At 37.0% G+C, this 144,179-nt stretch overlaps 1 protein-coding gene across 2 annotated transcripts; it reads left to right on the forward strand.

The window, feature by feature from the left end:
- Positions 1-12,143: 12,143 nt before the first annotated feature.
- Positions 12,144-105,857, forward strand: MINDY3 (MINDY lysine 48 deubiquitinase 3). 2 transcript variants are annotated; one of them, XM_021696667.2, is made up of 15 exons: positions 12,144-12,433; positions 24,539-24,618; positions 28,260-28,320; positions 30,203-30,376; positions 33,619-33,670; positions 34,530-34,644; positions 37,296-37,369; positions 38,218-38,297; positions 52,628-52,698; positions 57,546-57,626; positions 82,397-82,469; positions 97,313-97,385; positions 99,566-99,653; positions 103,191-103,262; positions 104,902-105,857. In XM_021696667.2, the coding sequence occupies exons 1-15, from the start codon at positions 12,340-12,342 to the stop codon at positions 105,049-105,051; spliced, it is 1,338 nt and encodes a 445-aa protein (XP_021552342.1). In that variant the 5' UTR covers positions 12,144-12,339; the 3' UTR covers positions 105,052-105,857. The 2 variants fall into 2 exon arrangements, with proteins under 2 accessions (XP_021552342.1, XP_021552343.1); XM_021696668.2 differs by lacking the exon at positions 57,546-57,626.
- The last annotated feature ends 38,322 nt before the right edge of the window (positions 105,858-144,179 follow it).

Here is a 144,179-nt window from a genome sequence, read left to right on the forward strand (position 1 = left end):
TACATTAAAATATCCTTTAGAGAAATACTATATATTGCCATTGATTGAATCACGGTCTGAAGAAACTAGATTTAAAAGGAATTGTATGAACTAATGGACTCATATGGATAATATTAAATAATATTAAATTATTTTAGGGAATGATTAATTTTGTTAGGTGTGATAATACTGCTATGGTTATATAGAAAAGTGTCTTAGTTTTAGAGCTGCATACTGAAATAATTAGGAGTATATTCTTATGATATCTTTAATTTATATTTAAAAATTTACCAAAAACAGATGACCAATGATTTAATTGTTAAATCTAAGAGATAGGTGTTTATAATTCCCTTCATTTTTTGCATATTTGAAATTTTTTATAATAACAAGTTTCAAAATAAAAAGCAAAGAAAATAGAAGCAGCCTCAGAGATCTACTATTCTTTGCTAATGTGAACCAGACGTTGGCCCATCTAGGCTCCAATCTCACCTAAAGCTGCCTTCCAGTGTTGCACAATGTATGGCACTGAAAGGTTTAGGGGCAGAGGTCATTCATCCCACAGCAAGCGTGGCATTCTGCCATGAGTGATCATGACACTAATTCAACTTTCTCTGGTTTTATACTTAGCACTCCAATATGAACTTGAGTCAAGCAAATTTGGACAGCTCCTACTTGAGATAACCAAGAAAACTGGGAGACGTTCTGAGATTAAAAGCAGTTTCAACTCTTGGAACCAATTTTCCTATCCAGTTTTACCATTGCTGACTTGGTTTAAATCCTGCAGAACATTTCTTTTCTGGCTGTCTCATTCTATCCAGTTTATAAGCTTTACCCAACAGAAGTTGCCATTCTTCTTCCAGAATATGGAAAAAGAATTATATTCTTATACTGATAAAAATTAAACAGCTGAACTTCGTATTCATTAATATGAGCTTCAATCTATCCAAAGTGGCATTCAGTATGTGCTGTGAGGGACTCACAGATAGGCAAGCCCTAAAGGAAAGCATAAGTGACATTGGGAGAGAAAGATCTTGAGCATTAAAGGCAAACTTTGCTACAGAAATTCAGAGAAAAAGTACTACCTATAGAATGAAACATGGGGCAGGCTATGAATAATGACAGTTTTGTTTCTATCTTATTCACCCTTTCATTTCTTTTTCTTGCCTTGCTGACTATGACCTCATTTATTATGTTGAATGAAAGTGACAATAGCAGGCATCCTTTTCTTGTTGCCAATCTAAAAGGGAAAATTTTCTAGTTTCTCCACTAAGTATGATGTTGCCAAAGGCTTTTTTACTTTTCGTTCCTATAATGGATTCTATTGGTTTCCACCAAGGTTCTTTTCACTGAATCAGTCAGTGTAGCCCACGCCCAGCTACTGAAAATTACTGACAGTTAAAGTTTACAGCTGCCCTTTTCACAAAAAATTATCCTGGATCAAACTGGAGCCAGGATGGCAACCAGTATCTACTGAGTGAAATAGGATTACAAAGACTGACCACTTTGTAAATACCATTGGGACATTGAAGAAAGAAAATTACAGGCTCAGGTTTATTAATCAGCAGTCTAAGACAAAGTATGAGACTCAAAATTCTCCTTGGCAGCATTAAAAACAAAATTTCTTGCAGTAAGGGAGTAAACAAAGCTAAAGGCTAGATATAGAATTTATTTGTGAGAATATCAAAAATTCAGAGGAGGCCAGATTCTCCTTGCCTAGGTCAGGGCCCTCATAATAAAGTGGGATCCTGAGGTTTGGGATAGGATATGCAGCCTCACTTCCTCTCTATATGTGCCTATCCACAGACAGCTTACATATTTTCCCATTATGGCAGCTGGCTTCCCACAAAGTGGAAGATCCAAGAGATCAGGCAAAAACTTCAATACTTTTCATGACCTAGTTTAGAAATCAGGTACCATTACTTCCACAATACTGTGCTGGTCACACAGTTCAGTCCCATCCAGTGGTAGGAAACCACTCAAGGGCATGAATATCAAGAAGCATGAATTATGGTTACCATCATGGAGGCTGAGTCCCACAGACCACCATTTGGCTTTTAATAATTCAAGTCTCTCCTACACATGAATATTCATAAAGTCTCATACCCTTGCCACATCATCTTGAATTCCACGGACTTCATCATCTAAATTAGGGACAAGCATGTATGAGCTTCCTTGAATGTAGTTTCTGAAGACTAGTGAATGAAGAGACAGTTATCTGGTCTGCACACCCATCAAAATGGTGGGGCAGGGATAGGATAACTACCATAGACTCTTCCATATAAAACTGGTAAAACAGGAGGTACACAGGAGTTATGGGCCCATTTCTAAAATCTAGAACATCAGACACATGTTCATAGATCCTTGATTAGGAGTTGAGTCTTGGGAATGATTCAATGTGGTTCTGGATCTGCCTTCTGAACTTTTGGTTCTACCCTTCCTTTGCTATGAAGGGTATCTCAAGTTTACAACTGGTCATGTTCTCAGCCTTCTTCCTACATAAATTTGAGGATTCAAAGTTCAATTTTTATTTTTATTGTCCCTGTTCCTTTCAGTTCAAATTAGTGCTGCTTCCATAAGTATGATTATTTTTAAATTATATATTAGTGTTTTTTTAAGTTTTTATTTTAATTTCAGTTAGTTAACATACAGTGTAATATTAGTTTCAGGTATACAATATATGATTCAACACTTCCATACCAGAAATGAACTCACAACTATATGGTCAGTTAATCCTTGACAAAGCAGGAAAGAATATCCAGTGGGGGAAAAGATAGTCTCTTCAACAAATGGTGTTGGGAAAACTGGACAGCAACATGCAAAAGAATGAAACTGGGCCACCTTCTTATATCATACACAAAAATAAATTTAAAATGGATTAAAGACCTAAATGTGAGACCTGAAACCATAAAAATCCTAGAAGAGAACAAAATATGTTTATTTTTAAAATCTTTGTGGTTCTCCTAGGAATCTTACTGAAGTTTAGTCCTTTAGATAATAGCCACACTGCAAGTCTCTTTGAGATAACCCTTTTTCTAATTGGACTTCCCAGTGAAGCTACTGAAGTACAACACATTTTAGATTCTTAGAAGCCCTACTATTTAAAGTAGAAGGTCCATGAGACACGACTTTAAAACATTACAAGGACTTTTGTTTGACTGATTTTTCTAAGGTCTTTACAGGCACATTGTCCTCTTCATCTTTAGACCATATTTTCCTGAACTTTTCCTGCACTTAATCTTTGCCTGGAATCCATTTTTAAATGTTTACATCATTCGTCCTATGGAAAGTCCAGGAATTCTCCAAACCAGCAAATCCTTGATTTTCATGCTTAACAGTTATTTCATGAGCATATCTCTCTCTTCTTGGATTTTACTACAGGCAACAAGAAGAAGCCAACTGTCATGTTCAACAGTGTGCCTAGACGTTACCCAGTTCACTAAGGAAATTTTCTACTTTCTACGTTAGTGCAGGAGATGGCATGTTACACAGGGATCCCCTTCACTCTAGTTTCCAATAGTATTTTTCTCACTGTCCTTTAAGCCCTCACTGTCCATCTCCTTGGGATCACCTGGCTCCCATAAACAGTCTCATTGCTGCCATTTCCCTAACATTTCTTTTAAAGGCCTTCCACCTTTTACCTCCTTCCTAGTTTCAAAACAATGTGCACATTTTTTAGATTTTTTTATTTGAGTGGCATCACAGTCCAAATATCAAAATCTCTATTAATTATCTATTGCTACATAAACAATTATGCCCAAATGTAGTGGTTTAGAATAACAGTAAATATCTTCTATCTCTTAGTTTCTTTAGACAAGAATTTAGGTGCAGCTTGGCTGGGTAGTTCTGGCTCAGGGTTACTCATGAGGTTCAGTCAGACATCAGCTGCGGCTGCAGTGATCTGAAAGCACAAGTGGTCTGGAGGATCCACTTGAAGATGGCTCAATCCCATGGCTATCAAGCTGATGTTGGCTATTGGGGGAAGGTTTCAGTTCAGTTCTTCTCTATGTGGGCCTCTCCATGAGACTATCTCAGTATGTCATGACATGTTAGCTGGCTTCTCCATGAATAAGAGATCCAAAAGAACTAAGGCAGAACTTTTAACACCCTTTATGACTTAGCTTCAGAAATCACACAATATCATTTCTGCAGGATCTTATCTTCCGAGGTCACACACCTCAGCCCTATTCACTGTTGGAAGGGACTACACAGGGCATGAATGGCAGGAGGTAAAGGGCATTGAGAGCCATTTCAGAGACTAGCTACCCTGAGATGGCTCCCTTCAACCAAGACAGAAAATCAAATACAATATTTCATTCTGGAAAGAATGTCAAAGATTAGTGCCATGCTAAAAGACTTAAAGGATGAGGAATAGTGATCTCCATCATAGTCCCCATTTAATTCACCAGTCTGGTCCCTTTCAGAACTGGATGAATAAAGGTGGATGTTGGTAGATTACTACAAACAACTAAAGAATAGCCCTTCTTGCAGCTCCTGTGTGGGCTTTGGTATCTTTACTACAGTAGATTCATACAACTTTGGATGTGTGGAATGTGACTACTGATAAAATAAATGTGTTTCTTCGATACTTTTCTGTAAGAAGAATCAGAGGCAGTTCACTTTCACATGGGATGGACTACAATACATATGCGTTATCTTGCCCCAAATTTGTATTATGTCTACTGCTTTCTGTTACAAGATAGCCCCAAGAGATCAGGACTATCTAGAAATTCCATGAACATCACACTGGTACAGTATATTGATGATGTATTATCTGTTGCTACATAATGAAGTGCCCCAAACCTTAGGACTTAAAATACCAATAAACATTTATTACCTCACATGGTTTCTGTTGATCAGGAATTTGGGAGAAAGTTAGGTTTTGGCTCACGGTCTCTGAGGATTTTACAGTCAAGGTGTTTGTCAGGGCTGCAGTCATCTGAAGTCTTGACTGGTGGTGGAAGTCCCACTTTCAAACTGGCTCACCCATCTGGCTGGCAAATGGGTGCTAATGATTAAGAAGAAACCTTAGATGGATCTCTCCGTAGGGCTACTTGAGGGCCCTTATAACATAGCAGGCAGCATCCCCTAAGAAAGCAAGGAAGAAGTTTTCATGACCTTGCCCTGGAAAGATTGCCCTATTCAATGTGAGAGAGGAATAGCAAGGGGAGAGAATCACTGGGGACAGGCTTGGAAGCTGGCTGCTATACATAACATCATGTTAATTGGACCTGATAACTAAGAAATGGCAAGTACAGTTGATCCTTGAACAACAGAGCGGTTTAGAAGTGCTGACTTCTCATGCAATTGAAAATTTGTGTATAACTTTTGACTCTTCAAAAACCTAACTACTAAGAGCCTACTCTTGGCAGGAAGACTTGCAAATAAAATAAGCAGTCAATTATCATGTATTTTGTATACTATATGTGTTATAGACTCTACTCTTAAAATAAAGTCAGCTAGAGAAAATAAAATATTATTAAGAAAATCATAAGAGCTGGGGTGCCTGGGTGGCTCAGTCAGTTAAGTGTCTGCCTTCGGCTCAGGTCATAACCCCAGTGTCCTGGGATTGAGCCCCGCATCGGGCTCCATGCTCAGCAGGGAGCATGCTTCTCCCTCTCCCTCTGCCTGCCTGCCTGCCTGTCTGCCTACTTGTGATCTTGTTCTCTCTCTCTCTGTCAAATAAATAAATAAAATCTTTTAAAAAATTTGAAAAAAGAAAATCATAAGAGCAAATTTACAGTACTGTACTAAATTTTAAAAATCCACATATTAAATAGATCTGTGCAATTCAAACCTGTGTTATTCAAGGGTCAGCTGTACTCTGGATGCCTGGTAAGAAATGTGCTCCAGAGGGTGAAGGATAAACTCTACAAAGATACAGGAGTCCTATCAAATCAGTGAAACGTTTCTGGGTTTATTGGTCCGGGCGTTTCTGGACGTCCCTCCAAAATAACAGATAAGTTATGTACCTTGTACCTCCAACCACTAAGAAAAGAGCACAATGCTTAGTAGCCTGCTTTATGCTTCAGAGGCAGTACATTCCATACCTGAGCACGATATTCTGTCTCATTTATCATGTGGCACATGAATTCTTGAGTGGAGTCAAGTGCAAAAAGATACCTTGCTGCGAGGTCAGGCTGCAGTAAAACCCCTCTGCCTCTTCCACCATATAATCTTACAGACCTTGTGGTTCCCAAGATATCTGTGGGAGAGAAAGAAGCTGGGTGGACCCCTAACAAGCCCCAGTAGGAAAGTTGCAGCAAAGAAAAAAGGCTATTTCCTCATTTGTCCCCAACCTCAGTGTGCAGCCTGCAGTTCTGCCAGCTAACCTGGCTTTCTCTCCTTTTGTCTTTGCAGGTGATATTTCCTCTGCCTGAACTATTTTATCATTGTATATCTTGGCTCACTCTTTCATGGCTCTGCTTACATGCAACTTTATCACGAGTTAGGGAAGGACTAGATAAAATTGCAACCCCTACTCCTCACCCAGAGCTCTCCTTCTCTGCTTTACTTTCTACAGAGGGTTTAATGTAACACACCAAATACTTCATTTATTTCTTTTTTGTATGTTATCCATATTAGAATGTAAATTTGATGAGGGTAAGAATATTTGTCAATTTTTTAGCTACTGGATCCCCAGTGTGTGTATATATATAGAGAGAGAAATGTGCCTGTATAGTAGACAGTAGGTAAATACTTATTGGATGGATAAATGCTAGACCCCAAATTTTAGTGAACATCTAATGAACATCTTCATATCAATGCCCTTGAGACACTGATCATTATCTCTCATTCCATTTGGCGGACAGAAGAATACCTCCATCCAAAGATGTTCAGGTCCTAATCCTTGGAAATTGTGAATATAACTTGTGTAGATTATGTGGAAAAGGGGAATTAGGTTGCAAAGGAAATTAAGGTTGCTAATTAGCTGACCTTAAAATAAGGGCATTATCCCAGAGCAGCTGCGGGGACTCAGTGTAATCACATGAGTCCTTAAAGCTGGAAGAGGAACAAGAGGAGGAACTCAGAGTGGTGTGATGTTAGAAGAATGCAACTAGCTTTTGTTAGCTTTAAAGGTGGAAGAAGGGGGTGACAAGCCATGGAATGCAGGCAGCTTCTAGAAGCTGGAAGAGGCAAGGAAATGAACCTTTTCCAAAGCCTATAGAAAGAATAGCCTTAGCTTTAGCCTGGTGAGACCCTTGTCAGACATATGACCTTCAGAACTAAGGAAATAGATTTGTGTTGTTAAGTCACTAAATTTTGTGGTAATTTGTTATGATTGCAATGGAAAATTAATACACTTCCTCCCTGTTCTCTTTAGATCTACTTATTCTCCTACACCCTCTTTATTACCAGGAACACAGTATAATACAGTGGTCATAGCTTTCTTTCTGGAGCAGGGTCAGCCTCCTCAAATCCAGTTTCTAGGTAGTAGCTTCAGGAAACTTCAGCCTTCGGAAGAAAAACTCCTACTTATTTACTCCTGTTTCCGTATCTGGAACCAAGCCCACCTATAGCTTTGATCCCCATTTGTGTTTCTATTCTATTTCTGATCAACAGAGATGCTAATCTTGTATTTAAGCATAGTTGTTTTATTAAATTTTTAATGTCCCCTTCCTTTCATAGTAAATCACCAAGTTTTATCCATTCTACTTCTAAAGTGTCCAAGGGATTTGCCCCTCACTGAAATTGCCACTAATACTGTTCTACTTTAAGTCCTAAGCATCTCTTCAAGGATTATTGCAGTATCTTCCTAACTGGTTTAGCTGTTCCCAGGCTTTCCCATTTTAAATCATTGTCCTCACTGCATACTGCCAGTTATAATTACAAGGATGATGTTATTACTACACCATTGAAAAATCTTAACTAGCTCCTATTATATTTAGAGTAAAGTCCATACTATTAAGAACTGAGTAGTACTAAAGGCCACAGGCTCTGGAATCAAACCACCTGTGTTCTGAACTTTTTGTTTCAGTACAGGTTCTGGGTCAGAAAAATCTGGGTTTGCATCCTAGTTTTTCCATGTATTGCATGACTCAGGGCAAAGTTTTTACCCTCCTAAGAGATCACTGTAGTACTTTTTTCAGAATGGTGAGGGTTCTATACTGTAATACATGTAAATTCCTTAGTACTGTGACTGGCATAAAATGTGATCAATAAATATTAGCTGCTTAACTATGTAAGATAGTATTCACTGTTATTAAGATTCTGGCCCTTTATATTAGTCTGCTCAGACTGCTATAACAAAATACCAAATATTGGGTGACTTAAGTAGCAGAAATTAATTTTCTCACAATTTTGAAGGCTGCAAGTACAAAGATCCAGGTGCCATCAGGGCTGGTTAATGGTTCCTCCTGGCTTATAGACAGCCACCTTCTTACTGTGTTCTCACATAGCCTCTTGTCTCTGTGCATGTGGGATGAGAGAGATCTCTGGTGTCTTCCTGTTCTTATTAGGACACCATTGGGCTAGGGCCCCATCTTTATGACCTCATTTGACTTAATTACCTCTTTTAAGGAACAGTCTCTAAATACAGTTACACTGAGGGTGTAATCCATCCAACGTATGGATTTGGAGGGGACACAATTCAGTCTATGGCACCCTCCTTAACCTGACATTCCTGACTCATCTCTTTCTAGTGATACAAATGCCAAGCTCCTGCCATAATAGTATTTTGTGTCAAAAATGCGCGTCCTCCCTTTCTTCTCTAGTCAAAATTCCCACTCAAATGCAGAAATAACTCATCTTCCATCTTTGCTCCTATGGTACTTTGTTCAAGCCCTTAACATAGCTAACATAAGATTAGTATTTTTCAGTTCCATATTTCTTTTACATAAGATGTTTTCTGTTAAATCTCATAATCATTATATGATGTAATTATTATTAATGACCTTCCTTTATGAATGTGGCAACTGAGCCTCAAAGAGGTTGTTTATTCATCCTATCAAAATTGAGAACACTAAAAAATGTGTTTGTAGAGGATGGTACTATTCACTGATTATGAAACATTGAAAAAGGAGTAGGTTTTATGGAAAAAGATGTTTTATTTGACACATAGCAAGTTCAAGGTGCCTATGACACATCCAAGTATGCAAATATTCTGTACCTATTTAATATAGCCAGTCTTGGATTAACATACAATTTGGGACTTAATCTTCTCATTCCATAATGTTAGCACAAGTAAGTGTTAAGTGGCAAATCACCTCTTTTAGTGGTTAGTGAAGAATAATGTGTTAGTGAAGAATAATGCTAAATTATTTGTTTATTCTATATGCTCGACATTCTTTTTCTTCTCACTCTTACCATATATCTTAACTTCTTAGCAGACAATTTTTTAAATCATAGAAGTGGACAGAATCTGAAGTGAATGACATCTTAAGAGATTATCTAAAGGTAGTTCTTTTAATTTATAGATAAAAAAATAGCATAGTTAAAATGACTCATCCAAGGCCACAGTTAGTACTCACATAAGTAACATTCATATTTTCTTTTTTTAAATTTAAGTTTATACTTCTTAATCATATTCATATTCATAACATTCATATTTTCTCATTCCAATCAAAAGCCTATTCCATTATACCAGTGATTCTCAAACAGTATTCTGCAGAACATAAACTATGTGAGAAGCTCAGTGAATAAAATTGTTCAAATGACTTTTAACCCTGAATACAATCCTCTCTCTCAGAGTTGCAGTGAACAATTAACTTTATTTAACCCAGAATTTAATGATAGAACCCCTTTTCCAGCATGTATTAATGCTAGTAGAAGATACTTTGGGAAATGATGCACTATGCCATATTTTAGAATGACAATGGTGGGCTTAAATGCTTAGTAGGAAAATTATCCTGCTGAGATGAGGTCAGGCTAATGCAAAGGAAAGAATTTCACTTGTTTGATAGATTTATGCTGTTATTGGAAGATGTAGGGCATATTAAAAAATAGTTTTATGGGGCACCTGGGTGGCTCAGTCGTTGGGCGTCTGCCTTCGGCTTAGGTCATGATCCACGGGTCCTGGGATCGAGCCCTGCATCGGGCTCCCTGCTCAGCGGGGAGCCTGCTTCACCCTCTCGCACTCCCCCTGCTTGTGTTCCCTCTCTCGCTGTGTCTCTCTTTGTCAAATAAATAAAATCTTTTTTAAAAAGTAGTTTTATTAGTAAGTGAGTTATGGGATTGTTTGAGTAACTTGCCTAGAATGTATTAATCATATTGTAGGGTAGGTTTTTTAAAGATCTGATTTTTCTTAGGTAAATGGAATGTAAATACACTAAATTGGGTGTTTGAGGGCTTCCAGTTGGAAAATTCTTCTTTCCATGGTAGTTGCTGGGAACCAGGTAATGAAGTCATTGTGCTTTGTTTGACGGAGAATTTCTGGGAAAGACAGGAAACTAAACACAGAGTTAGGATTTGATGGAGTAATTAATTCTGTTGCTGTGAAGTAGTAAAGAAGGCTCAAGGGAATTAATCATGATGGAAATCTCAGCCCAGTTTTATGGCTGTGCACTGACTTGAATTTGAATTAAAGGGAAATATTACTAATAAAATTTACATATGAACAGAAAGTTTCTGATTTTTTTAGGACTCTCTTTTAGGACTAAAGATCATTCATGCAACCTGTGTACATCTTAATGATACACATAGATGGTACTAAGAAATAAATATGTGCTAAAATATGGAGCAATATACATACTTCAAGGTAAATTTATATAATTTTCAAGTTATTTTGGTAAGAGAAAGGCATTATTGTCCTGTACCAGATATAAATGCAACAAACTTGACTGCTTTCAATATGTATTATGTTTATATACAGTGAATAAGAAAATTTTAAATATTAATTTGCATTTCTATTGTATTTAAGCAAGTTCACATTTTAGATGTTATAACTAATGAAATAAACAACATAAATAATTTAACATTAATCAAATATTCCTTGTTAAAAATATGCCCTGCTAATTAAAAAATCTTAAACATTGCAAATAAAGAATACAACCTAAAAGTGGAAAGGACAGATTTTGCCAGCTCTTTGTAGCTGGAAACTTAGAAAAATCACAGATCAAGAAATATTCTATTTTTAAAATTACATTTTGGAAGTTTAGCCCTTTTTCCCCATATCTATAGATAGTTAATCAAATCTATAACTACCTGTATAGTAATGGAAAGAAAACATTTGCAGTAAACACCTCTGAACTTAGAGGTCTGCCACTTACATCCTCTATGAACATAGACCCTTCTATGTCTTTCAGGAAGTGAAATAAACCTATAAATTGTAAACCACCAAGCAAACATTATTTAACTGGACCAGTCAGTACTACTTCCCCTGATCCCTCACATGCTGAAAGATAATGAATTTTTAAATTCCAGTAAAGGCAAGTATCATTCCTTCTACTAATACTTATTGATCCAGCAATGTTCAATGCACCATACTAGGTACTATGAATAAGACAAGTCCTTGACTTCCATAAATTTATATCCGTAGTATAAGTAAGTAATTCTTTGCAAATACTAGGATGAATTAAGTAATTCTTTGCAAATACTAGGATGAAGGTAACTGTCATAAGCAAGTTACAGAGAAGTTACCACGACAGGCTGCTTTGAATCTGTTTCCCTATAAATAGCTTTGTAATTCTGCATTACATCCTGTAGAGATATTTCTATAATGCACATTACACCACACCCTTCGGTAATGTATATAATAGTTGGCTAGACTTTATACGATTTATCGAGGCATACAGGCTGACAGCCTTTACATTATTGGTGGCTCTCCACACAAACATGGATGTTTCCTCGCTGAGACTCAACCATCGTCTTAGAATGTAGTTCAGTATAACTAATATTACTAATTTTAAAGACTAGGCTATGTTCAGGCCCTAAGGTTTGGTCCTCAGAGCCTACAGCTAAGACCACGGCAGTGCGCCGAGGAAGGCGTTCCTGGAGGGTAAAAAACATGCCAATGCCCAGGGAACGCGGCGTGTCTGCCAGCACAAAAGCTACCACCCCACCTAAAGCCCGGGGCTGAGCTCAGGAAGGCGGGCGACCTCCCGAGAGGTCCGAAGCTCTTCCTGCCCCCCCACTTCCGCTTCCGGGGGGGGTGACTCCGGGGCCCTCCTGGCGTGGGGGGCGGTAGCGAAAGGGGAGCCGGAAGTGGCCCGGCACTTCCGGTACAGGAAACTCCTTGCTGCCGCTTTGGCTGGCTTGACAGGCGCGGTCTTTGCGAGTAGATCTCTCTCCTTTCGTCTTCCTCGCGTCCAACCCCCGAGCTCTTTTGCTGCTGCAGTCCCGCAACTCCTGTCTCCGAAGGCGCCCCTTCCCCATGTTCCGGGGCAGGAGTCCTGAAAGCGAAGACCCGCTCGCCGGTACTCCATCATGTCCGAACTGACTAAAGAGCTGATGGAGCTGGTGTGGGGCACCAAGAGCAGCCCCGGTCTCTCTGACACCATCTTCTGCCGCTGGACGCAAGGTACCCTGGCTGGGCTCTGACTTCCAGCCGCTTGCTGTGCCCCCTGTCTTGCCCCGCACTCTGTCCCGATTGCCCTGCTCAGTTCTGAAACTGGACTTTCTAGAAACGCCCTGCCTGCCTTGGGGGGAGTGGTTGGGTAGGAGAATGGTAACAGCTAAATGGTTACACTAAAGCCCCGAAGCGCCTCTGCCACTCCCTGGGCTGCCCTCCGGCCGGAGAGCAGGAGTGGTTGTTGGGCTGCAGTGTGCGACACTGAGGGTGCGCTCTGTGCCCCGGTGTCAGTTTCTCGGGAAGTGTTACGGCCCCCTGAATCATTACCCACTAACAAGGCTTCATGATATTTGTGTTTGGATTAATTTTGGAGAGAGCGAAGTCCACAGGAAAGTCGAAGTGGCTAATTCCAGAAAGCAGCTCTGTTGTTTGTATTTTAATTACGTAGTTAGCCGTAGTACTCGGTGTATGAATATCGTGTGGCTTGCTATCAGGTGCTCTCTTGACCCAAAGCATCCCGGGCTTTGAGATGGTTTAGTATATATTACAGTTAAAAGGAAATGTGGATCATAGCACTCTCTGTGCTGGTCTAATTATCCAGACAGGATTTTGAGTTATGTAAGAAGTTTTATTAATACGAATACTAATGAAATAAAAACTACCATTTATTGAATTTCTGCACTGTGCCAGGCCCTGCGTTAGGTACTTGATGCTAGCAATTATCTGTAATTCTGGAATTATAATAAAACACAACATTGCACACTATTTAAGGTGACTGCAGAAAGACTGGTGAAGTTAAGTGAGGTTAAGAGCCTTTGGAGTCCGAAGGATTGGTAATGTAAGTATGTAAAACATCACAGGCCAGTAAATAATAGTTATTCATTCTTATTATTAAATCATTTATTTAGAGAATACCTGTTCTCAAAGGATTTGGGGCAATTTTAGCATAGTAAATCCAAGTTCCTACCTCATAGTGTGTATTTTGTAACAAAAATTCGGGGTTTAAGTAAATCCCTTCCTCTCTCCCAGATATGTCTCATTTAAGAGCTGGTAAAATTAGACTCATAATGTATTACAGTCAGCTTATTTAGTCCATCACTCTTTTTTTGCTGATCAGGAAGATGAGTGGTGGGGCTAAACAGGACAAAGTTGCACAAATTTATAGAATGGGAGTGAATTACAAGTCTCCCAATTCCTAATACAGCACTATATTCCTTTGAGTTTCCAAACCTTAACATGTAATTAGTTTGGTTCTTTTTACACATTTTAATTACGTCACTGAAGTAATATTTTCTGAAATCTTGGGCTCTTGCATTTGCAGATTTTAAAAAGCTTTCTACTTTGACTTAAGTTATCCTAATAGTGAACAGCCCAGAAGTACACAAGGCTGTGAAGGATTAAGAAAAAATTTACTTCCTGTGTAAGTAGTTAGCATTAATTAAGCTTTTACAACATAGAATAAGATAGTATTCAGCCTTGTTTATGTTAATGCTGTGATGCAGATTCCAGGAGAATTCAGAGGCCATTCTAATAATGGTTAAGAGAAGGCTTTGGAACAGGTGTGCTTTGGTTCCAGATTCAAGTTGTTTAATTTACTTAAGCCTCAGTTTCCTTCTCTGTAAAATGCAGATAATAGTAGTGTCAACCTTACAGGGTCGTTGTGAGGATTGAAGGCATGTAAGTCCATTGAGGCACTTAGCATGATATCTGACATACAGTAAACACTCAAGACAATGGAGGTTCTTAAGACTTAATTTAAAAAGCGTTTAATTGTAGGCTAAGCCAAAGATCACTCTCTAGCCGTGACCTGACAATTACAAGAAATTGTTTATTTGATGAATAATCATTATTTTTTTACTTTTATTTTATATTGAAGCATAGAGGATACATGATCATTATTTAAAATACAACTTTATAATGACATTCGAAAATGCTGTGCCACAAGAAGTTCCTTAAGATTCATTCAGTCATTGCCATTTAAAAATAAAGGACTTTTTTTTTCTTTTTAGAGTATGTTTATATTGTGGATATATAATTCCTCATGGTCTTACATTGATCAAGATTTTCAGGTGACCAAATATGTATTTTTAAGTTACCACCTCTGAATCAGAGGGAGGTTGTTACTGGCTTTGCGATGTTAACTGTTGTATTCATTTATTCATTTAGAGACAGAAATCATTGCTAAAGATTGCTTTGGCAGTCATTTGGGATTATGAGAATAGGCACAAGACCTTGCTTTGCTGCATTTGCTTTAATGCATTTGTAATGTGACACCAACTTTGGCTCTGTTTTCTAGTCTGTAACTGTGCTTTGACAACTGTAATCTTATAAGTTTTTGGAAGCAAGTTAAAGTGTAAGATGTTTAGGGTAAATATTTGTAAAATTATGTTTAGGCATATTCCATTTATGAACCCATGTTGATCACATTAAATTTTTTTTTTTGATACATTAAAACAAGCTGCAGGAGTTGCTGCAGCACAGAGTTGGGTTTTTTTCTTAATTGATCTGGCAGTTTCAGATAATACGTGAAATCAGTGAGCCACAGAAGTGGCACATAGTTTAATTCATTTGGCAGTTTTAGATAATTCTCTTCTGCAATTCCTTTTTCTTTGCGGAAGAAAACAGGGTTTTATGGGGTTTTGGTTTGTGTGGGTTTTTTTTTTTTTTTTTTTGCCAGTTTTTCTTTGAAAGACAGTAAGTCACATAATTTAAAGATTTGCCGTTGTTATTTTCTAATTTGGAAATTGAGTCTCTACTCCTGCCTCCTTCCCTCCTGCTCAATTGCCTGTGATCATTTTTTAAGAAAAGTGCATATTTTCTACCTCTTATTCAGAAGCACCATTTATCCTTGCCCCTTTCCCACAAACTATATCGGTGTTCCTAGGCCTCTGCAGGTTAGACTTGGTAGGTAGGATGGGAAGGCAGACAAATAATAAGCATAGCACAAATGAAGTACATGTAATAGTTAGAAGGTAAAGAAATAGGGAGTTGTGGAGTGGGGTGGTGTGGCTAGGCCTTATTTTAAGAGGAGATTTGAGCAAACACTAGAAGCAACTGAGTTAGTTATGCAGTTATCTGAAGAGTGTTCTAGGCAGTGAGAATAGCCATTATAAAAGACTTGATGCAGAGTATTCCTGGCTTTTTGTTCAAGGAGCAGGAAGGAAACTAGTTTAGCTGAAGAGGGAATGAGGGAAGGGGAGAGTAATAAAAGATGATGTAAAAAATAATTTTCATACAATGGCCAGTAAAGCCTTATAGGCCATGGTAAGGACTTTCGCGTTTATTCTGAATGAAATGAGAGGTCATTGCAAGGTTTGGAGCAGAGGAGAGAAATGACATGACAAGTTTTTAAACTGACTGCTGTGTTTGAGGATAAAGTATAGTGGCTTGAGTGAGACAGCAAGATCAAACGAGAGACATTTGCAGTAATCCATTGGGGTAGAGATGGTGGCTTAGACCAGGATAGTAGTACTGGGGATGGTAGCAAGTGGTGCGATAGACCAACTCCCAGCAGAACCAAAATAAGAGTCATCTAGATCTGATAGGAGTAAGTATAAATCTTATTATAAATGAAAACATTTTGACTTACTGGGAATTTGTTTTCTTTTCAGTATTGATTGTCTAGTTCAGTGTTTGGCAGACTTTTTCTGTAAAAGAGTCAGCTGCATTTATTGTTTCTGTCTCCTCTCTGCCATTGCAGCAAAAGCAGCCCTAGATAATATAGGTATGGCTGTGTTCCAGAACTGCATTTACAGAAACAGGTCAACCCCTGATCTAGATTATAAGCTCTGAGAAACCATTTTTTTTTTCCTTTTCCCCCCTCTTTCTCCTAAGCTTTAAGTTATTTTATTGTTTAGTGTATAAGGTTAACCCAAGAGAGAGAAACACAATTCCTGTTTATACCAGTTCATTGTTTTGGGGGGCCTCATGGAGGTGGAAGGGGAATGGAGCTGTAGTTGGCTGAAATTAAGAGTTTGGACTTTCGGGCGCCTGGGTGGCTCAGTCGGTTGAGCGACTGCCTTCGGCTCAGGTCATGATCCCGGGGTCCTGGGATCGAGTCCCGCGTCGGGCTCCCTGCTCTGCGGGTAGCCTGCTTCTCCCTCTCCCACTCCCCCTGCTTGTGTTCCCTCTCTCGCTGTGTCTCTCTCTGTCAAATAAATAAATAAAATCTTTAAAAAAAAAAAAAAAAAAGAGTTTGGACTTTTGATATAGGACAATTTTTGTTATGTAATATGAAAAAAATAAAATTTAACAACATGATAAGTGAGGGATCAGTTAAAATATAAGTATCAAATGTATTTACAAGTTAATACATTTATTATAATGATTTAACATTTTACCAAAGTAAATGATAAACCAGTATAATTATTATTGTTGTTATTATTGAGAGAGGGTGAGCAAGCGTGCACAAGTAGAGGGAGGGGCAGAGGGAGCTAGAATTTTTAGCGGGCTCCCAGCCCAGGGCAGAGCCCAACATGGGGCTCTTTCTCATGACCCTGAGATCATGACCTGAGCTGAAACCAAGAGTCAGACACTTAACCGACTGAGCCACCCAGGCACCCTGATACACCATTATTAATTAATTTTTCTTCCAAAATGAGAATAATGTGGATCATATCACTTCAGAGGTTTTTGTTGTTGGATGCCTCTTATTTCTCTCAAGGATATACTCCTTTCTCCAGCCTACCTGAATCATGTCACCTAAGATCCCGTTCTTTTAAACTTAAAATTTGTAAGCTTATTTGACAAAGTTAATTTCTTGGTACTTTGAATACAAATACTTTTGTTTTTTAGTTCAAAGTATCTATCATAATATCTTACATTGCATTATGCTTTACAGTTTTTGGAATTCTTATTTAATCCTTGCAATAACCCTGCGAGATAGCAAAGGATAAATGTAGTTTTCCTCATTTTTATAGAGGAGGAAACTACGGCACAGTTCAGATTTGACTCAACCAATATCATTGAGTTTGTAATGACAAACCAAGTCTTTCTAAGGGCTTTGTTTACTTGGGAGCCTAGAATTATGGAGGCAGAAGTTAAAAAAAATGATTTGAATAACGTATATATGCATAGTAAGTCATATGAAAGTAAAAGATTGGAAAATTACAAAGAGGTTCATGGCTCAGGTTTAAATTAGTTATGAGCTATAAAACAGATTTCTATGTCTGTAGTACTGTGGAATGTGATACAAAATTATGTATTTAGGATCAGATGCTTTAGATGGCTAATTTCAGATCTAATCAGAAAAAACCATTTTGTGAAAAGATAATTCCTTTTAAAAGTAGGAGATAATTTGAATATAAGAATACAAGAAAAATAACTATATCCTAAAAAATTAAACTCAAGTGAAACCTTATTATAAAGGAAGAAGCCTACTTAGCCTAGTCCTGTTTTAGCATAGAATACTTAATTTACATTTAGTTGACTTTATTTCATTATAGCCTTTTGCTCATTATCAGTTAGCACACTCAAACATGTATACATAATTAAACAGAATTTGGAGTACAGCAGATCTGCCTAGAATTCTCGCCATGGGATTTTTATACAAAAGCAACTCATTGTAGTTCATTTCAGCTATAAGCCCCACCCATGGATCTTGAAAACTGCATTACATTATTAGTAATTTTAAGGAAGGTAAGAATTCATTACTGATTCATGTTTATTACATATCCCGAATGTTTGATAGATTCTAGTTTTCGCTTCTGCCCTTAGGCCCAACGTCAGAGATCCTTTGCTTATTTCCAGTAGGAACAGAACTGGACAGAGTGGGGGGCCTCTTGGCTTCATCTCTTGTTCCTATGTTGGACCTCAAATTTGATTGTCTTGACATGATAACCAGCACCCTTAGAGCTCATTTGTCCTGTGCATCATACCTGTTTCTCATCCTCCATATAGCCTGTCATCATTTCGTTTCTCCCAGGCTGCTACATATCAATGGAGAAAATTGTGGTCAGCATCAATACAAATGCAGTAATCAAACCTTAGCTGAGCCCTCAGCATTTCTCTCAGTTCTTTATCTTGTCAGCTTTTCCTGTTTTTTAGAATTAACATTCTCCTCAGTTCTTTCTCTCTCTCTCTCTCTCTCTCTCTCATTCCCCTCATTCTTAACCAACTGAGCCACCCAGGCGCCCTATTCCCCTCATTCTTATTATATCACTTCCTCTTTGCCTATATATTTAATTTAGAAGCCTGCTAAGATTCACTTCTTCTGCTAGGCCAGTGGCTTTCAAGTTTTTTTTTAATTTGGGGCCCCATTATACTCTGAGAAATTATTAAGGACTTCAGTATGAAAAATAAAATTAATGAGACCTGAGGCATTGTTTTACATTTCTGTAAGTCCCTCTAATGTCTGGCTCATTAGAAGACAGCTTGGATCCTCACATTTGCTTCTCTGTTCAATCTGTTGTAATATGTTGTTAGGAAGTGTATCCAGAAAATCCAGCCTCACCAAGATTGTAATTGGTAAGGTAGGAGTCATACAACAGCCTTTTCAGGTAATTGTGGATATTTGTCTTTGATACTACACCCAAACTTGACAGTAGTTTCTTAGAGGTTATTCTCAATACGCAATCTGAAACCACATGAATGAATTTTTTGTACTCTGTTAAATTGAAAACCATTGGTTTGTCTTGTACTTTGAATGGATCTTTACCCATGCATTCATTTCTAACAGCATGCATCAGTCATTTGAAAGTTATTGGTCCACTTTTTTATTCAGACATTCCAAATGATAACACATTTCAGTATCAAAAATCACATTTATTACTATCACCGCTGATCTCATTAGAAAAATATCTAAGAATTGAGATGTCAAGTTCACAGTGGTAGATGCAGGTTTTCCAAAATTTTAGTTATGCTTGAAAGCCTGAAATTTTATCACTGGCAAATGTAACTGAAAGTTATTTTTCTTGAAGTATCAGGCTCACTTCATTCCCTTCTGAGAAAGGGTTTGCCACATACCCAAGTCTGAATAATCATAGTTTGTCAGTAGCTCTTCAGAATAAAAACAGTGGTCTACAAAAAAGTACTTACAGCTTGCAATTCGGAAAATTACACACATGCTTTTTCTTGAGACAAAGATCAGTCATCATCAAGGTATGTAGCACAGGTGCTTTATGGGTAGTTTCCTTTTTGTCATGCAGAATAGCTTGAAAAAGGACGCTTTATTCAAGGTCAAGATTTAATAAAATTAGCATCAGTGAGGGCATTCTTTAGTTAAATTGGCTTTTGTGTATGTGTTTTTGAGAGAGGGTGGTTTTGTTTACTGGTATGGTAACTGCTAATACAGTTTAATGATACTGCCTTCGTGTGTGTGCTGAGACACCAGCAGTCACACCTACATCTGCTTTTGTACCATGGCTCTGAATGTCAACACAGTGTAAAGGGCAAATAATGTCTTAGTATCCTTATGAGAATTATTTTTACCCCCAGTAGATCCCCTGAAAGAGTCTCAGATTTCCAAGTTTCCATAGACCACACTTTGAGAACCTCTCTTTATCCAGTCCTTCCCCCCCCCACCCCCCCAACCACACCACAACTCTAAGACTTGGAGTCTTTAAACTTCCTCTTTGCCATGTAATCACTCTTTTCCTGTTTTTAAACTCATGCCCTTCAGTCTATATAAATAATAATTCTTTATCCAGCTACCCTTCAAGTTACCATATTTTTTGCTTCATTTGTTTAAAAAGTAGTTTGCTTTTACTCTTTCTCCTTGTATTCTGAATCACTTTAAATCACTTACTCTCTCCAGTGCTCTAGATTTCTTTTTTTGTATTCCCAGTGATGTGCTTAATCCAGTGTTTTAATTTATGTTTTTACTCTACTCAGCAGCATTTGTAGCAAGTGACTACTCTTTGCTTCCTGGAGGACTTCAGTGTGTTTTTCTCTTACCTTTCCAGTCTTTGTCCATCTTCGCTGACTCAGCCTCTGCTTATTTTTTAATGTTCCCAACAATTATTTTTGTTTACTTGTTCTCATTTACTTTGACTGCCAGTGTTGAGGATGATTCAGATTGCTGTGTTTAATCCTAATCCCTGCCCTGAGCTTCAGACCCATATTTCCCCACTTCTAAGAAATGTTGCCAAATGGTGCTTGAGTGGCCCATTCAGTTAAGCATCTGCCTTCGGCTCAGGTCATGAACTCAGGGTCCTGGGATCAAGCCCGGCATCGGGCTGTCCTCTCAGCGATGAGTCTGCTTCTCCCTCTCCCTCTGTGATCTCTCTCACTTTCACTCTCTCTCAAATAAATAAATAAAATGTTAAATAAATAAATGTTGCCAAATGGTTATCTCACAACTGAACTTGGCACACCTAGAAACAGGCTCCCCTGTTATCTTTCCTTGCAACAGTTGAAAAAGCATTTATTGAGCATTAACTATACTAGGAAAACTGGTCAGCAGAACAGGCAAGATACCTGTAAGGCAAATAATAAACAAGTAAACAAGCAATAATGAAGTAATCATAGATTATGAAAAGTACTGGTTATGCTGATGGTAGGAGAGACCTACTTAGGTTTATCAGGGAATATCTCTGAGAAGTTAACACCTAAAATGAGTCCTTAATAATGAGAAGGATTCAGGTTTCTAAAGAGAGAAGGGGAAATGCATATAGAAGGAACAGCAAGCACTAGGGCTAAAGTAAAGACCTTGGGATGTTCTAAAGTCACACGAGAAGCCACTGAAATGTATTAAGTAGGCTATGACAAAATCCGATTTCCAAGTCTGAAATATTCCTCTGGTAACTCTATGGTGAACATATAAGGATGGGGTGTGGGGTAAGTGGGGAGGAATGGGGGCATCTACTTGGAAACTTAACAGTATTCTAGATGAGAGATGACAGTGGTTTGAACCTCAGGGTAGACCAGAGATGGGATAGAAATGGACTGATACAAGTCATGTTGTGGGGTCTTGAACCAAGAGGATCTTGCCTCAAGATGACAAAGAAAGGATTAGCAGGTGTTTCAAGTGCAGGGCACAGTATGTTCAAAGGGTAAGAAACCTGACAGAAAATGGATATTTGAGGACCTGAAAGATGCTCAGCATGCCTGAAGTCCCAAGAGGAAGAGTGGCAAAGGATGAGGTAGGAGATTTAGGTAGAAATCATATCATACAGGACCATGTTAAGAAAACTAAACTCTGTTTATGTCTGGAATTATAATCTGGGCTCTATTTGAGAATTCTCTCATTATAACCAGTAATGGAAATCTTGAGAGTAGATGAGTTACCTAAGGAAAATATATGGAATGAAAGAACCATAGATCCTAAAGCCAAGGCATGAGGAACATTAGCATTGAAGAGGAGTTGACCAAAGGAACTGAGAAGAAACTGAAAAGGAAAATTTGCAGCAAGAGGGACCAGTAAAGCCAAGGGGCAAAGGTTTTTCAGAAGAAGTCCATGGTCAGCATTTCAGGTGATTCTCTGGAGAGTAAATAAGAAAAGACTTGAGAATTTGCCTGTATTGGTCATTGATGAACTTGGTGAGAATGAATTTGGTGCAGTCAGAGGTTGAAAACCAAATTTTGGGGGTTAAATAAATTTTAAGGAGAATAATATTGTAAGGTTGAATAATTGTAAGGAGATTGAGAGAGTGCATATAAGACAAATGGGTGGGCTTTGAGAGGGTGGTGGTTGGAGTTTTTGGTGGTTTCTTTTTTTTTTAATGGTCAGCTGGATTTTTTAAATTTAGACTTTACTTTTTTAGAGCAGTTTTCGGTTGACAGCAAATCTGTGGGGGAAGCTACAGAGGTTTCTCATATACCTCCTGCTCCCACAACATGCGTAGGCTCCCCTATTAGCGTTACACCCCACCAGGGTGGAATATTTGTTAATTGATGAACCTGCACTGACACATCATTATCACCCAAGGTCCACAGTTTACAGCTCACTCTTGGTGTTGTACATTCTCTGGGTTTGGACAAATGTATAATATGGTTTCACAGTATTTTCACTGCCCTAAAAATCTGTCCTTTGTGTATCATCCCTCTTCCCTTTCTCCCTCCACCAATCCCCAGAAACCACTCATCTTTTTATGGTCTTCATAGTTCTGCCTTTTCTAGGATATCCTATAGTTGGAATCATACAGTATGTAGCCTTTTCCAGTTGGTTACATCATTGAGTAATATGCACTTAAGGTTCCTCCATGTCTTTTCATGACTTTTAAGCTCATTTATTTTTTAGTGCTGAATTATATTTTGTTGTCTGGATGTACCTCAGTTCATTTACCCCCCCATTCAGTTACTGAAGGACAACTTAGTTGCTTCCAAGTATTAGCAATTATGAATAAAGGAGCTGTAAACATCTGTGTGCAGGTTTTTGTGTTTACATAAGTTTCCAACTCTTTACTAAAAGAAATTTGGGTGGATTCTTAAGGAGGATTTTTTGTTTTTTAAATATGTGAGACATGTTTAAGTACTGTTTGAAAGAGAGGGATTGAAAGGTTAAGAGAGCAGAGGTGGGATGGAATGGGCTCCTCTATGCTGTTTCTTATCTCAATTGTTATCACCTAGTGTCTCAAGCTAGAAACTTCAGAATCTGCTCTCATTTCTTTGCCCCACTTGCACATACTCATCAAATCTTAATTTTTACCTAAGAAATACTATTTAGATAGAGTTTCCCCTCTCCATACTATTGTCAGTTTTATTCGGTCGATAACATCTCTGTATGGCTGTTGAAACAGTCTCATCCCCATTCTATTCCTTTAAAAAAGGGGAAAAAAACAGTATTAAACATATTACAGTTCAATTAGTACTTGTCAGGGTCTGGCCCTTCCCAGTATTAACCTCTTGTCGGCTTTCCCTCCTCCCATTTACCATCTCTCCCATCCTACCCCCATGCTACCCTTAAGCTACGTCAAATTTCCCCCTGCCCCATAAACTTGTCTTGTTCTTACCAAACCTTTTTCCTTTAATAAAGGTAAGTTTTCTGTACCTGAAAGTCATTCCTCATCCTCGTCCTCACAAATTCCTGTTCAAGATCAGCCTCAAAGTCACCTGTTGTGACTTGACTCAGGCAGAGTAAATCGTTCCTTTCTGTATCCATAATACTGTCTTCATACTTCTGTTTTTTGGGTTTTTTTTTAAAGATTTTATTTGTTTGACAGAGAGAGGGAACACAAGCAGGGGGAGTGGGAGAGGGAGAAGCAGGCTTCCCGCGGAGCAGGGAGCCCGATGCAGGGTTCGATCCCATCAAGACCTGAGCCGAAGGCAGACACTTCACGACTGAGCCACCCAAGCGCCCCCATACTTCTGTTTTAACATTCACTTCTTCTTTATTGTTTATTTGTTCATATGTCCATGTTCACCTATACTGTTGGCTCCTGCAGACCAGGGACTTTGTCATTCATGCATACGTCCTAGATGCTTGCTGTAGTATTTTATGTTCATTAAGTGTTCGTGGGATGAATGACTGAACTACAACCATTAGTGAAACTTTACATATTCCTAGCGTGTTGGAATTGGAAACGATCGTTTTAAAGATAAGTACACAGAGACCTAGGGAGGCGAAATGATTTCCCAGCAGTGATACAGATAGTAACTCAGTCCTCTGGACTTCTGGCCCTATGCTGTCTGTAGGAACATCTACTAGTTGCTCTCAGTCGGTGCTGGTTGGGTAACAGTGAAATTGAGATAGAGCTAGTATGAGCACATTCCCTGTCTATGATGCCTTTAATTTTTAGCTTATAGAATGTGACTCAAAGATTTGGTTGAAAAAATATTCTATATGGAAAGGATCCTAAAAATTCTATTTGAATTCAGTAGATAGACTTGTCTTTCATCAAATCAAGTATTTAATTTAGTATTCTTTTACTAAGGTCCACACTTTATCCCCTTAGTCCACTTAGAGGGATCCCTAGGTGCAAATTTTGTGTGCGCACGCGTGAGTGTGTGTGTGTGTGTTTACATGCATTTGGGGCACAGGGTGGGAGCATAGGCTCCAGATCTTTTTTCAGAGAGTTTCTTGATCCCCCCAAAAATTAAGAACCACTGTGCCTGAATAAATTGGAGATATTTTGCTTTTGTAATAAGTGACCTTTCTCAAAGCAAAGTACGTTAAAAATTCTTTGGGCTGCTGTTTGAATTACCTGTTTAATCTTTGCTACTTGCTTCCATTTTTAGGGTTTGTGTTTAGTGAAGCAGAGGGATCTGCATTAGAGCAGTTTGAAGGTGGCCCCTGTGCTGTTATTGCACCTGTTCAGGTAACACAGACTGCTTTACCAACTCCTTAGGGGGACATGTTCAAACGTTTCATACTTGACTTTTCGTTTTCTACTGTCTATATGTAATGAGACATGATCAGTTATCTCTTAACTTTTGTTCATGTAAATTGCTATAAATATCCAAAATAAAAAATGAATGCAGAATAGAAGCAGGTTATGCAGCAGTAGCCTTTGGACTGTCTTTATTTTCAAGAAAACATAATAGGTGTTCCCTGACCTTCAGAAAATGAGGAATTAATGATAATGACATCTTTCTAATGTAGTGATCCTGTCAAGTCGTAATGTTTTATGCTATTGTTGGGTATATCATAGCAATTATTTTCATTTGTTCTTTCTGTAAAAATGATTTTCCTACAAAGTTGACGATGAATAATATTTTCATGCTCTAAAACCTTATACATTTTTAAAATAAGCTGTATTTACAGTTTTAGACTGTTGGCTTTTAAAATAAAATTAGTAATAACTGACTTCAAACAGAATTTCCAAAATTTTTAAAAAAGGTTTTTTCTTTGGGCAAGATAGTGTTAATCTGAATATATTTATATATATATATGATTTTGAATCCTAACGTATTGTTCGAATTTCAAAGGCCGATTTGCTGCAGATGTTACGTTGTTAAAACCACAAATTGAATTTTCAGTTTACTGTAATACTTAAAATGTCTGAGCAGCAGTGTCACTTCACATCTGTGCTAAGAGAAGCTGGAATTTATGTTTTAATCAGCACGTTTTGAAAATACATATTTAATGTGATGTTTATTATTCATTGGGCATAAGGAACACATTCCTGAACTGTTAGCTGCAAAGTAAATTTGTCTCAAGCCTTATACTCCACATTATTAAATTAAAAATTTATCTCTGAAGGAGGCAAAAAAATCTCCTTTCATGCCTGATTCCAAAATAGAACCTTTATAGGTCGTCATTTTATTTCTTTAAAGGGTAAAATTGATTTTTTTTTTTGCATTAGTAGAATTATAAAAAAAATTAAGAAAAGTTTGAATGTTTGAACGTTGCCTGGGAGTAACTGAATATAAAGAATAAAATTTAACTGTAAATTAATATTAGAGTTGTTATACTGTTATGCTGGGGACAGGTTTTGGTTGCTTGCAGAATCTTACTATCTGATTTTGAAGATTCGTTGTCCTGTCTGTGTTTAAATTAGATTACATTAATACTGCCCCTTCTGGGTTTTACTAAAAGTCTATGAATGTTGTTAAATGCAAGGTATACCACAGGAGCTCCCTGTTTTATAAAATTCAGTATATTTCCACAATGATAGCTATTTTTCGCAAGGAATAATTGTAATGTTCAAAGCCCTCTTGTATCTTTGAGGTAGTAATTTAGTTTCATAGTCACATAAATCTTTTCAATCATAGAAGAATTTTGGTGTTTTTTTTTTTAATATTTCAATGTAAAAGTCAAAACTAAACCATTAAGCCTAATGAAGGGAAATGAGCAAGTCTAGATATTAAAACTTTTTTAAACTATAAAAATTAGAACATGGTACTATTGCCAGAAGAATAGGCATATTATGGAACCCAGTAGTTAAAACAGGAGTAAACCACATTACATATAGCAGTTTACCAAGAATTTATCACATACTACAAATCAGTGGTAGAATAAAATGAAATTTAATGAATGTCACTGATACGCCTGGTTGCCACTTTGAGGGGAAAAATGAATTTAGATCATCTGATACCATATACCAAATATGTTCTTGATATAATATTTAATCACAGAAAAACTAAACTAATGTATTGTCAACACTAGAGAAAGGATGAGTTCCAGGCTCAGAAAAATATTTGCAGTGAATTAATATTGCAGTAAGTGGATATTATCTTCTTACACAAAGAACTTGTACAAATTGGTTAGAAAACACTAAAACTCCAGTGGTGAAATGATGTGTATGCAGTCATCACAGGTGGAATAATGATAGACAACCAGAGAATCAAGATGTTCAGCCTCACTGGGAATTCAAAAAAGTACAAATAAAACTGTAACTATATTCTATTGGTTACTCTTTCTAATTTTTAAATATAAAATAATTGCCAGTGCATATATGGGTAGGATGGTGCTGGCATATTCATATTACCATATAGTACATTTGTACTTTGATTTGGGGAGGGAATTTACATTATAACAGGAAGCATAATGCAGATTTTTTTTTGATGAAATCATTGTACTTCTATGAATCTTAAAAAAGTAATCCTTAATATGGAAAAGGTTGTGTTCAGTAAGTTTTTATAGTAGTAAAAGAAAAAATTATAAACCTAATATACTGTAATGTAATTTACACATGAAACGATGTTTGAGTACCTTTTGATAGCTCAGTAGACATTTAGTGATTAAGAATTACAGTTAGGAATCCTGTGGGAAAACAAAAATGGGAAACATAGTCACATACCTGTTATGCTTCTCACTTGTAATAAAAAATAAAACAGGTATGAAAGAAAGACTGGAAGAAAGCATATCAAAATGCTAACAGCGTTCGTATTAGTGGTGAAATAATGGGTATCCCACCTCATTTTTCCCAAATTTTGGAATGTAGTTATACTCCTCAATTTTATGGTTGTTGCCGTACTGGGGAAAAGTCAGAAACACTTGATTATAGTATTGGTAGATTTTACTTCTATAAGAATGTTGTAGAATATTACTTAGTTTTTTGTTAAAATATTTTGAAATGATTGCTTATTAGGTGGCAGGTACTGTGCTAAGTGTATTACGTAGATTATTTCATATAATCCTCACTGCAGCCTTTTAAAGTTTATGCTATTATTATTTTTAGTTAGTAAAGTAGTGGAACCAAGATGCATACCTAGGTGTGTCTGACTAAAAGCAGTCCTCTTACCGACACACTACTGCTTTCAAATATGTAAGTGAGAAGCATCGAAGTAACATTTTTCTTGGCTCTGCCCCGTGGAAATTCAGATACAGCAGGTGGCACATAAGGGTCTTCATTTTTAATAAACAAGTCAGGTGACGAGGATGGAAGTGGTCCGTAACCTGCATTTTGAGAAGGAAACACTACTGAACTGCTTTCTATCAAATCATTAGTATAACACACTTGACTCACTTAAGGAAAGGTGAGAGGTCAGTTTGTTTTTTTTTTTTAAATCTTGTAACTTTTTTTAGTTAAACCAGAAGTTGGAACTCATAATAAAGTGATGAGACTTGTAGTGATATTCTCATATCACAAATCAGAGCTAATAGAGCAGAACCACATTTGTATTTTGATTTCTTTTTCCCCAAGGAATCTAAGAGAAATGTAGCCTTTTTCCTGTTTCTAGGGTCTTCACTTTGTGAATGAACAATGAGTTTCTTTATGTGTTACGTTATGCGTCTGTTATTTTGAGTCAATTGAGTCAGTTCTTCTATTTGCCAGAAAATACGTATCATGAAAGAAGAATTTTATGGATCTAGAATCAAGTTTATATAGTAGTATATTCTGAATAATATGCTCAATTACTGTTGAATGTGAAGGGAAACTATCTGAAATTTTTATAGCACTACTTAGTAGATCATAAAGGGGTACAAATTAGGGGTTTTTTTTTCCATTTTAAAATAATAGAATAAGGTATGTTTATAATGCATTCTAATAATTATTGCTTTAATTGTGTAAAGGCATTTCTTTTGAAGAAGCTCCTGTTCTCTTCAGAGAAGTCTTCTTGGAGGGATTGCCCAGGTATGATAGTGGTCTATAAACTTTTCCTTCACCTTCTAATTTATAGATGATCTGTGCAGCTTTCAGTGGCAGTAGTTTAACTGAAATTATTTATCTTAAAAAAATAAACTATAGGGACGCCTGGGTGGCTCAGTCGGTTAAGCGTCTGCCTTCAGCTCAGGTCATGATCCCAGGGTCCTGGGATCGAGTCCCGCATCGGGCTCCCTGCTCCGCGGGGGGCCTGCTTCTCCCTCTGCCTCTCTCTCTCTCTCTCTCTCATGAATAAATAAATAAAATCTTAAAAAAAAAAAAAAACTATAAATGGGATATTTTTTCTTGAGGTTTATTTTTTTCAGTGTTTCAGAGATTTTCATCAACAGTGACTCCAAATGTTAATATGTGTATTCCCAAATTTGGTTTACCCAAGAGGTCTAAGACAGGATAATAGAACTAAGGACAAAAACCTTTGGCCTCTCACTAAAAAGTGGTGCCATTTCCCTGAACTGTTAAATGATAGCATACCATAAGGAATAGTCATTTGTGTTTGTTTTGTGTTACTTAGCTCTGAGCAAGAACTGAGTTATCTTTGTATTCCTGCAGCTTTTAGTACAGTGCCTTAAACAGTGCAGATAACACTACAGATATCTCTGGATTAAATTGCAGACGAAGCTGTTCTAGCTTCTGCAATATGATTAGGTCAGAGAACTGTGTGGTGCTACCTGATAATAACAAACATTTGCATTCCACTTGACAGTTTACAAAGTCTTTCCTTCAGTAAGTGAACAATTTCATGGGAACATCACAATAACTTCTGGAAGAATGGTATTATAATCCTAGTTTGATATATAAAGGCAAAACAGTTTCCATTCCAAACCATACCCTTAGAATCTTCTAATGATTGTGAACTTAAGAGCTGAAGTGTCACTCATGTATTTTTTATTAATTAATAGCTGAAATGCAAAATAAATTGTAGTAGAGAAGAAACCAAGAGATACTATTATTAACATCAATGTTTTATTTATAAAATGTATGATATTTGTTATACAGGAATATATTCACATTGATAAAATATATAGCATTGTCATAAATGTAAATGTCGTGGTGGTTATAAAATGACCTAATTCTTGCCTTTAAAGAACTGCTGATCTATTAAGAGAAGTAGAATTCTCCCCATAGCACACAATTTTACATAGGATGTGTACACATCATATCCCCTTTGAAAGTTTCAGGGGCAGTACTACCTTTGGAGAGCTATACTGCTTGAAAAGGGGAGGTGGCTAAGGCTCAGGAAGAAGTTGTCTGAGCATTTTCTGATTGCCCTTTTCTATAAAAGTCTAATGTCCAAATCACTGCAGTATAGTATCGGGAGCTTCTGTATTATGCAGCATAACCATGATGGCATCTGCTAATGTAAAGAATTGTGGTATTGTATGTGCTGACTATGTATTATCTCATTATCCTTACCCCTTTGGGACAAGGAGACCAAAGACATTAGACTAACTCAGAAATGAGGAAAAAATAGAAGTCTCAGCAGGCCCTCACCCTGTGCTTGGTTCTGCAGTCAAGGAGACCTCATGGCTCCAGGGCTCCCATTGCAGCATAAGGAAGGGGAGCGATCAGTACCAGGTTATTCCAAGTAACGTATTCTTTCTCCTAATGTTTAATTCTTCATTTTTCAGGATTCTTTTTCTAATTAATGGCAATATTTAACAGTGATGACATATTAATCCTCAAGCACATTGTTTTTTTTTTTTAAACAGATTGTTTATTGGGGGGGAGGAATCCTCCACTTAAAATGCTTGAATTTCATTATTAAATTAAAACAGTCTTAATATTGTTATCCATGACAGGATTTTTTCTTTTCAGAGAAAACCATTATAACTGATACTTTGGTTATTTTTAGAGGAAGAGCGGAAGGAACTCCTTTGTCATACCTTATGTGATATTTTAGAAAGTGCTTGTTGTGACAACTCTGGATCATACTGCTTGGTTTCCTGGTTAAGAGGAAAGACAGCTGAGGAAACGGCTAGTATTTCTGGGAGTCGTGCAGAGTCTAGTTGCCAAGTGGAACATTCTTGTAAGATACATTTTTATTTCCTGAAGTAATTTCTTGTACCTTTGTTTTAATAAAACTATTGAAAATTTTAAAGAAAAAATATTTTAAAATTTTCGTAACACATCTCTTTTTTTAGCCTGAGCTTAATTCATGAGCCTTAGTATTTTTCATTTCCCTGTCAGTTATTTCAGTTGTTGGAGGATATTGCACTTACCGTGTCATTTTTAGAAAAAAAAAATTGCATCTTTTAAACTTTTCTAAAAGTTTTAGTTAATTTCTGCTTGATGACAATCTCTTCGGAGCTTTGGAACTCTCATTTAAAAAGTTTAAAGAACATAATCCTACTTACTTTAGTTTTAGATGCTTTAATGTTGGTTTTCTTAGTATTGGAAAAAAAGGATTTTTTGGGACATTAGAAAATTTCTTAAATATCTTTAGTTTCTTAGAGCAGAGATGGGTACATTATTCTTCATTACATATTGTTTCTTTTCCTCCTGAACTTTTTGGACATTATGTAATACAGTCTACATATATGGATCATTTTAAGGTAGTTTTAAAAAAAGGATTTTAATTATTCCTTCATTTAATTTGTTTTTATTATTGAAGATTTCTCTATTAGCTATTCTTATTCATAAAAAATATGCTGTGGAATTTAGCCTTTGAAAATTCTTATGTAATCAACCTCAAAAGTGCCAGAATACACTAGTAAAATGGAGACTTCTGGTGGTACTGAAGGTAGATAAAGAATTGCTGTTCTGTTTTACTTTTCAGGAATTCTCTTGCTAGTGTGTGACTTTTGATAATCGGTAGTTCCACGTGCTTATATTGAAGAAGTGACTTATCCTACCTATGATGCATTCCATTAACTATCATCTCTGCAGAAGTTATTTTTAAAGAAATTGGACACCTGATTTATAGAGAGTAAATTTTGATTACTCATGACATAATCTCGATTTCCATGTAGGATGATCCCTGAGGCACGATTGTCTCCACAGGCTGAAATGACTGATATGTCAGCGTCTTCTTTCTCCTGCAGTTATAGGGGCAAATTCTACTAGGAGTACATTTGCAAGGAATAATTTTTAAAATTTAAACAGTTGAACAATGTTTCCGTTTGAGGCCTTTTTAAACATAGCCTTTTAAAAAGAATTTAACATACTTTGAGAGTTGATGATGACAATTGAAGAAAACAAGTGGAAAATATTCACAAGGATGATAGTCAAAAATCTTAAGGTTGGCTTTAAAATATTTTCCAGGTTTTACTGGGTTTCATGAAAGCGTGTTTAATAGTTGCATTTAGGACATTAAAATTCTGATAGAGGAACAGTTGAACTAATTAAAAGTTGTTTTAAAGAATATCTGCATAAAGCCAATCTATATATTAATATGCAAGAAAATAGTAAGATCTTTTAATATTTTTTGTTAGTATTTTTGTAGTACACTGTACTTACCAATGGGGTATACTACTGTACATTTTTGTAGGTAGAGGTTAAATCGCTCTAGGTTAAATAGCCTCATAATGTATTAACTTTGGTACTTGAGTAATTTAGGTGGGCATATTAGATTTAATTTCTCTTCAAAAAACATAGTAGTTTTCCAATTTACTTTGCCCCATTTTAAAAATGGATATGAAATAAAACCATATTAAATCTGTTTTTAGGACTGTAAAAATTTGAAAAGTTTTGTTAACTGAAAATTTGAGAATTTACCTTAGATGTTGACAAATGTAAAGAACTTACATTAAAGTTTTTATTCCGTATAACAATCTTTTTACCTGTTCTTTCCTTTGTTCCCAGCTATGTTCTTTTTCTTGTGTTTTATATTTTTTCACCATCCTGCCTGCTAAGCTTTTTATTTTGCTTGCCTCTTTTTTCTAAATTACTATCTTTATGTCTACTTTCATAGTGTATACCCAGTAGAATTATTTAGGTAATCAAGCGCTGCACAGCAAATTAGTACAATTTGGAAAAGGTTAGGTCGAATTTTTATTTTATCCTGAAATTTTACATGTGAGTTGTTTTCCCCTTTGTCAATAGTACATTGTGCACAAACATTAATTTCATTGGCTTGTGTGGTGTGTGTAATTTTTGGCTTTTGGTAACGCACACTTGTTTGCAGTAGTGAATGCTCAGGTTCAATTTCAGTTTGTTTCCCACACATGTCAAAAGCTTATTGAAATTAACCCATTTGGACTGGTAAAGATTTTTAAAAGTAGTTTAAAACATTTGAAAATTAAAATGATTTTAAACGATAGCCTAAAGAAACATTTTTAATTGTAATTCAAAAAAATCCAAATTTTGAATTCATAATGAATTTATTTCATTCTCTAGTAAGAATTAATATTTAAAGTACTAAGATTTGCCTTATAAAATATATATGAAATTGTTCATTGTGAGAAATTTAGAGTATCTTGATTCATGTATGAGATCTTTAAAGATGTTATCTTTGTAAAGGGAGCCAAGACTCTCTGGATTCAAATCTCAGCTCTGCTGTTTGTTGCGTTGTGCTCCAGGGAGGCTTCTTCTCTGCCTTGGTTCCTCTTCTGTAAAATGGGGATGATAGGGTTGTTAGAGGATTAAATGAGATAAGACCTGCAGAGCATTTAGAAAGGGCTCTGGCACTTGGTATAAAGTGCTACATAAACATTACCTTGGATTTAAATGATTTCTTTTATTTCCTGTTTTTTTTAATTTATAATTGTACTGTATTAATGATCATAATCTAAATAAGTTACTGAAAACTTCTCTAACAGTTGTACAAACAAATGCGGAAACAAACTTAAAGCTGTCGTTGAACCTGTGTAGTTTCAAAGTGCTATGCCTTTTTATACACATTAGTTTAATAATTAAACATTAACCTAAAGATTTTATGTTATAAAGAAGGAAGATTAGCTATGGTGATTTTATTTGGATCTGTGAATTGAAAGATTATTTAAAAGTGCAGGACACATTTCAGTGATGTGTGAAGCACTCTCAATAATTTCTCATATTTTATATACTAGCCTAACTGAATTGAAAATAAATGTTTATTATTTAATTACCCTCTACATTCTCAGTATTATGTCCATTTTAGTTATAATCATGGTAACTAAGATCCTGAAATATAAATTTGTGTTATAGTAAAGTTGAAAATAAACTGAGAATTTTAAGGGAATAAGGAAATAGGGAAAATTTTGATTGCTTGAAAGTATTTACAGCCTGCTGTGTGTATCTTGTGTCATTTATTTGCCATGTGTAGTGCTGAAAAGTGTCTTTTATGTATAGCTGCCTTGGCTGTCGAAGAGCTTGGCTTTGAGCGATTTCATGCATTAATTCAGTAAGTAACATTGGAACATTTAAAATACTTACCTTGTGGACACATTGCCATTTTAAGTCTGTTCATACTGTGGAAAGGTACTTAGATTTATATACTTGAGGATTAATTTGTTATCAGTTCTTTTTAATAATAATTTATAAATGTTTACTTAAATTATTCTGATTCCTAAATTAGCTAACTACCAGAATACACTTTTTTATATTAAAAGCTTCTTCATCATTACAACGAAAAAAATCATTCTAGCTTAATGTTTCTCTGACCTGAATGAATACAAAGATTTCTAATAGTATAAATATTTGAATTACTATTTCATTTGCCAAAATATGCCTTCTATGATTCTCGTCAAAAGTGCCATATTTTCATTAGAGCGTTAAACTTTTTATTGTAAAAGGTAAGGATGGCTACATTGATAGAATTACAGGTGGCACTTGAAATACGACATTAATTTCTTTTAAAAGAAGCCACAAATGTACACCTTATCTTTGGTATTCAGATATTTATTACATAATTTTCAGGCTTTACAGAGTCAAATTTTCTTTTTTCTCGAACACTTCTTAGAGCTACTTCATTCTTTAAAAATGTATAATTATTGTAGAATTTATTGATGCCAGACAGTTCACCTAAGTGATGAAGAGTTTTCCTGCCAAGTAGGCATTCTATTTTAATGGTATATATTTAGCGACATTTATCAGCAATAGCTTTTGCTTTTAGTGGCTAAATTTGTATTTGAAAATTTGAGACACAGAAATCTCATTTGTACATATATAGTTTAATGTATAAGACGATTTAAAATTTTTCCCATTTGTCAGTGTAGTCATTCTTGTCATAATACTAACACTTAATTCTTTTTTCCCCCTAGAAAAAGATCATTCAGAAGTTTATCAGAATTAAAAGATGCTGTCTTGGACCAGTATTCAATGTGGGGAAACAGATTTGGAGTATTGCTTTTTCTGTATTCTGTGTTACTGACAAAGGTTTGTTTCTTCTGGCTTTTATTAGAGTTCAGTACTGTTTTTCATGCTGTGATGAGTAATTTTATTTTTCATACTGTTTCTAAATCTCAGATTAAAAATCTCTTAGGCTGATAATAAGGAATCATCAAGTTCTCTTTCCTCACCACTCACTTAGTACCTAACCACTTTCAAACTTAGTTTTACCCCTGATCTTCTGTGTTATAGAGGTTATCAGTAATGTTCTAATTATGAAATGCACTCAGTTCTTCTGAATTTTATTTTCTTTCATCTTAACAGTATCTGGCATTTGACACCTTAATGCCTTCTGGAAGCTCTTTCTGATGCTCAGTCCCTCTCAACTTACTGATAAATCACTGTGCTAGTTCCCTTTTTTTAATGTCTAATGATCCCACTTCCTCTCACCCCCTTTTTTTTTGATAGCTTCATTTTCTTCTTTCCCTGTTAACTCCTCTTTTCTCTCCCCTTCTAAGTTTTTATATTGCAGAAGTTTTCAGTCCCTGTCTACTCTGTGCTTTTTCTTTTACGGGCATTTTATTCTCTCAACTTACTTTTATGTGGTTAATTCCCGTGTGTACACTTCCTGTCCTACCTTTTTTCCCCCCAACTGCTAATCTCCTATCTCTAACAGCCTGTTAGTCTCAGTTGAGTATCCTGCTAGATTTACCATATCTGCTATCAGACTTCTGTCATTTGATAGATGTTTATTGGGCATTGACTCTCTGCTAAGGGTTGGAATTATGTGAGAAACAATTTTTTTAAATGATTCCTCTTCAGTACTATAAAAAATAAATTGACACAGTAATTCCATGATGACCCTGTTTTTAGATGTTTATTTGTTGCATGCACAAAGCATGGGGGGAAAATAGCAGAAGGTATGTCTGAGTCTTAGGTTTGTTTTCTTTTCTTTTTTTTTTTTTGGTGGAATCAAGGACAGACTACATAGTAGGGACGGTGTGGTGGGTATAGCGTCTTGCTGGATGAGGAAAAGTTTTCTAGATGGAAAAGCTGTGGGAAGATTTTCTGAGCCATGGAAACAGCAAGTATAAAGGCATAATGAATTTGGGGGTGTAACACCGGAAGAACTATAAGGAGTTCAGTATTACTGCAGCATAATATACCAGGAAGGCAATAATGGGAGATGAGACAGTGCACTTACGTAAAAAAGGCTCAGAATGTGAAGGGCCTTGTAGTCTGTGCAAAAAATAATTGGCAGTCTCACCTGGCCGAAATTAGAACAGAGCAAAAATTTTGGACACGGTAATAAGATCTTTTTGTTGATAAGGTTCCTTAAATTGAGGTTAGAGTTGTACAAGAGGGAGTTGGTGGTGGGGTTGAAGACTAGAGTCAGGAAAACAAGAAAGAGTGGTTACTGAATAGTGAACCTCAGCTAGGGCAGTGACCATGGAAATGGAGAAGAAAGCATATTTAGAAGCATGTTCTAAATTTGGAAATTTAAAAACATTTTCGGAGCACGTTTAAGAGAAAGAAGCAAAAGTACTTTGTAGTTGGTTAGATGTGGTGAAGAGCAATGAGGGTGGGATCTGAGATGACTGATCTCTTAGGAGTTTGGCTTTGACTGTTCATTATTCCCCCCATTTTTTATTCTCAAAACTTTTGATACCTCCTCTTCCCTTTACAGCCAATAAACCATCATGTCTAGTTGTTCTTACTTGAGCTGGTCTTTGAGATGATGTCCCCTCCCTCACCAGTGATTGTCACTTGTTCTTATTATTGCTTTTGGCTTTATCATGGCCTGCTTTGTATTGTTTACAAGGCAGCAAGTGCAAAATCTCATACTTGTTCGTATTGTCCTACAATATTTAGGCATTCGTTAAATACTTGGATTGTTGATTAATGTCTTTAATCCTTAGAAATGGCCTTAATCTGATAGAACCAGTGGTTAAAGTTAGGTGAATAGCACGGTGACGGGCAGTTATTCTTTGTTCTTTCAGGGCTGATGAAATGAAAATGACCAGGTCTTGTACTAACCTAGACTTCTGGGGATTTGGATGCCCTTTTGAGGAATTAAAAAAATATCAGAAAATTGGTTTTTAAGAAAATAAGTTCCTGCCCTCCTAGTTTTACACTTTATTTTGTCAGTACATGTTTAAATTACTGATATTTCTGAGAATGCACAATCAACTCTGTTTTCTTCTGTACCACTTAGACATTTTGTATATTTAAATAGACATCGCTGTCAACACTCGTGTATGTCTTTAATACCAGTAAGTTTTTTAAAAGGCCTAATACTTCAGATGCCTTAGCAGACGTATTAAGTCTGAATTTACTTTAGCCTGAAATTAAATGAATATTAACTCTTAGGATTTAATAATTTTCTCCTCCCTCCTCCTGAAACTTAAACATCTCTCAGTACCCCTTGCACCAACATGCCGTGAGATCTATTACCCATGAGACAGTCAGTGCTCTTTGTATAGAGCCGAGGAAAGAAAAGATATTCTTGGAGGAGCTCCTTCTTAACCATTATCATCTCATGTGTTCTCCCACATCAAATCTGGATAATTTTTTGGGAGAAAAGTTACTTAAATAAATGTGTTTTACTCATTTATAGTAAAAAATGGTCAGTTTGTAAACTACTGTAATTTTCATTTTTAGTTTTTAAAATAAGTCAATGAATTTTTTGGTTCCTTTAGGGCACTGAAAACATAAAAAATGAAATTGAAGATTCAAATGAACCTTTGATAGATCCTGTATATGGACATGGCAGGTAATTAACTGAAATCTGTTCTCTCCCTACATGGACTTAAGTTTTTAGAAACTTGACTTAAAGATAATCTGAGTCAGATACTTCCGTCAGTGTTGACAGCGTTAAGTATGTGGATTTGAGTAGTCTGTGCTTTATGCATTGCTGGCTTTATGTACGAAATGATAATTTCCACTTCACATTTATGTATGCATTGCACTTACCGTGGCACATATTTTCTTTAAAGATGACAGCAGGTGGTATTTTAACAAATTCTGCTTTATGTTCCACTTAATTTTTTAATGAATTTTTAAGTGTATCCTTACCTATTTGTAAATGCTTTCCTGCTTGAGGGAAATATTTTTTCCTTATTTTTCTCTGAAACCGTACCCCCAAGCTCTTTACAGTTCTATTAAAATCAGTGAAACAGTGATAGTTAACCCACTCTATTGCATAAGTCCTTCTCTTTAGATCTTTGTGCCTCCGATGTTAAAATTCAATTGACCATCAAACAAAAAATAATAATTACATATATATTTATAGATGATTATAAATATTAAGTTATTAGTCTAAGTAATCTTTTTTCCATCCATTTAAACGTGATATCTTTTTTTTTAAACATGGTATCTTAAAGTTGTTAAATTTAGATGAATATATAGAACAGTAGATACCATTGTGATGATACACTCAGTGATACATTTCGAAAGCTGTTGTTCAGTTGAGTGTATAAAATAAAAATGGAAGGTATTCCCTAACTTTGTTTCTTAACCAACATAATGTAGAAGTCGTTACTTTATGCTTTACCACAGGGATCATTTGATGTGAAAACTAGTTTATTCATGCTTTAATTACTTTTAAATTTTTATTAATAGCCAAAGTTTAATTAACCTCCTACTGACGGGACATGCTGTTTCTAATGTGTGGGATGGTGATAGAGAATGCTCAGGAATGAGTAAGTATATTTTTTGCTGTGTTTACTCTTTGATGAGGACTATTTCCTTAGAGTATGGTTGACTGTTACTCATCTACTTAATGGCTCTGTGTTACTTAGAGGTTAACATAAGTGCTTTAATACAGAAGAATCCTTCCCTGTCTTCAAGGCACTGTCACTTAAAGAGTGTGGAATGGAGTTTGGAGGCAGACAAACTTGGATTCAAATTCCAAGTGTAAGACTTTAGTCAAGTTACCCCTCCCACCTTTAGTTTTCTCTAGTATAAAATACTAGATGGGATTGTAGAACTAACTTCTTTAGAAGGTGTAGATCTCTTTTTATCTGTAAATCTAGTACATATTTATCCAGTGGTATCTGTAAATCTCAGACATTATTGCATTTTCTTAATATTGAGAATTACAAGTAACGCACTTTGAAATATTTGGTGAGTCTAGTGGTTTTTTCCTATATTACATTTAGTGTGTATAATTTCCTTTGAAATGCTGGGCAGATTTAATGTTATCTGAGAATTTTAAACTACCACCCCCTCCACCACACCTCCATTTCTGGTCTCAGTGATTTCTTTGCTGTAGTTTCCTGCGTTCCCAGGGACCTTGAAGTGAAACACATTATTGGCCAGTTCATCCACTTAAGAGCCGATAGATAGTTCCGAATAAAATTCCCTTCAGCTTATTACCCAGTCAGTCTAAATTCAGTTATTTACTCATTCAACTTATTTTTTTTTTTTAAAGATTTTATTTATTTATTTGACAGAGAGAGATACAGCGAGAGAGGGAACACAAGCAGGGGGAGCAGGAGAGGGAGAAGCAGGCTTCCCGCTGAGCAGGGAGCCCGATGCGGGGCTCGATCCCAGGACCCTGGGATCATGACCTGAGCCGAAGGCAGACGCTTAACGACTGAGCCAGCCAGGTGCCCCTCATTCAACTTATATTAACTACTATGTATCTCTTCTTGGAGTATGTAAAGCATAGGATGGGAAGCTTCTGTAGTTTCTACAGTTCACAAAGAAATTTATTTATAATATTTATATTTTATAATATTATAAAATTTATAATAATGAGATGAGACTGTCACCAGATAGCAAAAGCAAATATTATGATTGAGTTGCTGCTTTTTACTCCCATTTAAATGAGGGAATCTTGATCTTAAATTTGAATTTTTCTCAAATTTTAAAAATAGGTATAGTGAAGAAACAGGAAAGGATATAATATTAAGGGAGGGAAAGGTCAGTAAAAATTATAGAATTTCAGGTTTAAAAGCACCATAGCACAATCCAGCCCTTCATTTATTTAAGAAATGTAATAACTACCTTCCCGCCGTACATGAGATAAAATAGGCAAATTATTCACTCGTGTTTAGGTTAGAATGAGAACCTAGTTTTGCTGATTTTTGGCAAAGGACAAAAAACTCATGGACAAAAAAACTACACAAGTTACCTTGCTCTGTTTTTTGTAAGTGAGCCCATTCTATTCTTGAACCTTCCTCTGATTCAAAGCTGTGAAGGCATTTAATCCTGCCAGTTAAAGGTATGTCATTCTTTCTTCAGTAATATGCCCTCACCCACATGGCTTCTACACACCCTCTCTTTTTCCTTCCCCCTACGGTTTCTGGGGCCTGAAGTATCTTAGATCATCTCAGATGATCAGGGAAGGAATATCTGGTTCCTGTTGAACTTGGGTTGAGGTATCTCATCCCACCTGTCCCTGTCTTGGCTACTCCTCATAATTCTACAGCTCATAAGTCTTTCCACCTGGACTTTGGTGCATTGCTCTGGCTCTTGATACTAGTTATCATGGTCCTCCTTTCTCTTCATTCTGCAAATTCTTCTAAGACTCTCCTACTTTCAGACCCAGGCTGTTCTGTCTCCCTAGGCTTTTCCTCACCTATCCTCCCATAGGCTTTTTTTCTTGCTGTGAATTTGTTACTTTCCCCATCGAGTATTAGTCACTTATCCAAGTTTTGGTTCTTGATATGTACAAATTCATTCTTTTCTGTTGCTTGAAATATTAGCTTTGAAAGCTATTGTCTCGCTGTGAATTTTTTTTCAATATAGTTTAACTATCAAAACTAAGCAATGACTTTAAAGTACTTATCTTGGAAAAGAAAATAGGCAGGGCATATTTCTTTCATTTTCCCTTAATTGTTAGGAATGTTGACTTGAAGTTGAATTTGTTTTCAGTCACCAAACTTAAAAATCTGTATGTTATTCGGCATTTATTGGATGTTTTTCTGATCTGACAACATGGGAGGAGGTTGTGATATATGTAATATACAAAGAAAAAGTATAATTAAAGAGTTACTAGTTGTAAAATCCTTAGGCAAGCCACTTTACTTCTCCTAGCTTCAATTTACTTAGTTATAAAATATGGAGGTTTAATGCCTTCCTCAAAGGGATGTTATGAAGATTAAGATCATATTTCTAAAATGCCTCAACTGGCCCATAGGGAGAACTTAACTTTCCCTCAAAAGCACACACACCTAGTCTGGGGAATTAAGATCGTGCACACAAATAACTATAATGCAATGTGAAATGAAGCATGTTGAAACAAAGTATTACAGAGGCAGGAGAAAACTTCTACTGTGATTATGTTGGGGTAAACAGAAATACTTTAAGTAGGAGTTAACATTTTAATGGGGCGAGATGGAATGAGTGAGAGGGCATTTTGTGAAAAATTGCAGGTTGTGTTTAGGGGCTGGAGACAGATCAGACTAGCACCCTGGTTCTTAATCCTGACTACACCTGACCACTGGGGAGCTTAAAAATATGTCCATGCTATGGCCTCAGCCGAGAGTAAATAAATGTTAGGATCCCTAAGGGGTAGAACCTGGGCATAATAATTTTAAAATTACCCCAGGATGATTCTGATGTGCAGGCAGGTTTGAGGACCAGCAGATGAAAGCACTGGATCTGTGAAGGAGACTAGTAAGAGGAAGGATCATAAACGTGGGGCTGAGTAAGAACTCAGAGGATCTTGAATACTAAGAAGTTTACATTTTATTTTTTTTTTTAATTTTTTTTTTTAAAGATTTTTTTTTTTTTTTTTTTATTCATGAGAGACAGAGCGAGAGAGAAAGGCAGAGGGAGAAGCAGGCTCCCAAGGAGCAGGGAGCCCGATGCGGGACTCGATCCCAGGACCCTGAGATCATGACCTGAGCCGAAGGCAGACGCTTAACCATCTGAGCCACCCAGGCGCCCAGAAGTTTACATTTTAGATGGCAAGCATCAGGAAGACAGTCACTGAAGGCATTTGGAATAGAAGAAAAAAGAGCAACCAGTATTTATGTACTTTGTGCTAACCAGTATGTTTTTAGATATGTATCTTAACTTTGATAGATAGAAGGCGAGCCTCAGATGATTGAGTAATTTGCCTGGCGTCAAACAGCAGAGGCATAAACTGCTTTGGACCACACCCAAAGCCTGTGCTCATTCCACCATAGCACGTTCTGCCTCTGTGGGAGAGACTACAGGAAGGTAGAAGCTATAGAATTCAACTGATGAGATGCATGAGAGTAAAGTACAAATAACTAGTAGGTTTTCCGATAAAGCTTACTGAATAAATGAACACATGAAGAAACATGGCAAGCGGACTTGAAGTGTCTGTGGATCTTTTGGTGGCGGAAAAAACAGTCTTTGTCCTCAAGTATTTCATTTTCTTTGAAGAGCGGGTACAGCTACTGATGATGGTCAGGAGTACTCATCGTACAGCAGTGGTGAACATTTATTTAACAGTGCTAAGCACTGCTCTTAGTACCTAATTACTGTATTTTCCCCCCATTTACTCACTTCATTCTTAGAACTACTTTGTGAAGATCATAGAGGAAACTAAGGCACAGAGTGTTTAAGTATCTTGCTTCATTTCACACAGCTTAATAAATAGAGCTGAGATTTGAACAACCATAGTCTGAGTCCATGTAACAAGCATACTTAATCATTACGATAGGCTGCCTCTTATAGTACGTTTCACAGAATCGAGCGCAGTAATAAATATATAAGATGATGTGGGAAAAGTTTATCTTACTAAATTTCATACCGTGAGAGGTAGTTAGTTGCCTCATTTATGGAGAGAGACTGATTTTGAGAATTTAATCCAAAGATTCTTGTCCATGAAACAGAGTCAGTGAATGAACCATGCTGTATTTCTCATTCAAGGAGAATGAGGACTAAGAATAGGCTATGAATTTAGCAATTCACAAGGTCTTCACATTACAAGAACAACTGAGGTAGAAACCAGATCATAAGGAGTAAATATTTCAGCCATGTAAGCAAGGAAATTTTACTGGTGAAAGAGGGAAAGTGGAATTGATTCCCCAGGTGAAGAGATGGTGAATGTAGTTTTTGTTTTAAGGTATAGAAATCACTTAAATTGTTTGTTGGCCCGATGTTTATAGCAGCAATGTCCACAATAGCCAAACTGTGGAAAGAGCCAAGATGTCCATCGACAGATGAATGGATAAAGAAGATGTGGTATATATATACAATGGAATATTATGCAGCCATCAAAAGGAATGAGATCTTGCCATTTGCAACGATGTGGATGGAACTGGAGTGTTAACGCTGAGCGAAATAAGTCAATCAGAGAAAGACATCATATGACCTCACTGATACGAGGAATTCTTAATCTCAGGAAACAAACTGGGGGTTGCTTGAGTGGTGGGGAGTGGGAGGGATGGGGTGGCTGGGTGATCGACATTGGGGAGTGTATGTGCTATGGTGAGCACTGTGAATTGTGCAAGACTGTTGAATCACAGATCTGTACCTCTGAAACAAATAATATGTTAAAAAAAAAAAAAGATAGCAGGAGGGGAAGAATGAGGGGGGAAATCGGAGGTGGACACGAACCATGAGAGACGATGGACTCTGAAAAACAAACTGAGGGTTCTGGGGGGGCGGGTGGGAGGATGGGTTAGCCTGGTGATGGGTATTAAAGAGGGCATGTTCTGCATGGAGCACTGGGTGTTATACGCAAATAATGAATCATGGAACACTACATCAAAAACTAAGGATGTAATGTATGGTGATTAACATAAGATAATAAAAAATAAAAATAAAAATTTGTTTGTTGGCCAAGGGAAGGGAGCCACCTTTAATCAAAGTAAATGGGGTCAGGAGTAACATAACCTTGGAAAGATGCACAGTTCTTCTAAAATACGAAGAAAGAATGTGCTGAGAAAAGAAAAAGACATTTGAAGTGTGAAAGATTAAAATAGGGAGAACTTTGAAGTCGTCTGAGAATGAATGGACAGAGGTAAAGTTGGAGGCATAAAAGGAGAGAAAGAGTTTGAGTCCACTGCTTTAAGAAGGAGTGAAAAAATGGATCATGGGAGAGATTTTTAAAAGTGCAGTCAGCAGTAAGAGGTAGAGATGAGTTTACATAGAGTGATTTAGAGTGGATCCAACCGGTAAAGCTTATAGTTAGGCTTTTTCCTGGCAGTAAGCATCTATCTGGCAGTTGGAGAGGAAATGAATATTATATGTATCTAGGAAAATCCAAGAAGGAAATAGGGCATTTTTCTTGCCTTTAACTATTAAGGATATCAATGCTTGATCTGTCATATATTTATATATATATAAATATATATACATATATATATATAATATAACATACAATCAACATATTTTTCCTAGTTTGTCTTTTGCCTTTAGTTTGCTTATGGTGAACATGTATATTGTTACCATTTTTGACTGTTATAAACAAAAACTGCAGAGAACATTTTTGTATATAAATTTTTACATATTCAAATATTCCTATAGGATAGATTTCTAAAAGTAGAATGTGATAAAAATTTAGGCATCTGTTAATTTTTGTTACTAATAGCTTTATCAAGATAGAATTCACATACCACACGTGATACTATTTAAAATGTAAACTCCTTGGTATGTATGTATTTGAATTCTGTGGTTTTTAATATAGTCTTAGAGTTATGTAATCATCGCCAGATCAATATTAGAACATTTTTTTGTGCCCATTTGCAATCACTCCTCATAATCGCCTGCCCCTCAGCTCCTAGCAACAATTAATGTTTTCTGTCTCCATAGATTTGCCAAAACTGGGGATTTCTTATAAATAGTTCTATAGGTAGTTCTATAAGTAGTTCCATAAATAGAATCATATAATATCTGGTCTCCTGTGACTGGCTTCTTTTACTTGGGATGTTTTCAAGGTTCATCCATGTTTTAGCATAATACCAGCACTGTACTCCTTTTTATTGGTGAATAACATTCCATTGTGTAGAGAGACCATATTTTATGTATTCATTAGTCAATTGATGGGCATTCAGCGTGTTTCCACTTGGCTGTCCTGAATAATGTGGTTAGTTAGGAATATTTATGTAAGCTTTTGTGAGGATATATGTTTTAATTTTTCTTTGGTATCTATGAATGAAAATCCTGGGTCATATGCTAACTCATATATTTAATCTTTGAAGAACATTTGTAAAACTGATAGATAAAGCCAGATTACCTTCTAAAGTCTGCTTTACCAACTGCTAATGTATCAATTTGGCTTTTAACGATGTAGGGGGCTTCCTGTTTTTCTGTATCCTGGCCAATACTCAGAACCGTGCATCTTTATTATGTCATCTTACTGATAATTCACATTTCTGATTCCTCCTGAGCCTGTGCTTGATCATCTTTTTTGCGTGTTTGTCAGCTTTTAGTATTTCCTCTTCTGGGAATTGCTTCTTTCTAGCTTTTGGCATTTTGAAGGGAAAGGTTCTTGTCTTACTCGCAATTGCTAGGAACTCTTTATAAATTCTTTCTTTTTGTTTTAAAAATGTGTTGCAGATATTTTCCCTGAGCCTTTTCAAGTCCCTTAACTTTGTTAATGGTATCTTTTATCATACCCAAGTTTTTCATTTTTATAAAGATAAATCATTTCATCTTTTCTGTTATGGCTTCTGTTTTAATTTTTTTCTTGAATCAGTTTTGTATTTCTCCCACCACAATATTAAACTAATATTTCCTAGTATTCTCTTCAAATGATTTTATAGGCCTTGTTTTTAATGTTTAATTCTTAAATCCATTTGGATTATTTATTTGTGAGTGGTATGGTATAGAGATCTACTTTTTTACTTTTTCCCAAAGAATTGCCTAATATCCTAACTTGTCATTTCTCCACCTGACACACCTACTTGATCAAATAACAGATTTTCCCATATGTATGAAACACTCTTTGTACTCTTCTATTCCACTAATCTATTTGTGAGTTCTTTGCCAAAACTACCTTATTGCCTAGTTTTATGTTCTTTGATATTTGTCAGCACGTTTCCTACTATTATTATAATAAAAATATAATAATGTAAAATTATTATAGCCATTTTTACATTTTTTAGTCCCAATTGAACTTCTTTCAGCTTTTTAAGTTGCAGTTTTAAGAAATTTGTGAGAATTCGAATGAGTTATGTTAAATTTGTAGATTATTTTAAAGAAGTGCCATCTTTACAGTAGTAAGTCTTCCCATTTAGATTGGGCTTTTTTGTACCTTTTAATGAAAGTATATAGTGTTGATCATATAGGTTCTATAGTTCCCGAATCCATGTACTTTATTCTACCTCAACTGTTAAACTATCTTTTGCTTCTACGATAGAGTACACATAAACCTGCAGTAGAACTCATCACTTAATTTCATTTTTGCCCACACTCTAGTCTGTCACAGTGGCTAGTGGGATATTTTAAAAACTAAGTCAGATCATGACAGTTTCTCACTTAAAACCATTCAGTGACTGGCTTCCCCATGCACTTCGACTCTTTACGAAGGCTCTCAAAGCCTTTTTTGGTTTGGCCCCGGTCTACCTGCCATCTGTCTTTATTTTGTACTAATGCATGTCTTTTGAACAGAGATTTTCTTTGCTTTGTTTGCCTATAGATCGGTTTTTCGATGGTCTCTTTCCTACCTTTAAGGCATTCTGTTGTATTTGTGCGCTGTGTTATTGTATGTATTGTACATTTATTGTTTATGTTTATTTGATTATTTGAATGTTTTCTTCATTTTATGGGATTGAGTCAGCTCTTATCAATCAGAAACCCAGAGCTTGCTTTCTTTTTCCTTTTAATAGAAATCATTATCACAGTCCATCCAGGCTACAATTAAAAATTCATTGAACGTTGATGAACTTAGGATACTAAGAGAATCTAAACCGAAAATTAAGATCATTTTGATTTTAAGTAATATGAATTGCAATTAAGTGGCTAGTTGGTATACAAATTTGAAGTGTTTGGTTTATCAAAATTTGAGAAAGGGGCAGAAGTGCTTATTTTCTCTATATTTTATTACTCTAAAAGTTAATTAGCTGGAGCTAAGTTGCCAGATAAAATACAGGACTCCAAGCTAAATTTATTTGCAGATAAATCATTTTTAGTATAAGTATGTGCCATTCAACATTTGGAATATAGTTTTACTAAAAAAATTACTTGTTTTTTTATCAGAAGTTTAAATTTAACTGGGCGTCTTGTGTTTTTATTTGCTAAATTGGGCAACCCTAGCTATATGTCAACACTGTAGCAACCTGACTTCTTAGGAATATAACAACCAGTAAATGGGTTTGAAAAGCTTTTCACTTTCAAAAATAGATTCATAGGTTCATAGGTCAGATTGTTTATATTTATGCAATTTATATATCAGTGAGATAGCCAAATCTTTCTCAGTATCTTACTGCTTTTTAGTTTAGCTGTTCTAACATTCTTGCAAATAAGTCCATTCTTTTTAAATTTTTCTAACTACAGATTTTTTACCTTACTCAAGGACCCTGTATAATTTCATTCTAGCTTATTTTCCAACCATCAGAAACCTATGCTTGAAAAAAATTATGCCACTTGCTTTTATTTCTTTGTTCATGCTACGCCTTTTGCCAAAGACCTATATCCCTCCCATTTGTGCCTATGCAGTCCTTCACTGCCTGCTTCATATGCCATCCCTCCATGGATAGCCTCCTGATTCTCATGGCCGAAAGTGATGTATCTTTACCTCTGAGCATTTTGTTTTCATGGCACTTAACACATTCTACTTTGATACCTACTATTGGGGGGGATTTTTTTTAATTGTAGTAAGAACATTTAGCATGAGATCTACCCTCATAATGATTTTTTAAGTTAAGATACAGAATTAACTCTAAGCACAAAGTTGTACAGTAGATATCTAGAACTTACCTTACATGACTGCAACTTTGTTGAATAACAACTCCCCATTTCCCCCACCTTCTATCTCCTGGCAGCCATCATTCTGCTCTACTTCTTTGAATTTGACTATTTCGAATACCTCATCTAAGTGGAATCGTGCAGTATTTCTCCTTCTCTGACTTGTATATTTCACTTAGCATAGTATCCTGAAAGTTCATTCCTGTTGCCACATATGATAGGATTTCCTTCTTTTTTAAGCCTGAGTAATATTCCATCAGATGTATATACCACAATTTCCACATCCATCCATTCGTTGCTGGACTTTTAGGTTGTTTCAACATCTTAGCTGCTGTAAGTACTGCTGCAGTGAACATGAAAGTGCAGATATCTCTTTGGGTTTCTGATTTCAATTCTTTTGGATTGAATACCCAGAGGTGGAATGGCTCTGTCACAGTAGATGTATTTTAACTTTTTGAGGAACCTCCATACTGTTTTCCATAGTTGCTATACCATTTTACATTCCCACCAACAGTGTACAAGGGTTCCAATTTCTACATATCCTCACCAACAACTTATGATTTGTTTTTTTTGTTTTTTTTTTAATTTATTTATTTGATAGAAGCACAGCAAGAGAGGGAACACAAGCAGGGGGAGTGGGAGAGGGAGAAGCAGGCCTCCCGCCGAGCAGGGAGCCCGATGCGGGGCTCGATCTCAGGACCCTGGGATCATGACCTGAGCCAAAGGCAGACGCCCCAACTTATGATTTGTTTTGACTTTCTTTTTGATAATGGCCATCCTAACAGGTGTGAGGTGATACCTCTGTTGGGTTTTAATTTGCAACTCTTATGATTAGTGATGTTGAGCATCTTTTCATGAATTGTTGGCCATTTATATGTATTCTTTGAAGAAATGTCTCTTCATGTTCTTTGCCCAATTTTTAATTGGATTATTTGGGTTTTTGCAGCTGAGTTTTAAGAGTTCCTTATATATTTTGGTTGTTAACCCCTTATCAGATATATGGTTTGCAAAAAGGATCTTGTCTTGCTTCATCTTTGTAGTCCCTATTGGTAGCTTTGTATTCCTGCAATATGCAGCATTGTTTTTTTGTTTCTGTTTTTTTTTTTTTTTTTTTTCTCCCAATACTTGTTTTTTTTTTTTTTTTTTTTTTTTTTTTTTTTTTTCTCTCCCAATACTTGGCACTCAGGGTATGTTTCTTAAATAAATGCAGTGCAGTTATCTAGTTTCCAAGTCAGCATCAAATTTAAAAGGCCCAAGTGGGCCTTCCATAGATGCACTGACAGCAGTGAGAAGTGACAGCTGAAGTGGAAGAGAAGAAGAAAGAGAGGCAAACTGAGGAATATAAAACTTTGCATGTATATACGGTCTCACTGACTGAAGCAGATAGGGTTGATAGGGACTCAATGTGATTAATCTTAAATGCAAGGCTAAGAAAACAAAGTTAGAAAATTCTAAAATATAATGACACAATTATTAGGGTTTTCTGCAAATGTCTTAATAAGTCTTGAAGTCAATTTACAAGTCTTACATAAGTAAATTCTGTAAATTGTACTATGTGAGATTGGTATATCCTCACTACATTTACAACTTCGTAAACTCATAAATACTCCTAAGGACGCACATTAGCTACTAAAGATAAAAATTTTAAATATATATTCATTTTGTTTAAAGAAATAGTAATTTTTAAGTATTACCATTTAAACTACATGCCTAAATATGTGCTTACTGACCTAATCTGAATAATTCATTACCCAAGAATTATGAACAGCTAGTTTGCTAGAGTTGGTAGCATGATATTATTATAAACATACTGTTTCAGGTATTTGTTTAAAATTCCGAGGAAATAGATGTTGTAGTATCTAATCATAACACTAGGTGGTGATCTGATTTTAGAAATTAAAGTGTGGAAATGTTTCTCAACATATGTATTCTTTGAACTTGAAAACATTTAGTGCTTAAACCTCAGAAGGAAGAGGAAGGAAAAATTAGTAAGGTAATGGAGTATCATTTTTACCTATTAGGGTTGCTCACCCGCACTCCCTTTTTTTCCTTTGAATGCTATAATCCAGTGATTCACATGTTGTTTGGTTTCATGCCCTTGACACTTGTTTTTGTTTTGTTTTGGGTTTTGGTTTTTTGTGGGTTTTTTTCCGTGGGTTTGTTTTTGTTTTGTTTTGTTTTATTTATTTATTTATTTTGCTCTTGACACTTTTAAAAATGATAGAAGATCTTGGGGCACCTGGATGGCTCAGTCGGTTAAGCATCTGACTTGATTTTGGCTTAGGTCATGATTTCAGGGTCATGAGATCAAGCCCCATCAGGCTCCACACTGGGCATGGAACCTCCTTAAGATTCTCTCTCCCCTTCTGCCCTTCCCCCCCCAGGCTTTCTCTAAAAAAATTTAAAAAATAAATGATTCAAAATCCCAAAGAGCTTTTGCTTATATGAGTTATAACCAAATAATGTGCAGTATTTTTCTTCTTAAAAATTAAGACTGAGAAATTTAAAAAGATGTATTAACTCATTTTAAAATAACAATAATACACCCATTACTTGTTAATATAAATATTTGTAATAAGTAACTTTTCTAAAATGAGAAGAAAATTAGTAAGAAGAGTGACATTGTTTGTAAACCCCTTCAATGTCTAGGTTAAGGTTATTAGTGGACATATCTGTTTATAGATTCAATCTTTTGAGGTAGAACAAACATATCATTTGGCCTCTGGAAAACTTCACTCTACACTCATGAAAGCTTAAGAGAAAAAAGCAATTAATGTTTTTCTAATGGAAAGCATTTTGATTTCATGTAGTCTCTAAAAGGGTCTTGTGGACCCCTAAGAATCCTAAAACACAATTTGAGAACTATTGTTATACCTCCCAAGTACCTGTAAGAAGCTAGTGAAAAAATACAAACTATATATATAATTACATACACATTCTGTTAATTTTGGACTTGCAAATCCAAAAGGTTCAACAACCAGTTCTTAGCTTATACTGTCTGAATGTTGTTATTTAAGGATACATAGTATGACCAAGAGTTGATGATATTACATTAATTAGAAAAATACAATATCTTAATAGAAAAATGGACAAAACATGACCAGATGGTAAAAAGGAAACAAAGTTATAAATACATTGTATTTACAGTGGGCATAATTTTTAACCAGAAAAAAAATGCTTTTTTAGAAATATATATGGACCCAAATTACTATTACAGTTCCATTTAATTGTACGTTAGCTGAAAGCTAGTCTATAAAAGATTTGATTATCATTATAATTACATCTCTGTTGTGGAATAATCTATTCTTCATTTTCTGAGCTTTGTCTGTTCTTTATTATCCACATGCATGACCTCAATTCTCATCTCTGTGCTGATTCCCAAAGCTCTGTATCCAACCCTGACCTCTCTTCTGTGTTCCTGAGCCTTACTTCCAGTTGTGAATCCATCTCTAGCTAGAAGTCCTGAAGTGGTATGGAGAGAGAACACGACTTTGGTTTTAGACAAGCTGGGATGGAGAAAACTTCAGGACTTAATTTCCTTTACTTAACTTCCTTTTAGTTAATCACCATTTATTTCCTTTACTTAACTTCCTTTTAGTTAATCACCATTTATCAGGTTCCCCAGGCTAGAAACCTTTAAAGAAAGGTTTGACATATTCAAACATGAAATACATAACTTTTCATACTTTGTTGTTTCCTCCGCCTTGAATTTTCTTCATATTCTCTTCTTGGTGACCTGCAAATTCCTACATATGCTTAAAGATTCAACTCACATGTTGTCCCATTTGTTTTTTTCTTTTTTAAAGATTTATTTAGGGATGCCTGGGTAGCTCAATGGGTTATGCATCTGCCTTCGGCTCAGGTCTTGATCCCAGGGTCCTGGGATCAAGCCCCACATTGGGCTCTCTGCTCAGCGGGAAGCCTGCTTCTCCGTCTCCCTCTGTGATCTCTCTCACTCTTGCTCTCTCTCAAGTAAATAAAATCGTTATTAAAAATAGATTTACTTATTCATTTGAGAGAGAGCTGGAGGGGACAGGGAGGGGAGAGAGAGAGAATCCTCAAGCAGACTCCCCCGTGAGTGCAGAGCCCCATGTGGGGCTCAGTCCCTCAACCTATGAGATCATGACCTGAGCCAAAATTAAGAGTTGGACACTCAACCTACTGAGCCACCCAGGCCCCCCTCACAAAAGTTTTAACTTCTGTCTTTTCCATCTGAAAAATGATTTCACACTTAAAAAAACAAATTCCAATATACACCTTCCCTAATATAGTAAGCAGATGTTCTTTTATCACAAGATAAAGTGTATATGGGGCACCTGGGTGGCTCAGTTGGTTAAGGGTCGGTCTCTTGGTTTCGGCTCAGGTTGTGATCTCGGGGTCATGGACTCAGCCCAGGTACCCCCACCCCACCCCGCATCGGACTCTGTGATCAGCATGCAGGCTGCTTGAGATCCTCTCCCTGTCCCTCTGCCCCTACCCTCTCACAGGCATGCTCGCTCTTGCTCTATCTCAAATAAATAATTAAATCTTTTAAAATATATATATATATATATATACACAGTGTATACGTATATGTAAACAGAAAAAAGATACATTCTTTTCTTGTCTTGATAAACTTAGTCTTTGTAAGGCAGACACCTTGTTCCATTTGTCTTTATTTCCCAAATCTTAAGCACACTGTTTGTGTTTGTTTATAGGAGAAATGGATGGTATCAAATACCCGTGTTTTAAGTATTGTGCAAGTAGGTTCACTGCTATACAGTGATAAATCTTACAAATAAAGATTAGCATATTTATTTGTTTAAGTCAAAGTCCATTCAAGTTGGCTGTTTTGCCTGGATATTATTAAGTATCTCTTCTTTATTTTTGTAATTCCTTGGGTTTCAGAGGGGACAGTGTCTTCATTTTAAAAGTTAAAGTTGAATATAAGGTTTTATAAATATAGATACATTTAATGTACATCTGAAGCATCACATCACCCACCACAAACATGATCTAATGGTATTTTGTAATAAGTAGTAATATAATGATAATTTGATGGGAACACTTAACAATAAATAATGTGCTAGGTTTTAAAGTATACTTTTGGGGAAAAATAAAAATTTTGGTGTAAAATGTATATATGTATACATCTATATTTATATTAAGTAGTTTTCAGATTTATGTATGTTAATGCAGTACAAACTTTTTTTTGTAGAACTTCTTGGTATACATGAACAAGCTGCTGTAGGATTCTTAACATTAATGGAAGCTTTAAGATACTGTAAGGTAAGTTGATTTTTACAGTATTTTTCAATGTTTTTATTCACACCTCCACTGTTGTGGACAATATTTTCTCCTATGATGACATGTAGCTTACTGCTTTTACTATGTACTTCTCAGTTCTTTCCTGATCTCCTTTCCTAAACTGACAGGCATATTAAGGGTAGAATTAAGTTGGCTGATCATGCCAAGTTTCCTATTTGTGAGGTTTATTCCTTTTTGAGGTTAGAGAGCAGAGCCCAGTAAAAAACAGTTCATAAAAATAGACACACCATTATTGAAAATATATTTTTTGGTAAACCAGGGGAAGAGGATGTATTGTTTCTTCCTCATAATAGTATACTTCACGGAAACAACTGGTAATACTTACCAGGCAAAGAAAAAGAATTTGCTAGATGCCTGAAGTTTGAACTTTTGTCTTTTCCATCTGAAAAATGATTTCACACTTAAACAAATTCCAAGCATTTCACAGCATTAAATTCTTTAGCACATGGGCTAAGGTTAGGAACTGCCATGAACTTCTCATTTATTGATAAATATTTCATTGTTTTCCTGCATCATCTGAAATAACTATTGGATGTTCCAAATAGTTTTAAACGGGGTTCAAATCATTACACTTAATGAGATGGCCTGATTTTGGAGGAAGGAAGAAGTAGATCTAATTTTCTTTTCCATTTTAGAATGGTGGGTCCCTAGCAGTGGTTCAGGTGATGGTGATTTAGTAAAATAACGGTGTCTTGCCCTCTGTCTGTCTGTCTGTCTTTTAACTGGAAGTATTCCTCTTTCTTGACAATGCTTGGAAAGGAGTGATATGGGTATGATAATCAAATAGGTTTCATCCTGCCCTTATCCGTTAGTAGGGATCATATTGTATCACAGTAGTAACTCTTTTATTTTTGGTGACTTTAATTTACAAGCTAAAGCTATTCTGAAGTAGCGTGGCAACCAGAGCATCAGGCTGCATCCCGTTCTCCCAAGAAACACACACAAACATTCATCGATCCTAAAAGTGTGTGTGCATGCCTGGGTGCACGTGCACACACGTACAAATGATAACTACATAGAAGTGATGACTATGTTAATTAACTTGATTGTGGTGATCTTTTCACAGTGTATACATATACAAAAACATTAGTTGCACACTTTTAATATACACAGTGTTCGTATGTCAAAGATATTTGAATAAAGCTGTTTTTTATAAAGCGTGTGTGTGTTTTGCAGGAGGATCGGGTATGGAGATGATACACTGTGAAATCTTCACCGTCTGGCCTGTAACACCCTGATCTAGGTCCTGTCTATCCCTCTTCAGCTGCTTTGCCCTCTCCACTGCTGTGCTCTAGCCCTGCTGGTTTCCTGCCAGACTCTCAAACACACCCAAGCCCTTTCCTGCCTGATAACTTCATTCATAGTTGCTGTCATGTCTGCCTGGAATACTCCAGCTTGTAAATGGACAGCTCCCTCTCCCTTTCAGGTCCTACTTAAAGTGGTGCCTCAGAGACCTTTTCCTCAGCCATTCCTTCAGTGACTCTTTTTCACAATGTCCTAAGAATAATCACTCTGTAATGATCTTTTCTGTTTACTTATTTTTTTAATCTTGAATTTGCCTTTTTATTGTCATCCCCAGTGGATTATAGACTCTCTGAAGCCAGTGACGTTGTCTTTCTGGGTACATATACAGTGTTCAGTAAACATTTGTTGAATGAATGAATGAATGGCCAATTTCACCAGAATTGTAAGCTTTTCTAAATCATGTTTTTGCTTTTCTTTAGCTGTTAGGTAGAACAGGGGAATGCCTGTTTTCCTCCTTAGATGTTAGTGGGAAAACAGTAGTGGCTGTGTATTCTCCTATTACATATTGCTCTAGAGTTCTAGCAGTAACTGGTAGTTTATAAGATTTAAAGATTCTTTTAATGGCCGGACACAACACAGTGGTACTCAGATAGATGAAAGGCAGAACTCTCCGTTACTTTCACTTCCAAACAAGGGAGGGCTACCAGACAGGGCCACCGAGGGGATTATACCTGTGGACTGGGCAATGGTGAGGTGCGACCATAGGGGGCGGCTTTGGTATGGGTGTTGGGATGGAGTTATGTAGGTTTCATGGGCTCCCTGTGGATTAGATAGTTTCAGTGAGTTCTAAGGTTCAGGGGTGAATCTGCTTGTCTGACACCTGGCTCCAGGGCACTTAGGGCAATACAGAGTGGCCCGGAGTGTGGGAGACCTGGAAGGGAAGTGGTTGGGGTGGTGTGATACAGCTTTTTTGGAAAAACTGTGTTACACTGGTGTGTTCATCTGTACGTAACTGTAGATGTCCCTCTGAAAACCTGTATACATTTACTTTTCACCGAACATTTAGAGAATAACATTAAGGAAATCACTGTGTATTAGTTTTATGAACCTGAACATTTCCCATTTTTTAATATTATAGCAAATTGCTCTTTAGAAATCAACATTTTCATATCATTTTGACTATATGTGTTCATTAACACAAATGCAAGTCTACACACATAAAATGAATGAAGAAGGTGACTGAGTGCTTTTGACTGCCCCCACCCCCTTTTTGTTAAGATTTTATTTCAGGGAGAGAGAGAAGAGAGTGCTAGGGTGAGGGGGGGAAGGGGCAAAGGTAAAGGGAGAAGCAGACTCCCCACTGAGCAGGGAGCCCAACACGGGGCTTGATCCCAGCACGCTGGGATCATGACCCGAGCTGAAGGCAGACACTTAACCACCTGAGCCACTCAGGCGCCCTTCTGTGCCCTTTTTTTAATAGATAACTCACATACTATAAAACTCACCATTTTAAAGTGTGCGGTTCAGTGGTTTTTCACAAGGTTGTGCAACCATCACCACTTACCTAATTTCAGAATGTTTTTCTTAACTCTCACAAGATCCTCTAAACCAATTAGCAGTCACTTCCCCACTCCTCCCCAGCCTCTGACAGCTGTATTTCTCTGTGGTTTTGCCTATTCTGGACATTTCATCTAAATGGAATCATAACAATCTGTAGCCTTTAGTGTCTGGCTTCTTTTCACTTAACGTTTTCAGTGTTTGTTTTTGTTTGAACATGTATTAGTACTTTGTTCTGTTTATGACCAAATATTCTGTTGTATTATATATCAGTTTTGTTTATCTGTTCATCAGCTGATGGACATTTGGGTTGTTTCTGCTTTGTGCTGCTATAAATAATACTGCTAGGAACATCCATGTATATAAATTTTTTGTGAACATGCTCTCATTTCTCTTGGATGTATACCCAGGAGTGAAATTGTTTGTCATATAGTAATTACATGCTTAACTTGCTGAGGAGCTGTCAGACTGTTTTTCCAAAGGGGCTGCACTATTTATGCACTCTAACTTATTTATATTAGCATAAGACACTTAATGAGTTCATTCATTTACCTTTTGATCCTACCATATATTATCCTCATATTTTACTTCTACCTTAATTAAATAACACACAAACGCACATTTTTTAAAAGAGAAATTAAATAACCACTAAACTTTTCACCACAAGAGGCTGCTACCACATGAGGAGTCAGAAAACCTGAGTTTTAATTCCCGCTCTGTACTAGTTACCTGTTTGAATTCAGACAAGGCACTGATCCTGTATATTTGTTTCTGATGTAAAATTGAAGGCCTTATGCTGAGCACCTCTGAAATCCCTTCTACTCTGAACCTGTGATCAGAGCTTTTCCTTTGTCTTTGTCCTTTGCTCTTACTCTCTGTTTTCCCCAAACCATCATCCTTCCTGCTCTCCTGGTTCACCATTGCCATCACATCCCGCTCATCCTTCCCATCATAGGACAAAGATACTGGTGCTTCTGTCCATGAATACGAGAGAGTACCTATTTCCCACTTCCTAATGACTAGATAAATTCCAAAGAGCCATCGTGGTGGTTGAAAGCAGGGCATCCTGTCAGGGCTGTTGACTAATGAGGGAAGAATTGCCCTGATTGCTGCAGGTAGCCACTTGGCATTTCCCCATTCCAGGGAGTCTGTGTGAGAAAAGAAAATAAACCAAATTAGATTGGTAAGGTTGTTTTTAAGTTGTAGTCTCTGTCCTCATAAGAGTATAGAATTGATTGATGTGAACATGATGGGATTTCCCAAGTCTGTTTTTTTTTGTTGTTGATTTTAAACTTTCTCAGTCACACACAAAAATGAGACTCTCAAACTTTGGATACTGTGGTTTTTATAGATTAAATATATAGCCATGAGACAGGCTGTAAGTGTAACTTTTTGTACGTTGTAAGGAGACTTCATATTGTAGAACTTAGAACTTACCTCCAACCATGAAGAATCAAGTGACAGGATTCGTTCATATTTTTAAATATTTTGGACTATATAGTTTGCTTTAGAGAGATTATCATATTGCCCTAGGTTCTTTGAAGACAGGATGTGCTTAAGGCTTTTTCCCTTTACGTTATTTATTCGTAAGTATATTCATTTGTTAATTTATAATTGCTCTCCTGATAAAGTAATTATCATCAAGTTTGTAGTTTAAGGATTTGAGAACAAAGCTGAAAATCTAGAAGTGGTCATTCTGTTTAGCAACTTTAGTAAAACCTGAGAATGATTCTTAGGGCTAAACTAAGTTTTTCCAGGTGTGTTAAATCTGTATTATTGTTTCTCTGAGGTAAAGGTACGATATAAGCTTAGCCCTGGCTGTCTTTATAACATTGATTTTTACATTCAGCATTTGACCTTTATGGGTGAGGCATTCTGGCACAATACATTATTCCATTTAAGTATGAATTGGACACTTCAGTTTTGCTTCTAATATTCGTGGGCAAATATTCAGCAGGCAGTATAAAATTTTCATTTGTTTGTTTATTTTGCTACCTTTGTTCTAGGTTGGTTCTTACTTGAAATCTCCAAAATTCCCTATTTGGATTGTTGGCAGTGAAACTCACCTCACCGTATTTTTTGCCAAGGTATGCTTATAGCAGGACTTTTTTTTTTTTTTTTAAGTATGACATCAGGCAACAAGTAATCTAAGTCCATATTTAGTTTGGATCTTTGTGCAAAATTCAGTGTATTCCTACTAACAAGTGGATTGTTCCAAAATTTAAAAAATTAATAGTAAAAAAAATATTGTTACACTGCTCTATTTTACAATTATTTCAGTAAACTCTGTCATGATTTAGTTATAATTTCTTTATCTTTTATAACTTTAGAGCTTTGGTTTTCGATATTTTTCAGAAATCACTGTTAAATAACTAAAAGTTTTAGAGTGCTCTTCTGTAGAGAGGTTAAGACTAATTTACATAATATAAAGTAATTTTATAACATCTAGGAAAATATTTTTAAATCTAGTATAGTTCAGTGGTATAGAAGTGTTCTTTTAAGATGTAATAAATTCTACAGTTTTGATATATATATGGTTACAGTATTGACATAGATTAAATGCATTTGAATATGTTTATTTTCAAATTCTTAAAACAAACCTGTTTCTAAATTTCATCCTTTAATGATAGTATTTCTTTCTCCACATGGAGTGGTTAAGAGCTTTGGAGTCAGACAGACTTCGTTTGAATCCTAGCCTTCCCACTTCCAAATGTTGTTCAGCCTCTTTTCCCATGTCTTTAAAATAAGGGTTTCTGATAATACCTCACTCTTAGATTTGTCATCAGGTTTAAATATAAAATGTTTAGCATTACCTAATGCAAGTTAAGTGCCCGGGAAATTTTGGCTGTTGCCATCATCATCCTCACTGCCATCGTCATTATTCTGCATTTATTAAACATGGAGTTGCTGATGTTGGAGTAAAGGGAGAAAATACAGAATTGTTTATTTTGAGGTTCCTTACGTCTAGAGGACTTTCCTGATTACCCCATGTGCTTTTTTAGATTGTACTTGTTAGTGTAATTTTACTAGTGTCTGAAAGAAGTATGACTCCTATAAATTATACCAAAGAGTGAGCTGACAGTGCTAAGTTGTGGGGATCTCTTTCCTCACTTATTACTGGATTACTTTTAATGTGCCGCCAAAATCTAGTGAGTGGATTTAGAGCAAGACACGTACTTACCTTAAACATAAAAAGCTATAAAATATAACTCAAAAAGTACAGACTTTGACAGAACTACAGTAGTAAAAGTACTAAGTTAAATTTAGTCTGAAAGCTTTTGCTGTTTTAGAAAAGAAGTTAAAAGCATAATGTAAACTATAAAAACTAAACAACTTTGAATTCCAGAGGGAAGATTTCATCAGTGACTAAATTTTGTGTCAAGTGTTCTAAATTTCCAGAAAAGAAAATCAGTTCCAATTTACATGCAAAAATGTAGTTTCAAGCCAATTATTATTTTTATCTCCAGCCCCATTTTTTTTTTAGCACAGGAGAGCTAATAAATTCTATGAAACAGTATAAGTTTCATATATAAAAGATGAGATGAAAATATTTTAAATCTTAAATTTTATGATTGATATTTAAGAAATGAATTTGTTGTTAAGTATCAGAAGAGATTTTACAGAAGGTTAATGGAAGGAACAGTGTCAACTGAGCTATACACATACGCAGGCATTTTGTATTTTAGCATCTGTTAGGTCTTTTGATAGATACCTTCTTTTCTATGAAACATACACTTTCTACCCACCTGCTTGGTGTTCTTTGTTGTTTCCATAGCATTTGATCTGTTGTGCAATTGCATTTATCACACAGTGCATAGTTCCTACTTCCCATACCTTTTTTTGTGTGTCCAGAGAGCCTTGTGTAGGGCAGGGACCCTCTCATTCATCTTAATCACAGACCTCAACCACGTGCAACAAAACGTTGAATGAGAGATGTGACGTGCATAGAGAGAAAAACCCCTGTCTCACAGAACAAGCTCCGTGTACGCCTCCTAAGTCAGACAACATTTTCAAATCTCCATTTACTTGCATCCCTGGAGCTACCGATAATCCTGATTGGAAAATGCACAAACGCAGAAAGTGATTAGAAAGAATTTTATGTTAAGATTTTAGGGTCTTCAACTATTTAGGGTCTTCAACTATATAATAAGAATCACATATATCAAGTACCTTTTTTCTCTTTTAGAAGTCTTGACTTTACACTAATTGTTTTGGTACTTACCTTTGTATCTCTGGATCTGGTACATAGTCTGGCACATAGTGTAGGGATTCATTAGTTCAATGAATAAAGCCTGTGTATAAATTTTCCGCACTTGGGTTCCAGTGATATTTATATCTTCTAAAAATATTTTTTCATGACTCATTCTGAAGCTTCTTAAAAGCATGAGTACTTCCTCTTCAGTGTGTTTTAAAACAACTGAATTTAGACTGTTTGAACATGGTTCTTTAAAAAGAGTTGCAAATAAAGAATTTTTCCCTTTGAGATAAAAGCTGGGAGATCACATAAGTAGTGAATGAGATCAGTAATGCTTCATAACATTTATTAGGTCCAGTTTAAAATTTTTTTAAGTAGTATTTATGTAGTCTTCGTCAGATAGAAAATACGTAAATTGTGCTGTTCTTTACATTATAAGACCTATTATTTGATCATTCTTTGATATTTCTATATTTGACCAAGTAATTTTGGCCTTGTTTTTGTTACTCAAAAAGTAGTCTAGAGGTTTGTTTTTCTTATTTGTATTTGAGTTTGGGTTTATTTCTTTTGGGGGATTCTCTCACTTTATGTTCCATGGCCTGCAACAAACAGGAGCATAATGTAAATGCTGAGAGGTCTTTTTCTGTAAAACTGATATGTTTGTATGGATATGTATTTCATGTGATGATCTCTTTGTGCTGATTATGATTAAGTAAAAAAGCATGTTTAAAGGTCACAATTTTCAAAGCGTTCTGTAATTTAACATTTTAAAATGCTTTTGGAAAGCAGTGTAATTCTTGATGTGACACACCGGAGGTGATAGTAGTTGCAACTGTCCTCATTCGTGTGTATATTCATTTGTCAGAAATTTACTGGGCGTATAGTATGTGCCTGGCATTATGCCAGGTGCTGTGAAGACAGTGGTGAGCAAAAATAGATGTGCTTCTGTTCTTAAGGAGGTATACATTCTAATGGGGGAGGCATTCATCAAAGAATCACTTATAAAGCTATAAAATTATAACTACGATGAGGGCTGACAAAGTACAGGTCTATAAAGCTCTTAAGAATGTATCTTAGTTTTGGAAGATTAGGAATGTTTCCTTGAAGAACTGATGTCTACAATGAGCATCAAGGCATTAGTAAGATGAAATTATGGGAAGAGGGAAAAAAGCCTTCCCTGGACAAGAAATAGGAGCCAAGGACTATGGTGGGAACAAACTGGAAGAGAAGAGCGGGAGCACTGAGGATTCGAGGGGCAAGGTGTAAGATGAGGGTACAGAAGCAAAAACAGGTCTTTGACTAGAAAGACTCTGTTCAAAGAGTAATGACAGCAAAAATCGGTTGTGGGAATAGTTTTGGGGGAAATAGGAAGGAAAGAAACAGGATTAAATTTGCATTTTGGAGATGACTATGGCTGATTGTGGAAAACAGACATCCTGAAGGATAACCTAGGGAGTGGGTAAAGAAGACTTTTGTAGTATTCTAGGTAAGCAGGGGATGTGGTTTGGCCAGGGTAATGATGGTAGACATTAATGGAAGTACATAAATTTGAGAGATCTATTCCTGCGGTAAACTGACAGGACTTGGTGACAGATTGGATTGGATAGATGAGAGTTAGAGAAAGCTAATGAGATGAGTGTTTTTAATGATTAATTGTAGAGTCTCAGAAAGAGCTCAGCAGCTTTGCTCTTGTTGAATGTACCCACTCATGATTAAAGCAATTAATTTTTCATTGGGCTCGTTGACCCAGTCAAGAGTAAAGACTGAGACACTGTAGTTCGGGGTATCTCAACAAAATGGCCCAGCCACATAACCCCACAGTGCGGTTTACAAGTCCCATCCACATGGGCAATGCTTGGAATGCTTACATGAAAAACAGAAATCAAAGCAATAGGGGGAGTACGTGGATGGGTTAGCCTGGTGATGGGTATTAAAGAGGGCACGTACTGCATGGAGCACTGGGTGAACAATGAATCATGGAACAATGAATCATGGAACACTACATCAAAAACTAATGATGGAATGTATGGTAATATAACATAATAAAAAAACTTAAAGCAATAGGGGGAAAGGAACTCAATAAAATAAATTTAAAAAAAAAAGAAAGAATGGAGATAGTATAGGGCTCAGAAGAAAACTTCAAAAAGCCAAAAACTGTAAGAGAAGTTATTATATCCATGCAATTCTGGAGGCTATGAGGAAAGAACATTTGACAGACAAACTAGAAACTGAAAAGTTACTGAAAGAATTGAAAGACAAATTGGAGAAATCTCTCCCCTAGATCGTTGGCAGTAGCTTCCTAACTGAGGCCTATGCTGTTGCCCTTCGAGGAGCTGTAGTATCTTCTCAATTCAGCAACTAAAATGGCCCTGTTAAAATGTAAGTCACTTCATTTTACTCTTATGCTCGAAACCCTACATTGGTTCCCCTTCATTAAGCATAAAAGCCAAAGTCCTTTGAATAACTTAGTAGGCCCTGCCTCACCTCATCTGATTGCCTTTCTAATCACATTTCCTACTACTCCCCTTCCTGTCTTGCTTGGCCACGCTGATTTTTCCTCTAAGTCAGGAATGAGGCAAGCCCTTTGCACGTGCTGTTCCCTTTGCCTAAAATGATCCTGCCTCAGGTGTCTGTATACAGGATTCTTTTCTTCCTTCAGGTCGGTATTCGAAAGTCACCTCCTTAGTGAACCTTCCCTGGTTACCTTTCCTAAGAGGTCAACCCCTACTCCCCCCCACCTTTTCATTAACATTCTCAGAGATACAGGTATATTTTAATTGAGGTGAAATTCACATAACAAAATTAACCGTTTTCAAGTGAACAATTCAGTGGCATTCAGTACATTCAGGGTGTTGTGCTACCACCACCTGTAACTAGTTCCAGAACATTTCCATCACTCCAAAGTAAAACCCCATATCCCTTAAGCATGTGCTCCCCATTCCTTCTCTCCAGAACCCCAGTAACCACCAATTTGCTTTCAATCTCTATGAATTTACCTATCGTGGATATTTCCTATAAATGGAATCCTACAACATGTGACCTTTTGTTGGGGATTCTTCCACTGAGTGTAATGTTTTTGAGGTCCGTCCTCTTTGCAGCACGTTATCATCACTACTTCAGTCCCTTTTGTGGCTGAACGATACTCTGTTGTATGCACAGAACACAATTCAGTTATCTGCTCAGTGGACATTTGGTCTGCTTCCACCTTTGGCTAGCGTGAATAATGCGAATGTTTCTCTACAAGCACTTGTTTGAGTCCCTGTTTTCAATTCTTTTTGGTAAATATTTAGAACTGGAATTGCTGGGTCATATGACAATTCCATGTTTAGCTTTTTGGGAAACTGTTTCCACAGCAGCTACACCATTTTACATTCACATCAGCAATATACAAGGGTTCCAACACTTGTTATTTTCCTCTTTCCTTTTTATTATTATTATAACCATCCTAGTGAGTGTTAAGTGGTCATTGTAATTTTGATTTGCATTTCCCTAATTAGTGACTAATGATGTTCATCATTTATTTAATATACTTTTTGGCCATTTGTATATATTCTTTGGAGAAATGTTTATTCAAGTCCTTTGCCTATTTTTGAATTGGGTTGTTGGTTTTTTTGTTATTGAATTTTAAGAGTTTTTAATATATTCTGGTTTTAGGTACATACCATATATTTGTTTTATATATCTGTCTTTCTCAGTAAGTTCTCTGAAGCAGGATTTTTGTCTCTCTTGTCTCCTGCTGTTTTCCACTGCCTAGAACAGTGCCAGACAGTGTTGGTGCTCAGTAAATTTTTGTTGAACAAATGAATTCCAGAAAACACTGAAGATTTTTCTCAGCAAAAACTGTGATATAACCATGTTGGTATGTGAATAAGGGGGAGAGATGGGGACTTAGGAATACTAAGTTGTCTTTGATCATAAGAATTCAATAGATCTCTAAGCTTATAAATCAAGAAATAACAGTTAATGTATTCAATATCTATATGGAGACTAAAACAGAAGAACTCGCTTTTGCTCTTCTGCCGTATCAACTTAAATACACATACAGATTCTTTCTCCAGATTAGTGAATAAAAACAACTTTGATGAGTATTTATAAATAAGCATTGTCACATATACTCTTATCATATTTAAAATTTCTGTTCATGGTTTGAGGATGGGTAAGAAAATTGTTCCTATTCAGTAAAATAACTTTATAGTTTATTTTAAAAGAGGTGTAAAGTTTGTGATTTTAAATTTGAGTGCCAAACTGTTTACTTAATAAAGTTACCCAGATATTTGAGATGTCCAGTGGCCCAAAATAAAAAAATAACTTTTTTATTTTATTGGAACCCTCTTCCTGACCCATGGAGATCATTCAGCACATTTTGTAGGGTAGGTAGAGATTTTTCACAATTCAATCTTATTTGAAAATCAATGGTAAAAGTAAATTTAATAATTGACTTTTTATGAGCAGGTAAAACTTCAGATTGATTATAACCATCTTTTTTATCTCCTTTAAGTTTTTAAATTTAACTATCTGCCACATTTTATAAATCCTTACTCTTCCATCTGACTTGGACAAAGTGATCTTTCTTCTTATTAAACCTCTGTATCTTGGAAACAACAAATATGATATTGTACTCTTTAATGTATCTTAGAGAATGTGGTTGCAAAACATACATAGAAACCATCCTGTATAAGTGGGACTTTTATACTTAGGTTATGTGCTATTGCTCCTCAATATTAACTGCAGGGATCGCATAGGAACTCAGATTCATCAAGCAGCAGTGTAATAAGAGGATGTAGGTGAAAATGGACTTCTTCAAAGAAGGAAACTTAATTTCCATTAAGTAGGGTGGAGAATTCTCCAAGCAAGCCATTTGAGCCATGACAGAATAAAATTTTCAGCTCGGTGCATTGTGAGAGAGTGTGCCTTATAGGTATGGGTAGTATGTTAAAAGTCATTGTACCATGCTACTTTTTTTTTTTTTTTATGTTTTTTTTTTATTCTTATGTTAATCCCCATACATTACATCATTAGTTTTAGATGAAGTGTTCCATGATTCATTGTTTGTGCATAACACCCAGGGCTCCATGCAGAATGTGCCCTCTCAATACCCACCACCAGGCTAACCCATCCTCCCACCCCCCTCCCCTCTAGAACCCTGTTTGTTTTTCAGAGTCCATCGTCTCTCATGGTGCGTCTACCCCTCCGATTTCCCCTGCTTCATTCTTCCCCTCCCGCTACCTTCTTCTTCTTCTTCTTTTTTTTTTTCTTAACATATATTGCATTATTTGTTTCAGAGGTACAGATCTGAGATTCAACAGTCTTGCACAATTCACAGCGCTTACCAGAGCACATACCCTCCCCAGTGTCTATCACCCAGTCACCCCATCCTTCCCACCCCACCCCCCACTCCAGCAACCCTCAGTTTGTTTCCTGAGATTAAGAATTCCTCATATCAGTGAGATCATATGATACATGTCTTTCTCTGTTTGACTTATTTCACTCAACATAATACCCTCCAGTTCCATCCACGTCGTTGCAAATGGCAAGATCTCATTCCTTTTGATGGCTGCATAATATTCCATTGTATATATATACCACCTCTTCTTTATCCATTCATCTGTTGATGGACATCTTGGCTCTTTCCACAGTTTGGCTATTGTGGACATTGCTGCTATAAACATCGGGGTGCACGTACCCCTTCGGATCCCTACTTTTGTATCTTTGGGGTAAATACCCAGTAGTGCAATTGCTGGATCATATGGTAGCTCTATTTTCAACTTTTTGAGGAACCTCCATACAGTTTTCCAGAGTGGCTGCACCAGCTTGCATTCCCACCAACAGTGTAGGAGGGTTCCCCTTTCTCCGCATCCCCGCCAACATCTGTCATTTCCTGACTTGTTAATTTTAGCCATTCTGACTGGTGTGAGGTGGTATCTCATTGAGGTTTTGATTTGGATTTCCCTGATGCCGAGCGATATTGAGCACTTTTTCATGTGTCTGTTGGCCATTTGGATGTCTTCTTTGGAAAAAATGTCTGTTCATGTCTTCTGCCCATTTCTTGATTGGATTCTTTGTTCTTTGGGTGTTGAGTTTGATGAGTTCTTTATAGATTTTGGATACTAGCCCTTTATCTGATATGTCATTTGCAAATATCTTCTCCCGTTCTGTCGGTTGTCTTTTGGTTTTGTTGACTGTTTCCTTTGCTTTGCAAAAGCTTTTTATCTTGATGAAGTCCCAATAGTTCATTTTTGTCCTTGCCTCCCTTGCCTTTGGCGATGTTTCTAGGAAGAAGTTGCTTCGGCTGAGGTCAAAGAGGTTGCTGCCTGTGTCCTCCTTTAGGATTTTGATGGACTCCTGTCTCACATTGAGGTCTTTCAACCATTTGGAGTCTATTTTTGTGTGGGGTGTAAGGAAATGGTCCAGTTTCATTCTTCTGCATGTGGCTATCCAATTTTCCCAACACCATTTGTTGAAGAGACTGTCTTTGTTCCATTGGACATTCTTTCCTGCTTTGTCAAAGATGAGTTGACCATAGAGTTGAGGGTCCATTTCTGGGCTCTCTATTCTTTTCCACTGATCTATGTGTCTGTTTTTGTGCCAGTACCATGCTGTCTTGATGATGACAGCTTTGTAATAGAGCTGGAAGTCCAGGATTGTGATGCCGCCGGCTTTGCTTTTCTTTTTCAACATTCCTCTGGCTATGCGGGGTCTTTTCTGGTTCCATACAAATTTTAGGATGATTTGTTCCATTTCTTTGAAAAAAGTGGATGGTATTTTGATGGGGATTGCATTGAATGTGGAGATTGCTCTAGGTAGCATTGACATCTTCACAATATTTGTTCTTCCAATCCATGAGCATGGAACGTTTTTCCATTTCTTTGTGTCTGCCTCAATTTCTTTCATGAGTATTTTATAGTTTTCTGAGTACAGATCCTTTGTCTCTTTGGTTAGATTTATTCGTAGGTATCTTATGGTTTTGGGTGCAATTGTAAATGGGATCGACTCCTTAATTTCTCTTTCTTCTGTCTTGTTGTTGGTGTATAGGAATGCCACTGACTTCTGTGCATTGATTTGATATCCTGCCACTTGACTGAATTCCTGTATGAGTTCTAGCAGTTTTGGGGTGGAGTCTTTTGGGTTTTCCACATAAAGTATCATATCATCTGCAAAGAGTGAGAGTTTGACTTCTTCCTTGCCAATTTGGATGCCTTTGATTTCTTTTTGTTGTCTGATTGCTGTGGCTAGGACTTCCAATACTATGTTGAATAGCAGTGGTGATAGTGGACATCCCTGCCGCGTTCCTGACCTTAGGGGGAAAGCTCTCAGTTTTTCCCCATTGAGAATGATATTCGCTGTAGGTTTTTCATAGATGGTTTTTATGATATTGAGGTATGTATCCTCTATCCCTATACTCTGAAGAGTTTTGATCAAGAAAGGATGCTGTACTTCGTCGAAAGCTTTTTCTGCATCTATTGAGAGGATCATATGATTCTTGTTCTTTCTTTTGTTAATGTATTGTATCACATTGATTGATTTGTGGATGTTGAACCAACCTTGCAGCCCAGGGATAAATCCCACTTGGTCATGGTGAATAATCCTTTTAATGTACTGTTGGATCCTATTGGCTAGTACTTTGGTGAGAATTTTTGCGCATCCATGTTCATCAGGGATATTGGTCTGTAATTCTCCTTTTTGATGGGGTCTTTGTCTGGTTTGGGGATCAAGGTAATGCTGGCCTCATAAAATGAGTTTGGAAGTTTTCCTTCCATTTCTATTTTTTGGAATAGTTTCAGAAGAATAGGTATTAATTCTTCTTGAAATGTTTGGTAGAATTCCCCTGGGAAGCCATCTGGCCCTGGGCTTTTGTTTTTTGGGAGATTTTTGATGACTGCTTCAATTTCCTTAGTGGTTATAGGTCTGTTCAGGTTTTCTATTTCATCCTGGTTCAGTTTTGGTAGTTGAGACATCTCTAGGAATGCATCCATTTCTTCCAGGTTATTTAATTTGCTGGCATAGAGTTGCTCATAATATGTTCTTATAATTGTTTGTATTTCTTTGGTGTTGGTTGTGATCTCTCCTCTTTCATTCATGATTTTGTTGATTTGGGTCATTTCTCTTCTCTTTTTGATAAGTCTGGCCAGGGGTTTATCAATCTTGTTAATTCTTTCAAAGAACCAGCTCCTAGTTTCGTTGATCTGTTCTACTGTTCTTTTAGTTTCTATTTCATTGATTTCTGCTCTGATCTTTATTATTTCTCTTCTCCTGCTGGGTTTAGGCTTTATTTGCTGTTCTTTCTCCAGCTCCTTTAGGTGTAGGGTTAGGTTGTGTACTTGAGACCTTTCTTGCTTCTTGAGAAAGGCTTGTATTGCTATATACTTTCCTCTTAGGACTGCCTTTGCTGCATCCCAAAGATTTTGAATAGTTGTGTTTTCATTTTCATTGGTTTCCATGTATTTTTTTAATTCTTCTTTAATTTCCTGGTTGACCCATTCGTTCTTCAGTAGGATGCTCTTTAGCCTCCATGTATTTGAGTTCTTTCTGACTTTTGTCTTGTGATTGAGCTCTAGTTTCAAAGCATTGTGGTCTGAATATAGGCAGGGAATGATTCCAATCTTTTGGTACCGGTTGAGACCTGATTTATGACCTAGGATGTGATCGATTCTGGAGAATGTTCCATGGGCACTAGAGAAGAATGTGTATTCCGTTGCTTTGGGGTGGAATGTTCTGAATATGTCTGTAAAGTCCATTTGGTCCAGTGTGTCATTTAAAGTCTTTATTTCCTCGTTGATCTTTTGCTTAGACGATCTGTCCATTTCAGTGAGGGGAGTGTTAAAGTCCCCCACTATTATTGTATTGTTGTCGATGTGTTTCTTTGCTTTTGTTATTAATTGGCTTATATAATTGGCTGCTCCCATGTTAGGGGCATAGATATTTACAATTGTTAGATCTTCTTGTTGGATAGATCCTTTAAGTATGATATAGTGTCCTTCCTTATCTCTTATTACAGTCTTTGGTTTAAAATCTAATTTGTCTGATATAAGGATTGCCACCCCAGCTTTCTTTTGGTGTCCATTAGCATGGAAATGGTTTTCCACCCCCTCACTTTCAATCTGGGGCTGTCTTTGGGTCGAAAATGAGTCTCTTGCAGACAGCATATCGGTGGGTCTTGTTTTTTAATCCAGTCTGATAGCCTGTGTCTTTTGATTGGGGCATTGAGCCCATTTACATTCAGGGTAACTATGGAAAGATAGGAACTTAGTGCCATTGTATTGCCTGTAAGGTGACTGTTACCGTATATTGTCTGTGTTCCTTTCTGGTCTATGTTGCTTTTAGGCTCTCTCTTTGCTTAGAGGACCCCTTTCAAGATTTCCTGTAGGGCTGGTTTTGTGTTTGCAAATTCCTTTAGTTTTTGTTTGTCCTGGAAGCTTTTTATCTCTCCTTCAATTTTCAATGACAGCCTAGCTGGATATAGTATTCTTGGCTGCATATTTTTCTCATTTAGTGCTCTGAATATATCCTGCCAGTCCTTTCTGGCCTGCCAGGTCTCTGTGGATAGGTCTGTTGCCAATCTAATGTTTCTACCCTTGTAGGTTACATAGCTCTTCTCCCGAGCTGCTTTCAGGATTTTCTCTTCGTCTATGAGACTCGTAAGTTTTCCTATTAGATGTCGGGGTGTTGACCTATTTTTATTGATTTTGAGAGGGGTTCTCTGTGCTTCCTGGATTTTGATGCCTGTTTCCTTCCCCAAATTAGGGAAGTTCTCTGCTATAATTTGCTCCATTATACCTTCTGCCCCTCTCTCTCTTTCTTCTTCTTCTGGGATCCCAATTATTCTAATGTTGTTTCGTCTTATGGTATCGCTTATCTCTCGAATTCTGCCCTCGTGATCCAGTAGTTGTTTATCTCTCTTTTTCTCAGCTTTATTTTCCATCATTTCATCTTCTATATTACTGATTCTCTCTTCTGCCTCATTTATTCTAGCAGTTAGCGCCCCCATTTTTGATTGCACCTCATTAATAGCCTTTTTGATTTCTACTTGGTTGGATTTTAGTTCTTTTACTTCTCCAGAAAGGGTTTCTCTAATAACTTCCATATTTTTTTCAAGCCCAGCTAGTATCTTTAAAGTGATGATTCTGAACTCTAGATCTGACATTGTACTAATGTCCGTATTGAGTAGGTCCCTGGCAGTCGGTACTACCTCTTGTTCTTTTTGTTGAGGTGATTTTTTCTGTCTTGTCATTTTGTGCAGAGGAGAATAGATTAATGAGAGAACAAAATGCTAGCAGAGTAACAACGTCCCCAGAAACTATACTCTAAACAAATCAGAAAAAACCTGAAGCAGTGGGAAAAGAAAGGGAAAGAGAGAAAAAAGAAAAAGATAAAGATAAAAACAAAAACAAACAAAACAAAACAACAACAACAAAAAAAAACAGAATGTGATCAAATATGATCAGGCTGGTATATAGATCAGTGCCACACACTAGATTTGGGGTGTATTTTGGTCTTTTAGAAGAAAGTGCCTCCCAAAATTTTAAAGAAAGAAAAACTTATATATGTACAAAAATAAGGGTTGATATGAGGAAGGGATGGAATATGACTGTAAAGATGGAAATTATAAAAGAAAGAAGAGGATTTAAAAAAAGAAAAAAAAAGGGAGAGGATGTGATCAGGCAGGGGAATAGAAAACACCATATACTAGAGATTTAGGGTATATTTTGATCTGTTAGAAGAAACTATCTCAAAATTTTAAAGAGAGAACAACTTATATATATAAGCCAAAAATACGGGTAACTACTATGAAGGGATAGAATATGACTCTAAAAATGAAAAATAAAAATGTTTTTTTTAAAAAGAGGGATTGATAAGATGTTGGTTGAAAAAGGGAAAAAGAAAAATTCAGAAAGAAAAAAAAGAAAAAAAGACAGTTAAAAAAAAATTAACTTTGAAAGACTACAGAATCATGGTAAAAAAGCCATGAATTCTATGTGCAGTAGTCCCCTAGCGCTGGAGTTCTGCCGTTCTCATTGATGGGTAAACTTGGCCTTGGCTGGCTGTTCTCGCTGATCTTCTGGGGAGGGGCCTGTTGCCGTGGTTTCCAAATGTCTCTGCTGGAGGCGGAACTGCCCCGCCCTTGCCCCCTCCCGGCTAAGTAATCTGCTCGGGTTTGCTCTCCGGGGCTTTTGTTCCCTGCGAGCTTTCCCTACAGTTTTGGAGGCGGAGAGTGAAAATGGTGGCCTCCCAATCTCCGCCGCGGAGGAGCCGAGAACTCGGGGCCCCGCTTCTCAGTGAGCCCCCAGAGAAAAGCCGTCAGTCACTCCCGTCTCCCCGGTCTCCAGCCGCACTCCGTGCTCACCCGGCCTGTGACTGCGCGTTTCTATCTCTGGCACCCGACCCCGTGCGGAGTCTCCAAACCCAGCAGATCCCTGCGGCGCACTCCCGCGCGGCTCCTCCCGGGGGAGGAAGGTGAGTCTCCCCGGATCTGCCGCTTGTTGGGTCTCTGCTGGAGGTGCAGGGGCCCGACTGTGCCGCGGATCACGGTTTATGGCAACCCCGAGCTGAGAGCCCGCGCCTGGGCTCCGCCTCTGCAGCCGGCTTCCCTGCTCCGATACCTGGGAGCTCTGCCACACTCAGGCACCCCCGGTCTTTCTGTGACCTGTAGGTCCTGAGACCACACTGTCCCGGAGGGTTCCACCCCCCGCTTAGCCACCAGAGTGACGTCCCTCAGTGGAGCAGACTTTTAAAAGTTCCGATTTTGTGCTCCGCGGCTCTATCACTTGCCAGAAGCGGCCGCCGGAGGCCCCTCCCCCGCCGTCTGTCCTCCCGAATATCACCTTGGATTCACTTCTCCGCACGTCCTACCTTCCAGAAAGTAGTCGCTTTTCTGATGAGAGAGTTGTTGCTCTTCTTTTCTTCGATCTCCTGTTGAGTTTGTAGGTGTTCAGAATGGTTTGATCCCTATCCAGCTGAATTCCTGAGACCAGACGAAATCCAGGTCTCCTACTCCTCCGCCATCTTGCCCCACCCTCTCGTACCATGCTACTTTTATTTTTAATTCAAGTACCATGGTACTTTTGATAAATTGAAAACTTAAGAACTTACTGCACAGGTAAAAGAAATGATTTTGAGTAGTAGATGCTTGAATACAGAACCTATATTTTTAAACTTATCTTTTTTGAATCATTTCCCTTAATTTAAAAAAAAATAGCTCTTATTGTTAAAATAGGCTGTGTAACATTTTTAAATAATCTTTTAGGAGTCAGGTCTTTTCATACTGAAACATATATACTTTAAATGCCCAAATATCACCTGACAGAATATTTGGGCAGTTGTCCACTTACCTTTTTCTTCTCTCTAACCATCAATTTTCCCTTTGATTTTTTGTCTTCCTTTTTTTATATTTTGGTTTTAAGATTAAATTATTTGGGTCATTTTCATTGTTCCCTCGTGAATTGGAACTAATTATGAAATTAATTTTTAGAGCAAATTGAAGATGAGGGCTTTACGTTTGAAAATATATTTTTGATTTTGTTAGAATTATATGTGTATAAAGTAGTAGACAAAATAAATTTGTTTTTGTGTTTATTGTGCATTTCAATCTCAATGTGGGATGACAGCTGCTGGTTCAATATAAAAATAGCTGGAACTCACCTATGTAACATCTAGTTTCATCTTGGGAAGATCGGTGACTAATTTCCCTGGTAATCCATTTCATACTGTCTTTTGAAGTTGGAGGGATGAGTTTTACATCTCTTTTTGTTCTCTTTTATGGTTATAAAAAGGACTCTGTGTGTGTGCAGAGTATCACCTTTGACCTTTGCTGTGATAAAGCAGTTTTCCTTTTAGGTAAGAACACGTAAGATGAAAACACATGACTGTTGAAACTCAGAATATATAAAGAAACTGAACTGAATGCGAAGGAGGAACAAAACATGTAACTGTTCCTGCATGAGCTGACTACTCTTATGGTGGTATCTGTTACTGGGAGTCTGTTTAGAATTCTCTCTCCAGGGCAAGCTCCTTTTGTGTGCTCATCCTTGGATGTAACGTTAGGAAGACTACTGCGATTAAGTGTTAGGTTTCTTTTTTTAGCTGTTTAAAAACTGGACAGCCCTACTTGACCATTAATACATTTCTCTACATGTCATAAACACAATTTTAAGAAAAAGTGAAACAATGCTTTAGAGACTTTGTTATAAAGAAAATTCAGCCTCTGTGTGTCTTTCCTTGTTGGGTCAAAGTCGTGGAACGTGGAAGGCAGGTTAAATTCACAGGTGGGCATTCTGTAACATGTAGAATGTTGCAGTTTGCTATATTAATGTAGTTAGTCACCCCATCCATTTATCTTAAGTAGATTTGTGAGTCTGTGCTTATGTTTCAATGTCATGCCTTCTCTACTATAGAAAGGAAATGGATTTGAGACCTAAAGTATTTATTTTTATAGTTAAAGTCATAACTTGTCATGTGTGCTTCTAACACCTATCCTCTAACGTAAGAATAGCATCTGGTATTTGAACGACTTGGAAAGTTTGGGTAGAAGTCTACATAAATTACCAATTTTCATTTATTTAAATTATTGAAAAACTGAATTTTTAACCACAGACTGCTAACTGCTTAGCACACTTTGGAGCTAACCCTAATCAGCTGTCTGTAGGGTTATGCCAAGGATTTGAGCCGTCATAAATTTTATTTTTAACTGTTTTTATCAGAGATGTTTCAAAATATATTATAAATATTCTTGCCTCCTTAAAGTGACAAATTGCTCTTACCTTCTCTTTCATACTACTCTGAATGCCCTTAGGCAGCCATTTCTGTGTCTGGTTTTTATTTTTAGGATTTTGCTTGTTAATCATGTCAGTCATGTCAGCCTGCTGACTGAAGGCCATCCCTCTTTCCCTTTCAATTTGTTTCTAATATTTTTTTGTGACGGTAGTCATATAATTATCCAAACAAGGTAAAATATCATTGATAAAAAGGCCTACAGGTGTTCTGTCATGAGTTTTAATTAGAATCGGTGTTGATAGGTCGACATCTCTAGGTGTCTGTCTATAATTGATGGAAATAATTGCAGTAAATACATTGGCTAGCAGAATAGAGCAAAAGGTCTTCTGTATGTAATGTATGATAGTGTTAGCAAGTTTGTGATTTTATTTCTCTGTGTTTTTATTTATGTCACCCTCTGCCCAGAATGTGACCAAAATCCTGCTCATTATTCATGGTCCAGCCTTGATGTCTTTTGTGTTTTGACTCCTGCTTCTCTTACTCCCTTGTTGCCCCTAAAATTTCTTCCAGCTTTTTACCTCCTTGTGATCACTGATGTGAACTGCGCTTTACCTGTTTTCCCGCAGGACCCAGTATAGCTACCATTAGGCATTGTACTAAGTCCTCTTGAAGTGCAAAGATGAATGATGCGGTGTAGTAATTTTCTGTTTTGGTTTACTGAGCGGCGCCTGTATCAGGCATTATGCTAACCATCTTGCATGCATTCCTCATTTAGTCCTCAGGGCACCCCTGTGAGGTAAGTACCGTTTCTCATCTACATTTTATAGCCTGGGGCCAGTGAAAAATAACCTCTCCAGAGTTATATACTAGTGAGCGCCAAAGCCAAGATTCATACTCCAGTCTTCTGACTCCATCCATAGCTTTTCACTTTTTCTGTCCCTTAGGATAACAAAAAACAAATAATTACACAAGGGTGGAATAGAGACTGGAAGAGGGGAGAGGTGAGTGCACAGGATATGATACTTGAATTAAAGGACATGATAAGTTTTTGACTTAATATGAAGTAAGGGCAATATTCTAGGCTTGGAGAAAAGATAAAGCGAAAGGACGAGATCAGGGATGTCACGGTCCATGCTATATTTGGGGAATAGTAATTGGTTTGGTATGCCTGAACCATACTGGTTGTGCTAGAAGACTAAGAAGGAAGCAAAGGTTGGGATCAGATATGGGACCAGCTGGAATAATCCTTTATTCCCAGACCATCTTCACTCTACTGTGTCTGCATGCTTAGCTTGATATGGAAGGCTTAACGTGAATTTCCAAGGCATGAATGTAAAGCATGTACATGAAAGTAGAATAACCTTCGTAATGAACAAGTAGAACTTTTCCGTAAAGCTCTGATAAAACTTAAGAGTATTAGAAATTTGAATATTGTGACTATTTTTCATAGTCAAACCCTATTTCAAATAATATAAAAGGAAGGATTTGTGGGCGAGGGAAGGGTGTATGGTCAGGGTTGTCCCTTACTTTGCATTGATAACTAGTGCAAGCCTGCCAAGCTTAAATTACATAGTGTTATGTGGACTACAGTGTAATCTTTGTAGGCATTCATTTTCATATGAAACGTAGAAAGTCTGTATATGTGGAGATTCCCCTTTATGCAGCTTACAGTATTACAGTCAATGTCAGAGGGTATACATGAAGGGAAAGACAAGAGGAAAAGGTAGGCCAACTATGAACAGGAAGAGCAAATGTACATGTGGCGCAAGCAAAATAAAGCCCCAGCCAGAATATGAGATTTTAATTCCTTTTGCCAGTTTCTTGAAGTAACAACCCTGAAATTTCAGTGATTTATTCCATATTCAAGAAGGAGGCGGGCACCTGGGTGGCTCAGTTGGTTGAGCGACTGCCTTCAGCTCAGGTCATGATCCTGGAGTCCCTGGATCGAGTCCCACATCGGGCTCCCTGCTCAGCAGGGAGTCTGCTTCTCCCTCTGACCCTCCTCCCTCTCATGCTCTCTGTCTCTCATTCGCTCTCTCGCAAATAAATAAAATCTTAAAAAAAAAAAAAAAATAAGAAAACAATTAAGGGGCGCCTGGGTGGCTCAGTTAGTTGAGTGACTGCCTTCGGCTCAGGTCATGATCCTGGAGTCCCTGGATTGAGTCCCGCATTGGGCTCCCTGCTTGGCAGGGAGTCTGCTTCTCCCTCTGACCCTCCCCCCTCTCATATGCTCTCTCTCATTCTCTCTCTCTCAAATAAATAAATAAAATCTTAAAAAAAAAAAAAAAGAAGGCGGCGGCAATGAGAGCAGTCCATCCCAGGCAGGAGGGATATTAGACCACTAGAATTATTTAGATTTCCCTGCATGTGTTGGTGATTATGAAAGCATTTCAATAAGGTGAGTTTTGTTATATTTAAATCCTCTACAGACAGTGCACCCCATATTTGCCTATACTGGGTACACTGCTCCCACCATACCCCTTCTCCCCAAACACACCCCAGAGCTTATTTCTCTCTTAGTCTACATGGTGGCTGCAGGTGTGTTTCATGTGCCTTCTTCATTCTAAGATCTGGACTGAAGGAGCAGCCTGTCAGAAATGTGCAATTCTCCTGGTAGAGGGAAAAGAGGAAGACACTTGGCAAAGCCACGGGTGGGCACTTCAAGCTTCTAGGAGCTAGCAGAATGTCACTTTTGCTCATATTGCTCTGGCCAAAAGAAGTCACCTGGCCAAACCTGATTTCAGTGAGGGTAGGAAGTAAACCCCTCCCAGAGAGGTACTTCACAGCCCATAGCCACAGGCCTTGATAAATAATCCTCTTACAAGGCTGGGAGGCGCAAGAAATTGAGAACAACAATACCACCTAGCACCATAAGTTACTTTGTGTCCAGGTGTTTTAACTGAATTTAAAACGATTCAAATGATAGAGTCTTTACTTAGAAATAAGGAGGAATTTTCTGATTGATTTTTATCCAGGTGATCATTGAATATTAACTTAAACCATTTAAAGAAGTCAGAAAAGAGGTTTTCTTGAATTATGTAGGTATTCATGTGCGGAGAGAGGAATGGCTTAGGTTAGCTGTTCTCTTCATGAAATTCAGTAGTTGAAAGGCTAACAGCTTCTTCACCTGCTTCTTCACATAAGCAAGAGAACACAGAAAATGATTACAGATAACCCAGCAGAGTCATTACTCAAAGCGTTAGGCCTTAGGGATGAATTCTTTGGCAGAAACCAGTTGAGAAAGGCTAGGATTATTAAGGTGAGTTGTATAGTTACGACAATAAGGAGAAAAAGAAGCCCATTCATTAGTATTAATAATAGTAATGATTCTAATCCTGTCCATTGGAGATTTCCTCCTACTGCCATATTTCTGCTTGTACATTTAGAGTGGTTTTTTTTGGAGAAAGAATCTTGAAGGGCTTTTCTTTATGTTCCTTCCCTGACTTCTCTGCTAATGCAACACAGATCAGCACTACACAGCAGCGGGCTGTTGTGGAGAGAGCCAGGGGCTTTTGCCCATTTTGGGAGAAGTAATGGAAGAATAAGGAAAAAGTCCACTGTCCTAGCTACTTTCAGTTGACGTGGCACTACCTGAATTGTTTCTGACATTTGCACTGAAGAGTATTATGTACTTGAGAGCATTTGGTAATTGATTTAAAATTGGTTTTGTAGTGATTCCCAAAATATTTCCAGAAGTGTAGTTAGTGTGAGTCAATATGAAATATAAAGTGATTTTAAAGCGAAACATTACTTAAAGCTTAAAGGGAAATTAGGTACCAGTTAACTTTTTTCTTTTGAAGAGCTCTTTGTGGCACTATGAAATGTCTGCGAGCTAAAATGTTATATATGTGTGATCATTCCTGAAGTTAGGTAAAACTCTCACAGGTTCTTTGATTACTTAGGAGATTTATCTTGATAATGATGTAAGGTATAATGAATAAACTTTAAATAAGACCTTTTTTCAGTCATGAGCTACTTATACCTAGCCAACGAACTGAACACAGGCCTGCCTTATATTTCAGTAGGGGTTTAGAAGGATAGCTAATGTTACAACATTTTAAAAGGTTTATGGTGAACAGTGAATAATTAGAGGAATAGTGCAGACAGAACTACATGAAAAAGAGATACTTGTTTCAAGACTATAGGATATTAGATAGTCCCATTACAGCTTGGCTTTCTTTTTCCCCTTCTCTTCTATAGCACTTTGTCAGTTAAGGAAAGTTGGTTGGGGCTAGATAATTTTAAAAAGCTATATTGTTTAGCAATCCCTGTTGGCCAGTAAATTGGCTAAATTGAAATTGTTTGTTCTGACATTCCTCTGATAAAAGTATCTGATGATATTTGACCAAGTAGAGAACTACTTTTAGAGTAAAAATAATGTTGATGGTAAATCAGAGTTTAGATAACTAAAACACTATTTAAATAACTATTAGGTTTAGTATCTTTTCCCAGTGGAGGTACCTAAAAGAGTTTCAGATGCAATACCCATGGAAATTTTGTTCTGCTTAATAAAGCTAGGATAAAGAAAAGAAAATGCTTACAGCTAGCCTTGTTGACTTGGATAACTTGGAATTACATCATTAGAAACTCTATTTATAACTCAGTGGTTTTCAGAGGGCGGGGGGTTGATGTATGTTTGGATTTTATTTTAGGAGGTAATTTTCTTAATACTATTCATCAACATAAGCATATAGTAGCATATTTTTCTCTTTTCCATTAGATTGTGACCATAAACATACAACCTAGGTCTTTACCATTTAACAGGCCTACCAGCCAGTATTCAGAACGTTGTGGGTGTGTGCATAGTTGTATGCAAAAAAATGTATTAAATATATAAAAGCTATTGCTACATGAAGTCCTAGAAATGGAAACCTGAAAGGTAAAGTTCTCGCATTATTCCTCACACTACAACTGTTACTGAGAGTTCTCTTTAACTTCATCCTTTATGGTCAGCGAGAAAAATAGAGCAGTTGTATCTCTCACTAAAATATTTTGTCTTAAGATTATAAAGGACACTTTCTCAGTTGAATGAATTCTTTACTTCCCATTCAAACGTGCCATGCAAGTATGAAATACATTTGACATTTAATATATTACCAGATTCACCACATGGATCATTCTGTTCAAGATCCTTAAACCAGGAATCTTGTTCAGAGGTCTTTAAGTTAAATAAATTGGCCAAAATTAGTGTTGGTATTTGTCATTTTAAATCAAATTAGAAAGTTAGAGTGTTCAACATGGAACACTTTAATGGGAATAGGTGGTTTTATAACTTCCCCAGATTTCATCCATAAACATTTAAACATTACATAAACTTAAACAACCTTTAACAAAACATCATTTTCTATGATAATCTAAAAGCGTTGTAAACAGTCAAAAATAGGCAAGCCAGTAATCAGTTGGGAAGACTATACTGGCTTTGATTTGTGGATGAAAACTTTTGGAATGTTTTCATTGGAATTTAATGTTGGGGGGTGCTTTTCCTTTTCTTTTGTCCCTCTAGCATAAACACATCCTAAAATGAGTGGTACGATTAAAAACAGTTAATTTCTAAGGAGTTTAGCCAATTAGCTATTAGTATATCATTGAGACAAAAGGAGCAAAACAAGATTTAAAAAAAGATCATGACATAATTTACTTTATTAGTAATGACCATTACAGTTGCTGGGTTCATTATGTGGAACCTGACCAGTGCCATTGGGTTTTATTTTGGGAGGAGAAAAGGTAGTTCACATCTGGGTGGTTTGCTCACGTCCACGGTTTTGAGCTACTTATTTTACACTTCTGAACTTCAACCACAATTCCTTTCTGCAGTCCTCCATTCTGACATCTTTGAAGTAATCTGTCCTCCGTTTCTGTGTCTCACCTCGTAGGTTCTCCAGCCCTGGCCGCCTCCAGTGCTCAGGTCCTGCTCCCACTGGCCTATGAGCATTTTGCAGTTGGCAGGCATGGAGTGTTCGTAGTGTGCTCAGCATTAGGAGAACTCCATGTGCTCTATTTGGATACATAACCGTCACCTCCTAAGCCCTGGTGTTCACAATCAGATTCATTCTTTCATCAAGGCTGATTTCCCTTCCTCACTGTGGCTTTTCTCACAGTTCTAGTCCCCCACCCACAGCTCTGCTAATTCCTTCCAGCTAGGATTCCCTACCCTCTTTTGAGCTGAGAGCAAAGTATCTTCTTCGTAAAACTTGTTAAGGGACACCTTTGTATTCCCAGATGTGTCAGAAAGAAGGATGTTGAATATAAGTGCCAGTGCACTTGGGGAAATAATATATTCTCTACAGCATGGGGCAGCAGACTGGCCCACAGGCCAGATGAAGCCACCAGCTAGTTTTGTAAAATAATTTATTGGAACACATCCATGCTTATTTGTTTATGTATTATTGTATTGTCTTGCTGCTGAGATCATATGGCCCTATTTACTCTCTGGCCCATTACAGAAAAAGTACGCCAGCCCCCAAATGTTCTAAATGAACATTTGTTAAACCAGAGTACACTGGGAGTTGTGCCCAAGTTTCAAATGATCTTCTAGATCAGGCCAGCATATATAGCCTGTTCAAACAAGAATAATACATTTTCTAAAGCCTAAGTTTTTTTTTATGTTCATAACCAGAGGTAAGCGATATGCAGTGAACATTTCATTAAGTCTGTTTTAATTCTTCTCTACGTTAGCATATTTTTTATTTATAGCACTTAGAGCTTAGAGATAAGGCATCAGGTAGTTCACTTTCAGTTCTTTCACGCGCCTGCATTTTCTGACATCTTTAATGCCAGAGAATTTGATGTAAGCCTTTTTCTGTGGCTAACACTGGACTCTTCCTCGTTAGCTCAACAGTAATTTCCCAAAATTTCATTTTGTAAGAATATTAAAGTAATACTTCAGCTGTATTCTTTGCCCCCTCTTCCCCTGAAAAGATTTTCTTTTGTGACCGAGAAAAACAGTATTTCCTTTCCCTTTATTTAGATAATTCGAAGTCCTGTTTTAACACCCATTTTAAGCTTTTCCTCATCACTTACTAATAACAAAGGCTGAAATGCAGCAGATGGTTAATAGAAAGAATGTATCCTCATCTTGGGCCAGTGTAAGTTTACCCTTGGGTAAAATCTCATCTGCAGCTCTACCTTCTCCTCATCCAGAATTTTAGTGACGAATCCCCAAATTCCAACAGCCATGCTAAAGGGAAGAATCGAAAAGAAGTGGGGTTGGAAATAGTTAAGAAAACTAAAGCTTACAGTGAACCACATGGAGCAACTTTTGTAATTACAGTTGGAAGTGATAAAAGCAGCTAGGGGATCATAACAATAGCCCCAGTGTTAGTAATTGCTCCCTAAATCAGAGAGCTGACAACATGGCAATCCTAGCGTCAATACGAACTTAATTATAGGGCTAAGGACTGGTGATGTATTATAAAAAGGAAAGAATGTTTAAGAAATACTATTTTAAATAGGCTAAATAAACATAACCCAAGAGTCTGGCATTATCAACCCAGATTACAAATGCATTCTTCCTTTGACCCAGCAGTCCTACTCTGGTGCTCGATCCTACAGATAAAACTGTGCATGTATGAAAATTACATGTTCAGGTTTATTTGGTGCGGCTGTGTTTATCACAGCGAAAGATCAGACATTGTCCAAGTATCCAGCAATGAAGGACTGGGTGATAAAATCAGAAAGGGATTGAAAGGCCAGATGAAAACATGCCACTTGACATGCAGTTATCTGCAAAGTAATATTGAAAGTGCAGGGAAAGGAGACCCTAAAAGTTGCTATCAAGGGATAGTAAATGGGAAAGAATTGTACATTCCCAAATTTTACTGTGTTATAAAATAGCACTTTTTAACTTTATTATGTGAAATATGTGTAAGGGCTTGCATCTGTTGTTTTCCCATTTCCATTTGACTTCTATTTCCATACAAACTGAAGCACCTTGTCTCATCATAAGAACTACACTAATTGATTCTTACACTTTGTTCCTTCATCTTTGAGATAAAGAGGGGGGCGGTGATTAGGGCAAAAGTTACTATAAAAATTTATTTCCACAGAGGAATAGCATTTCAAATTGTATTTAACAGTTTTATCCTATAACTTGTTAAAGAGGATTCAAGAAGGTAAAAGGGGATAGTTAGAAACTTGTTCTCTAATGAGGTTTGTATGAGTGAACACAATTTTAGACAAAGGCTCAGGCCAACGCTATGAATAGAGGAAAACAACTGTAGCTCAGAGTCTAGATTTCTATCAGTCAGATAGAATTTCGTAACAGTTTAGATATGTGGAGCAAAGGTTTGTGAAGAGTCTAAGATAACATTGAATTCTGTGATTTTTTTGATAAATTGTAATATTGCTTACTATGCAAAGAAATTAGTCGTGATAGAGAATTTTATGGGAAAAAGAAATCTGCCTTCAAGATATTTCCTCTGAGTTAAGAAAAATTAAAATTCTGGACATGCAAAACTTGATTATTGATCTGTGGCTAGGTATTGCTATAACAGGTTTACCAAAGTAATAAATACCAAATGTATTTCTGTGTAATTGCTTGCTATCATATCTCTGGATTTAATTCTTAAATATTTGAAAACTAGATATATTGTAAGTTTTATTTCTTTTTATTTGAACAATGATTAAAGCAAAAGTGTAAGTCATTACTTTTTGCAGGTTGCATTTTTATAGTAATTATTTAATATTAGACTTCCCACGTGTTTTTATATAAAGCTTCAGTATCATGCTCACAACAATTGCCTGTGGTTGCACTATTATTCCCATTTTTCAAATGTCCAATTAAGGCCCAGAGAGTTTGTGACTTACCTAGTCACACACATCTGATAGAAATATCACTCAAAATCTTCTGACTCCTGATTTCCTAATTTCCTCACCCTAGCCTCATATTTGTTCTGTTTATTTTTAAGGCCGTGATATTATTGTGGCTGGTTGATAGCAGGCTTTTTTTCTTTTCAGGACATGGCTTTAGTTGCTCCCGAGGCTCCTTCAGAACAAGCCAGGAGAGTTTTTCAAACCTATGATCCAGAAGGTAAAAGATTTTCTTTTATTATCATTGACTCGGTGTTTTATATCTTTATATGTTTGAAATGGATTGATACCTGAGTTTTATTCAAAAGTATTTTTGGATTATTGAATAAAATGTAGGTTGCATTTCTTGAAAATTTTAAATTGGAAACGTAAAAATGGAAACAAATAAGGATGCTTAATGATTGTCAAATTCTCACATGGTGTAAGGTTTGCAGGTTTCTTGGGGTAACAGAGTTATGATTACTTGCATCTTGACCTCTGAAAGTCTGCGTTAAACAGGAAAATATCACCTTCTAAACAAGCTTTTTGAAAAGGTATTCCTTTATTCTGTTATTCAAATTAATATTAAATGAGTCTTCCAGAATACTTTTTAAAATTGAAATAGACAAATATTCTGTAAATTGTAGGTATACAAAGTGTTGCTTTGATAATTTATATATTGCAGAATGGTAACTACAGTAGCATTAGCTAACACCTCTGTCATGTCACATAGTTACCATTTTTCTGTGGTGACAAGATCTAGTCTCTTAGCAACTTTGAAGTTTATTTATAGCACAATATTTTATACTATAATAACTATGCTGTGCATTAGCTCTCCAGAACTTATTTATCTACTAGTTGCAAGTAACATCTTAAAACACCTCCCTCACTAACCTACCTCCCCAGCCCCCGGTAACCATCATTCTTCTCTCTTTTTTACAAATTCAGCCTTCTTAGATTCCACATACAAGTGACATTGTGCAGTATTTCTTTTTATTTGTCTGACTTATTTCACTTAGCGTAATGCCCTTGAGGTCCATCCATGTTTTTTCAGAAGGTAGGAGTTCCTTCATTATCATGGCTAATCAATATTCCATTGTATATATAGGTATATAAACCACATCTTCTTTATCCATTCATTCCCTGGTGGACAGGTAGGTTGTTTTCACATCTTGGCTGTTGTGAATAATGCGGCAGTGACTGGGGTAGTGCAGATAGCTCTTCAAACTATTGATTTCAGTACCATCAGATAATACCTACCACTAGGATTGCTACATCGTATGGTAGTTCTGTTTTCAATTATTTTTTGAGTAATTTTTTTATATGTTTTCTTTAGTAGGTGTACCATTTCATATTTTCTCTAGCAGTATATACTGGTGCTCTTTGCTCCACATACGCATCAACATTTACCTCTTTGGATAAAAGCCATCCTAACAGGTGTGAGGTGATGCCTCATTGTAGTTTTGATTTGCACTTTCTTGATGATTAGTGATATAGAGTATCTTTTCATATGCCTATGGGCTATTTGTTGTCTTTAGAAAAATGTCTCTTCAGACCCATTGTTCTTTTTTAATTGGATTATCTTATTTTTTGCTAATGAATTCTATGAATTCTTAAGGGGTTAACGCCCCAAACACATTATCAGATAGAGGGTTTGGGAAGATTTTCTTCCATTCTGTAGGTTGTCTTTTCAATTTGTTGTTTCCTTTGCTGTGCAGAGGCTCTTTAATTTAATGTGACCCCACTTGTTTATTTTGGGGGTTTTTTGCTTGTGTTTTGATGTCTTATCCTAGAAATCACTGCCAGACCAATGATGAGGGTTTTTTTTCCTATGCTTTCTTAGAGGAGTTTTACAGTTTCAGGTCTTACATTTAAGTCTCTGATCCATTTCAAGTTATTTTTTGTGAGTCATGTAAGGGGTCCAGTTTCGTTCCATTTCATAGCCATCTCATGGAGATACCGAGTTTTTCCAGCACCATTTATTGAAGAGACAATCCTTTCCTCAGTGTGTGTTTGTGGCATCCCTGTCAAAATGGGGTTAAATGGGGTTAAACCTGGGCTCTCTACTCTGCTGAACTGGTCTATGTGCCTGTTTTTATGCCAGAACCATACTCTTTTGATTTTTTTTTTTTTTAAGATTTTATTTATTTATTCATGAGAGACAGAGAGAGGCAGAGGGAAAAGCAGGCTCCCAAGGAGCAGGGAGCCCGATGCGGGACGCGATCCCAGGACCCTGGGATCATGACCTGAGCCGAAGGCAGACGCTTAACCATCTGAGCCACCCAGGCACCCATTCTTTTGATTATTATAGCTGTGTAATACAGGTTGAAAACCAGGTAGTATGACACCTTTGGCTTTAGTTCTCTTTCTCAGGATTGCTTTGGCTATGCAGTCTTCTGTGATTCCAAACAAATTTTTTCTATCTGTGACAAATTTCTTTGGAATGTTGATAGGGATTGCATTGACTCTATAGATCGCTTTGGGTACTATGGACATTTTCACAGTATTCTTCCAATCCAAGTATACAGGATACCTTTCCATTATGTATCATCTTTGATCTCTCATCAGTGTCTTCATTTTTGGTGTATATGTCTTACATCTCCATGGTTAAACTTATTCCTAAATATTTCATTGTTCCAATGCTATTGTAAATGGGATTGCTTTACTTTCTCTTTCAGCTAGTCCATTCGTGTATAAAAATGCAACTGGTATCAGTACGTTGATTTTGTATCCTGCATATAAAATGAAACCATTTATTAGTTCTAACAGTGGTTTAAGGGAGTCTCTAGAGTATTATAAGATCATGTCATCTGTATGAATGCCTTTTCTTTCTTTTTCTTACCCAGTTGCTCTGGCAAGGACTTTTTTTCATCATTGAGTATGATATTACCTGTAGGTTTGTCATCTGTGCCCCTTATTACACTAAGGAACATAACCTCTGTAAGAAATTTTTTGAGCATTTTTCTCATGAAAGGATTTCCATTATGCCAAATGCTTTTTCTGCATATTGAGATGATCATATTTTAATTTTATTAATGTGACATGTACCACATTTATTGATTTCTGTATGTCAAACCATCCTTGCATCCCTGGAATAAATCCCACTTGATCATCATGTATGATCTTTTTAATGTGCTGTTGGGTTTGGTTTACTAATATTTTATTGATAATTTTTGCATCTGCATTCATCAGGGATATTAACCTATAGTTTTCTTTTCTTGAAGTGTCCTTATCTGGCTTTGGTATCAGGATAATACCGGCCTCATAAAATAGTTGAGGAGTATACCCTCATCTTCAGTTTTTTTGGTACACTTTGAGAGGAACTGGCATTAATTCTTTAAGTGTTTGGTAGATTCACCAGTGAAACCATCTGTTCCTGGGCTTTTGTTTGTTAAAAGGTTTTGGATTACTTTGTCAATCTCCTTTTTGTTAGTGATCTGTTCAGATTTTGTGTGTCTTCATGATTCTGTCTTGGTAGGTTATATATTTCTAGAAATTCATTTCTTCTAGGTGGTCTAGTTTGTTGGTGCATGATTGTTCATAATAGTCTCTTCTGATACTTGCTCTGGCATCAAGTTGTAATGTTTCCTCTTTCGTTTCTGATTTTGAGCCCTCTCTTTCTTGGTGTATGTAGCTAGAGGCTTGTCTGTTTTTTCCAAACCAAGCTCTTAGTCTCATCTTTTCTAATGGTTTTCTGGTCTCTCTTTCATTTATTTCCATTCTGATCTTTGGTATTTCCTTCTTTCTGCTAACTGTGGACTTATTTTGTCTTTGTTTTCTAGTTTCTTGAGGTGTAATGTGAAGTTGAGGTCTTTCTTAAATTTCTCTTAAAACTGCTTTTGCAGCATCTCATAGGTCTTGATATGTTGTGCTTCCATTTTCATTTGACAATACTTCTTGAGAATCTCCATGACTTTGTGAATTTTCCAGCTTTGTTACTGATTTCTAATTTCATACCTTGCTGGTCAGAAAAGATATTTGGTATGATCTCAATCTTCCTAAATTTGCTAAGACATTTTTTGTGATCTATCATGTGATCTATCCAGGATGTTCCATGTGCACTTAAGAAGAATATGCATTCTACTGCTGTTGAATAGAATCTTCTGTATATGTCTAAAGTGTCATTTAAGTCCACTGTTTCCTTACTGATTTTCTGCATCAATCATCATTGTTAATAGTAGAGGAATTCAATACCCCACTTTTATTTCATTGCTGTCTAAAATTCTCCCCCGTGTTAATGAGTGTTTACTAAATTGAGGTGCTCCAAAATACGGTACATAAAGGTTTACAATTGTTATATCCTCCTGATGAATTGATCCCTTTATCATTACATTGTGACCTTTTCTCCTGTAATGGTTTTTGACTTAAAGTCTATTTTATCTGATATAAATATAGTTAGCCCTGTTCTCTTTGGTTTCCATTTGCATGGAAAATCTTTTTTTGATCCCTCTGAGCGTTCTTCAAGTTTAAGTGAAGTCTTTTGTAGGCAGCATATAGTTGGGTTTTGTTTTTTTTTAATCCATGTAGCCACTCTTTTCATTGGAGAATTTAAACCATTTAGAGTAATTATTGATAGGTAAGGACTTACTATTGCCATTTTCTTAATTGCTTTCTGACTACAGTTCTGTAGTTCCTTTCTTCTCTTGCTGTCTTGTGACTTGATTTTATAGCAGTATGCTTTGATTCTTCATTTATTACAGGTGTTTGCTCTGTGATTACTGTGAGGCTTTCATCGTATGTCTTACAGCCATCCATTTTAAGCTGGTAACAGTTTAACTTCAGTTACATCACAAAGTTCTGCCCATTTATGTGCCGTACTCATAATTTATTTTGATGTCCCAGTATACATCTCTTTATACTGTGTATTCATTAACATATTGTAGCCATAATTACTTTTAACACTTTTGCCTCTTAAGAGTGCTAGAGTTCAAAGTGATTTACACACCATTACAGGGTGAGAACGTTTTGTTTTGTTTGTTCATTGAGGTATAATTGACGTAAGACAATTTCAGCTGCACAACATAATGACTGTGTATATTGTGAAATGCTCACAAAGGTTTTTTTCTTGTGGTGAGACATTTTAAAGTCTATTCTTTGAGCATCTTTCAAATATGCAGTACAATATTACCTGTAATCACCCTGCTGTACATTACATCCCTTTATTTTGTAACTTGAAGCCTACACGTTTGACACCCTTCAACCTTTACATTCTCTATCCCCTACCACCAACCCTGCCCCAAAGCAATGTCTGTTCTCTTTATCTGTGAGCCAACTTTTGTTTTTAGATTCCCCACGTAACAGAGATCACATAGCATTTGTCTTTCTTTGATATATTTCACTTAGCCTAATACCCTCGCCTTCCATGATGTTGTAGAAAATGGCAAGATTTCCTTTTTTATTGATGAGTGATATATATATATATATATATATACGCACACACAATAGAATATTTTTTTTTTTCACACTCATCCATTGATGGACACTTAGCTTCCATATCTTGGCTATTATAAATAAAGCTGCAGTGAACATGGAGGTGCACATATATTTTGGAGTTAGGTTTTTAATTTTTTTTTTTTCCCGAAGATTTTATTCATTTGATAGAGACACAGCGAGAGAAGGAACACAAGCAGGGGGAGTGAGAGAGGGAGAAGCAGGCCCCCCGCCGAGCAGGGAGCCCGATGCGGGGCTCGATCCCAGGACTTCGGGACCACGACCCGAGCCGAAGGCAGACACCCAAGGACCGAGCCACCCAGGCGCCCCTAGGTTTTTAATTTTTTAAGGCACTTCCATACTACTTTCCAGAGTGGCTGCACCAACAGTGCACCAATGTTCCCTTTTCTCTACATCCTTGCCAACACTTGTTATTTCTTGTCTTTTTGATAATAGCCATTCAACAAGTGTAAGGTAATAATGCATTGTGGTTTTGATTTGCATTTACCTGATGACGAGTGATGTTGAGTACCTCTTCATATACCTGTTGGCCATCTGTGTATCTATTTCAGAGAAATGTCCATCCAGATCCTCTACCCATATTTTAATCAGATTGTTCAGGTATTCTGCTGTTGAGTTGTATGAGTTTATGTATTTTAGATATCGACCCCCATATCAGATATATCATTTGCAAATATTTTCTTCCATTTGGTAGGAAGTCATAGCTAAGCCATGTCCTAGAGCTTTCCATCTATGTTTTCTAATAGGAGTTGCATGTTTTCTGATACTAAATTTTTATGTATGGTATAAGACAGTGGTCCAGTTTCATTCTTTTGCATGTAGCTCTCCCAAATTTCCTAATGCCATTCATAGAAGAGACAGACTGTCCTTTCCTTTTGTGTGTTCCTTTGTTATGAATTGGCCATTTGTGGGTTTATATCTCTATTCTCTGCCATTATGTGTCTATTTTTATGCTAGTATCATACTCTTGATTACTGTAACTTTGTAATGTACTTTGCTATCAGGAAGTGTAATGCCTCCAGCTTTGTTCTTCTTTCTCAAGATTTCTTTGGGTATTTGGGGTCTTTGTGGTTCCATACAAATTTTAGAATTGTTTATTCTAGTTCTGTGAAATATGCCATTGGTATTTTGATAGGGATTGCATTGAATCCGTAGCTTCCTATGGACATTTTAACAGTATTAATCCTTCCAATACCTAAGCACGGATTTGTATCTTTCTTTCTTTAATGTATTATAGCTCTTTAACTTATTAAATTCCTATTTTATTCTTTTAATGCAATAGTAAATGGGATTATTTTTATTAGTGTATAGAAATGCAACAGGTTTTTGTATTGTGCAACCTCACTGAATTTGTTAAACCATTTTTTAGTACTCTGCACATAGTGACAGTTTTACTTCATCCTTACCAATTTGGATGCCTTTTCTTGCCTAATTGCTTGGCTAGGACTTCTAATACTATGTTGACTAAAAATGGTGAGGGTAGACACCTTTGTTTCTTACCTTAGAGGAAAAGGTTTCAGCTTTTCACTATTGAGTGTGATAGTAGCTGTAGGTTTGTTAAACATGGCCTTTTATTGTGTCGAGGTAGTTCCCTTTATAAATATCTGCTATGTTGAGAGTTTGAATTGTGAATGGATGTTCAATTTTGTCAAAAGCTTTTTCTCCACCTGTTGAGAAGATCGTGTTACGATTTTTTTTATCCTTCATTCTGTTAACATGGTATATTATATTGATTGAGCTGTGGATGTTAAACCATCCTGGCATCCCACTTGATCGTGGTGTATCATACCTTTAACATATTGCTGAATTTGATTTGCTAATACTTTTTTGCATCTGTATTTATCAGGGATATTGGCCTGCAATTTTCCTTTCTTGTGCCATTTTTTGCCTGCCTCTTCTCTTTTTGGAAGAGTTTGAGAAGAATTGGTATGTATTCTTTTAACATTTAGAATTCATCAATGAAGCCACCAGGTCCTGGACTTTTGATTACTGATTCAATTTCCTTACTCACAGTTAGTCTGTTGTAGGTTTCTAGGAATTTATCTGTTTCTTCTTGTCTAGTTATCCCATTATTTAGTATATAATTGTTGATAGTCTCCTCTGATCATTTGTATTTTCTGTGATCGTGGTATCAGGTGTTGTGTCTTTGATTCTGATTTTCTTTGAGTCGTGTCTTATTTTCTTGGTGCATCTAAATTCAAAAAAACAGCTCTTAGTTTTATTGATCTTTTTCTATTTCATTTATTTCCACTCCGATTCTTGTTCCATTAATGTGGGACTTCATTTCTTTCTAGTTCCTTGACGTGTTTGACATAAACAGTCTTCTGTTACACTTCCAATAGAGGATTTTGAATTTGACTGTATAGTCACCTTTATCATTGACTTTTATACTTACATTTTCATGTTACTAAATTTCAGCCTTAAAAACCCTAGTATTTCTTATAAGGTGGGTACACGGTGATAAATTCCCTTAGCTCTCCCAGTAAAATTGTCATTCAGAAAGGAAGGACAAGTAAAGTATTCTTGTTGACAGGTTTTTCTTTTGAGCACGTGCTCTCTTGGCCTGCAAGGTTTCTGCTGAGAAAGCTGCTGATGGCCTTACTGAGATTCCGTTGTATATGAGGAGTCTTTTCTTCTGTTGCTGCTTTCAAAGTTCTCAGTCTTTGATTTTTGAGAGCTTGATTACAGTAACATGTTTTGGGATCTTTGAGCTTCATGTACCTAGATGTCCCATCTTGCTCCCCAGCTTTCACAAGGGAAACCCTATAAGGCTATCAGCTAATTTTCTTTGCAGGCCAGAAATCAGTGGCTTAATATGTTCAAGTGCTGAAAGGAAAAAAACTTAGAGCCAAGAATAGTCAACCCAGCTAGGCTATCAAAGAAGAGAGAGAGTTTCTCACAGCAACCAGTTAAAGGAGGTTCTCACCAGTAAACCAGCCTTACAAGAAAGGTTCAAGGAACTCCTTTAAAAGGCCACAACTAGAAGAAAATTAATTATGAAAAGAAAAAGTTTCACTAGTAAATGCAAACATTATAGTAAAGGTAGTAGATTAATTATGTATAAAGTCAATATGGAGGTTAAAACACAAAAGCAGTGAAATCAATTACATGTACAAAAATTAGTCAAGATGCAAAAAAACATGTAAACAGGACATTGTATACGTAAAATGTGGACTAGTTAATAATATTTAATGCTTTTAGAATGTGTTTGAACTTAATATAGACACACACAGAGCATGCTGTATATGAACCCCATGATAACCAAAAGATACACAAAGAGAAAGCAATTCAAACGCTAAAGAAAACCACAGCACAATGGCAATATATACATAACTATAAAAATTACGTTAAATGTAAGTGGACTAAATGCTCCAGTGAAAGGCTATAGGCTGACTGAATGGATAAAAGAATAATATTCTGATGTAAGTGGGGTGTTAAAGTCTCCTCCTATTACTGTAGTACTCTCATTGTCTCCCTTGAGGTCTGTTAATTTTTGCTTTATATAATTAGATATTTACAATTCCCATGTCTTCTGTTGGAAGGATCCCTTTATCATTATGTAATGACCTTCTTTGTCTTGTTGCTGCCTTTGTTTTAAAGTCTATATTTTGTCTGGTATAAGTATTGCTATCTTGCTTTTTTTTTTTTTTTAAACTTCATTTGTATGAAATACCTTTTCCCATCCCTTCACTTTCAGTCTGTATGTGTCCTTAGGTATGGAGTTTCTTGTAGGCAGAATACAGATCAGGAACAAGACAAGGATGCCCACTCTCGCCGCTTTTATTCAGCATAGTAGTGGAAGGTGCAGCAATCAGACAAGATATAAAAGGCATCCAGATTGGTAAGGAAGAAGTAAAACTATTTTCAGATGACATATAACTATATATAAAAATCACAAAGACTCTGCCAAAAAACTATTAGATCTAATTCATGAATTCAGAAAGTTGTAGGATACAAAATCAATATACAGAAATAATGAATTAATAAGAAGGGAAAGGAAGGAAACCATGCCATTTACAACTCTATCAAACAGAATAAAATACCTAGTAATAAATCTAACCAAGGAGGCAAAAGACCTGTACTCTGAAAATTGCAAGACATTGACATTGATGAAAGAAATTTAAGAAAACACAAATGGAAAGATAGACCAGGCTCTTGAATTGGAAGAATTAATATTGTTAAAATTATTGATATCACCCCAAGCAATCTACAGATTCAGTGAAATCCCTATCAAAATAACAATAGTGGCTCTCACAGAACTTGAACAAAAAATCCTACATTGCATGTTGAACCACAAAAGCCATAGCAAGCTTGAGAAAGATGAGCAAAGTTGGAAGTATCACAATTCCAGATTTCAAGATATACTACAAAGCTATAATAATGAAAACGGTATGGTATGGCATACAGATCAATGAAACAGGATAGAGACCCCAGAAATAAACCCATGCTTATGTGGACAGTTAATCTATGACAAAGGAGGCAGGAATATACAATAAGGAAAAGACAATCTCTAAAATAAATGGGGCTGGAAAAACGACCACTTTCTTAAACCCTACACAAAAATAAACTCAAACTGGATTAAAGACTTAAATATGAGACCTGAAACCATAAACTCCTAAAAACGAACCCCCAAAAAACCCACATTGGCAGTAATTTGGATATCAAACTTAGCACTATTTTCCTGGATCTGTCTCCTCAAGGGAAACAAAAAAAATAAACTATTGGCACTACATCAAACTAAGAAGTTTTTGCACAGCAAAGGAAACCAGCAAAACAAAAAGACAAGCACTGAATGAGAGAAAGGTATTTGCAAATGATATGTCTGATAAGGGAGTAGTATCCAAAATATATAAAGAACTCATACAGTTCAACACCAAAAAAACACATCCAATTTTAAAATGAGAACATCGCCATACACATTTTCCCAAAAAAGACCTACAGATGGCCAACAGACAGATGAAAAGATGCTCAACATCACATTAGTGGAAATGCAAATCAAAATCATGATATCACCTCACATCAGTCAGAATTTTCTGGTATCAAAAACACAAGAAATAAGTGTTGACAAGGATATCGAAAAAAAGGGACCCTCATGCAGGGGGGGGGTGGAATGCAGGCTGGTGCATTATGGACAGCAGTAGGGAGTTTCCTCAAAAAACTAAAAATACAAGTACTACATGATACAGTAATTTCTGGATATTTACCAGAAGATAAGGAAAACATTGATTTGAAAAGACAGAGACACCCCTGTGTTTACTGCAGCATTATTTGTAATAATCAAGCTATGGAGGCAACCCAAGTGTCTATAGAAGAATGGATAAAAATGTGGTATATACACAGGAATGTTACTCAGCCATAAAAAAGAATGAAATCTTGTCATTCACAACAACATCGACGGACCTAAAGGGTATAAGGCTAAGTGAAATAAGCCAGACAGAGAAAGAAAAATACCATATGATTTTACTTAGATGTAGAATCTAAAAAACAAAGGAACAAGCCAGCAGTACAACAACAATGGTGACAAGAGAAACAGACTCAAATCGATGGTGGCCAAATGAGAGGAGGTTGCGGGGAGGGGCAAAATGGGTGAAGGGGATCATGAGGTACAAACTTCAATTCTAAAATTGAAGCCACAAGGATGAGAAGTACAGCATAGGGAATATAGTCAATATTGTAATATGCTTCTCATGGTGAACGTTTGTAACATATAATTGAATCAGTGTGTGTGTGTGTATATATATATACACACACATACATATACATACACTAAATATCAACTACAATTCAAAATTAAAAGTCAAATGGCTTCCTGAACTGCTAAGAACACTTCTGTTGGTATCCGACAGCCTGGATTCAAATCCCACCTCTGTTACTCAGCTGTGTGATGTTGGACACGTTCCTAACCTCAGTTTTCTCCTCCCTAAAATGGACTTAATACCTACTTTACATGGATTATTCAAGTACTCAATAAATTGACCATGTCGTTGTTTAAAAAAAAAAAACAAAAAACAGGTGGCACAGAGCTTAGTTTTCTTCAAAGCACTGAATTCTACATAGATGGTATTTGAAATGATAGACACAGGTTTGTGTATTACACACAATGGGATTTGTTCTGTTTGCTCTTATTATTCTCCCTCAGCCCTCCCCCTGGTATAATTACATTTCAGGAAGCAGCCCAGTTTGGGCAAGGGATATGTATTTGGATTTAAAAAGAGCCCCTTAAATGCTATTTCTTTAGGTTGATGAGATACAGTGACTGTTTACTATTCATCAGCCCTTAGACATTCTCTAGAAATTGCCTTTTGTTCAATTCAGTCTTCTCTATTCCTCTTAAATGATACCATTTTCTTCTCTGTTCCCTTGCTACTCCCCCCCCCCGCCCCGCCCCGCCCCCCATCGTCACTGCCATCCTCACCTTGCTGTAGCAAGGTCAGCGCTGTTTGGTGTAGGCAACCCCCCCCCAATAGTTTCTCTGTGTCCCGCCACCATGTTTTGTTTTGTAGCTTTCTTATCACATAATACAGGTGGTTCTGCAAGACAAGCCATAAATTAACTACTCCTTTCTTTCTGATTTTTCATATGTTTACAAAGCATTTTTGGATGAACCATGGTGCCTGAACAGAGTACTTTGTTGAAACTTTAAGTTAGGACTAGCTTGAATAATTAAATATAACAAGGGTTGTTGAGCAGCTGTTGTGACAAGCAACCTCTGCTTGGCAGGAGCTCACATCTACTGGGGAGCCAGATGAGCAAACCAGTAGTAATACTAAGGCAAAGAGGCCAAGGAACACTGAAAATGAAAATGTCATAATTTCGCCTAGGGACAAAAGTTGCATACTTTTTTCTACAGGTTATATTAAATTGCAGCTATACGTTATTAAATTTTTAATAGGATTAGGTAAAGTATAATACAGTGTTTAGTAAAAAGGAATTTACTATTTGACTAAAACAAATGGCATTAAATTACCTTTAGATCTCAATTTTATTTTCTATTCCCAAGAAACTTGACTCTCACACCTACAGTGGTTTGAAATGTTACAGTCCTAAGTGCTGCCGTGTTCTACCCCATCCCCTCACAAGTCTCCTGCCTTCTCTGTTAATTCCTGGGATTTGCTTTCCTCCTGCAGCAGTTTAACCAGTGACAACACTTGCCAGGCTCTCCCTTTTATTCCCTTGGCTTTCAGAACAGAAATCAGGATTCAGTGTAAATGGTGAGCTGATCAGGAAATGACTCACTTAACTGCAACGCTAACTTTCCTTCATCGGTGTTTTTTTACATTGAGTTATTCCTCCTCTCAACCACTCCACACTTTTTACAGTTAAAGCTTCTAATTTTCAAACACACAGCTTTTCCCCTTTTCAAGTGTTTTAAAACAATTTAACTGCTTAAGATCACAACTGGTGCACTCTCTTGTCCTCTCTCCACCTCCTGTTCCTCATTGTTCTGAGCCTTAAAGCCTGTGGAAGTCCATTTTATGCTCATCTGGTTAAGTTACCGATGCATTCAAGCTGTAGAGTGCTGATGAGGTCTGGGTAACTGGTCAGCAAATGGTCCTCACTGGTATTTCCTCTGCTCTTGGTACCAAGGGCTTATCATTGCATCTCTACTTTAATCGTCTCTCAGGCATTCGTTGCCTAAATACTAGATGTCCTAAGCTTCATCTGCTTTCAGACTTAAGGATGTCTTTTTCTAAAGAATTTGTCTGATACTTTATTTGGTATGAATTCAAGAATAAAGTAACATCACTATAAAGGTTTTTTGGTAAGCAGTTTTCCAAATCGCCTCTTCTAATTGGAGGTATAGTAAAAGTCTTTGGTATATTATGAAAATTACATTATAGTCTAGCTTTAAAATACTGTATGCACTAAATGTAGAATCACTGAGTTGGTAGTTACTGTTGTTCTCTAGAATGTCTGTCCTTAAGATACTCATAGGTATCTTAAAAATATGTTGGAATATCTATGTTTGAGGTTAATCGTGTTTGAGTGAAGAAGGTTGTTTTCCTAGTTGTTGTTTGCCTCTCTGTAGTGCTAGTTAGCTCCTTATCTGGGTGGAAGCTGAGTCTCTAATTATGTTAAGAAGAGATAAGACCTCCCACCATTCAGGGCTCCTGAGGAACATTGTAATACAGACTGTTTATCAGGTGGATATACACGATAGCCCCCAAAACAAGGAAACCAATGCGGAGAATTGTTCTGGTCAATTAGTGGCCAAATAAAGCCTGTTGTACAGTTTGAATGCTGAGGTTTTAGCTGTGACTTAGCTAAACAAATGAGTTTTCTACCTTTTAACCTGAGCAAATTTAAGCTTACAAAACTTGAATATTTTCACATGTACCTTCTAACAAGTTCTTTACTTACTCTCTATGCCTCAAATTACTGGTAACTTGAAAATTTGGATTTAAACCTTTACTTTTAAAAATTATACATGTTTAATTATCCTAAATGAGGGGGACCTAGGTGGCTCAGTCGGTTAAGCTTCTGCCTTCGGCTCAGGTCATGATCTCAGGGTTCTGGGATTGAGTCCTGCATCGGGCTCCCTGCTCAGTGGGGAGTCTGCTTCCTCTCCCACTCCCACTGCTTGTGCGCTCTGTCAAATAAATGAATAAAATCTTTAAAAAAAATCCTAAATGATTCTTGGCCTTTTAGTCAAGGCCCATTTTTCTTCAAATGGCTAAGCATCTGCTTAAGAGGTTTAAGACTGTAAAATCTTAACTTCTTTCCTTTCTGGTAGAGTCCATGCCACATCCTGAAAGAACCGCTACATTTTATTCTGCAGTATGATTATAGAAGCGGGTCTTTTGTACATCTTGTTCTCCATGACAAGACTTTGTTTCTAAATTATCTAATTCCTGAAAAGGATATTGTGTAGAAAGTTGATTTAAAGCTGAAACAGTCTCCAGGAATGAGTAAATGGGTAGAGAAACTCAGACATTGCACATTTAAGGGAATGAACTTGCTTGTTCAAACAGTGATTTCAAATGGCCCTACACGCCTTCTTTGTCTGTCATGTGCTATTGCATCATCCAAGTTTGGGCCCTTTCCCAATGCTATTTCCTCAGCAAGCCCAAGAAAAAGAGTATTTTCCATAAACTAGTCTTCATCAACCATTTGATTCTGTTCTGCATTTCAACTTTTGAATTTTTCCCACTAAATCTATGGCTTTTATTTAAATGAAGTCTGTTACAGGGATAGCTCTTGGTCCTATATTGTCAGATATCTAAATAACAGCACATCATTAACATTCTTTCAAAAAGAATGACATTATAACCAACATTGTAACTAAAGGAATTTGTTGGTAAAGACTTATTTTAATTGGATTTCTTAAAGGGAATTTAAAGGTTCACATTGTTATTCAAAGACAAAATTACTAAATATTATGAAAACTTTAAAAACACTTTTATCGTTGAAATTTATAAGCCTCTTTAAAAAGGAGTAATTTGACTTTCAAGTTTCCTTGGAATTCTCAGGTAGAAGTCATGTGGAGTTTTTTTTATTAGAAAAATAACTCATTGCCTCTGTGCCTAAGAAAACTCAAAGAAGAGAGTAATAATAGGCACGTGATTTTTCTCATAGCATTTCTTGAAGCAAACTCTTATTCAAGATGTTAATGCTATTTTTTTTTCCCCCCAGATAATGGATTTATACCTGATTCACTTCTAGAAGATGTGATGAAAGCATTGGACCTTGTTTCAGATCCTGAATAGTAAGCTAAATAGGAAATATTATTTAACTGACTCAAAAGGATTCCATTACATTTAAAACAGTACACACATTTTGGCCTTTTTTAAAAATCTAAACCTGCATATCAGCAGCTTAGTTCTTTATATAAAGCAAAGATTTAGGAAGAAATCAAGCTAATCCGTATTTATAGCAGAGACTCAACATACTCTTTTTCTATTGTTTTTTCTCACTATAAAACCTTTTCCATTTTTTTAAAATTTTGTTCATATCTGAAAGTAATGACAATTACCTATAATGTCCGTATTGCTAGTCACCCTGCTTAAAGGACCAGCAACCTTCTGACTTGGTCTTAAAGACATTTGATTGAAGACATTGGACATTCTATATCATTAAATTGACTGATCTAAAACCTTTGTAAGCAACCCCAGTATGTTACGGAATATAGTTTTCAGTCTTGCCAAATGTTAATATCATGTCCTCTTCATTCTTTTATATTTTGTACATTGATACATCTATAACTTCTTTCATAAATTTGTGCTTTTTGTTATCCAGGAGAATCTCTCAGTAAGGGGATACATCTTTTGCTCAAATAGGAAAATTTAAAGATCACCTATGATCTATACTAACTTTTCCTCCTTCTGCAGTTTATTTTCAGTCTGAAAGTTATCTGACAATGAACAAATTAGAGCTTACAAAACATCACAGGAAAAGATTCAGCAAAAGCATCATCAAACATATTACTATACGCAGTTTTTAGAACTTGATATATAAAACTGTTCTTAAATAGCTTGGTTTGTTTTCTTTGAGAGCATGAAACACACAAACATTTTCAAATTGCTCACATCTGAATTAATTTGTCTCTTATTACCTAGAGCTATGATATTATTGTTTCCAACTTAAAGAGGAACTCAATTCAGAAAATTGAACTTGTCCAATAAATGGTATAATTGTAATTATGATTTGCAATTTTACGAACTATGTATTTATTCTGAATGGATTTCCAAGTAGAAACCGTCTTGTTTATTGACTGTAATTTGCAAAAGAGAATTGAACTCAAGCTTTTTTGGTTACTGACAATTCTTAAGAGGGAAAGGAGGAAAAAAAGAAAAGTTCATTTTTTTTTTTTCAAATTCTTACATATGTGGCTATATATCATCTACTTAATTTTCCTTTTTTCATCAGAATACATAACATACCTTGAATTATAAAGTTAGTATACTAAGTTAGACTGGACTGAGTTCTTCGTTCTGTATTTTGGTCTACTCACATTTAAAATATGTGATGGCCTATAAACGAAGAGCACCTCATTAGGATTAATGAATTAAATACATTAAATATGACCTTGCCTTCGTTTGTTTCATGTCCTAACCTGCTGCCTTTACTCAGACCCACTCAACCATCATATCCTTTGCATTGTAGAATGAGGTATATTTACCCTGGCATGTAGGATTGGGGAGAGAACATGGAAAATGAAAATTTTCTGCAAAGACCATTTTCATTTTTACAACTCTGCCCTCCTAGTCACACATAACCCCTTTCACCAGCCTTGGCTCCACCTAAATGGCAAGGGCTAAGCAAAGCACCATTCACTGGAGGGCTGCTTCTGGAATACTATAGTCCATGCCGCTCACTGTCCTTCACTACACCTCAGCTCTCTACCTCTTCACCCTTTACCCTCCGGGTTACATCGTCTAAGCTTAAATTTTAAGCTTCCTTCGCATTTGGTTCTTGAAAGTAAGTCTTTTGGGAGATGTTTTTGATTATCTGATGTGCCTTTTGATACTGTTTCTTCTGCTCTTTGAGCTTAAACATTTTTTTAAGTTAAATGCCTCATATGATTGTTAAATTCAGGCATACCTATGAAGCAAAGAGAATGGCCTGTGGGAGGTTATAAGCCTGCCTTTACAAGCCAAGCTTTTTAAATTACTTTACCTAATAAGGGACCATGTTCCAAAGTCGTCATCATCATTTAAATTCTAAATAGTAACAGAGCACTCTGGTTTAAAAATAACCAAGTTTTGGCGAATTAGATGTCATTCCTGTGTATTTGTCATTAAGGGTCTAAAAAGAACAGCTCTTAAGATTTTTGGCAGTCAGATGTGTTATAGTACTAGTTATTTAATCTTTATGAAAGAAGGAAAATAAGCTTTTTCTCCTTTGGTATCCACTGATTTTCTTTTTTCTTATTTTCCCTCCCCATAGTATAAATCTCATGAAGAATAAATTAGATCCAGAAGGATTAGGAATCATATTATTGGGTCCATTCCTTCAAGAATTTTTTCCTGATCAGGTAACATAGTTGAAGAAATAGTTAATGTTTTGTTCTACTGGGATGAGCATTTTGTGATTGTTTCAGCATTTCTTTTCTTTTCATGTAAAATGGTCTAACATGCAGATAGAAGATGAAGAAAGCACAGTTATGATGTAAATACTTTTCCATACAGAGAGGGTAGAAGGGTATGTGTGTTCCAAAACAGTAACACAAAATTTCTGGGGAGGGGGTAGTGGAAGAGTATACATGCACCACTATATACACATTAAGAAACAGGTGGAGTAAAAAGAGAAAGAGCCTCTTTATCCACCTGCACCCTATTTTCCTTCTCTCAGGTCACTGTTATTCATAGATGGTATATATCTTTTTGGAACTTTTTAAATACATTTAAATAAATAGAGAAGGTAAAGGAGTACGTATGTTGGGGAAACGCCTAAGTTCCAGGAGAATTTTAGTTGAGTAAAAGAAGAACCTTTGAGAGGAGCTGTGCTATTTCATGTTAGGACTTGTCTTCCACTGGGTCTTGAGAGGAGCTAGTCTCAGTACTCCTGAGTTATGACTACATCATTGACAAAGCCCATTCTGTAGCCTACGCCTGTCTTTTCTTCGTGTTTCCTCTCTCAGTGAAGGATTTTACTGCTAAACCAGATGCTAAATTTAGGCCAGATATAGTGGGATCGTTTCATCAGATACCATTGTGGTTTATGTTAAAGATCATTGTTTCGATAGAAATGCCAGTTTCTATTTCACCTCCCTTATAAAGGACATGTACTGCCAAGCTTAAAATGATGGAGGGAAAATGTCAAGATATAAGTGTTAATTTGATGTTTCAGGTTTAAATTATCTTTAACAGAGTAGACATTATTGACATTCAGTCTTGGTAATTAAAAGAGAACCCATATTTTCTGAATCTGGATCTGCTATGGTTAATGTGAGGAAAGAAAGTGAGGTGAAATTCAAAAAGTCAGTATATCACAGGATAGCGAGACTTCTTTAAATTTTGGTAAATGCTTCATGAAAAAAAAAATACTCTTTTCTGACATTATTAAAATGACTACTGGATTGTGGTATCATCTCTGTTTTAGATATCTTAATGTTCAGTAAATGATAGCATTAACTTTATAGCATTAAATTAAAAACTATTCCCCTAAATTTGGGGGCAGATTTTGAAAAGTGCTTGGGAAATATAAACAAAGTGGGATAGTTACCAACTCTTTTCAGATGTGATTTATTACATAGTAGTATTTGTAAATATTCTAAGAACTTAGTAGTTCAAGAAATTAAATTTTTAATTGTAGTATTCCTTCAGGTTAATTTAAATCCCCTGGTTCTTTCAAAGTGTAATCTCCAAAAGCTTATTAGAAATGCAAGTCCTCAGGTCCCTTCTCCAGGGGATTCTCCAGGTGCCAGAGTTTGAGACCTGCTGCTTCTGAGGAAGACTGGTCACACTCCCACCTACTCTCACTCTTCTGAACTTTCTGTGGCGCATCTCTTCTGACCACCGCCCACACCACTGAGGTCATCTTTATACTCCTTTGTACCTAACAGACCAATTTTGTGAAACTCAGTAAACATTTAATCAAGTAAAGTTGCAAAACTGGGGTCAGAAGGGCAGCCAGGAAAATATCTAACTTCAGTAATCTACAAATGCTTAAAGTAGGTGCTAGGGAAGAGCAATTTCTTTGCCTGGAGGAAAGGCAGATTGGAGAGGGAGGTTAGGGGGGCTGCAGAGGAATACAGAGAAGCATTTCAAGGCAATTTGTTTATAATAAGAATAGCAGAAGCAACTACCATTTTTTTAAAGCTCATAACTGCCCGGGGTACTGTGTGCCTTATAATTTAGGTACTATAGTCCCTCCATTTTGTCAGTGAGGAAATTGAGGATTAGAGAATGTAAGAAAATAGCTTGAAGTCATACAGCTAGACAGTGGCTAATTCAGCAGTCCAGGGTAGGTACTGGCCACTGTGTTACAGTTACTTTCTGTTGATATTTTAGCATTTTCTGCCAATTGTTAATGAGTGGAACTAAAGAATATAAATTGTGTATCCATTCCAGTAAAAGGTTTACTTTCTAAGTACTCTGAAAATAAACAGCCAAATTATCTAAGAGACTAATTCTACATCAACTCATGTATACAATTAAGAAAATGATCACATTATTGATTTTTCTATTTTTTGTAAAGCATTTTGAGTAGGATGCAAAGAATTATAAGCTTAGATTTATTAGATCTCTTTTTTTAAGATTTTATTTATTTGAGAGAGAGAGCATGGTGGGGGAGAGACCGAGGGAGAAGCACACTCCCCGCTGAGCAGGGAGCCCCATGTGGCGCTCCATCCCAGGACCCTGGGACCATGACTTGAGCCGAAAGCAGACGCTTACCTAACTGAGCCACCCAAGCACGCCGCTTTATTAGATCTCTTCTCAACTTTCAAGAAGTTTAAAAAAAAAAAAAATGAATGTACAAAGAGCCAACAACAAAAAGTCTTTTCATGGGAAAATGACTTAATACGTTTGTCTGAAACAGAAAATTCAGACAACCGAGTAGGTGGAGAAATGGCAGAAAAGGTAGATTAGGTCCTGTATTTTAGGATTCTTGGTTGCAAATCACAGCCTGAATTGACTGCAGTGGGAGGGAAAGGTAAGAATTGTGAGGAGTAGCTTACAGGCATTCAGGAACGGAAGGAGGGAGGACTGGGGCCGTCTGTCCCACTCCCCTCCTTTCTCTAGAACATTGAAGCCACTGTTGCCAGCAGCTCTCTTCTCTTAGTTCCAGAAATGGAACAAATTCTAATACGGACCAGGACCAGTTTTTGTCCCATGCGCATCCTTACATCAATCAGATAAGGCAAGGAACACAAGGCCCTAGGCCCTGAGGGAAATAACTGGAGCCAGGTACCTCAGGTGGGGCCAGACCATTAATGGCCTTGAATACCAGGTTAGGAGAATTGAACTTGATCTTTAGCTGAGACCAGAAGGTTAATGCAGTAGGGATAACATGATCAGATTTCCTGCAAGTTTAGTAAAATAGGAATTTATAGGATTTCACTTCTTTATTGGATATTATTAAAGGCTCTCAGCACTATAATTTGCATTTTCATTTCCCACAAGGCTCTTCTCACTATTTCAAAGTTGACAATATTTAGATGGGGGAGGGTGGGTGGAAACCCCTAATTCAGTATGGTAAGCCGAATGGAAAATATTGGTACAGAGATGTTTGCAGGCTAACGAAAAGTGACATTACTGCTCTTATGTATTTATTGAGAGGAACAAATTATTTACAACCAGTAAAAGAGAGGTAAGATTTTAGGAAATATTTTTGTGTTTTAGAACCCTGTCCTTTAAAAAAAATAAACCAGTACAGAAGAGCTTATGATAAAAATCAATACTTCCCCACTTTCCTGCGTCTTCCCCAGAAGCAACTATTTCAGTTATGTTTTCTAGTAGATAAAGTCTTAAGTTAAATGGTTTTCCAACCAAAATTTTCCTTTCAACTGCTAATTAGAAATTGCCTAATATAAAAGTATAAAGTTTTAATAGTATTTTATTTATAATAGGGCTCCAGTGGTCCAGAGTCTTTTACTGTCTATCACTACAATGGATTGAAGCAGTCAAATTATAATGAGAAGGTATGGTCATTCAGAGTAATTTGTCTTCACCTCAAGTATATCACAAGGTTTGATTCCCATAAAACTTTCTAAGAGTCTCTACTCTCTTTACTATTACAGTGTATTTTAGAACTGGTTATATTTTGATCTGATCAGTATATGTTAGTCATTGAGATCTTCACTGGAGTTCTGGAACAATAGTTTCACTGTGACAAAATAACTACATTTTGTTACTCTTGGCTGTATAGATATTACTAAATCAAGTTTTGCCCATGAAATAGGTCCTGTTTTATCTGATAATTGTAATAACTTGAGTTAAATTCTTTGTGGACAATTTTTCAGAAATGGAAGTTGTACTGTGGGGAGTTAAAAATGTGAGTTGTAGTCTCATTGTATTAAATTTATTTCATCACAACTAGAAAGTAATATATTAATGCAAATAAAGATGCAAATGTGTTTTTATGGAAACTCCCAGTTAAAACTAAGAAAGCTTATAGCTTTTATATTGGAAGAACATAATTACAATCATGTGTACCAAACACTGAATATATAAACATACATGTACTTTGGAAGAAGGCAGTCTGTATCTGTTCCTTTTAAATTTTACATTTGGAATTTCTCTTCCTACAAAAAGAGATTAATGACTGACTCGTTTAATGTACACAGTGAGCCCTTATAACGGGGTGGGGTATTAGTATATTATTTCATAGGTCTGAAAGTTTATTGCAATTAAATCAGAATAAAACTTGTTTCCAATATCCACCTGCCCATGTATATTTTATATGATCATCGCCACTGTATATAAGCTACCTGGCTAGTTTTATCTGCCAATTTTTTTTGTTTCTGTCCCAACACCCTTCTTAATTTTTTCTCCGTGATTTTTCATGCAGTACGGAGTACACTCATGAATAGCATTTCATAATTACAATAGCAAATTTGCCTCCAGCTCTGGAAATTTAACACTTTTAAATTGAAAGAAAGTGAAGTCCTCCTCTGAATATATAGCTCTATTTCTATTACACTTTCTCATCTCATGAGACAGCATTTCCATTCCATTGCCTCCATATTAAAGCAGGAAGAAGTATATGTTATATAAATAAACATTTCTTCCAAGTGGTATATGTTAATTAAAGGATGATTTTTTCCTTTATCAAAAAAACCTGCATGTATTTTAGGATTCACTTTTTTTTTTTTTAAGATTTTATTTATTTATTTATTTGACAGAGAGAGACACAGCGAGAGAGGGAACACAAGCAGGGGGAGTGGGAGAGGGAGAAGCAGGCTCCCCGCAGAGCAGGGAGCCTGATGTGGGACTCGATCCCAGGACCCTGGGATCATGACCTGAGCCGAAGGCAGTCGCTTAACCATCTGAGCCACCCAGGCGCCCGGAATTCACATTTTTTAAATCATGATCTTAAGCTAAAAATCAACTGCCAAGCTATCAGTTAAAATGTGTATCATCATCTTGTTTCCAAATATATTTTCACATTAACTAGTAAGCAAATATTCTTGCTCATATCTATCAAAATAAAATTAAATATACAGTTCCATATGAAACAATATGCAACGCCTTGTTTGCTAGCCTATGCAAAGTTTTATATCCTTCATAAGAATTGGCTAAGAATATTGGTTGACCTTTGTGGCTTGCTTTGTTCAACAGGTAATGTATGTTGAAGGGACCGCAGTTGTTATGGGTTTTGAAGATCCCATGCTACAAACAGATGACACTCCTATTAAACGCTGTCTCCAAACCAAATGGCCATACATTGAATTACTGTGGACCACAGATCGCTCTCCTTCACTAAACTAATTTGCCTATTTATAAGGAATATTGTAATAGCAGATGGTGAAAGGGATGCAAGACTGGCAGTCGACTACATTAAGCTATACACTGGTATCACTGATTAACTGTAAATAACAATTAAAAACACATTTTCGGTGTTTAAGATATGTTTAAATTATTTGTTTTAAAGCTTTATGTTAAAGGTTATCCTATTTTAACTCTTTATGTGAAATTTACTAGCAAATTTACTAGCTTTAATCAGAGTTCATCACTTTTACAGTCAGATAATTGATCATTTATTGAAGTGTAAACATCCTAATACTATATACAGCATTTGTATATTGAGTATCAAAGCTACTATTTATAAACTACTTTAGGTTTTTATTTCATTCAGACATTTTATGGTTTCAATGATTCTGGCTTGCAGTCTATCAGCCTCCACATTGAAATGCACAAGAGTTAAATCTTTGTTGTTTCTTCTCTACAATCTGGTTTCCATTAGGAATACTGATAAATTATCAACCTGGATTCTTTGCCAATTGGCTTAGCTCTGGCATGTTTATAAAAAGTAGAAACTACCATTTATTCACTGATATTTAGAGGATGTATTTCAAAAAAATGATAGGTAAGAGAATCTGTTTGATAGTCTTAACACTGTTAACTTACTGTATTGCCAAATAACTTTTCCAAATTTGTCCCAGCAGCCCTGTAAGCCAGCTTTCTTGTATATTTATGTGATAAATGCATGAGAACATCTGTTATTACATTAGTATATTGCATTATTTATTATGATCCTGGTGGATGGTCTAAATAAACATTTTTTTTTTCTTTAACTGTAACTTGGCATTTTTTCTATTAGTGACTCAAAAGAAACTAATACTCAACGGTGTGTCTGCCCAGCATCCTGAGAGCACATCATAGAACAAATGCCTAATGAACTTCCACACCACCTTGAAAAGGAGACCAAACCGTATGCTGACCTCAGAGTTCTGTAACTTACTTGGACAGCCAGGAGTACTAGAACCTGAGTAGACAAAGTTACAGAAGCCCCATCCTGTTTATTTTAAAGAGAGATTTTACTTTATTTCAATAGGTTTGTTGCCCAGCAATTGGAAATGTGAATAGCCAGAAATACATTCCTTCCTTCACTTGAGAAGCATTTGTCAAGTATCCTCTTAGGAATTTAAGAACTGAATTTTATGGGCACCTGTGGGGACTCAGTCAGTTAAGTGTCTGCCTTCAACTCAGGTCATGATCCCAGAGTCCTGGAATCAAGCCCCATGTTGGGCTCTCTGCTCGTTGGGGCCTGCTCCCTCTCCCTCACTCCCACTCTTAAATAAATAAATAAAATCTTTAAAAAAAAAATAAATAAATAAAATCTTTAAAAAAAAAAAAAAAAAACTAAATTTTACCTTCATTGTTTAGCTGAATATGTATTTGCTCTGTGAATTTGGGGTTTTATTTAAATTTTATTTTTATAAATGTTAACAATTCTAATATAAGTAGGTTTTAGCATAAGAAAAGAATTTTGGTGACATTATGTTCAGGAGTGTGATACTAGCTACTAGAATTACAGCTGTGCAATGTCTTTTTTTGTTGTTACTCTTGGCTTCTTCCAAATGTATATAAAACACATTGTGCTAACTCTGGTCCCAAATTCCATAGGATTATGAAAAAGCATAGATTTTCCCGTAAACGTTGAGCCTACAAAATAGTGTTTACTTTTATGATTGTTATATAACAAACCATCCCAAAAGCTTCGTGGCATAAAACAATCATTTTACAAATTCTGTGGCTGTAGACTTTAAACAGAGCACAGTGGGGAGGGCTTGTCTGCTTCTCAATCTAGAGGCTCAGCTGGGAGACTGGAGGGGTCTTTACTCACATGACTGGACCTTAGCTCGACCTAAGAGACAGATATAGAACACTACACTTAAGGCTGTGGATACATTTTCTTTACACATGCATGTGAGATGCTTACCAAGATCGACTGTATGCTGGGCCATAAAGCAGTCTAGAGAAATCCCAAAAGTTGGGAAATTAAGTAGCACACTTACAAATAACGCAAGGGTCAAAGAGAAATCGGAAGTTAGAACATGTTTTACTGAATGATAATAAAAATAAAAGCAAAAATTATGGATGTGACTAAAGCAATACTTAGAGGGAAATGAACAGCTTTAAATTAAAGGTTTGGAAATTGGAAAGCTAAGCTTTCGTCTCAAAATAAACCAAAGAAAGTAAACAAGATAAAAAGAGGTATTCACATACAAAAGAACATTTGTACTCCTACCTCACACCATATGCAAAAAATAACTTAAAATGATCAGAGGTCTAATTGTAAGAGCTAAAACTATAAAGAGTAAGTCTTCATGACCTTGAACCCATAGCAACAGTTTCTCAAAATACCAAATACAAAAAGATTGTCTGGACTTAACCAAAACTAAAACCTTTGTGTGTCAAAGGACCTCATGAAGAAATATTTTCTCCCCATAGAATGGGGAGAAATCATGTATCATAGGGAATTTGTATCTAGAGGATATAAAGAATTCATAATTTAAATAAAACACAAGTATTTTTCAATGGACAAATGATTTGAAGAGCTGTATCTCCAAAGATGATACACAAATGTCCAGCTAGTAAACATGTGAAAAGATGCTCAACATAGTTATTAAGCAAAATCAAATCAAAACCACAAAATAACCATTTCACACCCACTAGAATATCTAAAAATCAAAAAGACAAGTCTTTAGCAAAGATTAGAGAAATTGGGACCCTCGTGTTGGTGGGGATCCGAAATGGTAAAGTCACTTTAGGAAAATAGTTGTATGGTTTCTCAAAGAGTTAAATACAGAGTTAGCATATGATCCAGCCATTCAATACTAGCTACATATATTTGCACAAAACGTTTACACAAAATCTTTTATGTGGGCGTTCATAGTAATGTTATTCATACTCACCAAAAATGGCAACAACCTAAATGTCCATCAAATGATGGATGGGAAAATATATACATACAACTGAATATTTGACCAAAAAAAAAAAAAAAAAGATGTACACATGCTACAACATAGATGAACCTTGAAAACATTACAGTTAAGTTCAAGAAGCCTATCACAAAAAGATCATATATTATATGATTCTATTTTTGTGAAATGTCCAGAATGGGCAAGCCATAGAAACAGCAATGGGATTAGCAGTCACCAGGGGTTGAGGATAAATGGAGTAGAGAACATAATTGGAGAATAACTGCTAATGTGTATGGAGTTTGTTTTTGGGGTGATAAAAATGTTCTAGACTAGATCGTGGTGATGGTTGCATAATTCTGAACAGGCTAAAAAAACATTGAACTGTGAGAATAAAAAAGGAAAATGAAATAAGCAGATACATAATAGGGAAAAAACAAATCCAGAAGTTAACATTTGCTGAATATGGATCCTATGTGTATACACACACACACACACACACACAGTGGCATATTACTCATCCATCAAGAATGAAATCTTGCCATTGGCAATGACAGGTGGAATTAAAGTGTATTATGCTAAGCCAAATAAGTCAGGGAAAGACAAATACCATACGATTTCACTCATATGTGGAATTTAAGAAACAAAACTGATGAAGGGATGGAAAAAAAAGATAAAAATAGAGTGGGGGGCAAACCGTAAGAGACTCTTAACTATAGGAAACAAACAGGGTTGCTGGAGGGGAGGTGGCTGGGGGCATGAGGTAATTGGGTGATGGGCATTAAATGGAGGGCACTTAATGTAATGAGCACTGGGTGTTATATGCCACTGATGAGTCACTAAATTCTACCTCTAAAACTAATAATACACTATATGTTAAGTAACTTCAATGTAAGTAAAATCTAAAAATAGTGAAAAAAATTAAGAATAAAATAACACACTAGAAATTCTCTAGGTATTAAAAGTACTTAGGAGGATATATTATTTATTATGCCAATAAATTTAAAATTTTAGATGAATGGACTAATTATATAAGAAATAAAACAGAACTGACACAAGAAGAAAATCTTACATCCATTAAAGAAGTTTAATCAATACTTTAAAGCCTTCCCTCAAAGAAAACTCTTGGCCTAGAGGGTTTCACTAGCAAATGCTTCCAAACACTGAGGAAAAGATAATACAAATTGTAAACCAGTACAGTACCCCCAGGAAATAGACAAAAGAGTATTTATTTTATGAAGCCAAAATGGTGCTGAGAGGAGAACAGAATCTGACAAAGACTTTATAAGAAAGATTAAAAACCAAATATTTCCAATGGTCATGAAAACAAAAATCCTATACAATATGAAACCCATCAATAAATTTGTATGTGTGTGTGTACAATGTGCTTATATGTAATACATAACTAGTGAGTACTGCAGAAGTATTAAGTTCGTTTAAGATAAAATCAGTAGTTTAACATTCACAGATATATAATGGTATGAAACTAGAAATCAATTTCAAGAACTGGAAGAAATACAAACAAATGGAGGCTAAACAATATGCTACTAAACATCCAACAGGTCAATCAAGAAATCAAAGAGGGTATCAAAAAATATCTGGAGAGATTAAAATGTAAACACTAGAGTTCAAAATGTTTGGGCTGCAGCAAAAGCAGCTCTAAGAGGGAAGTGTATAGCAATATAGGCCTATGTCTAAAGAAAACAGCCCTACGTTAGTAGGAGGAAGAAAATAATAAAGATCAGAGCAGAAATAAAGAACTAAAAAAAATAATAGAAAAGATCAATGAAACTAAGAGCAGACTCTTGGAAAAGATTTTAAAAAATAGTGACAAACCTTTAGTCAGAATATTCAAGATAAAGAGAGAAATTCAAGAAAGAATGATCAGTGAAAGAAAAGTTACAACTGCCACCAAAGAAATACAAAAGATTATGAGAGACTATTATTAACAATTTTACTTTCCAACAAACTGGACAACCTAGGAGATGTGGAAAAATTCCTAAAATGTACAAATATGTAAACTTCTAAGACTAAATCAGGAAGAAATAGAAAATCTAAACAGACTGATTACTAGTAACCAAGTTGAATCAGTTAAGAAAAAAAAAAAATCTCCCCACAAACAAAAGTACAGGACCAGATGACTTCAGTGGTGAATTCTACCAAACAGTTACAGACAAGTAAGTAACCTATACTTCTCAAACTATTCCAAATAAATACAAGAGGAAGAAATGCTTCTAATCAGTCTATGAAGCCAGCATTACCCTGATACCAAAACCAGACAAAGATATTACAAAAAAGAAAATTACAGACAAATACCTCTGATGAACATAGATGCAAAAGTCCTCAACAAAATATTAGCAAACCAAATTCAAAAACACATTAAGAGGATCATTCACCACAACCAAATGAAATTTATTCCAATGATTTAGTATTTGCAAATCAATCAACAAGATAAACCACGTTAAGAAAATGAAGGATAAAAATCATATGATCATCTCAATAGATGCAGAAAAAGCATTTGACAAAATTGAACATCCATTCATGATAGAAACTCTCAACAAAGTAGGAATAGAAGAAACATAATAAAGGCCATTATAACAAACCCATAGCTTACATCATACTCAATGGTGAAAAGCTAAAAGGTTTTACTCTAAGATGAGCAACAAGGAAAGGATGTCCACTCTCTCCACTTTTATTCAACATAGTACTGGAAGTTCTAGCCACAGCAATCAGACAAGAAAAATAAATAAAAGGCATCAAATTGGTAAGGAAGAAGTAAAACTATTTCCAGATGATATACTATAAATAGAAAACCCTCAAGACTCTACCAAAAAAAAAAAAAAAAAAACTATTAGAGCTCTTAAAAAGAAAATCACAGGCCCAAAATGTGATGACTTAGGTTAAAGCCCCCAGTCAATAAACTGGAATTTTCTGGTCAGCATCAATGAGATGACTTGCCACATGGGCTGTCTTCATCCCCAAAGGAAGATGAAATGGTATGCAAAATAAGATCCCTTGAACTTCCTTGTAAGAGAAGGTGATCTTGCGTGAAACAATCCTTCCTTTTATTTTCCTAATTACTTTCTTGGCCCACCCTCTTTCCTATAAAAACCTTCCATTTTATACAACTCCTCAAAGCCCCCCCACCTCCCCGTTTACTAGATGGGATGCTGTTTGATTCATGAGTCATTTCTTAAAGCCAGTTCGATCTTTAAATTTTACTTGATTTTTTTTTTCCTGTTAAATATTTTTATTAAAAAATTTTTTTTGGTAAATGTCTTTTTTTTTTATTCTTATGTTAATCCCCATACATTACATCATTAGTTTTAGATGAAGTGTTCCATGATTCATTGTTTGTGCATAACACCCAGTGCTCCATGCAGAATGTGCCCTCCTCAATACCCACCACCAGGCTAACCCATCCTCCCACCCCCCTCCCCTCTAGAACCCTGTTTGTTTTTCAGAGTCCATCGTCTCTCATGGTGCGTCTACCCCTCCGATTTCCCCTGCTTCATTCTTCCCCTCCCGCTACCTTCTTCTTCTTCTTCTTTTTTTTTTTCTTAACATATATTGCATTATTTGTTTCAGAGGTACAGATCTGAGATTCAACAGTCTTGCACAATTCACAGCGCTTACCAGAGCACATACCCTCCCCAGTGTCTATCACCCAGTCACCCCATCCTTCCCACCCCACCCCCCACTCCAGCAACCCTCAGTTTGTTTCCTGAGATTAAGAATTCCTCATATCAGTGAGATCATATGATACATGTCTTTCTCTGTTTGACTTATTTCACTCAACATAATACCCTCCAGTTCCATCCACGTCGTTGCAAATGGCAAGATCTCATTCCTTTTGATGGCTGCATAATATTCCATTGTATATATATACCACCTCTTCTTTATCCATTCATCTGTTGATGGACATCTTGGCTCTTTCCACAGTTTGGCTATTGTGGACATTGCTGCTATAAACATCGGGGTGCACGTACCCCTTCGGATCCCTACTTTTGTATCTTTGGGGTAAATACCCAGTAGTGCAATTGCTGGATCATATGGTAGCTCTATTTTCAACTTTTTGAGGAACCTCCATACAGTTTTCCAGAGTGGCTGCACCAGCTTGCATTCCCACCAACAGTGTAGGAGGGTTCCCCTTTCTCCGCATCCCCGCCAACATCTGTCATTTCCTGACTTGTTAATTTTAGCCATTCTGACTGGTGTGAGGTGGTATCTCATTGAGGTTTTGATTTGGATTTCCCTGATGCCGAGCGATATTGAGCACTTTTTCATGTGTCTGTTGGCCATTTGGATGTCTTCTTTGGAAAAATGTCTGTTCATGTCTTCTGCCCATTTCTTGATTGGATTCTTTGTTCTTTGGGTGTTGAGTTTGATGAGTTCTTTATAGATTTTGGATACTAGCCCTTTATCTGATATGTCATTTGCAAATATCTTCTCCCGTTCTGTCGGTTGTCTTTTGGTTTTGTTGACTGTTTCCTTTGCTTTGCAAAAGCTTTTTATCTTGATGAAGTCCCAATAGTTCATTTTTGCCCTTGCCTCCCTTGCCTTTGGCGATGTTTCTAGGAAGAAGTTGCTTCGGCTGAGGTCAAAGAGGTTGCTGCCTGTGTCCTCCTTTAGGATTTTGATGGACTCCTGTCTCACATTGAGGTCTTTCAACCATTTGGAGTCTATTTTTGTGTGGGGTGTAAGGCAATGGTCCAGTTTCATTCTTCTGCATGTGGCTATCCAATTTTCCCAACACCATTTGTTGAAGAGACTGTCTTTGTTCCATTGGACATTCTTTCCTGCTTTGTCAAAGATGAGTTGACCATAGAGTTGAGGGTCCATTTCTGGGCTCTCTATTCTTTTCCACTGATCTATGTGTCTGTTTTTGTGCCAGTACCATGCTGTCTTGATGATGACAGCTTTGTAATAGAGCTGGAAGTCCAGGATTGTGATGCTGCCGGCTTTGCTTTTCTTTTTCAACATTCCTCTGGCTATGCGGGGTCTTTTCTGGTTCCATACAAATTTTAGGATGATTTGTTCCATTTCTTTGAAAAAAGTGGATGGTATTTTGATGGGGATTGCATTGAATGTGGAGATTGCTCTAGGTAGCATTGACATCTTCACAATATTTGTTCTTCCAATCCATGAGCATGGAACGTTTTTCCATTTCTTTGTGTCTTCCTCAATTTCTTTCATGAGTATTTTATAGTTTTCTGAGTACAGATCCTTTGTCTCTTTGGTTAGATTTATTCCTAGGTATCTTATGGTTTTGGGTGCAATTGTAAATGGGATCGACTCCTTAATTTCTCTTTCTTCTGTCTTGTTGTTGGTGTATAGGAATGCCACTGACTTCTGTGCATTGATTTGATATCCTGCCACTTGACTGAATTCCTGTATGAGTTCTAGCAGTTTTGGGGTGGAGTCTTTTGGGTTTTCCACATAAAGTATCATATCATCTGCAAAGAGTGAGAGTTTGACTTCTTCCTTGCCAATTTGGATGCCTTTGATTTCTTTTTGTTGTCTGATTGCTGTGGCTAGGACTTCCAATACTATGTTGAATAGCAGTGGTGATAGTGGACATCCCTGCCGCGTTCCTGACCTTAGGGGGAAAGCTCTCAGTTTTTCCCCATTGAGAATGATATTCGCTGTAGGTTTTTCATAGATGGTTTTTATGATATTGAGGTATGTACCCTCTATCCCTATACTCTGAAGAGTTTTGATCAAGAAAGGATGCTGTACTTTGTCGAAAGCTTTTTCTGCATCTATTGAGAGGATCATATGATTCTTGTTCTTTCTTTTGTTAATGTATTGTATCACATTGATTGATTTGTGGATGTTGAACCAACCTTGCAGCCCAGGGATAAATCCCACTTGGTCATGGTGAATAATCCTTTTAATGTACTGTTGGATCCTATTGGCTAGTACTTTGGTGAGAATTTTTGCGCATCCATGTTCATCAGGGATATTGGTCTGTAATTCTCCTTTTTGATGGGGTCTTTGTCTGGTTTGGGGATCAAGGTAATGCTGGCCTCATAAAATGAGTTTGGAAGTTTTCCTTCCATTTCTATTTTTTGGAATAGTTTCAGAAGAATAGGTATTAATTCTTCTTGAAATGTTTGGTAGAATTCCCCTGGGAAGCCATCTGGCCCTGGGCTTTTGTTTTTTGGGAGATTTTTGATGACTGCTTCAATTTCCTTAGTGGTTATAGGTCTGTTCAGGTTTTCTATTTCATCCTGGTTCAGTTTTGGTAGTTGAGACATCTCTAGGAATGCATCCATTTCTTCCAGGTTATTTAATTTGCTGGCATAGAGTTGCTCATAATATGTTCTTATAATTGTTTGTATTTCTTTGGTGTTGGTTGTGATCTCTCCTCTTTCATTCATGATTTTGTTGATTTGGGTCATTTCTCTTCTCTTTTTGATAAGTCTGGCCAGGGGTTTATCAATCTTGTTAATTCTTTCAAAGAACCAGCTCCTAGTTTCGTTGATCTGTTCTACTGTTCTTTTAGTTTCTATTTCATTGATTTCTGCTCTGATCTTTATTATTTCTCTTCTCCTGCTGGGTTTAGGCTTTATTTGCTGTTCTTTCTCCAGCTCCTTTAGGTGTAGGGTTAGGTTGTGTACTTGAGACCTTTCTTGCTTCTTGAGAAAGGCTTGTATTGCTATATACTTTCCTCTTAGGACTGCCTTTGCTGCATCCCAAAGATTTTGAATAGTTGTGTTTTCATTTTCATTGGTTTCCATGTATTTTTTTAATTCTTCTTTAATTTCCTGGTTGACCCATTCATTCTTCAGTAGGATGCTCTTTAGCCTCCATGTATTTGAGTTCTTTCTGACTTTTGTCTTGTGATTGAGCTCTAGTTTCAAAGCATTGTGGTCTGAATATAGGCAGGGAATGATTCCAATCTTTTGGTACCGGTTGAGACCTGATTTATGACCTAGGATGTGATCGATTCTGGAGAATGTTCCATGGGCACTAGAGAAGAATGTGTATTCCGCTGCTTTGGGGTGGAATGTTCTGAATATGTCTGTAAAGTCCATTTGGTCCAGTGTGTCATTTAAAGTCTTTATTTCCTCGTTGATCTTTTGCTTAGACGATCTGTCCATTTCAGTGAGGGGAGTGTTAAAGTCCCCCACTATTATTGTATTGTTGTCGATGTGTTTCTTTGCTTTTGTTATTAATTGGCTTATATAATTGGCTGCTCCCATGTTAGGGGCATAGATATTTACAATTGTTAGATCTTCTTGTTGGATAGATCCTTTAAGTATGATATAGTGTCCTTCCTTATCTCTTATTACAGTCTTTGGTTTAAAATCTAATTTGTCTGATAGAAGGATTGCCACCCCAGCTTTCTTTTGGTGTCCATTAGCATGGAAATGGTTTTCCACCCCCTCACTTTCAATCTGGGGCTGTCTTTGGGTCGAAAATGAGTCTCTTGCAGACAGCATATCGGTGGGTCTTGTTTTTTAATCCAGTCTGATAGCCTGTGTCTTTTGATTGGGGCATTGAGCCCATTTACATTCAGGGTAACTATGGAAAGATAGGAACTTAGTGCCATTGTATTGCCTGTAAGGTGACTGTTACCGTATATTGTCTGTGTTCCTTTCTGGTCTATGTTGCTTTTAGGCTCTCTCTTTGCTTAGAGGACCCCTTTCAAGATTTCCTGTAGGGCTGGTTTTGTGTTTGCAAATTCCTTTAGTTTTTGTTTGTCCTGGAAGCTTTTTATCTCTCCTTCAATTTTCAATGACAGCCTAGCTGGATAGAGTATTCTTGGCTGCATATTTTTCTCATTTAGTGCTCTGAATATATCCTGCCAGTCCTTTCTGGCCTGCCAGGTCTCTGTGGATAGGTCTGTTGCCAATCTAATGTTTCTACCCTTGTAGGTTACATAGCTCTTCTCCCGAGCTGCTTTCAGGATTTTCTCTTTGTCTATGAGACTCGTAAGTTTTCCTATTAGATGTCGGGGTGTTGACCTATTTTTATTGATTTTGAGAGGGGTTCTCTGTGCTTCCTGGATTTTGATGCCTGTTTCCTTCCCCAAATTAGGGAAGTTCTCTGCTATAATTTGCTCCATTATACCTTCTGCCCCTCTCTCTCTTTCTTCTTCTTCTGGGATCCCAATTATTCTAATGTTGTTTCGTCTTATGGTATCGCTTATCTCTCGAATTCTGCCCTCGTGATCCAGTAGTTGTTTATCTCTCTTTTTCTCAGCTTCTTTATTTTCCATCATTTCATCTTCTATATTACTGATTCTCTCTTCTGCCTCATTTATTCTAGCAGTTAGTGCCCCCATTTTTGATTGCACCTCATTAATAGCCTTTTTGATTTCTACTTGGTTGGATTTTAGTTCTTTTACTTCTCCAGAAAGGGTTTCTCTAATAACTTCCATATTTTTTTCAAGCCCAGCTAGTATCTTTAAAGTGATGATTCTGAACTCTAGATCTGACATCGTACTAATGTCCGTATTGAGTAGGTCCCTGGCGGTCGGTACTACCTCTTGTTCTTTTTGTTGAGGTGATATTTTCCGTCTTGTCATTTTGTGCAGAGGAGAATAGATTAATGAGAGAACAAAATGCTAGCAGAGTAACAACGTCCCCAGAAACTATACTCTAAACAAATCAGAAAAAACCTGAAGCAGTGGGAAAAGAAAGGGAAAGAGAGAAAAAAGAAAAAGAAAAAAAAGAAAAAGATAAAGATAAAAACAAAAACAAACAAAACAAAACAACAACAAAAAAAAAAACAGAATGTGATCAAATATGATCAGGCTGGTATATAGATCAGTGCCACACACTAGATTTGGGGTGTATTTTGGTCTTTTAGAAGAAAGTGCCTCCCAAAATTTTAAAGAAAGAAAAACTTATATATGTACAAAAATAAGGGTTGATATGATGAAGGGATGGAATATGACTGTAAAGATGGAAATTATAAAAAATTTTATAAAAGGAATTGATAAGAAGTTGTTTGAAAAAAGAAAGAAGAGGATTTAAAAAAAGAAAAAAAAAGGGAGAGGATGTGATCAGGCAGGGGAATAGAAAACACCATATACTAGAGATTTAGGGTATATTTTGATCTGTTAGAAGAAAGTATCTCAAAATTTTAAAGAGAGACCAACTTATATATATAAGCCAAAAATACGGGTAACTACTATGAAGGGATAGAATATGACTCTTCCAGAAAGTGGTCGCTTTTCTGATGAGAGAGTTGTTGCTCTTCTTTTCTTCGATCTCCTGTTGAGTTTGTAGGTGTTCAGAATGGTTTGACCCTTATCCAGCTGAATTCCTGAGACCAGACGAAATCCAGGTCTCCTACTCCTCCGCCATCTTGCTCTTACTTGATTTTTTTTTTAACAGATTTAATAGCAGCAATGGGATCCTAAGTGAACTCCAATAGCATTTGGAGACAAACACAGGCATGGAACCCAAGAAGCTTTTGAGTTCACTTTCTTGCCATTTCTGAGGGCTGTGGGTAAGCTTCTCTCAGTTGTGAGCTCCAGTTTTTTGTTTTGTTGTGTTTTGTTTTTTACATTTGAGCTCCCAAACTAGTTGTATTTCCTTTACAGGGCAGGTCAGCTTGAGAGCACTGATGGTTATGCCTGGAGCCCAAACGAGCTGGCAATTTTGCACAGAGCCCCACTGAGCTGGCAGAAGGGGCTGCTAGAGCTAAGCCCCTAGCCTTTCAGACCACAATTCCCTAGGTGGACAATGTCGGTAAGGTTCCATGAAAATTGGTGGTGCACAAAGGGCCTCCTTGTGTCCCAGACACAGTAACATCTCTTGATTACTCCAGATACATTAAGGTGCAAGTTTGTTTGCCTTCTTTAGTGTAGATAAAAGCTATTGCTAACAGGGATCTTGGAGACCAAAAAGCTGCAAAAATTGGTGGGCACAGGTCAAGCATTTAAAGGCTGTTAGGGTGCTCACCACCTTAAGAAGACTCCTGTGATAGAAAATTTGGCCACAGCAAGGGTTAGATTGACACTATGTCACCCACCAACCTCAAGAAAACTTCTGTGCAATGAGATACACTGTGAATCACACACAATCTCCAACCCTGAGGCACAGCCCTTCTTCTAGGTATCAGTTCTGAGAAACCCAAAGGCTTAGCTAATGGAATCCTTGGATTCTCAAGAGTCAAGCATACCACTTTCCAGCACACCTGTGTATGTTACATCTCAGAACTAGAGTCCCAAAAATTGCAGATACCTAGCAAAAACAGCAAAATCTTACTAAGCTTGTTTCATCTCCTGAGGAACTTGGCTTGGTAACCATTAGATGGAGATGGGGGTGGACAAAATAAGGCCAGACAGAAATGTGGGTTAACTCCATTTCCAGCTAGGGTCCTACCAAACTGCTGCCAGCCCTCAGGGGAATTACGACTTAGAAATACAATGATCATTGTGAGGAATGTTCCAGTTAGTAAGATCACTTAAGAAATGTACTTGAAAGCAAGGATTCTAGTTAAGTGGAATGGGATACCTATTTTAACTGGCATGAAGAAGTATCCTGAAGTTTTCAAATTTCCAAAGTAGTTTCACTGAAATTCATTACGAAAAAAAAGCTAAGGAAAAACAGGAAAAGATACCTAGAACTAAAGATTGTAAGACTGTTATAACTCCTGATGTTCCCCTCTATCATTTGAGTACTCATCCTAGTAATTCTCTGTCTGAACTGCTTTTCCACTCTGAAGTGACTATTATGAAATTACTTTTTAAAATAAAGGTATCCAGAGGAAAAAAAAAGTCATTCTAAAATAGGTGGATAGAGGTTAGTCTTTAATATCATTTAGATGGCAACCCAATTCTTTGAGGAATTAAAAACTGTCCTTGGGGGGTGGAAAAGATAGTGGATGAGTAGGAGACCCTATTCCAACCAGTCCCCGGAATTGAGCTGGATATCTACCAGACCACTCTGAACACCCATAAAATCAGCCTGAGATGTAAGAAGATAGATCTGGATCTCTACAAACAGAATATCGCAGGCGGTTCTGGGATTCTCTGGGCAGATACCAGAGGATAAATGGTAGCGGGAGGGAGCCTGGCCGTGGGCATCCTACATCCCCGGTGAGCGAAAGCCTCCCGCGCTGGGGACGGGGCATAGACTCGCAGACTGCTAGCGGCGGGGAAAGGACTTTAGGGCAGCCCCCTGATGGAAACCAGGAGCGGGGGACCACGTGTGCGAACTGGGGGTGGTTTTAGAAGCACAAAGGGCAGAGACGTGCCCTGACCTTGTGGCGAGGACTGGGAGTGCTGCGGAGGGGCGCACAACCCAGGACTCTGCAGTTTATAGCAGCACAGACAGAAATGGAGATAGTGTGGCCTGGAGAGCTCACTGAAGAACAGACTGCGATCTCTCTGCTCTGAGGCAGAGGGCTGGAAACGGTCTCTTCTGCTCTGACTCGTGGAAGAGACGCAGAAAGCCGCCAGGGAAAGCCAGCAGAGAACAAAAGCCCCCCCAAAACAGTTTTCACTGAGCCCATCCCCTGCCACAGGGGACACGGCAAATCTGCCCAAACAGGGTTGCCTGAGTAACACCGCGGCAGGCCCCTCCCCCAGAAGACAGGCTGGGAAAACAAGAGGCCAGCAACCCTAAGGTCCCTAGAAAACAGGTGCATCTTGCTTGGATTGTGGTCAATAATTTGGACTCTCTACATTCCCTCAACCACCCCTCAACAGAATGACTAGGAGGAGGAGCCCCCAAAATAGGAAAGACGCAGAGATTATGACTAATGCCACAGATTTACAAATGGATTCAGATGTCGGAGATGGAATTCAGGCTCACAACTGTGAAGACAATAGTTAGAATGGAGAAATCGATTAATGGCAACATAGAGTCTCTAAGGGCAGAAATGAAAGCTGAATTGGCAAAACTTAAAAATGCGATCAGTGAGATCCAATCTAACCTAGATAATCTAACAGCTAGGGTAAGTGAGGCAGAAGAACGAATTAGTGATCCTGAAGACCAATTAATAGATAAAAAGGTAAAAGAGGAGGCCAGGGAAAAACTCAGAATCCATGAAAATAGAATCAGAAAAATAAGTGACACCATGAAACGTTCCAATGTCAGAATTATTGGGATCCCTGAGGGGGTGGAGAGAGAGAGGACTAGAAGATATATTTGAGCAAATCGTATCTGAGAACTTCCCTAATCTGGGGAATGAAACAAACATTCATGTGCTAGAGGCCCAGAGAGGACCCCTCCCAAGATCAAGGAAAACAGGCCAATGCCCGGCATGTAATAGTAAAACTCACAAATCTTAGAACCATGGAAACCACCTTAAGGGCAGTTAGGGGGAAGAGATTCCTTACATACAGAGGGAGGATATTCAGAATAACGCCAGACCTACCCACAGAGACCTGGCAAGCCAGAAAGGGCTGGCAAGACATATTCAGGGTACTAAATGAGAAGAACATGCAGCCAAGAATACCTTATCTGGCAAGGCTGTCATTTAGCATGGATGGAGAGATGCAGAGCTTCCAAGACTGGCAGAAACTGAAAGAATATGTGACCACTAAGCTGGCCCTGCAAGAAATATTAAGGGGGGTTCTATAAAAGGAGAAAGACCCCAAGAGTGATATAGAAAAGAAATTTACAGGGACAATCAATAAAAACAAGGTCTTCACAGGCACCATGATGACAATTAATTCATATCTTTCAGTAATCACTCTCAACGTGAACGGCCTAAATGCTCCCATAGAACAGCACAGGGTTACAGATTGGATAAAAAGACAGGACCCATCCATATGCTATCTACAAGAGACTCATTTTGAACCTAAAGATACATCCAGACTGAAAATGAAGGGATGGAGATCCATCTTCCATGCCAACGGACCTCAAAGAAAGCAAGGGTAGCAATTCTTATATCAGACAAATTAGATTTTATACTAAAGACTGTAGTTAGAGACACAGAAGGACACTATATCATTCTTAAAGGGTCTATCCAATAAGAAAATCTAACAATTGTAAATATCTACACCCCCAACATGGGAGCAGCCATCTAAAGAGTCATATTGATGATAATACATTAATTGTAGAAGACTTCAATACTCCACTCTCAGCAATAGACAGGTCATCTAAGCAGAAAATCAATAAGGAAACAAGAGCTTTGAATGACACACTGGGCCAGATGGACCTCATAGATATATACAGAACATTCACCCTAAAACAACAGAATACTCATTCTTCTCGAGCACACATGGAACTTTCTCCAGAATAGACCACATACTGGGTCACAAATCAGGTCTCAACAGATACCAACAGGTTGAGATTATTCCCTGCTTATTCTCAGACCATAATGCTTTAAAACTGGAACTCAATCACAAGAAAACATTTGGAAGAAATTCAAACACTTGGAAGCTAAAGACCACTCTGCTCAAGAATGTTTGGGTCAACCAGGAAATCAAGGAAGAACTAAAACAATTCATGGAAACCAATGAGAACAAAAACACATCGGTCCAAAACCTATGGGATACTGCAAAGGCGGTCCTAAGGGGGAAATACATAGCCATCCAAGCCTCACTCAAAAAAATAGAAAAATCCTGAATTCACCATCTAATTCTACACCTTAAAGAACTAGAGAAAAGGCAACAAACGATGCCTAAGCCACACATTAGAAGAGAAATAATTAAGATTAGAGCAGATTTTAATTAGAATTAAAAACCAGGAACACAGTAGATCAGATCAACGAAACTAGAAGCTGGTTCTTTGAAAGAATTAATAAGATCGATAAACCACTGGCCAGACTTATCCAAAAGAAAAGAGAAAGGACCCAAAGTAATAAAATTATGAATGAAAGGGGAGAGATCACAGCTAACACCAAGGAAATAGAAACAACTATTAGAAATTATTATCAACAACTATATGCCAATAAGCTGAGCAACCTGGATGAAATGGATGCCTTCCTGGAAACCTATAAACTGCCAAGAGTGAAACAGGAAGAAACTGACAATGTGAATAGGCCAATAACCAGTAACGAGATTGAAGCAGTGATCAAAAACCTCCCAAAAAACAAGAGTCCAGGGCCTGGTGGATTCCCTGAGGAATTCTACCAAACATTCAAAGAAGAAATAATACCTATTCTCCTGAAACTGTTTCAAAAAACAGAAACAGAAGGAAAGCTTCCAGACTCATTCTATGAAGCCAGCATTACCTTAATACCCAAACCAGCAAAGACCCCATCAAAAAGGAGAATTTCAGACTGACATCCCTGATGAATATGGATTCCAAAATCCTCAACAAAATCCTAGCTAATAGGGTCCAACAATACATTAAAAGGATCATCCACCATGACCAAGTGGGATTTATCCCAGGATGTAAGGGTGGTTCAACATTCGCAAATCAATCTATGTGATAGAACACATTAATAAGAAGAGAGAGAAGAACCATATGGTCCTCTCAGTTGATGCAGAAAAAGCATCTGACAAAATACAGCATCCTTTCCTGATTAAAACTCTTCTGAGTATAAGGATAGAGGGAACATTCCTTAAGTTCATAAAATCCATCTATGAAAAACCCACAGCGAATATTATCCTCAATGGTGAAAAGATGAGAGCCTTTCCCGTAAGATCAGGAACACATCAAGGATGCCCACTCTCGCCACTATTGTTCAACATAGTACTAGAAGTCCTGGCATCAGCATCAGACAACAAAAAGAAATAAAAGGTATTCAAATTGACAAAGAAGAAGTCAAACTCTCTCTTCTCGCAGATGACACGATACTTTATGTGGAAAACCCAAAAGACTCCACCCCCAAATTACTAGAACTCATACAGCAATCCAGTAATGTGGCAGGATACAAAAATCAATGCACAGAAATCAGTTGCTTTCTTATACACTAACAATGCAACTGTAGAAGGAGAAATTAGAGAAATGATTCCATTTACAATAGCACCAAAAATCATAAGATACCTCGGAATGAACCTAACCAAAGAGGTAAAGGATCTATACTCTAGGAACTACAGAATGCTCATGAAAGAAATTGAAGAAGACACAAAAAGATGGAAAAACATTCCATGCTCATGGATCGGAAGAATAAACATTGTTAAAATGTCTATGCTACCCAGAGCAATCTATACCTTCAGTGCCATCCCAATCAAAATTCCAATGACATTTTTCAAAGTGCTGGAACAAACAATCCTAAAATTTGTATGGAATCAGAAAAGTCCCCAAATCACCAAGAAAATGTTAAAAAACAAAGCTGGGGTCATCATGTTGCCTGATTTCAAGCTATATTACAAAGGTGTGATCACCAAGACAGCATGGTACTGGCACAAAAACAGACATACAGACCAATGGAACAGAATAGAGAGCCCAGAAATGGACCCTCAACTCTATGGTCAAATAATCTTTGACAAAGCAGGAAAAAATATGCAATGGAAAAAAGACAGTCTCTTCAATAAATGGTGCTGGGAAAACTGGACAGCTATATACAGAAGAATGAAACTCGACCATTCTCTAACACCATACACAAAGATAAACTCAAAATGGATGAAAGACCTCAGTGAGAGACAGGAATCCATCAAAATCCTAGAGGAGAACATAGGCAGTAACCTCTTTGACATCGGCCACAGCAACTTCTTTCAAGATACATCTCCAGAGGCTACTGAAACAAAAGCAAAAATGAACTTTTGGGATTTCATTAAGATAAAAAGCTTCTGCACAGCAAAGGAAACAGTCAACAAATAAAGAGGCAACCCACAGAATGGGAGAAGATTTTTGCAAATGACGCTACAGATAAAGGGCTGGTATCCGGGATGCCTGGGTGGCTCAGTCAGATAAGTGTCTGCCTTCGGCTCAGGTCATGATCCCAGGGTCCTGGGATCGAGTCCCACATCGGCCTCCTTGCTCAGCGGGGAGCCTGCTTCTCCCTCTGCCTGCCACTGTCTCTCTCTCTCTCTCTCTGCCAAACAAATAAAATCTTAAAAAAAATGTTGGTTCCAAGATCTATAAAGAAATTCTCAAACTCAACACCCAAAAAACAAATAAGTCAAAAAATGGGCAGAAGACATGAACAGACACTTCTCCAAAGAAGACATACAGATGGCTAACAAACACATGAAAAAATGTTCATCATCACTGAGCCATCAGAGAAATTCAAATCAAAACCACATTGAGATACCACCTTACACTAGTTAGAAGGGCAAAAATTGACAAGGCAAGAAACAACAAATGTTGGAGAGGTTGTGGAGAAAGGGGAACCCTCTTACACTGTTGGTGGGAATCCAAGTTGGTATAGCCACTTTGGAAAACAGTGTGGAGGTTCCTCAGAAAATTAAAAATAGAGCTACCCTATGACCCAGCAATTGCACTACTGGGTATTTACCCCAAAGACACAGATGTAGTGAAAAGAAGGGCCGTATGCACCCCAACGTTCATAGCAGCAATGTCCGCAATAGCCAAACTGTGGAAAGAGCTGAGATGCCCTTTAATGGATGAATGGATAAAGAAGATGTGGTCCATATATACAATGGAATATTACTCAGCCATCAGAAAGGATGAATACCCAACTTTTACATCAACATGGATGGGACTGGAGGAGATTATGCTAAGTGAAATAAGTCAAGCAGAGAAAGTCAATTATCATATGGTTTCACTTATTTGTGGAACATAAGGAATAGCATGGAGGACATTAGGAGAAGGAAGGGAAAAATGAAGGGGGGGAAATCGGAGGGAGAGATGAACCACGAGACTATGGACTCTGAGAAACAAACTGAGGGTTTTAGAGGGGAGGGGGTGGGGAATGGGTATTAAGGAGGGCACGTACTGCATGGAGCACTGGGTGTTATACAAAAACAATGAATCATGGAACACTACAACAAAAACTAATGATGTATTGTATGGTGACTAACATAACATAATAAAATTAAATTTAAAAAAAAACTGTCCTTGTTCTACAAATCTAGTCTTTATAAAACCAGAAGTGTGGTTCCTGAAATGATTCAAAGTCCGCCAATCCTTTGTGCCAATTCCAAAAACCTCCCCTATGTATCTCAAAAGGCTTTTAAGTATTGTAAAAATTCTGACCTTAAGGGAATCGAAGTCCTTCCAAGAGGAGTGTGCATTATTCCCCCTGTCTGTTACATGTAAATTTTTTCCAAAGTCTTCCCAAGAACTCTCATCTAGCCCATCTCTTTGATAGACAAACTTCAGGGGGGTAATTCATATACATTTTAAATATGTATACATACATATATTTATAAAATATATATGCCAAAGGGATGACATATAAATCTTAATTGTGTTCTCCAAATATAAGTGGAAAAGCTTAACCTATCTAGACAGGTAACTTTAATGTATTCCATCTACCAGAAAAATACATTTAGATCCAACTTTTATAACAATGGCAATAATTTTAAAACAGAAGCCATAAGATCTCTGGTTCTGCATGTTCATGTGTGTCTATGCATATGTGTTACAGGTATGTGGTGTTTTCTACCTCCAGATGGTATTGTTAAAATTAATTTGTAAGCTCTATTTAATTGGCTAAAAAAATTAAGCACCTATGTAATTAAATTCTCAAATATAATGGACACAACCCAAATGTTTTTCAAGTTCATAAGATCTGGGATAATCTTCAGTAAAATTAAAATTTAATTAAAACAGACATGTTTAGAATTATCAATATTGAATATAATGCAGATAATCATCTTTTATTCTATCTGAATTCACCTGTTAAATTCATGTTATATCTGTTGCAATTTGTCAGCAAAAATTACTTAGAATGGTAGTTGATTTTGTCTAGTTTTTAATGAAGTTTTCATAGGTAATCTAGACATAAATGTTAAGAACAAGTAGATGGAATAAAAATTTTTAAGTAAGCTTTTTAAATAGTTTCCCAAATCTTAGTAACTTGAAACCTTAAAGGTTTGCTAAATGATGAGTTAAGTTAAATTCATTGAAAATCTATGGGGCGCCTGGCCTGGCTCAGTCAGAATATGCGACTCTTGATCTCAGGGTTGTAGGTTCTAGCCTCATGTTGGGTGTAGAGGTTACTTAAAAGTAACATCTTAAAAAAAATTAAATTAAATTCATTGAAAATCTAGATCATTTCCCAGTAAGATAAAATAATGCAACATTAATGACTGTACATAGTTTATCTACTTTGGCCTCTTACTACAGAGAAACCAGAAGATAACTGGATGTGTTAGTGAGATATTAGAAAACTGAAAAAGGCATATGTTTCTAGAAATTATGAAATATATTCATAAATTTGCAAATTTAAAGAATGCTGGTAAAGCAGTTTAGACTCGTTTACTTCTTAGTTTTCACTAGAAATTAAGGTTTCTGAGCATTAAGAATTCAAAATAATAGATGTAATTAAATATACTAAAAATAATAAGGAAAACATCTTTGTACGCCAGGAAAGTAGGATTTGTTTTCAGTAAGAGAAGTTATGAGAAATGGAAATACACTTTGTCGTTGAGGGAAAAGAAAGCAATTTGGTCCTAAAGCGAGTGTGATTATTTAAAGAGGAAAAACATCAGACAAAATCAGAATGTAAAACAGAAAGTTGCAAGTTTGTGGAAAAGGAATCTCTAATGTGTAGTCAAGCTGGCTAAAATTAAAATGAATTTATTTTAAAATGAATTTTAATATCAAAAGTAAGCTGCCGCAGTTTTAGAATTTGGTTTTCTTTCTGTTAAAAGGACAGTATTCTTGGACTTCTGGTCTGCTTTTGGTAACAGATTGTGAAAGTTTATCTTTAAATTATTAAGTTTCATGATTATCTGTGATCCAATTTAGGCAAGTGCTTTAAAAACTTTAATATTTTTTCACAACCTTTCCCAAAATCAAATTCTAAGTGAAATCTTTTTTAACCTGGAATATTCCAAAGGGCTTGGTAAAGTAACTAGGTTTAGTTGATATGTAAATTATAAGGGAAACATTTTCAATAGGTAATACTAAGCCTTCTTTAGATCATATTTCTAAGACTGCAGCATGTGTAAAGTCCATTCTCGTCCTGCAAGAAACGGCTCCTCATTGCCAGACTTTTGCCATCCTTTTAGTATGGCAATGGTGTGCTCCTGAGTCAGAAATTAAGACGAGTAAACGATGGCTTTAGCAGTCAGGGCTATGGGAAACCCAAGACAACCACTTCGTTCTTCCTGGCGCCCTGACCAGCCCCATTTTTCAGTTTCTGCATTCCTTCACCTACCATAGTGCATTTAAACTGACTCCAATTATGAATAGACACTGACAGAGACACCTATAAATTTTTTAAAATATTCTACCAACAACGTCTGACCTGTTAGTTCCATAATCCTAGAAAAACTGGCTTTGTTCCCAGAGGCTTCAGGCCTCTGTCTGGACCCCTTGAACACCTGCACCCCGTACTTCATTCAACTGCCACTTAGTATGAGTTAACCATCTGTTCTTGTTACTGTAGGTGTGTTTTCTGGATGGGTTGAAGCTTTTTCTGATTCAAGGCTGATGATAAAGAAACTGTTAGAGAATGTTTTCCACTTGCTATACCTTCCTCAAACTACAGTGATGGAAGCACCCAGTTTACAGAGCCCCTATCATATGAGCCTTAACCAAAACCTTGCAACCTTCTTGGAACTACCATTGTCCCTACCATCCTCAATCTTCAGGCGAGGTCAGGAGGACTAATGGGATCGTCAGACTTAAAAGTAGTAAACTTGGGCGCCTGGGTGGCTCAGTCGGTTAGGCGACTGCCTTCGGCTCAGGTCATGATCCTGGAGTCCCGGGATCGAGTCCCGCATCGGGCTCCCTGCTCGGCGGGGAGTCTGCTTCTCCCTCTGACCCTCCTCCCTCTCATGCTCTCTGTCTCTCATTCTCCCTGTCTCAAATGAATAAATAAAATCTTTAAAAAAGAAAAAAAGTAGTAAACTTGCCAAAGCTACCAGACTTCCCTGGCCTAAGGTATTGCTTTTAGTCTTGCTGACTGTTCTCACTATCCCCTTTGGGAAACAAACTCTTTCCACACAGGATAGTCACTGATAGACCAGTGTCTCTTGGTATACAACTTTCTGTTGATCTCTCATTATCTCTCATTATCTCATGCTAATATGACCAGCTCTGGTCAATCTTTAATGTCTTATGCTAAAGCCTATCATCAACAGGTTAAAGAAGCCTTCCTGGATTCCAATTTAAAGGATCCTGTTGGTCACAGTGTGAAGCCTGGTGATTAGGTGTTCTGGAAATGTCATCAGAGGAAAACAGCCCTCGAACCTCATTGGAAAGTGCCTTACCAACTGATCCTGACCACTGACAAGGCTGCAAAATTAGAAGGCGCTGAGCCTTGGATGAATATCTCATTGTTGAACAAGTCGTCACCTAACATTGGGTCCTGGATAGACACTCGGGACCTCCGAATCAAACTGATGCAGAAGAGAGGTAGCTGACATTGGGGTAGACTGCTTCTACCCAAGATGACTGATAAAGATTTTCTACTTTAACTGAATATAAAAATATTTCTTCTTCTTTTCCATTACTCTAGCATTGCCCCGGAAAGATAATGCCCTCATTTGTACTTCCCAGGCCATTGGAACAACATTAAGAACAATATTTCAGCCATTGAGAAAATCTAACCCTGCTTCTAACTTTCCACAAGCAAAGATATCTCATTAGTTAACTCCCCTAACTTTGTATAGTCAAGTTAGAAAAGATCTACTAGCAGGCTTTCATGATTCAGGATTCACTCCTTCTGGCAGGTCCTATTTCCCTGGCTAAAGATAAATGTAAATGAGGCTATCATCAACTTCTTAATTCTTGAAATTACTGAAGAATCTGCGGCTAGAGCAATAGCTGCCCAGTAAAGAGCCTTAGACTTTCTGGACAAAAGTGTATTTGGCAACAGGATAGCTCTTGATTATTTTTTAGCTGAGCAAGGAGGATTTTGTGCTGTGGCTAACATCACCTGCTATATCTGGATTAACACTTCTTGGGAAGCTGAAACTCAGTTACAGAAGATCACTGAGCAAGCCCCTTGGCTTAAAAGGGTGACTCCTTCAATGGGGTCTTTGTTTCCTATGTGTTTTGCTTGCATTCTTCAGTTGTGTCTGAGTCACTTTTCCTTTCAGTCCAAATGACTGCACTAACACTCTGCCTGTTGGAGGCTGTGCTTGATCTCTATGATGTTAGTGGGTCCCAGGCTGGCCACCTCTGAGGGGGCATGACTGCAGAAGGGCATGGGGGCGGGGCGGTTGTGTTAGCAAAATTGGCACTGGTCCTAGGTCAGATCCCCTGAAGTGCTGTGGTAGCCTGAGGTGTAGAGCATGGTAGTGGTGGTAGCCAGGTCTGGGTTCAGCACACATGATCTATGCATAGTGGTGGGGCATGGAGCATAAGGGATAGGGCATATGGTATCTGTGCAGCTGGTGTCTGGGTGGGGTGCACAGAGTGTAGCAAAATTGGTGCTGAGCCCAGGACCAAGGCCAGCAGGCTCGGAGTGGGTGATTCCTCAGAACTTATGGGTGAGGCACACTGCTAGCAGGTTAGTTAGCAAGTGTCTTTGTAGCACTAACTCCCACAGGTGGCTCTGTTTTTATGCTGGGTTGAGGGAACAAAATGGCACTCGCCAGCTCCTTTGTTGCCAGAGAAATACCCGCAACATGCAGATCTCCCTCCCATTGTGCAAACTGTGCTTCTATGTTGCCTCTCCTCAGGCTGTTGTCTTTTTAAGGGAAAGGACCAGGCTATCATTCACCCTCCAGGCTCACCTAGTCCTGAGTCAACTGACTTTTAAAACTCCAGGATCTCAATCAAAAATTACATGAAAACAAACACAATCGTCCAAAACCTTGGGGATGCAGCAAAAACAGTTTTAAGAGGGAAGTTTACAGCAATACAGGCCTACCTCAAGATGCAAGAAAAAATCTGCAACAAGCTAATCTTAAAACCAAAGGAATTAAAAAAGAACAACAACAAAAAAAACCCATACCAGCAGAAGGAAGGAAATAATAAAGATTAGAGCAGAAATAAATTATATATAAACTAAAAAAAAAAAAATAGAACAGATCAATGAAACCAGGAGCTGGTCCTTTGAAAAGACCAACAAAACTGATAAACTTTTAGCTAAACTCATAAAAAAGAGAAAGAGAGAGAAAGGACTAAAATAAAATCACAAATGAAAGAGGAGAAATTACAACCAACAGCACAGGAATACAAATAATTTTAAGACAATATTATGAAAAACTATATGCCAACTAATTAGAAAAATCTAGAAGAAATAGATAAGTTCCTATGAACATATAACCTACCAAAACTAAAGCAGAAAGAAAGAGAAAATTTGAACAGACCAATTACCAGCAAGGAAATTGAGTCAATAATAAGAAACTCCCAACAAACAAAAGTCCAGAACCAGATGGCTTCACAGGAAAATTGGACCAAACATTTAAAGATGAGTTGATACCTATTCTACTCAAACTGTTCCAAAAAATAGAAGAAAAACTTCCAAATACATTCTATGAGGCGAGGATCATCCTGATAGCAAAACCAGATAAAGACACCACAAAAAAAAAAAAAAAGAAGGAGAGAGAGAATTACAGGCCGGTATCTCTGTTGCACATAGATGGAAAAGTCCTCAATACTAGCAAACAGTACACTAAAAAAATCATTCACCACAATCAAGTGGGATTTATTACTGGGATACAAGCAAGGTTCAATATTCACAAATCAACCAATGTGATATAGCACACCAATAAGAGAAAGGATAAAAACCATATCGTCATTTCAATTGATGCAGAAAAAGCAGTGGACAAAGTGCAACGTCCATTCATGATAAAAGCCCTTAACAAACTAGTTTAGAGGGAACATACCTCAACATAATAAAGCCCATAATTATGAAAAGCTCACAGTGAACATCATACTTAATGGGGGAAACACTGAGCGCTTTCCCCCTAAGGCCAGAAACAAGACAACGATGACCACTCTATCCACTTTTATTCAACATAGTACTGAAAGTCTTAGGCACAGCAATTAGACAATAAGTAGATGATAAATAGATAGATAGATGATAGATAGATGATAGAAAGAATCCAAATCGGTAAGGAAGAGGTAAAACATTCACTATTTACAGATGATATGATGCTATATAGAAAACTCTAAAGGGGCATCTGCGTGGCTCAGTTGGTTAAGCATCTGCCTTTGGCTCAGGTCATGATCTCAGGGTCTTGGGATTGAGCCCCGCATCAGGCTGCCTGCTCAGCAGGGAGCCTGCTTCTCCCTCTCCCTTTGCCCCCCTCCCTTGCTCATTCTCAGACTATCTCAAATAAATAAAATCTTTAAAAAAAAAAACCTAAAGACTCCACCAAAAAATTATTGGAACTGATAAATAAATTCAGTAAAGTTGCAAGATACAAAATCAGTGTACAAAAATCCACTGCATTTCTATACACTAATAATGAAGCAGCATAAAGAGAAATTAAGAAAACAAGCCCATTTACAATTATACCAAAAATAATAAGATAACTAAGAATAAACCTAGCCAAAGAGGTGAAAGACCTGTACTCTGAAAACTATAAAACACTGATGAAAATAATGAAGAAGACAGAAAGAAATGGGAAGACATTCCATGCTATGGATTGCAAGAACAAAAACTAAAATGTCTATACTACCCAAAGCAATTTACACATTTAATGCAATCCCTATCAAAATACCAATAGCATTTTTCACAGAACTAGAGCAAAAAAATCCTAAAATTTGTATGGAACCACAAAAGATCCTGATTAGCCAAAGCAATCTTGAAAAAGAAAAGCAAAGCTAGAAGTATCATGATTCCAGACTTCAAGTTATATTACAAAGCTGTAGTAATTAAAACAGTATGATACTGACACAAAAACAGACACATAGATCAATGGAACAGAATAGAGAGCCCAGAAATAAACCCACGATTTTATGGCCAATTAGTCTTCAACAAAGGAGATAAGAATATCTAATGGGAAAAAGAGTCTCTTCAAAAAAATGGTGTTGACAAAATTGGACAGTAATCTGCAAAAGAATGAAACTGGACCACTTTCTTACACCATACACAAAAATGAACTCAAAATGGATCACAGACCTAAATGTGAGACCTGAATCCATAAAAATCTTAGAAGAGAGCGCATACAAGCAGTCATTTCTCTGACATTGGCCATAGGAACATAATTTCTAGACAGGTCACCTGAGGCAAGGAAAGCAAAAGCAAAAATAAACTTTTGGGATTAAAAAGTTTCTGCACAGCAAAGGAAACAATGAACAAAACTAAAAGGCAATCTACTGAATGCGAAAAGATACTTGCAAATAACATATCCAATGCAGGGTTAGTATCCAAAAAATATAAAGAACTAAACACCCCAAAAACAAATAGTCCAATTTAAAATGTACAGAAAGGGCAGAAGCAAGATGGCAGAGGAGTAGGAGACCTGGATTTCATCTGGTCCCAGGAATTCAGCTAGATAGGGATCAAGCCATTCTGAACACCTACAAACTCAACAGGAGATCGAAGAAAAGAATAGCAACAACTCTCTGAACAGAAAAGCAACCACTTTCTGGAAGGTAGGATGTGTGGAGAAGTGAATCTGAGGCGATATTCGGGAGGATAGATGGCGGGGTAGGGGGCCTCTGTCGGCCGCTTCTGGCAAGTGACAGAGCTGCAGAGCCCAAAATCAGGACTTTTAGAAGTCTGCTCCACTGAGGGACGTCGCTCCAGTGGCTAAGCAGGGGGTGGAACCCTCGTGGGACAGTGTGATCTCAGGACCCTCGGGGTCACAGGAAGACCGGGGGTGCCTGAGTGCGGCAGAGCTCCCAGGTATCGGAGCGGGGAAGCTGGCTGCAGAGATGGAGCCAAGGAGTGGGCTCTCAGCTCGGGGTTGCCATAGACAGTGATCCGTGGCACAGCCAGGCCACTGCTCCTCCAGCAGGGACCCAACAAGTGGCAGATCTGGGGAGACTCCCCTTTCTCCCCCGGGAGGAGCAGCACGGGAGCGCACAGCAGGGATCTGCTGGGTTTGGAGACTCCACAGGGGGTCGGGTGCCAGAGATAGAAACACTCGGTCACAGGCCAGGTGAGCGCGGAGTGCGGCTGGAGACTGGGGAGACAGGAGTGATTGACTACTTTTCTCTGGGGGCTCACTGAGGAGCAGGGCCCCAAGTTCTCGGCTCCTCCAGGGCGGAAGTTGGGAGCCGCCATTTTCACTCGCAGCCTCCAAAGCTGTGCAGAAATCTTGCAGGGAACAAAAGCTCGCGAGAGCAAACCCGAGCAGATTACTTAGCCCAGACTGGCAAGGGCAGGGCAATTTCACCTCCAGCAAAGACATTTGGGAACCAGGGCAACAGGCCCCTCCCCCAGAAGATCAGCGAGAACAGCCAGCCAAGACCAAGTTTACCGATCAATGAGAACGGCAGAACTCCAGCACTAGGGGAATACTGCACATAGAATTCATGGCTTTTTTCCCATTATTCTTTAGTCTTTCAAAGTTAATTTTTTTTAATTTTATTTTTCTCTTTTTCTATTTTTTTAGTTGAATTTTTCTTCTTTCCTTTTTTCAACCAACATCTTATCAATTCCTTTCTAAAAATCTTTTTTAATTTTTCATTTTTATAATCATATTCTATCTCTTCATTGTATTTAACATTATTTTTTGTATATATATGTTTTTCTTTAAAACTTTGGGATACAGTTTCTTCTAACAGACCAAACTATACCCTAAATCTAGTGTATGATGTTGTCCTAGTCCCCCGCATGATCACATTCTCTAATTTTTTTCATTTTTCAACCAACTTATCAATTCCTTTTTTAAAATCTCTTAATTTTCATCTTTACAGTCATATTCCATCTCTTCATCATATTTACCCTTACTTTTGCATATATATAAGTTTTTCTTTCTTTAAAATTATAGGAGGCAATTTCTTCTAACAGACCAAAATACACCCAAAATCTAGTGTGCAGCTCTGTTATATTCACCAGCCTCATCATATTCTTTTTTTTTCCCCTTTTCTTTTCTCCCCTGTTTCGGGTCTCTTCTGATTTGATTAGTGTATATTTTTCTAGGGTCGTTGTTACCCTTTTAGCATTTTTTTAGCATTTTGTTCTCTCATTCATCTATTCTTCTCTGGACAAAATGACAAGATGGGAAAACTCACCTCAAAAAAAAGAACAACAGGCAGTGCCTACTGCCAGGGACCTAATCAATACAGACATTAGTAAGATATCGGAACTAGAGTTCAGAATGACGATTATAAAGATACTAGCTGGGCTTGAAAAAAGCAGAGAAGATACTAGAGAATCCCTTTCTGGAGAAATAAAAGAACTAAAATCTAACCAAGTTGAAATCAAAAGGCTATTAATGAAGTGCAATCAAAAATGGAGGCTCTAACTGCTAGGATAAATGAGGCAGAAGAGAGAATTAGTGATATAGAAGACCAAATGATGGAGAATAAAGAAGCTGAGAAAAAGAGAGATAAACAACTACTGGATCACGAGGGCAGAATTCGAGAGAGAAGTGATACCATAAAGTGAAACAGAATAATTGGGATCCCAGAAGAAGAAGAAAGAGAGAGAGGGGCAGAAGGTATATTGGAGCAAATTATAGTGGAGAACGTCCCTAATTTGGGGAAGGAAACAGGCATCAAAATCCAGGAGGCACAGAGAACCCCCCTCAAAAATCAATAAAAATAGGTCAACACCCCGACATCTAATAGTAAAACTTACGAGTCTCAGAGACAAAGAGAAAATCCTGAAAGCAGCTCGGGAGAAGAGATATGTAACCTACAATTGTAGAAACATTAGATTGGCAGCAGACCTATCCACAGAGACCTGGCAGGCCAGAAAGGACTGGCATGATATAGTCAGAGCACTAAATGAGAAAAATATGCAGCCAAGAATACTATATCCAGCTAGGCTGTCATTGAAAATAGAAGGAGAGATAAAAAGCTTCCAGGACAAACAAAAACTAAAAGAATTTGCAAACACCAAACCAGCACTACAAGAAATATTGAAAGGGATCCTCTAAGAGAAGAGAGAGCCTAAAAGCAACATAGACCAGAAAGGAACAGAAACAATATACAGTAACAATTACTTTACAGGCAAAACAATGGCACTAAATTCATATCTTTCAATAGTTACCCTGAATGTAAATGGGCTAAATGCCCCAATCAAAAGACACAGGGCATCAGATTGGATCAAAAAACAAGACCCATCAATATGCTGTCTGCAAGAGACTCATTTTAGACCCAAAGACAGCCCCAGATTGAAAGTGAGGGGGTGGAAAACCATTTACCATGCTAATGGACACCAAAAGAAAGCTGGGGTGGCAATCCTTCTATCAGACAAATTAGATTTTAAACCAAAGACTATAATAAGAGATGAGGAAGGACACTATATCATACTTAAAGGGTCTATCCAACAAGAAGATCTAACAATTGTAAATATCTATGCCCCTAACATGGGAGCAGCCAATTATATAAGCCAGTTAATAACAAAACCAAAGAAACACATCAACAATAATACAATAATAGTAGGGGGCTTTAATACGCCCCTCACTCAAATGGACAGATCATCTAAGCAGAAGATCAACAAGGAAATAAAGACTTTAAATGACACACTGGACCAGATGGACCTCACAGATATATTCAGAACATTCCATCCCGGGCGCCTGGGTGGCTCAGTTGGTTAAGCGACTGCCTTCGGCTCAGGTCATGATCCTGGAGTCCCGGGATCGAGTCCCGCATCGGGCTCCCTGCTCGGCAGGGAGTCTGCTTCTCCCTCTGACCCTCCTCCCTCTCATGCTCTCTGTCTCTCACTCTCTCTCTCTCAAATAAATAATAAATAAAATCTTTAAAAAAAAAAAAAAAGAACATTCCATCCCAAAGCAACGGAATACACATTCTTCTCTACTGCACATGGAACATTCTCCAGAATAGATCACATCTTGGGTCACAAATTAGGTCTCAACTGGTACCAAAAGATTGGGATCACTCCCTGCATATTTTCGGACCACAATGCTTTGAAACTAGAACTCAGTCACAAGAGGAAAGTTGGAAAGAACTCAAATACATGGAGGCTAAAGAGCATCCTACTAAAGAATGAATGGGTCAACCAGGAAATTAAGGAAGAATTTAAAAAATTCATGGAAATAAATGAAAATGAAAACACAACAGTTCAAAATCTTTGGGATGCAGCAAAGGCGGTCCTAAGAGGAAAGTATATAGCAATACAAGCCTTTCTCAAGAAAAAAGAAAGGTCTCGGAGCCTGGGTGGCTTAGATGGTTAAGCGTCTGCCTTCGGCTCAGGTCATGATCCCAGGGTCCTGGGATCGAGTCCCGCATCGGGCTCCCTGCTCCTTGGGAGCCTGCTTCTCCCTCTGTCTCTCTCTCTCTCTCTCTCTCTCTCTCTCTCTCTCATGAATGAATAAATAAACTCTTTAAAAAAAGAAAAAAAAAACCTCTCAAATACACAACCTAACCCTACACCTAAAGGAGCTGGAGAAAGAACAGCAAATAAAGCCTAAACTCAGCAGGAGAAGAGATATAATCAAGATCAGAGCAGAAATCAATTAAACAGAAACCAAAAGATCAGTAGAACATATCAATAAAACTAGGAGTTTGTTCTTTGAAAGAATTAATAAGTTGATACAGCCCTGGCCAGACTTATCAAAAAGAAAAGAGAAAGGATCCAAATAAATAAAATCATGAATGAAAGAGGAGAGATCACAACCAACACCAAAGAAATACAAACAATTATAAGAACATATTATGAGCAACTCTATGCCAGCAAATTAGATAATCTGGAATAAATGGATGCATTCCTAGAGATGTCTCAACTACCAAAACTGAACCAGGATGAAATAGAAAACCTGAACAGACCCATAACCACTAACGAAATTGAAGCAGTCATCAAAAATCTCCCAACAAACAAGAGCCCAGGGCCAGATGGCTTCCCAGAGGAATTCTACCAAACATTTAAAGAAGAATTAATACCTATTCTTCTGAAGCTGTTTCAAAGAATAGAAATGGAAGGAAAACTTCCAAACTTATTTTATGAGGCCAGCATTACCTTGATCCCAAAACCAGACAAAGACCCCATCAAAAAGGAGTACTACAGACCAATATCCCTGATGAACATAGATGCAAAAATTCTCACCAAAATACTAGCCAATAGGATCCCATGGTACATTAAAAGGATTATTCACCATGACCAAGTGGGATTTATTCCTGGGTTATAAGGTTGGTTCAACATCTGCAAATCAATCAATGTGATACATTAATCAAAGAAAGAACAAGAACCACATGATCCTCTCAATGATGCAGAAAAAGCATTTGACAAAGTACAGCATCCTTTCTTGATCAAAATTCTTCAGAGTGTAGGGATACCTACATACCTCAATATCATAAAAGCCACCTATGATAACCCACAGGGAATATCATTCTCAGTGGGGAAAAACTGAGAGCTTTCCCCCTAAAAGATTGGGATCACTCCCACTGCTATTCAGCATAGTACTAGAAGTCCTAGCCTCAGCAATCAGACAACAAAAAGAAATAAAAGGCATCCAAATCGGCAAAGAAGAAGTGAAACTCTCACTTTTTGCAGATGATATGATACTGTATGTGGAAAACCCAAAATACTCCATGCCCAAACTCCTAGAATTCATACAGGATCAGTAAAGTGGCAGGATATAAAATCAATGCACAGAAATCAGTTGCATTTCTATACATCAACAAGACGACAGAAGAAAGAGAAATTAAGGAGTCGATCCCATTTATAATTGCACCCAAAAATCGTAAGATACCTAGGAACAAATCTAACCAAAGAAGCAAAGGATCTGTACTCAGAAAACTATAGAATACCCATGTTAAAAATTGAGGAAACACAAAGAAATGGAAAAATGTTCCATGCTCATGGATTTGAAGAATAAATATTGTGAAAATATCTATGCTACCTAACGCAATCTACACATTTAATGCAATCCCTATCAAAATACCATCAGCTTTTTTCAAAGAAATGGAACAAATAATCCTAAAACTTGTATGGAACCAGAAAAGACCCCAAATAGCTAGAGGAATGTTGAAAAAAAGAAAAAAAAAAAAGAAAAGCAGGTGGCATCACAATTCCAGACTTCAAGCACTATTACAAAGCTGTAATCATCAAGACATTATGGTCCTGGCACAAAAACAGACACATAGATCAATGGAACAGAATAGAGAGCCCAGAAATGGACCCTCAACTCTATGGTCAATGATCTTTGACAAAGCAGGAAAGAATGTCCAATGGAAAAAAGTCTCTTCAACAAATGGTGCTGGGAAAATTGGACAGCCACATGCAGAAGAATGAAACTGGGCCATTTCCTCATACTACACACTAAAATAGACTCAAAATGGTTGAAAGCCCTCAGTGTGAGACAGGAATCCACCAAATCCTTGAGGAGAACATAGGCAGCAACCTCTTCGACCTCAGCTGCAGCAACTTCTTCCTAGAAACATCGCCAAAGGCAAGGGAGGCAAGGGCAAAAACAAACTATTGGGACTTCATCAAGATAGAAAGCTTTTGCTCAGCAAAGGAAACAGTCAACAAAACCAAAAGAGAACAGACAGAATGGGAGAAGATATTTACAAATGACATCTCAGATAAAGGGCTAGTATCCAAAATCTATAAAGAACTTATCAAACTCAACATCCAAAGAATAATCAAGAAATGGGCAGAAGACATGAACAGACACTTTTCCAAAGAAGACATCCAAATGGCCAACAGACACATGAAAAAGTGCTCAGGGAAATCCAAATCAAAACCTTAATGAGGTATCACCCCACACCAGTCAGAATGGCTAAAATTAACACGTCAGGAAACGACAGATGTTGGCAAGGATGCGGAGAAAGGGGAGCCCTCCTACACTGTTGGTGGGAATGCAAGCTGGTGCAGCCACTCTGGAAAACAGTTTGGAGGTTCCTCAAAAAGTTGAAAATAGAGCTACCGTACGACCCAGCAATTGCACTACTGGGTATTTACCCCAAAGATACAAATGTAGTGATCTGAAGGGGCACATGCACCCCAAAGTTTATAGCAGCAATGTCCACAATAGCCAAACTATGGAAATAGCCTAGATGTCCATCAACAGATGAATGGATAAAGAAGTTGTATACACACACACACACACACACACACACACACACACACACACGGAATATTATGCAGCCATCAAAAAATGAAATCTTGCCATTTGCAATGACGTGGATGCAACTAGAAGGTATTATGCTAAGCGAAATAAGTCAATCAGAGAAAAACAATTATATGTTCTCACTGATATGAGGAATTTGAGAAAAAAGACAGAGGATCTCAGGGGAAGGGAGGGGAAAATGAAACAAGACAAAACCAGAGAGGGAGACCAACCATAAGAGACTCTTAATCTCAGGAAACAAACTGAGGGTTGCTGGAGTGTAGGGGGGTGGGAGGGATGGGGTGCTGGGTGATGGACATTGGGGAGGGTATGTGCTATGGTGAGTGCTGTGAATTGTGTAAGACTGATGAATCACAGACCTGTACCCCTGAAACAAATAATACATTATATGTTAATTTAAAAAAAAAAGTAAATAAATAAATAAAAATAAAAAATCAAATGTACAGAGAGGGGCACCTGGGTTGCTCAGTGGTTGTGAGTCCAAAACTCTTGATTTCAGCTTGATTTGTGATCTTGGTGTTGTGGGATTGAGCCCCATGTTGGGCCAGCATAGAGTCTGCTTGGGTTTCTCTCTCTCCTCTCTCTGCCTGTCTCCCTGCTTGTGCTCTCACTCTCCCTGTCTGCACCCCCCCCACCACTGACTAAAAAAATAAATCTTAAAAGAATGGAAAGACATGAAAGACATGAATGGACATTTCTACAAAGAACACATCCAAATGTCCAACAGACATATGAAAAGATGCTCATCATCATTCATCATCAGGGAAATGAAAATCGAAACTACAATGAGATATCACCTCACACCTGTCAGAATGACTAAAATCAAAAACACAAGAAACAACAAATGTTGGTGAGTATGTGGAGAAAAAGGAACCCTCATACACTGTTGGTGGTAAAGGAAACTGGTGCAGTCACCAGGGGAAAACAGTTATGGAGGTTCCTCAAAAGTTAAAAATAGGACTACTACTTGGTACTAGCAGTAATCGCACTACTTAGTATTTACCAAAAAAAATACAAGAACATGAATTCAAAGGGATACATGTACCTCTATGTTTAATGCAGCATTATTTACAATAGCCTAATTATGGAAGCAGCCCAGGTGTCCATTCATAGATGAATGATAAAGAAGTGGTATACACACACACACACACACACACACACACACAATGGAGTATTACTCAACCATGAAAGAATGAAATCTTGCCATTTGCAACAACATGGATGGAACAAGAGAGTATAATGCTAAGTGAAATAAGTCAGTCAGAGAAAGGGAAATACCATATGATCTCACTCATATGTGGAGTTTAAGAAACAAAACAAATGAACAAAGGGAAAGATTCAGACTCTTAGAGAACAAACTATAGTTACCAGAGGGGAAGTAGAAAGGGTAATGGGTTAAATACATGATGGAGATTAAGGAAGGCACTTGTTTTGATGATGTATGGAACCTGTTGAATCACTATATTGTATACCTGAAACTAATATAACACTGACTGTTAACTAACTGAAATTAAAACAAAAACTTAAAAAAAGAACAAATCAGAGAGTTGGGACAATCACAAAGGTTTGAGAAACAAATAAAAGCTATAACAGGGTAGAACAATAAGGCTCATCTCCTGCAAGAGAATACTCCATCAAGACTGGGAAAGGTGGCTATTTTATCTACTACATAAAAACCAACATGGAGAATCAGGGAAAATAAAGAAACAAAGGAATATGTTCCACATGAAACAAAAAGAACATCAGAAAAAGATGTTATGAAGAGGTAGGTGATTCACCAAATTAAGGGTTCAAAATAATAGTCATAAATATGCTCATCAAGGTCGGGAGAACAATGCATGAACAAAGTAAGATTTCACCAAGATAGACAATTTAAGAAAGTACCAAACAGAAAACAGAGCTGAAGAATATAGTAACTGAACTAAAAAAATACATGGGTTCAACAACCGAATAAATGAAGCAAAAGAAAGGATTAGCACTACCCTTAAACAGGGCAGTGGAATTCATCTGATCAGAGCAGCAAATTAAAAAACTGATGACACTTTAGGAATTTAGAGGACAGTATCAGGTAAACTAATATTGTATTATAGAGTCCCAGAAGGAGAAGAGACAGACAAGGTAGAACACTTAAAGGAATAATGGCTGAAAACTTTCTTAACCTGGCAAAGGAAACAGATATCCAAATTCAGGTATTTCAGAGAGTTCCAAATAAGAACCCAAAGATACCCACACTGAGTCATATAGGATATAAAAGAGTCATATAGTAATTAAAATGACAAAATTAAGTAGAGATCTTAAAAACATCAAGAAAAAATAAGTTGTTGCATATAAGGGAACCATGATAAGAATATCAGGTTTTTTTGTCAGCAGAAACTTTCCAGGCCAGAAGAAAGTGGCACAATATATTCAAAGTGATGAAAGGAAAAATCAACAACCAAGAATATCCTACCCAGCAAAATCTTCCTTCAGAATTGAAGCAGAGATAGTTTCCTGTTTAGAAAACTAAATGAGTTCATCCCCACTAGATTGGTCTTACAATAAATGTTAAAGGGAATTCTTTAAGCTGAAACAAAAAAGATGTTAATTAGTAATAGGAAAACATGTTCAAATATAAATTTCATAGACAAAGTTAAATATTTATTTAAATACCTTAATGCAATTGTGGTGGGCTAATCATTCCTAAACCTAGTATGAATAAGACAAAAGGAGTAAAAATAATTAAAAATACAGTAATTTTTTAGTTGATACACAAGATAAAAATGTATAAATTGTGGCATGAAAATCGTAAAACATGTAGATAGAAGAATGCAGTGTTTTAAAATGTGTTCAGACTTAAGTTGTTATCAAATTACTAGACTGGTATAAATATTAGATTTTTATGTAAGCCTCATGTTAACCACAAAGGAAAAACCTGTAGTACATACACAAAAGATGCAGAGAAAGGATCTAAGCCTACTCTTAAGGAAAAATCATCAAATCACAAAGAGAGCAAGGGAAGAAGGAACAAAGGAATTATAAAACAGCCAGAAACAATGAGCAAAATGACAATAGTAAGTCTATGCCTATCAATAATAATTACTTAAATGTAAATGAAGAATCCAATCAAAAGACATAGAGAGGCTAAATGGGATAAAAACAAAACAAAACCCAACCATATGCCATCTACAAGAGACTCATCTCAGCTTTGAGGACACACATAGACTGAAAGGAAAGAATAGAAAGAGATATTCCATGCAAATGAAACCAAAACAAAGCAGAGATATTACACTTTTATCAGACAAAATAGACTTTAAGACAAAGACTGTAGTAAGAGAGATAAAGGTCATTATATAAAAAGAGGAATAACCCAACAAGAGTATATAACATTTGTAAATATTTATGCACCAACATATACCTAAATATATTAAGAAAAAATACTAACAAGTATGAAGGGAGAAATATACAGCAATACAATAATAGTAGGGGACTTCAGTGCCCCACCTTCAACAATGGATTATCTATACAGAAAATCAGTAAGAAAACATTGGGCAAAATCTACATGTTAGACTAGATGGACTTACACAACATTTCCACAACATTCCATCCCAAAGGAGCAGAATGCGCATTCTTCTGAAGCACAATGGAATATAATTCAGCATTAATTGCATGTTCTATCATAAAACAAATCTTAATAAATTTAAGAGGACTAAAATCATATCAAGCTTCTTTTCTGATCACAATGGTATGAAACTAGAAATCAATTACAAGAAAAACTGGAAAATTTTAAAAATACATGGAGATTAAACAACACGTAGTAAATGGGCCAAAGAAGAAATCAAGGGAGAGTTCAGAAAATATCTGCAGACAAATGAAAATGGAAATACAATATATAAACACTTATGGGGTGCAGCAAAAGCAGTTGTAGGAGGGAAGTCTATAGCAACTGACACATTAAGAAACACATTCTCAAACGACCTAACTATACCTCAAGAAACTAGAAAAAGAAGAACTAACTAAATCCAAATTTAGAAAAAGAAAAGAACAAAGGTCAGGTGGGAAATAAATGAAATAGAGACTAAAGAGAAAACAGAAAAGATCAGTGAAACTAAGAGCTGGGTTTTCGAAAAGATTTTTTTAAGTGACAATTAGCCAGTCTCACCAAGAAAAAAAGAGAGGACTCAAATGAAATCAGAAATGGAAGTGAAGAAGTTATAGTGGATACCACCAAAATACAAAGGATCACAAGAGACCATTATAAACATATGTCAAAACACCTAGAAGAAATGGGTAAATGCCTGGAGACATTCAACCTATCAAAATTGACTCATGAATAGAAAATCTGAACAGACTAATTATTAGTGAGGATATTGAACTGATAACTAGAAACTTACCAGCAAAGAAAAGTCCATGACCAGATGGCTTCACTGGTGAATTTTACCAAACGTTTAAAGAAGAATTAACACCAATCCATCTCATACTGCTCCAAAATTAGAAGAGGCAGAAACCATTCCAAACTCATTTTATAAGGCCAGCATTACCCTGATACCAAAGCCAGGTAAGGACACTCCAAAAAAAAAAAAAAAAAAAACTATAGACTGATATCCCAGATGAACATAGATGCAAAAATGCTCAACAAAATATTAGCAAACTGAATTCAAGAATTTACTATAAGGATCACACACCATGACCAAGTGGGATTTATCCCTGGGATGCAAAGAGGGTTCAACAAATACAAATCAATGTGATACATTAATAAAATCACAGAAAAAAATTCTATCAAAATTCTAATGACATTTTTCACAGAAATAATAGAAACAATCTCAAATGTATATGGTACCACAGAAGACCCCAAAGAGCCAAAGCAATCATGAGAAATCAGAAAAAAGACAGACATCATATTTTCTGACGTCAAACTATACTACAAAGCTAGTATCAAAACAGTGTGGTATATGAATAGACACACAGACCAATAGAACAGAATAGAGAGCCCAGAATTAAATCCTCACATATGCAGTCAACTAATATTTGATAAGGAAGCCAGGAACATCTGGTAGGGAAAGTTAATCTTTTCAACAAATGGTCATGGGAAAACTGGATAAACATACACA

The sequence above is a fragment of the Neomonachus schauinslandi genome, chromosome 5 (genome assembly GCF_002201575.2).
Source record: "Neomonachus schauinslandi chromosome 5, ASM220157v2, whole genome shotgun sequence".
Lineage (NCBI taxonomy): Eukaryota > Metazoa > Chordata > Mammalia > Carnivora > Phocidae > Neomonachus > Neomonachus schauinslandi.

Coding starts and splice junctions, on each gene's coding strand:
- MINDY3 (XM_021696667.2), top strand. CDS start 12,340: ATGTCCGAACTGACTAAAGAGCTGATGGAGCTGGTGTGGGGCACCAAG. Junction 57,627..82,396: donor TCACCGTATTTTTTGCCAAG/GTATGCTTATAG, acceptor TTTTCTTTTCAG/GACATGGCTTTAGTTGCTCC. Junction 82,470..97,312: donor TCAAACCTATGATCCAGAAG/GTAAAAGATTTT, acceptor TTTTCCCCCCAG/ATAATGGATTTATACCTGAT.